Source organism: Zonotrichia leucophrys, chromosome 8 (assembly GCF_028769735.1).
Source record: "Zonotrichia leucophrys gambelii isolate GWCS_2022_RI chromosome 8, RI_Zleu_2.0, whole genome shotgun sequence".
Taxonomy (NCBI): domain Eukaryota; kingdom Metazoa; phylum Chordata; class Aves; order Passeriformes; family Passerellidae; genus Zonotrichia; species Zonotrichia leucophrys.
In genome coordinates this window covers 13,551,219-13,670,134 of record NC_088178.1, presented here as the reverse complement: position 1 = coordinate 13,670,134, position 118,916 = coordinate 13,551,219, and the positions used below count along the sequence as shown (strand labels likewise).

Sequence of the window (118,916 nt, the reverse complement as noted above, 5' to 3'; positions counted from 1 at the left end):
TTTTACAAGTTTGTAACATAAATTGTCCAGCTACTCTCCAAAGGGCAGATGAGGAATAGTCCTTCCTTCTTTCTGCAATTGAAAAGATGAAGCAGAAAAATTTGCATCTGTATTTAGAGCTTGACAAAGTAGCAGATGACAAAGATAACAGGACAGACATAAGATAAAAATGCTATAAATAATACTTTATAGAAATGCTAGCAGTAACATGGGTGTGAAATTCATCATGGAGGAAATGGAGCAACGGTCAGGGCTTCAGTCAGAAGAGGAACACAAGTGTAGACACTTTTAAAAAAATTAACTTGGTAACAGTCTGCCAGCATTTTCTTGGGAGGAATTTTAAAGCTTGTTTAAACTTTCTACCTGGATCCTGACTGTAATACATTTTGTAGGCTCCACCTTGTTCTGAGTATGGAGTAGTTTCAGATTTTACTTGGTGGCACATTTTATTCTCTTTGTTCAAATTTTGAGGAGAGGTTTGTGGTGGGAAAATGATGCCAGCCAGGGATTTCAGTAAAGTATCAATATAGGAAGTGAGACATCACTGCAGGTGACTCAGAACTGTCTAAATGAATAGATTGATAAACCCTTGATTAGTCACAGCTTGGAAATGATGTACAGAAAAGCTCACTGATGCCTGAATAAGAAATCCATTTCATTTAAATTCTGTATCTGGCCTCCTGCTGTTGAAAGGAGACTAGTTATCTAGAAATACTAAGAAATACTTGCTTTTTATCCGTAATTTAATTAACTTCAGTCTACTTTAATATGAGCCACTTAAAGAAGTTGTGGAATATAGGATAAATGATGAAAAAGGGAAAGAAATAGGTTAATTACTTTCTGCCTGGCAGGATGATAATACTGGCTGTGACTCACCACCTCTCCTTATTTAAATCTGTACCCTTGGATACTTTTTGTGCTCAGCTTGTGCATGCTGTGGGAACTTCTGAAAAGTCCTGAAAAAGCAATAGCTCTCTGACCCTGAGAAGTGTGCAGATATGGTACTTACAAAGGGGCAAAACTTTTCCTCTGCCATGGGTTTGACAAAATTGCTTCCAAGAAGCAGTGTCTTCACAATGTAAACATGATATTTACCAATTTACAAAGCATAAGAGGTTTGCTTTGAAGTTAAAAAACCCCCAGTTCTTATTACACATGCAGGGTTATTTTCCTGTTTGCATTTGGTACTCACACTGCAAGTTTTGGCCTTTGACTCTCGAACTCTGGTGGAAAAAAAGGGAGGGAAATTTTTATCTAAGTATGTCCTTGTTTTCAGAAAATCCCTGGATGACCTTCAGAGGTCCCTTCCCACTCAACAACTCTGTGGTTCTGCTCATTGCAATTATGATGCACGGTCATTGACTTCACTGCACTCCAGAGTGGAGAAAGGATTCATACACTTCCTACAAATTCTGGGTTAACTTTTAAAGAAGGAAGGTACTGAAAAATACCAGTTAAGCTGTATTTGAGTGCATGCTGTTTAAGGAATACTATATTGTCATTAGTCCAGAAATTACATTATAAAATAAGTTTTGAGAACTGTGTACATTTTTAGAGAATACTTCCAAATATATAGCTTTTAATTACATTTGTACAAAAAGCATAGCTTTATAGCTTTCATTTACAACCCAAGACCTCCCAGTTTTACATCCATTGCTCTGGCAATTGTGTCAACCATCTCCAGCTGTAGCATTGCTCTGTGGCAGGAGCCTCCACCTGAGGGATAAGGTACTCCTGGAGAAGCTGATGCTATTTAGTGCTTGCTTGGCAGGGCTGCCTTCCCCTGCAGGGTCCTGCAGTCAGGAGCTGTGAAGGAGGCTGCAGGGAGGCACAGCTCCTGGGAATACAGTTCCTGCTGCTTCTGGGGCTGGGCTAACCCATTTCCAATAATCGGACATCTGCCCTGCAATGCAGCCCCGTAAGCGTGGACTCATCTTTCCTGCAGCTACGGAAGATTAGATTCAGCAGAATGAAAGGTACTTTTATAACTATGTTCCTTAAAAATAGGACACAGGGACTACTGGTGTCTGCTAACCAGAACATGGCCGAGTGTTGTAGCCTATTGTTTTAAGCAAAGCAGCTTGATTTTGGTCTTGCTCAGTGTCTACTTCAAACTCTGAATTCAGTTGTGATTCCATTGGATCTCTCTGTGGATGAAACACGCATACCAACAACAGCTTGTGTGTTGTTTGTTTCTTCTGTTTAAGTACATAAGGTACAAGTAGTTTAAAGCCTAAGATTTGGCTTCAGAAGAAAGGAGGGCATGGTCAGGCTTTGAAAAAGATTGCTTTTACCCAAACTATAAAAACAGAACAACTTTTGCTGTTGAATGTAGAACTGCTTTTCAGTATTCAATATAACAATTCTAAATAATTAAGAACTACTATTTTGAAGGGGGAGAATCATTGAGGAAGAGCAGGTCTTAACAGAGCTGTTGCTAATAATACTCTTGCCTCAGATGCAGGGCTTGGACCAGTGACCTCTAGAGAGCCTTTCTAATTTAAATTCTGTAAAATAAATAAGCTTAAGACTTATGCAACAAATAGGTCAGCTGAAAGTCAGATCACCACATCACATTCAAAGATGACAGAGACTAATGGAGCATGCACAAACAATTTCCAGTCTTGAGGAAAAAATCCTTCATAAATCCAGAACTTGCAAATGTAAAACATTTAATATGCGAATGTAGTCCTTTAAAACTGCAGTGAACACTTTTAAGATAACCTTGAATTGTGTTACAGAAGTTACAAACTGCAACATTGGCCCCTGTTGACACATGCTCTTTTTCCTCCTTTTTAGAAGTGCCAGTAAGTTAGTGTAGCTTCTCTGCATTCCATGCTGAGGAAGAAAGCATCCTCCATTTAGGAATAAAGCTCTGCTATCAGTAACTGAGTACCTGGGATTGCAGGTACTCAGCAGGCACAGGCTGTGTGTGTCTTTACATAATCTAAAGCAACAGTGTTTGGTGTTCTCCAAGTGATGGCATAAAGGCAACAGGCTGAAGCAGAGGCAACAATAATCTGTGATCCTTGTTTGCCTTGAGAAAACGGCAGGGATTTAGCAAACAGCTAAGGATCTCTGCTCATAACCTCGGTCATGAAGAGGGGAAGTGAACCTAGCTGTGAAGGACCTACATTCCTCTCCTATTAAGTCAGTGACACTCATTCCTGAGAGATTTTTACAAGATAGTTAGATTAAATCCCGTGGAAAAAAATGAACCCAAACTGCAACAGAACAGAGTTCTACATTGCCCTTAAAATAGGCAAAAGTGATGCTTATCTGGGAGTAATTCTTATGACATCTAATCTCTAAGACTGGTAGTGTAACAAATGAGACAAGATCCTCTACATACCTTTAAGAAAAAAATATTTATTTATAAAAATACAATGGGATCAGTTTCAGAAGTGTGGCAATAAATACAGTTCAAGGAAGAAAAAAGCATTTCTACATGGATATATTATGGCACAATAAAAGGCAAATGCACCATCAATCATGGAACTTCTGTTGGCTCAAGACTTTGTACAAGCTCCCTTTTTAGTAAGACAACTATTTCTAAGTTTGGTCAGTGTTGATAATGGAATGAATACACAATCACAAATGCACACTTATGTCTAATGCAGGACTTAACATTAGCAAACAATACCTTAAAAACATAGCAATGATATTAAATCACTAATGAGATATCTTAAATTTAATTGGCAAAGACCACATGTAACTTGAAGCATGAGATTCTTTTATCTCCTCCGGAGAAAAGCTGTAAATATGTAAAATGAAGGCTTAACTTGGTATGTAAAAACCTACTTAGTAGAGATTGTGAGAATGCATAGCTCCTTACGAAACAACCTGGCTGTATGAGAGCACTCCCCCTTTCACAGTATTCCTTTTACTTCATATGCAGTTATTGTTTATGCTGTAGACTACAACTGTTACAGCACTAAAGGCAACTAGACAGGGAAAGGGCAGAGAAAGGAGAAAGGAATGTATGTAAGGCAGTATTTCTTTAGGTACATTAAGCGTAGTGTGTAGGAAAGACAGGTAACAATTCCACAAGGCTAGTTTCGTTCTTACTGAATAAAATAATCAACTAATACTGAACTTTTGATGCAAAGCTAGTAATCAATGCCCTGGTCACTGTACTGGCCATGGTAATCTCTCTGATAGTCATCTTGGTACTCCCCGTGGTAGTCATCCGGGTACTCTGCCTGGTAATCGCTATCGCTGATTTCCGACCCGTTCGTCCCTGTCCCTTGGCTGCCGTTGTGGATGACAGGTTCTGTGGGTGCAGCACAGTACTTGGGGTCGTACACTTGCCGTCCAAGCCCATACACACTCATTCCCTTCTGTGAAGCCACTTTGTTGGTACCCATTTGTAACGAAATAGTTGAGTTATCCACAGGCTGTAATATGTGCTTCTGATCATAGATGTCTCTCCTGGTACCTGGGGCCAGCATACCAGCCTAATAAAACAGGATTGTAGAGGATCAGTAAGAAGGTCAAGAGCTGTGATTACTAGATTCATGATTTCAACTAGTATGCCTCATTGAAAGTGCTGAAAAGTAGGAATTAAAATACAAAAAAAACACAGTACAGTAACACCTGTTCACTAATAGGTGAGTCACAGAAGCAAATCCTTGCAGAAAGGTCCAGTTTATGTTCCTTCTTGGAAAGAATATACTAAGCATTCTGACTAAGGTAGTGCCAGTAAGCAATTTCTTTTTTGCCTCTGTCTAGTTAATACTTATAACTGTTTTCTCTTGGTATAACACTGCCAGCAGGAAATTCTAGAAGCACTGGGATGTTTTTATGCCTTAAGACACTCAGCACAGAACACACTGGTTAAGATAGGAGATTCAAGTCCCTCAATTACTGCATAAGAGCACAGCTGAACTGTACGCACTCACTGCTGCCTGTTAAACTCTGCCACTGGGCACCACTCCAGGCTGTCCCATCCCACTGGGCTGAGAGCTGTGTCCCTCCCTGTGTCCCTCCTGCACGTCACACACAGTCCTGCTTACCTGACTGGCTCCTTTGTTAGTGCCCATCTGTAGGCTAATCGTTGTCTGGTCAAATGGCTTATCAGTTTGCATTTTTGGATCATAGAGGTGTCTTCTAGTTCCATAAGCAGTCATGCCTGCCTGACTGGCACACTTGTTGGTGCCCATCTTTATTGGGGGAGGGAAGAAGTGGACAGAAGAAATTATTTTTATTTGTACATTAAGCATAGTCTAAGGAGAAAAAAAATATGGTTGGTAACTGTGATGGCTGACAAAAAAAAGTCATTTCAGTGCTTGTTTTCCTCATGTAGTTTGACCACTACCTGTAATATATTACCCTTTCTCCTTTCAAAAGTTTCAAAGGGAAAAATAAAGGCAACTGTCATCCTAAGGCCCAACTGCATTGCAACTGGAATGGATGTATGCTTCAAAATGTAAAAAGTACGATTTACCTTGGACAGTAATGATTCATTTATGCTGCCACAATTTTTCTACCACAGGAATTTTAAGATTTTACTTTGGCTTTTATGATTACTAAGGAAAGAGGAGAGAAAAAACAAGTTTCTACCATACAGAGAACTTTAACTATCCAAAGACTCCTACTTTAAAACCACCTTAAAAGACAGAGATGATGGTGCTAATATTAGCTGTTCCTTTCCTCCTTATCACTCTTACAGCAGATTTAAAACAAACAAACCAACCTTCCAGGTAGTGACTTGATCTTATAAAGCAAATCAACTGTTTACTGCTTAAGAATTAAAACCTCATTCCTCCTTCCACGATAACAATATATTCTTATTCTGCACCTGGTTTTGCATAAACAATATCCCAGTTAATCAAACAAGAAAGTTGTTCTCAAATGTAACAAAATTACTGCAAACTTGAATTTCATACTTACCTGCAGGCCAATTACACTTTGACCAGCTTTTAGTTTTCCTGCATCAAAACTTCGTGCTTGTTTCTCTGCATATTTGACACCAATATCAATTGTAGTATGAAAACCTTTAGTTTTTGCCTAGTTTGGGAGAGGGAAAATAGAATATTCAGTGTTTGAAGTGTATTTTCTGTCTCCAGTCTCTAAGCCTGGGCTCCACAAGCAGGTCTGTCTCCATGACACTGTGTCAGGGCTCAGAACCAGTTCCCCACACCATTTGAAGGTGGCACTCCAAAGCTACCCAAGTCAAAAGGACATTCTGCAGGGATTAGTGCTCGCCTGTGAGCCTGTCCTGTTCTGTGTATGCACATGGAAGCAGTCAGGAACCCCCACTCTGACCTCTAAGCCCTCCCTGGGGCACGTGGGAGCACACAGCTCTCTGTGCACTTCAGACTCTCAGTTCTGTCTGTCCTCTCCTGACAGGCTGGATGCTGCTTTCTGTATTTACATGGGTTGCAGGGTGCATCTGAACTGGCACGTGGATTTGGGCCAACTCCAGAGGTATAAATACTTACCAGACCTGCCAGTGCCACTAGAGTAGTCTGTACTTGAGTCATATTTCCGTTCTCAAAAAGATCATTTGCTTCAAAAATGTCATGTGGCTTCATACCATAGACTTGGATGGCCTTGATAAAATTCCCAATGTTCTCCAGCTAAATAGAAACAAAAAAGCCAGTTTTCTACAGTGTTTCAGATCAGAAATTAAGTAATTTTAAAGCCTTCTGGTATTGGTTGGTACGTTTGTTTGCTTGTTTTACTCAAGTTCTTTGCCTTGTGCAAACTGGACAAAACAGTTGGCATGGTTAAGAGTGACTGGTGAGAAGTATTTCTTAGTTTTAATACTGATTTCAGAAATCAGACTGAGGTCATCCAGCCTGGCATCCCTCCATCAGTGAGTACCATATACTTTGTTAGAGTGGGCTTTGATAAGACTTGTCTCAACTGTCCCTTCCAAGAGAAATTCTAATCTAAAACCTGCTTCAAAATTAGAAAATCTGACACAGTATCCATGCCATTTGACTTCAGCAACTGATAATTTTGAATAAAATAAAACTGTAACTATGTGGATGGGATCCTTGTATGGACTGAAGGCATTATCTTGCTCACCTCCTGGGACAAACAAGCCTTGGGGCTTATTAGCACTTTTTAGCACTATGTGCTGTAGAAATTGGAAAGCAATGTAGAACATAAAGAGTAAGGACTGAATCTCTTCTTTCCTTCTGAAGTCTTAAGAGGTATTAAAACTTCAAAAACAAAAATCCTCACGCATATTTAGAAGTGTTCAATGCCAAGAAAACAAGGAGGCTGACATAACAGTATTGGGCTAGACCCATTAACAGCAAAGGCAGTTGTTAACTCTAGGCAGCAACCCTTCCAATGCTTGTTCCAGACACCTTTTCAGGAGGATGCTTCATACAGAGATGTCTAGGTACAGGCAGGCTGTTGACCTAATACCTTGCAGCACTGCCTGGATGGAAAACTCAGTTGTGATCCAATAAAAAGAAATTTTGTTTTTTGTTTTTTTTTTTTTACTGGGCAAAGGCCTTGCTATAGGGCCCTAGATTGTTCTTCCATCTGACACTTCCCTGAACAGCTAAAGCACTGCTATTAAATACAGGTGCTCAACTGCCATTGATGAACCACCTCAGCTGTAGCTGCCTTCTGTTAAACACTGTTCATGTCTGCAGCATCCTCAGCTCTTGGATATGTATCATATCTAACTTGGTGCTACTAGGATTTAAGATGTACAACTTTCACAGCAAATTTGTTAATACAGACCAAAGTACTGTTTGGGGTTCAGGGGGTTAAAGGTGTAGTTCTGAGGTTGTTTTGTTTGTTTTACCTGGTGCCAATTTAGTTTTGATTGATTAATTTTCTTCACTGATCCTGGCTGCAGCTTATTTATAAGCCTGGGGAGGTGAAAAAGAGGGAAATGCTTAAACAATAAATCTCATCCTTATACCATCTGTGCAGGCATTATATAATACTTCCAGTCTTTATTAGTTGCATTAGTTTCATCAAAATGGTTAATTTCTTGGTTCGTACAGTGGACTAGCTCAGTTCTCAGGTCTCACAAGTCTAACAGACTGTAAGAATTTTTGTGTGCCATTTGATTACTATAGAAATGAGCTACACCATTAAATTTAGAAACACTTAAAAATCTTAGCTGAAATATAAAGGAGATTTAAGTGTTCATTTTTCCAACAGTTTCCAAGAAGTTGTCTCCCACCCTACAGTCAGCTATCTTTGACTGTAATTGTTGACATCTTTTCAAGGGGAATCTTCAGAAAGTCCCTTCTTAGTTCCTTTAAAGTAGACAACTCCTAAAAATAAGGTTACTTAATAAATGCTTACTCGCATAAGATTATGCCATCTTTTAATCCCAGTTGGAAGTTTGCACCAATACTCAGCCCTGTCACCTCTTCTATCCAGTTACGCAGATCTTCTTCTATCTGGGGGTCATATTTCAGGGCAATCTGTAACACAAGCAGTCATAAAGTTACTTCAGGAGAGAAATCTCCAACTCACTCTTCCCCACCCCAACTCCATGTCAGAGTATGCTGTAGCTGTCATCCAGTAATTTTATTGCTGGATTTTTGATCTGTATTTTATACATCAGAGTACAGATGTAAGTACTTTATCCCTTTAACTATAATTTTCATGGCTTTACTAAAGGTCTGTTTGGAAAAAGCACTTTTAAGCAAGTTGCAGTTTTTCTTTGAGTAAGAATTCCTGGAGCTCCTGAAAAGTCTTTTGACAGCTACAGAGGAATGATTTTTGAAAAAAATACAGGAGTCAAGTTATACTTTGGCAGGAAGTAAGGAAAGGAAATGGTATATTCTGAATTGCCATGCCACCAGTACTACTGCTCACGTGTAAATTTCTACATGAGAAATCTTAATATAATAGATTTGAAGTTACTCAGCTGAAGATGATAGTGGGTTTGCTTTTATAGCTAGTTTATGATTAATGGAGATGACCTAGTAAGTTTTTCCTTGTTGCTACAACATTAAGTTATCTCGCTGGGGATTCTGGGGGCTGGTCTGTGTCTGGTTTATCGTTAACCTTTAGTATCCCTGCAATTTCTTTTCTCTTTGACCTTCCTGGAAGACTCTTCTGGAATAAATTGTGATCTCATATTTTAATTGCAAAGGAAGAAAACCTGCAAAAATCTTTGAAGTTTAAGGCATCAAGAAGAGGCCTAGAGTTGTTAGAAAGATTACTTAAAAATTCATTTTCCAGATGTTCAGACTTCCCTACTCTGTGTGTAAGTTTATGGTTCAGTCACTAGAAATCAATCCATGTGAAAGGAATGCTTCAAACAGTGAACTTCAACACCACCAGCTGCCAACAGCATCCGTGTTCTTTCACTCTGCCCTTTGTTCCCCTCCCCTGAATGCACCACAAAGCAGCTCCCACTTCCTTCAGGCTAAACCTGTCACCCTTGCAATCCTTTTCAATATTGGCAAGTCAGACAAAATGGATTCTATGCCTGAAATCATCACTACATTTTCTGCAAACAAAGTTATCTGAGCACCAGATTGTGTGAGATAACCTGCAGTGGTGCAGAGGTTGGCAGCACTTCCAGCTTCATTGGCTGTCCTGCATGGGTCAGTGAGCAGGGTGGGAAGGGAGGGAGCACTGTGAGAAACCTGACAGACACGCACACAGTGTACCTGCACTATTTCTAATGTGCAGAAAGGCAGCTCAGCTACACCAGTTGCTTACAAACAAGAAACTCATGGACAGCCATTCACATTAGAGCAAAATGTACATCTGAGACTTTTTACATTTAGTTTTAAGACTTCAGCCAAGAAAGGCCAGCTATTAGCAGCTATATATACACACTGAAGTAGATTATAATTCCAATGTATCTGAATTACTTGGATAGAGGCAATTGCTACGTTTTGGCTAGCATTAATAATCCCTGGCTCCCAACTGACCAAACTACAATTTACAGTACTCTGTTCCATATTTTTCTTCTAAGGGGAATGGAAAATTCTTGTATCTCTGGCTTTACTTCAAACCCTTGTCTGAGTAATACTTATTTTCCTTAGACTATTTGTAATAGTAGTGCAATGGTGCCTTAGTTACAGATCAGGATAATGGACTAACCCATTCCTACATTCAGATCTTGACTAAGGTGTAAAATTCTGCGCAGCATTCTGTACAAGACGACAAGGAAAATGTCATTACTTTATTTTTTAATCACACCTTTTGGATATTAGCTGAGATGCAGACTAGAAAAGCTAATTGAGGATCACAGCTTGAAAGGACATGGCTGTGGTCTCATCTCGAGGGTGGCAGGCAGTCCCCCTTCAATCCCTTCGGTTTAGCACAGCAGCAGCACAACCACATTCATTTCCAGTGATGGTAATTACACCAAGGGATGGGAAACATCTTGAAAATGGTGCATATGAAGGAGTCAACTGTCATCTTTCTCCTTCCTAACCTGGTGATTAGCTTACAAATGACTTTTCATGGATATTTTTATTTCCTATGGAAGCAAAGCTTATGTGATCACAGCCTTAATTTGTCTCCCCAGTAACATCTGGTAGAACCCAAATAGCTCACTCAACATGATAGAAAATATGCAGTCTTGGACAAAATTGAGCCAGTTACATGTTGAGTGAAAATAAATATATGTGCAAGGGAGAAGGATATACCAAAACATCTTCCCCAAAAGGCAGAATTGTAGCATCGGACACTTCTTGCACATTAGCGAACCTGTTAAAATATTGCAAAAGGGACCTCACCCACAAAACCTTAAGTTATGTGTACAGGCAAGACAGTGTACAATTTATTTCCGTACCCCAATTCAAGTGAAGGAACAGGGTTTATAGAAAGGCCAGAACTTTCTATTCTCATGCTCCAGTTAGAAGACAGCAGATAATCATTCATGTGCTGACAGCTCATACTGTGATAAAATCATCATTCCAGCATGTGGGTACAAAGTGGGTCTTGAGCTAATGTCCCCCACAATTCTTTAGTTACAGACATAATGAACATTGTGCTTTCTGAAAATTTAGGCAGTTTCAGTGTAGCTTAAAGACAGTGTTAGCAATCCTGCAGTTGAAATAATCTGAAATAGAACTGGACTTGCGTTTCTACCACTTAACTTATTTTTCAACTCTGGAAAAAAAAAAAAAAAAAAAAAACAAACCAGGAAATTAAGTTTGTGATCATTTGCGATCACACCACCAAGAGACAAGAGACACAGTTTAATCTTTTCCCTCCCAATAGTAAAAAAAAAAGTAAATATGGAAGCCAGTAAGAGTGAGAACCCTAAAGACTTCTGCAAGTGTGGCTATCTTAATCTTTCTTGGCAGGCAAAGAAGAAAAAGTTAGAAATTTTCCTCATTTAACAATAAGTGCATTCCATATGTGAGATTACAACTGAAGTGAATATTAAATTGCTGACCCCACTGCTTGGGGACCTTAGAAGTAATCAGGTGGAATTTTATCACTTCTGAAGGATATTTACTTTATGTTGGAGTACTTTACCATGTTCCAAATCTTGAGCTTTTCAAGAGGTTTTAAATTGCTTTGGGGTATCACTACAGTGGTTATCTAGCGACAGGAAGTAAAAAACACTTATACGCATGAGGAGAGTTCTTATTGCCACTAAAAGCTTTATTTTTGTTCTGATTTTTGAGCTGGTAGGAAACTAAGTCACAAAAAGTAAAAATTGGTGTTTATTTCTCAGCAAATAATATTCAATCTACCTGAAAACCTAGAGATGTGGAATCTTTCAAATAAGGCTTTAAACATGTGAGAAGGGATTAAACAGGGAGAGTGACAGGTCAGATACTACCAGAAATAAGGCATTATGCTTATTCTGAATTCTTAGCTCTTCTATTCCCAATGGCACAACCAGAGGTTATGTAATGCTCTTACTGAATATTTCATATTTTCCACATGTGGATATCAGAGATGTTCCAGTTTTCCTTTGATTGCTATCTATGAGGTGAAGCCAGAGGCTTTGATATGAATGTAAAAAAATTGTCTTTTTCCATTACAACCAATCAAAAATATGGCAACATTTGATCCTTTATAAATACTGAACCTTCATAGAAGATACTTAAATCGTACAAGTCTACAGCAAAAGAAAATACTGTCTACTGAAGATGAAAGCAGTAAAGCAACTTCATTCACAGTATCATCAGTGCCACAAAAAAACCCTACAGTTCCAGAATACTGTAAAAATGATTCAATTGGAGCAATGGATATAAGATTTTGCAGAAGTTTAATATAAGATAGCAGGAAGCCAACTGTTCATTTCTTTCTTCTGACAAATGTCAAAAGATACATCAAGTTGTTGATGTTGCTCTTTCTGCTGATGCTTCAGAGATACAGGTTTAATAGAAATATCTTTAAAAGGAAACTTATGTTTATAGAAGTGGTCAAAATTATGAGTGACCCAAGGTTGTGGCAGGAAAAGGCTGGGTGTTCCCTGCCTATGACAAACTGATACACCTGGGTTTGTGCCAATGTATGCTTCAGGCTGGAATCCTTGCCTTCAATTTGACTCCTCTGGCAACTTCACACCTGATCCTCACACCCAGTTCTGTTCAGGTAGGACTTTCCTCCTTGGGAGATCTTAGAGTGTGAAAACCCTCCCTCCATGTGCAGTACAGAGACAGTAACAATCATCACTGTTTTTATCAAGCTCATGAATTCCTGGAAGCTAGCAAACTTCTGCTGGCCAACTTGAATGATCTGTCTGTGTCCCTTGAAGTTACTCAGTGTGCCTGCAGCATGTTTAGTTTGAGTGATGATGTTAACCAGTACTTCACACCATAACTGATATCATATGGACTTTGAGCTGTCCTTTTATGCTAATCTTTTCCAAATTACACAGTACACGCTGTACACTAAGGGCTCCGTGTATGCCAGATCTCCAGTTTGAGTTCAGCTGGCTGCATTGCTGCTACTCTGGAAAATTACTGTAACAGCATCTCAAGGAAGTTTAAGCACACTGCACTACTTTTTACACTGGGACTAGCAAACACAAATCTTACTAAGCTAAAAAACAGGTATAAAAGATAAAACTTTTGAAGTTAAACATCATGTCATAACAGCTTGCACTTCTTAGTTCTGATGAAATTTCTGATTAAAGCTGCAGGCTTCCTGCCCTCCCCAGCAGGAGTCAAAGGTTTCATGTGCAGCACACTAAATTTAAAGTACTAGTAAGCATTTCAAAAAACTCCTCTCTAGTCGTAAGTTTCAACCAAAAAAGCATGTGCTTGTCAAAGTACATCAACAACTCTATTATAGAAACTGTGTTTGTCAACAAAACTTAAGATGTATATTCATATAAAACTGCAGCGAAGTCGGTTGAACATTTTGGATTTCCAAGGTAAATAAAGTACAGGGCCATGTACAGCAAGAGAAATAACCAGGACTTCACACCAAGATAAGGTAGCATAGGAAGAGTTACATATATGCTTTTCACTAAATTGGACAGAAAAATAGATAGAGGCTTAAGATTTGGATTTTAATGTTCTTCATAGGGAGAAATTTGATATGGCCCATATTCTTGCTTAGAGTGACACAAAGTTACTAACTTTTCAATTAAAAAACAAGATTGAGCAGAGAAAGCTTACTGAATTTTTAGTAAGTATAGGAGCATATTCATCTCGTACAGAATTTAATCCATGTTTAGCCAGGGGTTTTAATACTAATTTTACTTTTACACATTTAGGTCATAAACTACTGAAAGCAAATATAAACAACAAATTAGAAACTCCAGGTTTTAAGACCTAAGCCTGTACAGTTTCAACTTTAAGTAGCAATTTGTTCCTGTATCAACTTTTCAATCTTTATTAATTCAGAACTGTCTGAGTGAAATTGAATTGCTGTGGTTTCAGTGTTGCCTTTGCAAACATCCTTTGCATTGAAATAAGCACTACCTTCAGCAGTGACTTGTCCTGCTGAGGCCAAAAATACCAATGCTGATACCTAATTTTCATTTGCTTGGCACTAGTTTGTGATGAAATATTTTTCCTCCCCCTTTTAAGGGTTTATGATGGCATGGGGAAAGATGAAAGCAAATTCTCTCCTGGTATCAAGGCAGAGGAAGCTCTTGACAGCCCTTACTGCTCAGAAGTGGGAGTCAGGCAGACCACAGCCAGTCCCAAATTGTTATCCAGAATTCCTGTTCATCACCTGCTGTCCTAGAACACGCTTTTGAATCGCCTGTCTAAAATTTACACAGATAAATACCTGGGAGAAGAAACGTGTTAAGAGCTTAGTGGCCATGTGAATAACCAAGAAAAAGGCACAAAGAGTAAATTCTTCCCATTAGAGGGACAAGGATTTTTTTTTAAAATTTTAATGATACAAGCAAGCTAGAACTTTCTGGTTAGAATTCTATGGTGCAAACATATTACATATCTAATCTTTAGCTTCAGAGGTGACACAGTGGCAAGGACAATCACTGATTATTTAGTCATAGTGTAAATAAGGAGCAGCACACTCTGTAAGTTGAGACAGGGAACCCATGACTGGAAAAATATAAAGTTTTGGTTTTTACTGAAAGTGGGTAAGAAGATGAAGTGACAGGGTACCAAGGCGATTGTCAAGGGAAGTTTGCAATTTGAAGTACCAATGCAATGAGCACTCATCATAACGAGAAATAAGGAGCTGCCACTCACTATGCCCTGGTATTTGAAGATGCATTTTTTCTGTCATTATGGACTGTTGTACAGAAAGGCAGAGAACACTGCATTAACATTACCAATGGAAGATCTCACTACATCCCAAAATGCTACTTAGCATAAAAATTTTACAGCTGTATCCATTTTGCTTAATATTCAACCTTTTTTTTTTAATGTGTAGTGTAACTGATACCCTGCCAACATCTCACTGTTTTCTCTGTAAATCAAAATTTAGGCTACAATCTTAAAAGAAGAGATGGATGAGCATTAATCCAAAATTCCTGGCACTTTTCCCATAGACACCAGTTTAAACTCTGTGAAGTGAGAACAAACCATGCCTCAAAGTTTCCAAGTCATCTTACAAGTACAGATACCTGCAGTCATGCATGGTGCTTGTTGCCAGATCAGCTGGCTGGAAGAACTGAGTGTTCTACTCCCTGGCTGTCCAGCAGGATTTTATGACATTTTGCAATTTTTTTTTTTTTTTTGCATTTTTGCAGTGCTACCATCTCTTCCCCCAAAGTGCACCAACAACTCGGACACAGGCCTGCCCTTGGACTGAATGCTGCTTCCCTCTTGTGCCCAGCAGCTCCTGCTACGCCCTCACTTCTTCTAACATGTTCTCACTTTTTCTTGCACTTTTTGTTCTCATCATGTTTTGCCAAAATCAAATTTTCTGGCTTGTAACTCCAATTCTCCTTAGCCATCAGCTTCCACTGTCAACTGTAGCATCTTCTGGTCATGCCACCACACTTTACACTCCTTGGTATGGAGTTCCTTTTCTCTGTTTATGTAGTCTGTATATTGCTGAACTATTTATATTCCTCCAGAGAACATGGTTCCAGTAGTATCCACTGTCTATTATTTTAAACCACTGCTGATTTTTGCTTCAAAACTCCACTGGGATATGAAACTTGTTCTCAGCTAAGACACGGCTGATCCAACCCAATGGACAAAAGCCTGTTGGTCCCTGGTGGGAAGGGAATTCTCCTTGCTTGGAAAGCCAGCCCCGGCATGACTGGTATGACACAGCAAATCTGGACAGGCTCTGACATCACGAGCAGTAATGCCTCCTGAGACAACACACTGAGTGCTGCATGGAAAATCCTGGTAACCTGACAGACCTCAGTGATGCCTAGTTTATGGTCTTTTGTGGGGGGAAGGAAAAAATCATAGAGAACAATCTGATGCATAAACAGAAAAAAAATTCCAAAGCATCCATAACCCAGGGAGCATCTCTTGGGACTGTTACTGTAACTCTGGTGGAGTTCTCAAACTCTACCAGAGTTTGAGAACTACTCTGAGTAGTTCTCAAAGCCTAGAAGGAGCCTGCAAACATAAACAGTAACATCAGTGATCATTCAATCTTTTTCAGAACACTTTTCTAATCTATTGCTACTACAGAAGCCCAGGAAATTAGACATTCTTTTAAGTTTATTCCCTTTTCTCCCCAACAGAATGGCTTTCAAATATGTAATTTTACAAGCAAACTGTATTCTGAGTCAGTAGCCCTTCCCCAAGGCCCAACTTTGTTGACAAGTCTTTCAAATTTTCCTCTCAAACAGGACTGCAGAGTCTGATTATTTCATTCTCTCTCCACACCTTTTTTCTTCTCTGCAAATCCTCTTCACTTACCCAAACCAGAGTAATTATGTTCTACAGCAGCAAGCAGGTAACTGGTAACTCAAACATACCTCCCAGAAAACTTGGCTAAAGAAAGCTAAGTCTGTCACTTCAAGTGTTGCTGTAAAAGTTACTCAAAATGCACATTCCTTCTGCCTCTCCAGCGAAGAGGCAGTCCATGCTGCATTTTCTCAGCACTTTTTCCAAAGGCAAACCTCAAGACTCTCCTACCACTCTAATTTGCCCCCACCCAGAGAGCTCAGGTACTTGATTCCTTGCTGCTGGCACAGCTGTGACAGGGACGTGCACAGATGACAGGGCAGCTGCTGAGGTACCAGCATTTCCAGTGAACTGGGCTCAGGGCTTTCACTCGGTTGCCTGTGAATCTGCACTGATTTATCTCCTTTAACTCACATTAGCTGAACAGGCTCACTGCGCTGTCTGTGACAGGTATTCATAAAGAAAACACTGATTCCTCTCATTCTTACCATCCTTGTACATAATAATTCAACCTGGCTTTTATTTTTGTAATTTAGGTGGAAGACATGATTTCTTGAGAACTTCCTTAGCTGCTTCAGCTACTAAGAGCTGCCTAGATTTATCTTTCATAAAGGTAATAGATCAAAGTCTTTCAATTAATGCATAGCATGTTTTTCTGGTTGAGGTAATTCTCCCCATTGGTAGTCTTCTTAGCAGAAGCACAAATAGTGCAGATTTCACACCCTAAGCTTTGTCTATCAACAGCTTCATACTCTTGTTTTGCTTTACCGCCAGCAAAAATATTGCAAGAATGAACTTGGCAAAAAGAATGAAAGACAATGATAATCTGCTGCTCTGGCCCTTTACCTCAACTCCTCTCCTGGGTATATCTCTGACCAATTAAAGTTCAGTAGGCGATGCACAAGGTTGATTATAATCCAGGAAACATTTAAAAATATTTTGGATTTGGCTACCCAGACAAGTTGTGCTTTAACCACACAAAAAGTGTTATAACAACATATTTTTTTTAAATGTTAATGACCGTAAACACATTAGAAAATGTTTCTTTAATTTTCTAATAATATACATCTTAAGAAGAAAGTCTAAGAAAAGTAAGACAAAGTGAAAAAAATTACAATTACATGAACTTGTAGCTCAACCTTTTATTTAATGTAGTTTTAGTAATGTACAAATCAAGCCATAAGCCTGTTATGCTGGAGTTTATGAGTAAAGAAGAAAGTACATGTGAGAAGCAGAAAAGACAGTCAAACTCCAAAGTAACAGACTGATTCAATACCTGTAGAAACTTTTGAAGCACTATTTTACAGCAATTCAACACACACAGAAAGAGCAGCTGGCACTGCTGGAGGTGGGTAGGAGATGCACCTACACACTGCATCCCAAACTCAGGATGCCAAGGTGTGGTGTCACTATGCTGCACTCCTGAATTGAGAGTAGGTTTGAAATATCCACCCAGAAGAATGTGTGGGCAAGGCTGTGCTGCAAATGACTGTGAGAGGTCTCAGTCCTCAATGATTTAAGGTTCCATTATTGTTCTGCAGAACAAAATGCTCAGGTGCACTGACTGAACTTTAACTTTGTTAGTTATATTTTGTTCCAATTCTGTTCCATCCATTCAAAGACCAGTGCTTTATTGCTGATATTTAGTCTCACAATCGTTGTTTATACTCTTTTATTAAAACCAGCTAGGTTCTTTCAAATAGAAGTAGATGTCCATATCAAATACATTTTCATACCATCATTTATTAATGATAAAGGCTGTCATCAAGACAGACCATAGTAAAAAGGCATTAGTCCTAATTTTCTTCAAAAATTACTTGTACTTTTTATTTGCATAGGACATAATAAATACAACAATGTCAGCAAGTTAAGGGAACAGCTTCTTGCAAAATTAAGCAAAGAGCATTTAGTCTTGGCCCACCAGATACATGCCTGAACTACACATGCTTCACTGACCCAACACAGTGTTGACTTGCAATTATGATATATAATGGAACTTCTAATTGATCCCCCACAGTGTTATAAAGTGAACCAGGGCAGTGGCAGCTCAGGCTGGTCACACAGTGGGAATCTCAACAGGAGCTGCAGTACAGGTCCTGCTCCAGCACATCCTTCTGCTCAGTATGTACTGGCCTGAGCACTGACTTGTGTTCTGCCCATGCTCAACACAGAAGGGAAAGACTCTGCTGGGGTCCATTCAGCAGCAAGGCAGGAGCTGCTTCTCACCATGAATATTTAACTATAACCAAATCCCTTCCAAAATGCATGTGGATTTGATGCCTTACCTTTTCCTGTGAAGGCTTCTAGTATATAGCCAACTGATTAGGGACAACAGAAAAATACTTTTAAATTAAATTATTCTTATTCAAGCAAAACCAACAAGGTAATGCTGTCTATAAATAAGAGACTGTAGCAGTGGAAATATCATCAGGAAAGCAATATAATGGCAGAGCTTTCTTAGCAGGAAAGCAAAGTATGAATTTTGCAATAGTAATGTCCTGTTTTATCCTTAGGAAGAGCCATGGTAAAAACATGCAAACAGGGCAAGATTTGTTTAGAATCCATCTATAATTCAGACAGCTAGGATTTTCAGTAGATCAGATTCCATCTTCATGCAAGCATTTCAGAATAGCAAGGAAGTGCAGAAATATTTAGGCAAATAATTGGTGTTCAGGTCCTGTGTGTATGCACAAGCCACATACTGATTCACTTCTCTGTACCCCTTAAGGATTACTCAGTGACCAAAAGATTGTCTAATGAAAGGTCTGCCTAAATAACATCCTCAAGAAAAATCCCGTGTTGACCCCAGAATACAGGGTTGAGTCTTGGAAGGGAAGCAGCACAGGCACTGAATGGTTGCAGCCTGGTTTCCTTGAGTATCAGTGCCCAGGGTAAGCTCAGGCTCCCGAGGCTGACAGCCTGCTTGGCCCAGCTGCTGGGACAGTTGGGGACAGTCCAAGCAGGGCACTGGACCGTGGCTGTGACAGCAGCACTGCATCCTCGCTCCTGGCCTTCCCCTGCTGCCAGCTCCTCCAGGGGCACCGGCGCCTGCCAGCCTTGCCAGTCACACATCCAGAGCGGCACTTCTGTACAACTCTGCAACAGCTGTTTCATTATGTTTCCCCTCTAAGTATCTGCTAAAATCTGCACTGGTTTGAGGAGGGGAGGAAAAAAAAAGGCGAGGAGAGGGCGAGTGTGGGTGGGAGGAGGGAAGGGTTATTGCAGTTTAAAAAAAACAAGTCACAAACACAGAACCACCCACCTGAAGAAAAGTCAAAACTGTTTTTGAGAAAATCACTGTCATTCAACCCCACTAAATAGAAACAATGACATAAGTTACTATGAGGCATTACTGCAGAACCAAATGTATTTACTCAAAAGAAAGTATTTGCTGCTGAACACAGCTATACAAGCTAACAGTTGTTTAGAATCAGATACTTACAAAAAGCATTTTTAAGCAAGAGTCCCTCTTAAAGAAAAAAAGAAGGATTTTCACATGATCTCATTTAGAAAAAATCTGTTTCAAATTGCCCTACGTGTCCTGGCCTGGAGCCCATTTTTACTGAAGGCCTTTCCTGTACAGTTCCATAGGGGATGGGAATCTCTACAAAGTTTGCCTTAAAAGGACGTGTCAGATGCCCAGTGTATACCGTGCTATGCAGCTACAGGAGCTGATAATTCTGAGTACAAAGAAGTTTCTATCCTTTATTCTCCAAGACAAATTATAAACTATTTGCAGGCAAGAAAAAGCATCCAAATTAATGTTCTGTCAAAAAAAGACAAGGTGAGACAAAAATCAGTGATGTGTTGCTGTCCCACAAGAATGTGTGCATCCATCCATCTATCTTTTATGGGTATTGACTCACCAACAGGACTATAATAAGTATTTTTCTCCAAATTTTAAAGTAAGTCTAACTCTGAAACCACACAAAGAGCACATTCATTTGTAAATTTTAAACAAGCAAGCACTGCTGTAATACAAATCATACTTTTTATTTTCTGAGGCTGCTAATCCCATTTAATTGTCATGACTGTCAAGCTCTATTTGCTTTCTTCAGAAGTGTTCTAGTACACTGTGAGCTTGCATTCAAAGGATACAAAATACTTATCTCATATCCTTAAAAATTACCCTTAGCAAGTTTTATGATTTTCTAACACCAGTGTAAGATTTACTGAAAGTTTATGAATTCACCATAAACAAGGTCACTGTAATACATCCTATACATGGACAGAAAATGCTTTAAATCTGGAAGTGCAGACCCAGGGTGCTCACTAAGGTTAAACACACCAGGAGTGTCAGCAAACACCCTCACTGTTCATTGACTGGTGCCCGTGCTGGTGCAGCAATGGCAGTTCTGTCTGTGCTGTCCCCACGCAGGAGCAGACCCCGCTGGGGACAGTGGCTAATCCTGGCTGTGCTGTGCCATTCATCACCCTCCTCCTAGAGAGAAGGGTGTAGGATGAGAGGCAGAGCTGGAAGTGGCCCCCTCAGCCAGGGCTTAGCAGGGACAGTGACACAGCCTGCAGCTCAGCACAGCCCGTGCTGCTCCACAGCTCAGGTGTGAGGAGCCCCAAAGACAAGAGTCAGCTTGGCAATCAAGAGTCAGGGTTTACTGGGATTGAAGCCACGGAGCAGAGGCAGCAAACTCCTGTGCCAGTGGTTCACAGCAGCCACTGCCAGATGTCCCTGGAGCAGCTCCTTCACACATCTGTCTGATGCACCCAGGGGCTCCTGAGCTGTGGCACCAGGGACAGGGCACATCTACCTGGTGGGGCTGTGCAAAGGCTCCTGAAGGTGAGTCTCGCTGTCTGGGGGCTCAGGCAAGTGTCCAGAACAGGAATGGCTGCAAACATCCAAGGTGACGGCAAGAGAAGTGTTTCCATGGCAAATCACTTGCTCCTGCTCCTGGTAAGAGATGTATCCTTGCTATGAATTGTCAATGCAATGCTACCAAGGTTCCACCACCATCAGTCTGTTCTTCTCAGCAGGGTCACTTCTTACTGCTGTAGTGTTAATACTTCTCCTGAAGTAGCCACAGAACTGGAAACTCATACTTGACCAGGGCAGAACAGACTTGTCCTGAGACTGTAACAGTGGAAGTGGTAAATGGATTAGACACATCAAGGCAGACACACTGAGATCCGCAGTAAAGGATGAAGCTTAGTGGAAACACTGTAGTTAAGATTCTCCACTGCTGGATTACCTTCCTCATTTAACCACAAAAAAATCTAATTAATCTGTGTTAATACCAATTCTCAGTGAGTATGAGAACTCTTCACACACAGGACCTAACACTAGGAGAATACAAATTAATAGGTTACGACAGCTTAATAAAGCCAGTGATTCACTGGGTTCCTTTAAAAAAAATCCTTTGCAAAATTCCCAGCAAGAGGCTACAGTCACATTTCAGCACTGAGGTGGCAAACACGTTCCCAAAAGCACAGGAGCATCTGCCCAGCAAAAAAATCAATTCCCGTGATCTGGAAGTGCAGGGCAGCAGGGCCACCTTCAAGCAAGTGCCATGGGACACAATTAACTGACATTTATCCTGTCAGTCAAAGTGAAACTAAGCATCAGAAACAAGGAACCAGCACAGAAATTGTAAACTAATTGGAGAATTCTCATAAATTGGTTGCGGATACATTAAAAAAATCCATCTTAAAACTAACTGACAAAAATAGATGGTTTCCTCTTTTATATCACTAATGTGTTTTTAGTGGTGCATGTTTATTGTGCCAAACATCAACTAACTGTAAGTATAGCTATGGAATTATTCCATGGTCATGTTTATGTTTCATAGACAGTTTTGCTATGGACTTAATTATCAAAACTGTACCATTAAATACAAAGTCAAGAAGTTCACTTGAACTGCAGATCTGTTACCAATGCCTGGATCCAGCTCAAAGAAATTCATAGTTCTTTGAAAAAAATACAAAATTTGGACACAAAGAGAAAAGTTTTAGTGCTTTCCACAGCGAAATTGATATTTAGCTAGAAAATGTAAACTTCAAGAGCCATGATCAACTATGAGAAACCACGAATTAACTGGAGCAAAGTAAAGGTTAATGCTTGCTCCTATAAATTCTTCTGCTATTTCCTCTAAAATTCCCTTTTCAGTATATATGTCTATGACAATATTTCTAAGAGCACCAAAATATTAGATTTTTTATTTATTCCCCATGCAACAAAATGAAGATTTGTGTAATGCAAATAGTCACACAGGCTGATTTTATTTTAAACTAAACATCTGAATTTAATTCAAAGCTTGTAAATGAAAGATATTATTTCTTTAAAAGTTACACAGATGTCTACATATAAGAGAATAAGAATGCAGAGATCTTACACTGTCATTTATGATGACAGAAATCATTCTCCTCTGTTTTCAAACCCTAAGTTTTCACTGCCTTTATCCAGTACAGTCTCAATTTTTATTGTATAATTTCAGACAACATTGACAGAAATGCACTTTTATCAGTGGCAAACATTCTCACCTAGGGTTCACAAAATTCAGTGAGCAAACCTAAAGGTTTGTTAAAGGAAAAACATCTAGAGGAAACATAGAATGGTAAAGTAAATATATGGTAGGAAGAGTTGTATTTTAAGAATGAAAACGGGTATTATTTCTGTTTTGAAAGGAGGGCCTAATAGTTCAACCACAGACAGCCAAAACTTATCTCACTATTAAATCACTAATTAAAAAATCTGAAAGAATTATTTTAATCTGGTTCCCAGATAAAAATATTGATTTTAAAAAGAGTAATTTCTGGACTAAGCAATTAAATCTGTTTATTTGGCCTGTAGCAAGTAAAATAGATGACAAGAATTTTCTCCTCAGCAATTTCAAGAGGAACACAATAATCATACCTAGGACTGGTTTGCATTATTCACCACAGACTTCAATTCTTTTCCATTAATCTGTACTTGCCCTCAAGAAGGAAAGCAGGAAACGCTACTGCCCTCCTGCACACTTGCAAAACAGGGAGATATTTTGTTTACAGGCTTCATTTGTCTAACAGCCTTCACTTTATAAAGTTTGTTTCCCTTCCTGTTCCATTTCGCTAGGGCTTGACCTTTCAGGGTGGCAGCTGCAGGGCTGGGATAACACCGCAGTCACTCTGCTGCCTCTAAAAAGTTTGGAAAATGGAACTGCCCAGTGAAAGCTTCCCGCCACAGGGATGGCTCAGAGGGAAAGTCAGGAACGTGCAACAGCCAAATGCTATGCAAAATTTAACTCCCCACACAAACCACACTCCTGCACACCCTCACTTTCTTACGAAGATGAAACTGGCACTGTATCAAAGGTAAGAGGAGGGGGAAGATAAATGCCTGCCTAATACAAATAACACTTCCATGGGAAGGGTGGAGCCACTAGGAAGCAGCTGAATGGACTGGAACCTCTCCTTCTGCTGCCCAATATTCCTGTTTGCTCCACACCTTCTGCAGCAAGACAATGGAGCATAAATCAGACACAAACACAAAATCGAGTTTGCAGCTCTATCTAATTGCATCACCATCTCGTGCTATGTCAACCTCACGTACTGCACAAACTCCCCATTGCTCAAGAAGAAAATTATTTCTTGCCTGCAGAAGAAACCATTCATTTCAATCAGTTTAAAGGGCTCCCCACTGAATATTTGTTTTGGATCAATTATCTTCTGTGATCTCAAGTAAACAGGGAATCGGCTTCAAAGGGATTACACTAGTTTGACTACCTACACATTTCTCATGCAGACAAGTTTCCTTACAGCTGGGAACCAGTACACAAACTCCATGCTTTCTCTGCAGGAATGAGGAAAAGACATCCCTAACCGACACCAGACACCATATTAATGTGAACTAAGGTAAGGAGCAAAACAAGAGAAGGGTGGAGCCTCAAAGCAACAACAACAAAAAACCCCGCAAACCCCAAAACAAAGAAAAAAACCAAAAACAACCTTTCCCCAAACTAGACATAAATTTTAAGCTTAAAGACTGAATCCTGACCTCAATTAAATTCTTAAAAAGCATCAGGACACGTTATAATCATCTATTCAAGTACCATAGCAAACAAAAGGTCTCTCTGATCACTAATACAATGTCAAATGGGCAAATAAAGAATAAAAACCAAAACCAAGGAATTTTTTTATCCAGCACAGCTGGACCCTCGGGCAGCATAGCCATGAAGCTGTCCATTTACAAAAAAACACTGCTTGGAGATCAGCACTGAAAATTTCAAACAAGGATATTTAACAGTAACTATCATTCAAGCAGGGAGGTTCTACTGCCACTTACAAACATTACCCCAACAGCACATCAAAAACCCCATAACACAAGAGTCTGCACAAAGGCCAGTATTTTAGAAAGTGTGATTATAACTGGCAGCAAAAACCAACTCCAAGACTTGGAATTCTTCAAATTCTAATTCTTCAAATCTTCATGAGACAGAAAAATCTGGGAAAAGGAATTTTTGCTCTTTATGGAGACATTATCTGCTGGTCCTCTGGAATTATACAGATGAACAGACCCACATCTAACACACAAACCCATGCAAGATACTAGATTGGAGGTACACGATATACCTGTATATAACACAACTGCTTTGAAATTTGGTCTCTTCCAATGAGAACAACATTCTAAAAGCTCAAAGCTACACCTCTTCTGGCGATTTTGTTGTTGATTGGAGGCTCTTTTTGTTTGCTTGGGTTTTTTGAAAGAGGATGAGTTAATTTGCCTTTGGTGCACTTGAATTGTTTTCTATGGCACTGCTGCACTGACATTTTCAAAGAACACAACAGAAACCTACAAACAAATAAACTGGAGCTGCCCCAAAACATCCAACCCTCTGCAGTACTTGCAATGAAGGTAGAGAATGGGAGCAAAACAAAACCCAGCAAGATGAAGTAGAAGGCCCTTTGCATAAAGGTGTGAATTACACCGGTTTCAAACCCTCTGCTGATGCACAGGCTTGGAACAGTTCCTCAGGAGGCCCTAAGGAAGCTGATGGCAATGAGAAACTGAAAGAAAGAACAAAGAACTTCCCATCTTGTCCCCATTAAGGGATCACTGTTAAACCTACATCACTTTGTCAATAATCTTCAAAGTAGAAGAGCATCTACTTCCTTCCTAATTCACATGCAGTAATACACAACACGTTTTAGTCTTTTTTTAGGTTTGGGTTGTTTGTTGGTTTTTTTTTTTTCAGTGTGTAATGATGTAGATAAATCACTAAGTTTAGATGCTGGAAGCAACCACTCTGGAAGACATTTGGTTACATGATGTCATCAAACTTTGCAGCAGAACCCACAACCATCCTAAGAAAGCCAATAAAGAAAAAAACCAAAGCAAAATGTTGTTTTGTAAAGCATAAATTATAACGTTTAAAGTAACTACTTTCCTCCCTGCTCTCCTTTTCACTCAGCTCACTCAGCTACAAGTCAAACAGGATCTGGGGATCTGCTGAAGCCTGAAACCAGACATGCGTGTGAAACAACCGGTTATTAAAGACCACGTTTAGGTTTTAAGCCTGTGAATAAAGACACTGAGCACCAACTTATCCCCGCTTGTTTAGCGGTGTAATTTTTATTGCAAAGCTTTTCCTTCTTATTAGGCAATTGTTCGCTGCAAGGCAGCAGCCAGTCTAACAGGCCAACGCGAGACACCTTTTGTTCCTAAGAGAAAAACCTCAGCAAAGCCGCGCACAACCGGCTCCGGCCGCGGGGCCCGGCTGCAGCCAGCACTGCCGTTTGGGCCGCTCTCAAGCGGAGCCCCGGTGTCGCGGAGCCCCGGTGTCGCGGCGCGGCTGTTCCGCTGGCGGAGCTCCCCAGGGGCGCGGGTCCCGCCCGCAGCCGCGGCCGCGCCGCCTTTGTGCGCCCCCGCGGGCGGGGCGGGGCGGGGCAGGCGGACAATGCGCGTCTGTGCGGGCCCCGCGCCGATTGGCCGCACGCCGCCCGTGCCCATGATGTCATGCGGATGGAATGCGCCGCGCGGGGGGCCGCGACCCGCGCAGCGCCCGCGCATCGCCCGCGCAGCGCCCGCTCGGCGGCCCCGCCCGCGCCGTGCCCGGCTCTGCCCGCCGGGGCTCCCCTGTCCGCCGCTCCGCCGGCTCTGGGACGGCTGCGGGCCCCAGCGCCGCGCCCCGCCCGATCCCGGCGGGCGGAGAAGGCACGAGCGGGATGTCCCGTGCCAGGGCTGCCGGCACGGGCAGGTGCAGCCCGGGCCACGCTGCGAATCGCGGCTCCGCACACGGGCCCGCCCGGCGGTGACAGCTCCTCGGTGCCCGCAAGTTTTCCGAGCGGTGCCGCGAAGGGCAGCGCTGTCCCGGGCCGGCGGCGGGCGCATCCTTGCGCGCCTCCACCGCACGGGGCGGGCGGAATCCGCCGGCAGCCGGAGGCAGCGGAGCCCCGCGTCCTGTAGCGCCTCGTCCCGTCCCGCCCCGCCGTCCCGGTGCAGACAAAGCCCGGCGAGCCCCGCGCCGCCCGTACCTTGTTCTTGACCTCGGCGGAGAGCCCGTAGGAGGGCCCCTTGTTGAAGTGGGTCATGTCGGCGGGCTCCCGCGGTCTGGGGGCGCTGATCGCAGGCGCTGGCGGCTCCGGGCTGAGACGAGAGTCCGCCCGCGGCCGCGGAAAGTTCTAGTCCCTCCCCTCCGGCCGGAGCCACGAAGCGCCAATCGGGGCGCGGGCCGGGGCAGCCCCCCCGGCGGGCCGGGGAGGGGGCGCGGGGCCGCGGGGAGGAGCGCCCGCCCCGCCCGGGCCCGCCCCGCCACCGCCGCCGGGCGCCGCCCGGGGGTCCGGCCGGGGCGGGGAGCGCGGCGGAGCGGGGGGACGTCAGCGAGAAGGAATCCGCCGGCACCGAGGGCTGCCGCCGCGGAATGCGCCGCGCGGATTGCTACGGCCCGCGGCGGCGGCCCCGGGGTAGGGGAGGGGGATCTCGGCGAGGGACCGGCGGCCGCGGTCCGGCGCTGCCCGGCTGCTCACGGGGGCCTCCCGCCCCGCAGCGAAGTGCCGCACGCGGTGGGCAGCCCCCGCCGCACCGGGATGGCGGCACTGGGCACCGGGAAGGCGGGAGCACGGCGGTGGCTCTGCCTGCCTTCGGGGCGATGCTTCCCGCGGGCCTTTCCCGGGCGTAGTGGGACCGGCCGCGGGCAGGGCTGGATGCTGGGGAAACCCTCGGCCGCTCATGCAAGCCGCTCTCGCGCTGTGCAGGGCTGACCTACTTGTGGAATTCCTTTAAAAGTTAGAGTATGCGAAACTTGGAACAACTGTGGGAGACGGAGCAAGAGGGAGGAAAGAGGCGCGCAATTGTCGCAGTGAGATGTAGCTGAGATGGAGCAGGACGACGGGCTCATGCTCGTCTCGATCTCTGCTCCTCTGCACCATGTGCTGGGCACGGAGAGGGAGGCAGCAGCTCCGGAGTTTGTACGGGTCCCCCCTTCCTTCCTTCCTTCCCGCGGCGTTCAGGCACTGAAGGACAGGCTGCGCTGTGTTAGTGGCTGCCGGGAGCCGTGGGAGTCCCGTCCCTCTGTGGAAAGCACAGGGCACACGCGAGGTTTGCGTGCTGGGCATACCAGCGGGATTACACCGGATCCAGCCCGTTCCTGGGAGCCAGCGGTGCACCGCGGCTGGCATCGGCGCTGAAGCCACTCTGGAAAGCGAGTACTCAGTGAACACATGGTCCATTGAGTGAAGTCCTGATCCGAAAATACAGCACTGTTTCCTTCAGTGTTAGAGTAACCCTAGGCACGCAAAGTAACCCTTCAAATACGGCCAAATTTTAACATTTGAAAATAAAAATCATAAGACGATCCACTGATAGGACTGATTGTATAAGGCACAGCAGGCTATAAGGCTGGAGCTGTGGCCCACTCAGCCCTCCACTTGGTATCCCATGGAGAGAACAGGTCTGTGCCTCGATTTCGTAGCAAAATATCCGGACTAAACGGTCTTATCTCTGTCTGAAGCCAACGGGGCTCTTTCAAAATCTTGTGGTGGGGCTGTAACAGTACTGAGGAGCGGGCAGGGCAGCCCACAGGTTGTTTTGTACTGCGGTGCTGTGGATCAGCTCAGCTCAAACCGCTTCTCCACTGCGCTGCCTCTAAGGAAAACAGCCAGGGCTGTTCCTAATTAAAGGAAGCAGAACTGCCTAAAGAACCCACTGGGAAAAGGAAACTGTGCAAGAGAAGCAGGAAACTGAAGAATGGGGTGAGGGAATGGCAGTTCACATAAACATAATGAAAGTTCATTAGTTTTTAGACATTCATGTTGGGATAAACTCATCTTTCATAGCCTCAGAGAACATATGATTTTGGGCTAGATTCAACATCCTCCAAAGTCCTTGGAAATGTTTCCATTGACTTAAATGATGTTGGATCAGGACATACTTTGTTAATGCTCTCAATCATTTTTGCTGCAATACACAGTGGCTTGGGAAGTTTGAGACATTTACAGTTGGTATGATTTCCTCTGCTCCATAAATTATATGTTTCATCAATTTTGGAATAAAATGGTCCTGATTAGTAGCAGACAAAAATATGCCTTACCATTTCCTTGCTGTACAATTAGGTTTAAGTTATCCTCAAACAAATCCTGTAGTTTGTGGGGGTTTTACCTCATCTGAGCAGGGCACAAATACAACTTGTTGGTTTTTCTGTTGATACTGAATATCTGATTACAAAATAACCAATGTTTTGGGGTGATGGCTGCTGTTTATTCTGTGACCAGGAATATGCTCACACCCTGAGAGAAGAGGCTGTACAAGAAATATTTGAGTGTAGTTAAAATCACATTCTGTTTTGCATCACTCTGACAACACAAAGCAAATTTAAGCCTGTCAATGCACTACAAAGCAGCTGGAGCATACTGGGCAAGCTGGCTCATTATGGGTAAATCTCTTATCTTTGTCCTATTTTTCCACATTTCTTATTACTAAGGCTGTTTGTATGGAAAGAGGATTTGTAGAAGAATTATTCCCCACCTGAAATCATGATCCTCTTTGTGACATTGTAATAACTTCTTCAGCCACCACACGTAATATCATAAACATGCACTGATGACTTAGTTGGAAACTAGAGAAAAAGAGCTCTGAAGAGACTAAGTCTGTTTTCTTGGAAACATGGACCATAATCTTAGAAATATTCTTGCACATGAATTATTATAAGCATATGTGTAGTCCTGTTAAACTCCCTGAGTTTAAATTATCCTGTGTGTAATTCCACCATCATCTATGGAATTAATGTGGCTCAATCAAACTTCTAAAACACATTTGATTTCTGTGTTCTGCTCAATGACTGAAGATGTGCAAGGGGGTGACTGGTGAGTCCTAGCAGTGGGGGTGAGCCCAGCCATCTCTGAGGTGGAGCATTGTCTCCTTCCTACCCATCTGATCCTTATAAAGGGCCTTGGTTTAATCAGCTGGCTCAGCTGAGGAGTGGGATGATTTCCCTAAAGGATAAAGGAGATGGTTTGGCAGAGCTAAGCTGCATATAGGAAGATAATTTGCCAGGGTGAGCTCTGAAGGGTGATCCATAAGGGAAGGAGGAATGTGCTGCTGGGTGCTGTGGCTGGTGTGAGGAAGAGGAATGGGGTTTTGAACTGGGGAGAATGGTGGTGCCAGCCACGGGGCTGGGTGGAAGCAGATGAGGAAATATACCACCATGGGTGTGATTTTTGCCTGAAGTACAGGAGTAGGTTCCTGGGTGGGAGCCACAGAGACTGGAAGCACAGGAGTGCAAGGAGAAGGAAAGCAGGGGTGGCGCGGCCCCGGCAGGGCAGGAGGTGGCCGAGGGGAGCAGGGGCTCGGCGGGGCAGGAGGTGGCCGAGGGGAGCAGGGGCTCGGCAGGGCAGGAGGTGGCTGAGGGGAGCAGGGGCTTGGTAGGCAGGAGGTGGCCGAGGGGAGCAGGGCCCACTGTGCTCTGCTGCCGTCCATGGAGCTCGCTGGCCTTTAGGTAACGGGGGGCTGGCTAAAGATAGGGCTGGCCACCAGCTTGGGCCTTGAGGAAGGGGAAAGATACTCTGGAATTTCTGAGTTACAACTGTGCTGTCTCCTAAGGATTAAGGAAAAAAATACCAGTGAGTGAGCTGACCTGGTGAGGCCAAAGCAAGGCTGGGCTGCTCTCCTCCCCTCTGATGTGCCTCAGCTGAGACAAGGAGCTAACCAAGGCCTTTTGCAATTCTCTTGAATTTGGGGGAGTTTTACTCAGGCCGCCATGTCAGTGTGCTGACTACTCCCAGTGTTGTGAAACGGCCTGTCCCAGGTGGGCAGGGACACTGTCATGTTTTAGCCTAATTAACTTACGTGACTAAAGTTATTAAACTTGCTGTAGGATAAATACAACTTGTGACTCCAGTAAGACTTGAATCTTACTGATGGTCAAGGCCAAGCATTGGCAGTAGCATTGAAACTGCAAAGAGAGAACTCTAAAGAACTGCCTTAGTACTACACAAAACTGTAGTTTAGATTAGGAACTGTAGAAAGATTAGGAACAATCTTTCATTTATTAGGATTCCTTTTCAAAATAATGCATGTCCTAGGTAAGCTGTTTATTCATATGTTACCTCAAATATCTCCTTTAAAACCTTGCTGTGCTCATACTGCTACTTACTCTGGAACATTCTGGGGATATGCAGCACTGCCTTTGGTACTTTGGTTAGATGTGGTGTGCTGTATTGCCTCTCAACTACTTTACCAGACCATTCTCATCCCATGAGAGATCCTCTTGCCTTGTAGAACAATTGCAGACAGTAAGAGGTGTTCATAGCCCACTCCTCTTTCCTCTGTACCAGACTACAGAAGACAGCATTTTCTCAACAGTCATTAATTCTACCTAAAAGTATCTTGCAAGTGTCTTAAAATCAACATCTGGAAAAACTAAGCACAGAGACTTCTTTCAAATACCACAAACTGAATCATGGGGCCAAATTCTGCCTTGATGGAATTATTATCTGATATCTGTGTTCTGTGTTTTCCCTACGTTGCTTGAGTAAATTCCCTTATATGGAGATGTTTTTTGAGATACACATGATGCCAAAATGCTTAGAGAATCGCATAGGACCAAGCCTAAAATACTGAAGTAGAAAAAAAAATTTCAAACACAGACTTTTCTTGAAAGTGTGTTGTTCAAATCCCTCTTTTGAGAAGGGAACTTAAGTATCAGTTCTGGCAGTATAATACTGGAGCCCAGGTCTTAACTTTGGGAAGACTCCCCTTTGGGATTAATTCTTAAGGACATAAATGTTACTCATGTTTATGATAAAATAACTTGCTGAAGGGAAAGACTTATCTACATGTTTGTATTTTTAGAGATTAAGCTGTATTTTAACAAAAGCAATATATTTAGTTTGTTAAAATATCTAAATGTTTTCTTCTTTATCCATCACTTTTTCATTGATTCCAGCAGTGATGTCAGCTTCTGTCCCCCATACTTTTATGAGGATGGGGGGGGGGTGTTACCTGCTTGTGGTGGCTGTTCATAAATAAGCTTAAGGCAGACTTTTCTGCTTTTTTTAAATCTTATTTTAGGCTCGTGACCTCCTCTTAAAATGAGATAGCTACATTCTTATCAGTGGGGGTATAGCTCAAGAACAGTTGAATGCTGAAGCACATTCCATGGTAATATGGGGGGGGGGGGAAATCAAATATAATTTACCTGCAAGCTTATTACTGTTGGGGGTCCTGTGTTGTCACGTGCTCCTCCCTGCCCTGGTGAAAGGCTTGTTGCTGGTGTGGGTTTTTAACTTGCAAAAACCACTGCACAAGCAGAAGGCAACAAAGGACTTCAGATTGCTTGCTGTGCAACCCAAATGCCTGGCATACTTTACAGTTCTGTTCCTCGAGCAGGGAGCAGCAGTGTGCTGGCTTGCAGCAGGTGGGTCAGAGTGCCCTTTCTCCCTCCCATTTGCTGCCTTCACTTCCCCATCCCCACCATTGGGACCTAACCCCTCGCAGCCAGGCTGTGTCCCCAGCACGCAGGTGCTGGAGTGTTTGACTTCCATCAGTTTTATTCACAGTGGTATTTACCTACAGCTAAAGGAAATGCCTGCAGGGACAGCATGTGCTACCAGAACCCTCCTTGTGAGGAAGACAAGACTTTGTGTGTTTTCCTTCTTTGTTGGATCACATGTGTATGAAGAAAAAAAACAACTCAGTTCTTGTATCTCAACTTGAGGCAGACTTTGGTAGGAAAATAACTTGGCACTGTATCTTGGTGCCACTTTTAATCACTAGACCTAAGAGTGTGGCCTTTTCCTTCTTAATTATTTTTCTTCCTCTGTAAGTTCTTGAAACTTCCCCTCAGTCATGCTGTAGCTCCTGAGGTTCACCAGGCCACTTCCTTGGGAGCCTGGATGAGCCAAGGCTGGGACCAAGCAAGCAGCACACCCTAGGATTTGTGCTCCCCACAGCAGTGGGCCAGAGGATGGGCACACGCCCTCCTGCCACAGCTGTACTGAGCTGCAGGCCTGTGAGGACAGAGGGAAAGGCCAAGGGGTCTCACACGAGCTGCTCTGTTGGCAGCGGCCTGGGAGCTGCTGCCCCACAGTGCCCTGAGCCACAGGCACCTCTGAGAGGGGGCTGCTGCCTCAAAATTATAAACACTGAATGTTATGGACGTGTTCCACTCTTAAACTCTGAATGGATGCAAAAGTTAGTGATATAACAGGTTAATTCTAATGCACAATGACTTTGAAGCCTGAAACTTAAATTTTTCTGTGAAACTTCACCAGTCAGCCCTCTCTTTCGGAGGGGATGACTGCATGCGGGAATCAAAGAAAGGGAGAAAACTCTAACTTTGGTATTTTGTGCTTCTGTAATTCTTGGCTTCCAGCTACCACTTTAACTTTCCATGTATACATACGAAATATAGATTTTTCACATATATATTTTGAAGAAGCAATTTCTGTCTCTCCAGGATGCAGAAGTTATTACATTTACTATTTGGCTGAAGCCTGCTCAGCATGATCTGAGATTGATTTCAACACTTTATCTCCTTTCCTGAACATCCAAACTTGATTTTTATGCCACTTGAGCACATTCTCCTTCCTTTTATTTCCTTAACAGGTCTGGACAAATTCACATCTTTCAAGGTCTGGTGTGTTAACACCAATTCTTTTCTTCATTCTCCATTGTGTTCCCAATAATAACCTCACAAGAGGAGTGATTCAAGATAGTACATGGTAACTTTTTTCAGACAACTTCATGTTGCGTTATTCAAATTTATAAATGTGAATGAGAAACACAAAATAATTACAATTGGCCTGTGAACAGAACAGTTACTTGATGGTTAATGGCTTCATGCACACTTATTGGAACAAAAGGATTCTTGAACAGTGCTGATATTTTAAAAGGTTGGTTAATTATCCAGTAGTAGTAATCTTAATCCAGTCTTAATAATCAAAATGTTACTATAGGAAAAAGGAATAAAACCCTTATCCTTGCTGCCTAATTCCATGACTTCTTCCAATTTTAATTATCTCAGCAGTATTTTCTAAATGAGACTAATTCCTTGTCAGAAATATTTTCCACCTCTGACAAGGTATTCTCACAAGCTCAAGAAAATGTGCTGTTTTTTGCCTCTTAACTTCAGTTCAATATCCTTCTGTAAAATCTCACATTCAAGTTACACTTAGAAATTAAGATAATGTCAAGAGCAAAACAATACATGGCCAGTGATTGTGAGAGTGCTTTGGGACTGGAATGGTGCAGTGGAGCAGAGAGTGCTGAGTGCTGCACATGAGTGACTGGCTGAGGCAGTGGCATTGAGCCAGAGGCTGGCTACCATGGCATGGAAACTCAGTTATTACAATAGTTTGGATCCCAAATCTGTTTGAATAAGAGAGGTTTCAAATAATCCATGTCACTGTTAATGTACTTCAGTACATGTCAGAGGATGTGATTCAGACTTGGGGGAGAGAAGGGAATTAGGAATAGCTGATGCTCAGATAACTGAGACTGTACCAGAGCACAGAATGCTGAGGTTTTTAGCCACTTTATCCCAGATCATTAATCTTGTCTCTTTTATGCTCACATTGCATCCCACAAAACTTCACAATTTCCAGAAGATGTTGAGTGTGGGGTTTTTTGATGGTTTGGGTGTTTTTTGCTTGTTTATTTTGGCTTTGTGCTTTTTTGGTGCTATGGAAAAGTACTTTTTTCCCTTCCTTTTCTTTTTTTTTCCCCTCCCAAACTCAAAGAAAGATTTAATATTTTAAATATTTATTTGCTCAAGTTTTAGTGCAAGCAATACCTATTTTTTGAAGCTCAGTGGTATCAATGTGATGTCCTTAGTGCCTGCTGGTGTGCTTGCTCAGTAGTAAATGCAGTGTTGGGATGGTTCAGTTCTGTATCTGCAGTTCCCACGTGTGTTGGCCCATCTCCAGAAGGGGCTGTGGGATGGAGTAGAAAGTGCTGGTAAAGATTACTTGTAGAAATAAAGGAAAATCCTGGTCATGGGGGTTAAAGCTGCAGGTGAACAGGTAAAAAATAAAGTTATATCTGTGGTCTGTTATAAACTTTGTTCAGAGGAAAAGCTTGGCAAAGGAGCATATAGAAATGTTCATTACCTCACAGCACAGTGCTGCACTGGGTAGGTTCAGTCTAACCAGTATAAAACCTTAATTGCTTTGGCATAGATTCTGATTCTTCAATAAACCTGGAAGAACCTGGTGGGGGTGGGAGGTGTGTTAGGGCAGCAAGGCAGCAGTAACAACTGCTTTCCTCTCAGAATTACCTGTTCAGCTTTCCAAAGTAATACTTTACATGGAAGCAGCTCTCTCTGTATTTCCTCCTATTATATCCTCAGTGTTATTAAAAGAAAAAGTTAGATGCAGATTTTCAGGAATTATCTCTAGTCTGGAATTTAATGAAAAATATGTTTAGAATTGTGATGTGCTCTGCTTTGCTTGTCAGTGGTCATCTTCTATCTGATAGTGACAGAAGAGTGGAGATCCACCAAGAATTTTCGAAGGTATTTATTTTGTATCTCACTGCACTGAAAAATCTTAGTGTGCCTTCTTATGAAGTTACTTTTTAAAGGAGTTATTACAAGTGTTAATGCAGAGCTGCTAAGATATCACTTAACTGCTTCTCTACAAATACAGCTACATTACTTTTAATGTTCTGCTTTTCAGTGTGGATATGAAAAGCACATTTAACAGTAATTCCCAGCTGTCATGCTTGCTTTTTTACAAATGGGTGCCTGCAAAAACAGGCCCTGTTTACTGCTGCTGAATAATAATTTCTGGATTTCATCTTGGCAGTGAATGTTGGGGAGATATCCTTTAAGCCACTGAATTGGAGGTTAGGACATTCATTTCAGTGTCAGCTGACATCCCAAGCTGGATCACAAATGAAAAGCAGCAGAGTTCAGTTGCAGTGTTTAACAATAAAGCAGGAAACTCGAATTGCCAGCTCCTGGCAGCTGACAGTTGAATTTACCGTAATGCTAACAGAGCAGATCTGACTGTTAATGCAGCATCACAAATGTCCACTCCTTCTAAAACCAAGGAGAGGGCTTCTTGATTTTCAGAAGCTATTGTGCCCTGATGCATAGAAGGGGTAGGATTGTGCACAGCAGCTTCACTGTAGGGTCTAAAATACTTAAGCCACAATATTAAAAAAATACCATAACTTTTTTATGGACTCCTTTAAAAATTATTTGCTGCATAGTACAAGGCCAATTTAATCAATCCAAGAATATTCTCTTTCTCTGAAGTTTATACAAAATCTCTTTGAGCAGTTTCCTAAATCCAGTACTGTCCAGGTCATCTCACTGCATAGTCATCAATACCTGACTTTTGTATTAAAAACCCCCACACCCCCAACACACTTCCTCAAAAAAACAAAAAGGAATAAAAGGCACTCCAAACTGCAAATGAAACATTCTGGGTGGAACAGTGGGCTAATGTCTGTGCTACTGTTCATTAATTTATCAATTTACAATACACATATGCATAATATCTTAATTGATAAAGTGTTATAAGTTTTTTTAAACATTAAACATTCCTCAGAGGGACCCTCATTTCCCCATTTTTGCCTCTTAAATATTATTACTCCTGCTCTGTCTCTTGTTAGAGAATGACAAACACATCAAACACCTTGTTTAGTTTTGTTTCTCAGGTACACACGAAGATAACACAAGGTGTGTGTAAAACTCACATTATCAATCAACAAATGCATCTTTTTATAGATGCATGCATGGTTAAAGCCAATCATTGACACAGCTAAATGTGAGATTGCTTATTTTTGTTGCAGGCATACTTATGTCTGACTAGTTAATGAACTGGATTATAAAACATGTTAAAAAATGTTGGGCAAGGGACTAAAATAGATACAAGAAATTCTAAATGGGAAATGTTATACTCTGTAGAAAGTGACCTGAGCTGAAATAAGTATGTCAACAAAGGTCCATCTTCATGTATCATATGTCACTTTCATTTCCTTCTCCTTTGCTACTGCAGCATGAAACAGCAATGAGAGGAGAAATGTCTAAAGCTGTTACTGTGAGAGCTACTGGTTCTTCTGAATTCTTGTGCAAAATTCTGGTTCTTACCAAGCAGCTTATGCAAGGTGACCTCTGCCTCTGAGTACTTCCTACTGATTTCAACAATACTGGTCATGAGACTACCATTACGCTATCAGGAAGTATGGTCTTTGGAAAAAGTCAAATTCAAGTTTCAGCAAGGTCTAGGGCTCAGTTTGTGCTGTGAGCAGCCTGAGGGCTCAGTGCTTGCTTTGCTAGATCCTCACCCAGCTCTGGAACAAGCAGGAGTTTGCTGGCACAGCACGTGGGGCCAGCCAAGGAGAGAATTATCAGAGTACTGAGAGCCAGGCAGCTCCCTCAGCCCTGCAAAGGCAACACAGACGTGCTGTGAAGGAGACACAGGCACTGTGTGTGCAGTGTGTTTGAACAGCCATGGAACATCTACCCAGAACCCTCCATTTCCACTGGGGAGATGTGAGACACACAGTTGCTAGAGAGAAGTGGTGACAGCGAGTCTTTTGTGCTTTTTCCCTGAAGTGTGGGGCAAAAATGTCTTCAACTGGATGGTGCCTCTTGGCACTAAACAAAGTAAAGTAACTCTGAATATTTAATATTTGTCAGCTAATGCATATCTAGATAAAGCAATCTGATAAAGAAAATTCCTTTAGAATTTGGCTTCCATGCTAGGACCCAGAGAACGAGTTTCTGGATGCCTTCTGTTCTCTTTGAAAATATTTGCCAATTTTGATGATGATATTTCCATAAAGTCATGTTTGTTTTCTTTAAGAATATATTTCTTCCTCATTTTGCTTCAAATCTATAAGATATTAATGTTTCGTCTTTTGGAGATGGAGAAAAAGAGATAATGTATTTCGCATTAAACATTCCTTGTATGTAATGCATTTGCCATAATATTAATGTTTACAGGAAAAAAAATGAGACATAGCAAACCCCAAGAATCTAAACTTAAGGAATCCAGTCAATGACCTTTAAGTCTTTAGCTAGACCCTGGGAGAGCTGTTTTCTGTTCTGTTCTGGGAGAGGAAGAATGCAGTTTTCCCCTAGAACAATAGACTGTTTGGTTGTACCCACCTTCTAAAAACAAAAGATAAGAAAGAGCTTCTCAATAACAAAATGCTAGTTTACTTCAGCCCCACTGTGCTTTTGGAGAGAACTAGCAGTTATTTGAGATAATCTTCTCAAGGAAGATAGCAAAACTGGTTGATAGCAAAACTTCCTTTAGGATAATTTGAGCCAAAATCTTTTTCTGAGCTATCTCCTATGACTGTGATGCAGTGTTCTGTTGAAGGCTTTGGTCAGTTAGGCAGTGATCCTCCCATTTTGGTTCTAACTGCTTCAAATCTAGAGACTTCTGGGTCATTTCTAATCCAAGTTTTTACTTGCTAGAGCTAATTATAAACTGCTCAAAATTAAATGCCCTTAACTCAAGTAGGCACTTGAGCCAGTTAGGAAAATAGCAGTCCCAGGGAATGGGTGCCATCCCACACCCTCATAGCCAACAATCTGCATTAAAAACCACTTCATATGTGCTATTTTAACCTGTGTTTCCCAGAGTAAATAACATGCTGTGGGGGAACACAGACTGAGATATTCTTGACTTTGCTCCCCCAGAAGGCAGCCAGTGAAGAAAAGTGGGAAAAGTCTTCCCAAATCCTTGAAAATGAGACTACTCCTCATCAGATGGCCTGGAGCAATTCAGTTTTTCAGGACAGCCTCTTGTGAAGAAACCTACTGTTACCTTCAGAGTGTTTACATGGGAGGTGACAAGTCTGAACAGGCAAGTTCTTTCTTTTAGCAGTAGTGATTGCCATGCTGGTGACAGGTGAAAAAAATTCCTGGAACTCCACAGTGTTCAAAGGCAGACTCAAAAGTTTATGAACCCACAGTTGGGAAGCACACCAAAACCCCAAACCCTGCTCTGGGCAGAGCTCTGAGGGAGTAACGGAGCAGCCAGGGATGATTTTGCTGAGGTGAAAACCCCGAGCGGGATGAGGCCTCCGGGGCCGCTCCTGCTTTGCTCGGAATGGAGGCAGCGCGGCCCGGCTGTGCTGGGGCAGGGCAGGCCTCGCTGCTGGGCCTGGGCTGCAGCAATGGCAGCTGCACTGCCCTGCTCTTCTCAGGCTTCTCTAAACCCCAGCACGTTGCTCTGCTACAGGCTGTGCTGCAGCAATGGCAGCTGCACTGCCCTGCTCCTGCCAGGCTTCTCTAAACCCCAGCACTCTGAGCCTGTGCTGTTGCCCCTTACCCAGAGCAGAGGAAGAGGCTGCCTCTGTCCCCGTCCCCTCTACTCTAGTTCCCTTGTAAAACAGAAAGCACTGATCTAAAATAAACTACCATTAGCCATAATAGAGTCCAGCGTATCTCCAACTTATCAAACTATCTGCAACTGTGCAGAAAGTCATGATAAGATAGTCCTCGCTTCGGTTCAGGGGAAAAAAGCCCTTGGACACATCAGGTTTACTTCAACCAAGTCATTTTCAAGGACCTCAGTATGTGCTACACAAAGTCCTTCTCACATAGCCTTAACCTATTAACTGCTCTTTAATTTCAGACATAATCTTGGTTAAAACCCACAAAACTCCCTGTTCTCCCATGTGACCACATCAAGGGACTCTGCTTATGCTGAGGATTATTAAGCCTGTTGGACAGGTTGTAACAGCTGGCTTCCCCACAGGGCCTTGCAATATCATGACAGCAGTTTTCTGCACAATGTTTTCTGATGATTTCTAATGGTTTTCTGCATGAAGCAGCCTATTCCTCTGGACCCTTGTTTCCTAACAGCAGGAACTATGGTTTCTGTTGAGCTAAATTCCACCCAGTTCCCTACCAGAAGAGCTGCTGCAATGTTTTCACATCTGATGCTGAGAAAAAGCCCTCCCTGAGTCTCCTCATGAGGAGCTGCTTGGGCTCCACCAGAGCCAGGCTGTGCTCTCTGGAGGGCGTTTCTCCTCTTCTTTGAGCTTTTCTCTTTGTTTCTGTTTCTGTAGCCAGCCACAGAGCTCTCTGTGTGTACAGATGACAGATGTGTTTACATTGCCTTATAGGTGGGACAGTTGTAGAATTACACTTTGCCAGATAAATGTGAAATGCTGGAGTATGCTTTCAAATGTTTACTGCCAACAAGATTCCTTTTAAAAGCTGTTCCAATGTACAGGATACCATTTTTCATGGCAAAGTCTTAAGTATAAATTGTACTGTTCAAAGTAAGGTGCTTAAAATGAGAAAACAGGATACACTGGAAGTCAAATTCACTGTATCAGGAAAAGAGGGAAACTCTGTTCTTTCCCTTATTACTGATTTTTTTTTCTCTATTTCAGAGCTTGAACCAGTTCAATTTCCCCAACTGACAGTTTTGCTCTGTTTGATGTAGATTTGGTAAGGATTTTGCACATAAGCTTTGAAGAAGGTCTTCTTAAATGGGTAAGTATTGTGCCTGTAGCATGACACTTGTCACCTTTTTATTCATCGTAAGAAGTGAGCAACAATTTTCAAAAGGTGCACAACAGATTATAAGGACAGCCTTGACAAGGCCAGAGGAAAAAATGATACTTGTTTAATGCTCTGGGGGTTTTGGAAGACTGTAAAGGACAAACTGTCATGAAGCCAGCTTAATATAACTGTTTCCTTTATTCTCTAAGGATTCACAAGGGACTTCACAACTAGCATGAAGGAAATAAAATCTGTTGTGCTAGAAAAAGACCTTGTTGCCTGCAATTTTAAAAATGACACAAAGTTTCCTTACAGGAAATGTTACATTCCTACAAATTCCCATATTTATTTGTAGACAAGAATTACCATTCACATAGCAGAAAAACTAGATGAAACCAGAGACAGGATAGACTTAGAGCCACTATTAAGTTATTGGCAAACAGATCTAAATGAGAGCAATAAACACAAATACACACAAATTTTACTTAAATGTAGAGAAATCTTTATTGTCTCATTTTAAGTACCAGACTAATTTAGTAACAGGAATTCTGGAAAATAAATTACTACAGGAATGCAAGTGAGGAGCTTGTAGAATCTATTTCAGGTAAAGTTTATCTTGTCTTCTGTTGTTACACTATCCGACCAAGATACACTGACCTGGGATATTTTTTCTTTAGATCAGGCCACTGAACAATGAAATAATCTGAAAAGTAGTAAAGAATCTTCCCAGACAAGGATAAAGTTTCCACACGGCAGATGCTCTCTACATACACAATAATTGTTCTCTTTATTCGTAGAAGGCCAAGAAGAAAAGCAGATAAACAGACAGGAACACATGTTCCTGGTCCATTGCACAATATCTAAAAGAGATGAAACACATTACAAAAGTAAGTAATGAGTTTTTTCATACAGCAAAGAATTAAGTGTATATTTATTTAGCATTACATCTACACAAAAAATATATTTCAAAAAATATATTTAAAAAACCCAGAAAAGGCAGGTGAATATAAAAAAATAGGAGGGGCAAACAAAACACATTACTTCGAAGTACCAAATAATACCATATTCCAAATACCATATTTTTTTACATGTTATGAAGGAGGAAAAGACCTCTGAGATGGCACAGTTATTTCTATGAAGGAAAAGTTTACAATTCCTTGATTCATGGGTCTATAACCAAAACAACTTCCACTCTCACTCACAGCTTTGTGTTGTATCAGTCATTAAATCTGTGCACATAATAAAGCCAAAGAAGTTTAATTAGGATTAAACCTGGGATCCAGTTATAAACCTCTTGAACCTTGGCTTAAGTCAGCCAAACACTTAAGAGTTCATCAAAAATGTGCTGATGAATTAGGACCTTCACAAGAATCTATTAGCTGATATGTGTGACTAGATTTTATTTTTTATTTTTAATAAACATTGGGAGACAGTTAAAAGCATACAGAAGGAAGGAGTTGTGGTAAAAACATGTCATGTCCTTCGAGCAGAGATCTCAAATTCACTTATAAATGTTAACAATAAAAGAAAGTACTCTTTTAAATTTAGACATTCAACTGAAAAACAGATTGCTTAAAAGTAAAATGTTTAAACCAGGGTATATTAGGCACTCCACTTGGTATCCAAATTGATTTCAGGCAAGAAATTTCTTACTAAACTTAAATAATACCATGTAATCAGCACTTTTCTGCACAGCTGGGTTACATGGAAATAAAGAGTTCTTTTATAAAATCATGGCCCTATACCCCATAAACTCACGGGGTTTTTTGTTCCAAGTTCACCAGCTTGTGAAAGGTATTACACTGGTGGGGGGAAAAAGTCTGAATTTCTGCTTCAAGGCTGTAAAAATTAGTTCAGAACATTTCCTTTCTGCTTCATGGCAAGATCCCACTGATAATCTGGTTAGCAGCACCTTGCCTCAGCAAAAAGCAGCAACAGATTTGGAGTTCCAAATTCTCTCAACTATTCTCTGACTTTATTATAGCCCCAGAAATACAGCTTGGGGATGTGATTCTTCTGACCAGAATCAACAGACTGTAATACTGTTTCTAAAAATGTTCTGATTTTATTGTTGATCTCAATTGAACTATTTATTAATGCAAGACTTTGCTGATGTTTTCTCAGAGTCTCTTACACGTAACGTGCTGTATGCAGTTGTAATCTGGAAATTTTAGGGTATCAACAGCCACAGCTACTTGAATTTGAAACTTGCAACTATGTACTTACTTTGTATTATTTTTGTATTATATAGGTCAGAAGCTGAACACATCATCTTTACATCCTAGAGTTTTGAAATCAGAGAAGAATAATGTGGTTTCAAACCTCCTGCTGAACCTGATTAAAGCACATCCACACTGGGACCTTATATCCTACTCTACAATCTACTGAAAATGCAGATCTGTTTTTTGTACATTTGGCTTGGTGAGTAAGGACACAAACCAACCACACATGCTGCCTTTTTGCATTTCAAAGAAACTTTTCCATATCTGTAAACTAAATAATGCATTTTGCCATATTTCCTGGAAAGTTTGATTAATTTGCATGAATGTTGGCTGTGATGCTGGTACATGGCTACTGACATGTAACTTAAGGCATGTTTAGGTATCTCTATTTGTAATAACACTTGATTCTGTAGTGTAAATGTAGGTAGGCATAGGAAACAATTTGTTCTCCTGTGTCTGCAGGCAAAACCCACAGCATCCCTGCAGAAGCTGGACTGTTTCAGATAAGTGCATATGAAGCACCTAAAGCCCTCAAAAATTATTTACTAGTTATTATTTTTGTGAGTTGAATATACAGTCTAACTACTGATTTCCTATTCAAAATTCAGTTTTAAGGGAACAGACCAAAATGTGCACCACTGCTGAACAGAAACTCCACTTTCCCCTTCCTTAGCAGAGCTACCTGGAGTACACATATTGTTCTATCTTCACTGCTCCCTGGCCCTTTCTCCATTCTATTGCCATCCTCTCCCCTGCCCTTTCCTCAGCCATCCTTTTCCACCAGTTAGTCTGTACTCTACCCAATCCTCTGAGATGTCTCCCACCCATCCTCTCTTTCCTTTTTTTTTGTGATCACTGGTGTTCATCTCTCTTTGCATCCCTGTTCTCAGGCACCCTTCCAGCTGTCTTCCTTCTTGAATAGCTCTGCACTCTTTTAGCCTCCATCTACAATGAAAGCTCAAACATTGGTCCCTTACTTTCCACAGTGTGACACAAAATACACCAATACACAATATATAGTTGAGGATATGACTTAGGTCAGGTAGCCATCCTAACATTCTACTGGGCCCAGAAGTTGAGAACTGTAGAACTGGTTTTAGAAAAAGCTGAATTTTTATAATCATTGTCTTTATCAAGCCATAGACTTCATCCTACTTCTCCCCTTTATTAAGTCTGGCCAGCAGCTCCAGCCCTTTTGGTATTTTGGTATTCTTGTGTCTAGATGCACACATAGAGGTAAATGCCACAGTGAATTCCAAACTAAGTGTACTCACAAAAGATGTAATGAAATAAGAATAAATTTGTGAATCTCTGTGTAGCTCTGAAGGCCACAGTGAGCTCTCTTATTACTTTGCTGAAGTACAAGACAGAAAGACAGCTATCAAAAATAAAATAGTAATAAAATACCTGTCCTTTATTCTGGTTTTGATATGATGTATTCAGTTTTTATTTTCTACTGACTGTTTATAATTTGTAAGCTGCCTCTCAGATGCCCTTTGATACACAGAAAAGTACTTGCATGCAGGAAAAAGGATCAGAAAAATTATGGACTTGGCATCTTTAAAAAAAACATGGTCTGATCATAACTCATGTCCTCTGCTCTTTCCCTTTCCACACATATGAGTTCAAAGAGGGCAAAGCAGATGTGGCTCTATAGGATTTCTGTGTGCAAAATGCTCATATAATACTCTGGTAATAGATGTTCCTATCCCAAAATGCTTGGATTTAGGAACTGGCCATGAAAAAGATTGTTATAAACCTGCTGAAACCCACAAGCAGATCCCTATCTGAACTGGTGGCTGTGTTCTGTAAGTCAGAACTAAAAAGTAACCTTCAGTTAACCTTCAGTACGTGTCTACAGGCATGTCCTGCTTAGAACTGGTGTAGTTGCAATTGCAGTGGCAATTCCTCTCCAAAAATCTGGTCTGACCAGTCCTATTTACTCTCTCTCACACTGCCAGCAGGAAGGGAGACCAGTGGTCCTTCTGCTTGGAGTCCAACATCATAAACTCTTCAAGTGTCATCATACACTCTTCAAGTGTTTGATGTACAGGGGAAACTTCAGAGAAAACAAATATGCACGCAATAAAGAGGAACCATTGCAGAAGGTGTAAGGTAGAAATGTTGCTGTTCAGCTCCTGCCGTACACAAACTGGGAAGGATGATGGAAAGGAACTCAATCACCTACAGCCGTCCTCAAAGATGAGAGGGTGAGCAGTCCTACTAGTGAATTTCAAAGCACTATTCAAAAGTAAATTTTGGAGAATGATTGATATCTTACACCTTGAAAAGAGCAAGGCTTTTGCTTTTCCCCACCAGCAGAATGCCAGTATCTCCCATGGCAATCACCAGTATGCTCTGGGGAAGAGGCAGGCATCTATTGGACAAGGGACCAGGCCCTCTACAAGGTCAAGCGTCTATTTACAAACAGCATTTGCAAATGCTGTTTCCCTCAGAAATCTCTTTCCCTTTATCTGTTTCCTTCAGAATCTATTTACTTTAGCTACGAGGCTGCCTGTAGAATATTTGTGTTGCATGAGATATGTCTCTGAAAATCTCTGGGTTCAGCCTTCCCTAATGAGGCAGCAGAAAGGGGGAAAAAGAGGGCCAAAGACAATTTTTGTGTCACTTTTTGACCTCTTGAGCTGCAATTGTCCAAGGACTTTCCTGGTCACTGGGCATTCCTACTTTGTTGCCAAGAAGCTGTAAGGGATTGTTCCAGAAGCCAGTGCTACAGGTCTCTCCACACCATTCATATGCACTTCTGATGCAAGGAAATGCCCACCTCTCTGTTAAATTGGCTCACTGGCTGCCTGGGCTCACAGCTAGGTCTATAAACTAAGTCCTACATACTAAAATTCACTGCCAATTCAATCTAACCAAATTCTAAACAGTAAAAGAAACAAATCAAGCTGTATATTAATGGAGGTTTAAAAGTAAAGGATCAGAATACAACATTTACCTTCAGCAACTCTGTAAATCTAATTTCCTATTAACCACTTTTATATAAAAATTGAATAGTTCTTGCCTTTGTGCTTCAGATATTTTCCACAGCTGTTGAAAGAAAATAAGCTAAGCCAGCAGTCTGGGAACACCAGGAACACTGGCACATGGCATCACTGCTGATAAAAGCTACTTTAGAGTTGGTGAATGCAGCACTGTAGCAGAGTGACATTTACCAGGGAAAACACTGAAAGCAGAACTTGCAGCTTCACTGGGATTAAATGTCACTGGCCAAAGCAAAAATGAGTAAAGAAGTAAACTTGTAGTTTCTCTCATAAGTACATAAACATACAATTGCTGCATATCTTTTAAAGAAAAAGTGTTTACTTTTGTTCCCAAAGTACAACAATCAAAAGGAGGACAATGTAGTCCCCCTCAATTTAGCAGAAAGTGGAAAACTAATTTGCAATTTGCTTTGCATAGGGAACTGGTACACCTGCTGCTCTCCTGAATGACTCTGCAGAGATTGGCCTTTTGTCACCTGGTCAAGAGCAGAAAAGCTGCCCTGCTGGCTGGGGCTGATGGTGGTGTGGGGATGTGCATGTGTGAGCTGAAGGCTGTGCTGCTTACCAGGCATGGAGCCACCTCCTGGCGCACCTGTAGGACCCTGCCTGGGCCTCCTTTGTTCTGGTAATGCTCCCTCTCCTCAGTGCTCAGCACCTGGGGTCAGACTAAGGGAACAGGAGCTGGTGGTGATAGGCAACCAAAAGGGGCAAAGGCAAGTGGAGTGATACAAAATGGACCAAAGCTGGGTTAACTGAATGATCCAAATCTATGCAAGTGCTACCTTTTAACTGCTATGCAATACCTACTTTTTAACAATGTAGGAAAAACCTATTAGATATTCCTATGTTAGAGCAATAATGAATTCTTTTGTTCGTGTGGTTTTTGTTTTGATGGGGGGAGGTGGTTGTTTTTGTGGCACAAGAAGAGAGAATCTGCAATGAATTAATTTGTATTCTGCTATGTAAATTACAGCATTTCATGAACTCATCAGCTCTTGCTTGGTTTCAATATTATACTACTATTTCAAAAACTTCACACTCAAATACTTAAGCATGTTGAGAGGGAGCGCTTATGGAAACTTTTGCTCTTTAGTATGTCTGAAAATTCAAGTCTTGAAGGTTGAGAAAAATTAGCTTAGAATTGTTAATACTTTTTACAGTTTAAAAAAGGCAGGAACCTTATTATTGTTATTGATGGGGAGAAAGAAGAATTTCAGGTTCTGTTTGCACAATAGAAAGGTCATTAAACTACCTACTAGTTTATTCTTTTTGAAGAGTGAAGATGAGTGAAGATCTTATCCAGTTCACTTTCCTCCACCACCTGCATACAAAACCAGGTAAAACTTCACACCCTATTTTCTGTTTGAACTTACCTACAAAATGCAAGGCAGGACAAAAAAAAAGCTAAAACTAGCTGGGTAGTCTGATGCAAATCAGGTAATTAAGGTAGAACTGAATTATACCTAGGTACACTTTTATCTTCTGCTGTTTAAATCACTTGAATCATCAGGGGTGCAAGAAGGTGGTTCTAGTGTCCTACAGGAACAGCTTGTGTTTGGGCTGTAGCACTGCCATGGAAACCTTCCTTGTTCCCCTCTGGATCTCACTGGTACAGTAGCTGTTGTTATTATCATACAACACAGCAGTAAGTGAGGTGCTCTTCAAAACAAGTGGAGACATGTGTGGTCCTACAGGCAGATTACCTAACCAGGATAAATAAGATTAGTGAGAGAAGTGGAAGAGCAAGGACTCTAAATTAGTACACTACACAACTGGGCTCCTCTTTGTTTCTGACTGTTACTTTCATCATAGAATGAAATAGATTGGGAAGCATCACCTTTTATGCAGCTCTCACTTTCTAAAGGTTTGGGGAGAGACAGAAAAAATCCTACCTAGTGGATTTTTCTATGGGGGAAAGGGAGAGCTTCTGCAAACCTACTAGGAACTGGATGTAAGGTTTTAATTGTAATAGCGTTAGGCATTATCACTTCTGCCTTCTAGGCCTGCCCAGGCTACCAACCCACTGTCCTCAGGGGCAAGAGACAAGGGAAGAGGCCCAGCTGGTGTGATTTGCATCAGTCTCTGAATACAAAGCAGTGAGGGAAGCTCCCAGCCCCTGGATTTCAGCAGAGCTTAGCTATGCATGTGGCTATTTGACACTGTAAAGACTTAAAACAGCTCAGGCCTGCTTGTGGGTATGCCCAAGGGCTTTACTGATGAAAAGAGAAGATATGATTGGGGTTATTAAGAGTGTCAGAATTTAGGCAACAGCTTAGTGAGGAAGGTTCATTTGGATGCCTAAAGAAACATGCAGGCTTTAATTTTTTCTAAGGAGTCTAACCTTAGGCACCACACCTAACTGCCCCTGTATGCCAGGTGACAGGTCTGTCATCGGGATTAAAAGGTCTTTGGAGTGGTAGTTTCCATCAGCAAACTTCCCAGCCTAGTTGCCAAATGTAAAATGAGAAGCATAGAATGATCAATTAAAAATAATAATAAATGACAGCTGTGAGACTGGTACTAAGGCTCAAGTCTGTGAAATTGTTAGTGTTGGTTATTAAAACATTACATCAACACCCAGGCTGTCAGTGGGACCAACAAAACAACCATTGAGTCCTTTGAGAAACTGTGGGAGATGGGTTGGTTAAAAAAGAACAAGATTACCAAAGCAGATACTATGTGGAGAATAAACTAACTTCCTACCTACATTACTATGGAGTGGGTATGTGGTTTATTGCTGCTGACAAATTAGTAGGAAGTAGAGGAAATTTGACTTAATGTAGATGAAAAAGTTGGTCATAAAAGAATTCAGTAAAAAACTTGTACCAAGTAAATTAAATGGTAGTTACTGAACTACATCTTTAGCTACAACACTAGGAACTCTGGCTTTCAGCAATGTCACCCTGGCTGAATCTGAACCTGATCACAGTCTCTTGGTCACCATGAGAAATACCATCCAACCTTTTAGAGCCTCTTTACAAATAATTTTTATATCTCCTCATATAGAAAGTACTGCTTGTTCTAGTAGCCTGCTCCTACTCAAAATGAGAAATTAAATCCAAGGACTTTCAAATATACTCATATATGTTACTACTAGTGGTCTAAGTTGAGCCTTTAATTGCAAATCTCAGTGTGTCTTTCATTAATCAGACATTTGTTTAACTTCAACTTAAAAGCAGTGTTTTAGGTTAACTAAACATGATATTTAAATGTTCATAAAACATCTCTTGGGCTACTGCCTAATCACTGAAGTTGGTATATTAAGAATGTGCATCAAATACCTGCCTGAAATATCTTCACAGTGTAAGACCTAGAGGTGTTGGCACTCTGTCTCTGCATACCAGTGGTTAGATTTAGCACGACTGTTATGCTTTATAACATACATGGAAGTGTGACCAGGGTGTGCATTAGGTTCATAATGACCCTGATACCTGATGAGTTAAGACTTTTAAGTCTGAAACTGCCTCCTTAAATCTAAGCTAAGATCTCAGTTCATCTTTACTGCTGCTCCTGTCCTCCCTGTGAAAAGCAGTGTCTATAGGCAGTTAATTAGCAGTCACAGAAAGGGCAGAGCTACAACAAAGCTTTGAACCAGCTGACTGGAATAGCTCCAGATGTTTATCTGTGCTCAGCACAGGGTAATTCTGCACTGGGGCTGCAGGGAAGCTGTACACAAGGTAGGAGGGGTGAATAAGACTCATTTTCATCAACACTGACAAGTTAAACAAATTTTGATGCCTTCATTTTGTTTTCTTTTTGGATGAAAAAAATTGTATTGCTGAAGTTCTTAATCCAGTGTTCTCACTCTTGCTTATTTTAACTGTTTTGATCAGAGAAGAACATTAGTAGATCAGACATACTGTCTGGTCCAAAGAATTATAAACACTGTGGAAAGATGCAGTGTACAAAAGAATGCAGCAGATAGTTCTAATATTGCATTATACAAAGATCACTTGTTATAAAATGAATGAAGAAAAAAATGCCACCACCCAGATTTTGTAGCTTTCCACAAAGTTCCAATTAGAACCATGATATAAGGGACAATAACTTACTATTTGTCACAGTAATTTGTGAGAGTGTTATGAACTTAAGGCATTTTGGGCAGAGCACAAAGAATGGAAAATCTCAGCTAAATGAAATAATGATCTCCTTTCATTTAGCTTACTGTGCAAACACTTCTGTAACCAGAAGCTGCCTCAGTCAGTTTAACCAGTCAGGGGGTCAGGCATGTGTGATGGGATGGCAAGTCATAAAAGAAGAGGTGATTGCTAGAAGCATGATCAGCTGTGCAGGTTTCAGGCTCCTAAAAGAAGTCTCATTCTCATTCTCTGACAGCAGAACATGTACTTGCTGCGCAAACTTACTACAGACTTCCCACAGGAAGGAGGCCCTAATGTGGGAGCACTGCCTTGTTAGCCTGATTTAACCCAGGTTTTCCCAAATAGCAGTCATCTGAAAATATCTGCTTATTTGAGGCTCTGTAGAGCCCTGAGGCAGTGGGAACTGTTCAGAAGAGTCCCCGGAAAAGGAAAAAAAGTCTGGTCCTAAGGGTCCAGGATGTGCAATCTTCTAATGAATGGAGCTTTATGTAGCATTTCTGCACAACTGTAGGTGAAATTTAATTATATTAAAGGATAGCAAATCACTGACCCAATTACATAACCCATCTATGGCTGAAAACAAGGACTGGATACAATATTTTGCAGCTTCTGCTGTATGGTAGGGGCACACTCTTAATTTTCAGTTTGGATTTCAGGTATGCCAGAATGAGCAGGGTAATCAGGATCCAGACAAAAGGCTAGATCACCTGAAAACTTGCAAGCTTGGCAAACTGGCCCAAAGACAATGGTTCTGTAACCAGCAAGAGAACTGAAGACCAGTTTCCTTTGAACTTGCATCTACTGACTGACTTCAAGCATATTAAAGGAAAGATGTAACTTTAGTTTAGTCCTTCTTGTATATCAAATGATCTATGTAGGATGCAGTAATTTTCTTTATCCTTGGAAAAAATCTCTATGCAGCTTGTTTAATTTTCTATAAATAAGAAGGATTTGCATCCTTTTCTAGATAATAGATCTTATTCTAGTTTTATGTTTCTTTTTAGCCTTTCTCTCAAATGAAGACAACAGAAGTCTCTCTTCTCTGACCAGCTGCCTGTTTTCATGGTAGGAATTTGCAATCTCTGAGGCTGCATGCTAAATCTGGCTGCAGCTGATGAATGGTTTTAAAAGCTTTTCTGGGGGAAGGTGGGTGTAAGCAGTGTGTGCTGGCACAAGCCTTTCCTTCCCTGGAATTTTAGGCCTTTCTATAGGAAGCCTATCTAAGGCAGATAGATGTTATAAAAACTGCTCACCATACATTCACCTGCAAAACACACTGGTATTTACATTTCTGTAATTCTTGGCTATAGAAACACAAGCCAATCATCACTTCTGACATCTTAATTGTTACTTGGCTTAATATCTCTAAAGGGACTTAAGCTGCAGAGTGCAGATGTTCATAACTCAGAAATGGCCCTCCTGAAGATGATCTCAAGCTGAACAACTCAACTGACTTTCACATTTCTTAAACTCTCTGGAGGCCCATTTCAAGTGTGGGTAAAGTCCTGCAAGACAGCAAAGATGTCCTGGGAGTTGTTCAGTTCTTTCTGAACTTACTATCTTGATGAAGGGCTAGATGGAACTGATTGCTCAGGAAAACTGATGCAAGAAGCTTTGCCAGATCAGTGTGAGATACAAAAGGGACCCAGTGCATATCAAGTAAAGCACGTATCAAGTGCTCATCAAGTAACTCCAGTGCAGCTGGGTTTGCCGTTTCCCTTTTGCAGCTATTTGCACTCCACAGACAGGCTTAGGTTGGCATAACTACCATATCTGTTCCAAATCTTGCCTTTGTGCACCCAATGGTTTTGGGCTCCCTTTGCAGTACCTTTCTTGTCCTGCATTTCTTGACCACTGCAACACTTCTGTGTTTCTCTAGCTTTAGTCTGCCTACAGAAGACCTCAGTCATTGCTTCATATGTACACATATTTCTGACAAGCCTGAAAGCAAGTGTAAGGGTTTGGGGATCACTCATACACACAAATGACTTAGAAGCAAGGTTGTCTTTCCCTCCTGCAGTTAAACAAGACCAGTGTCTAGGCTGAAAATGTACAGCACCTATGAGCTCTCCTGTTTAAAAATATGAAGCTCTCAGCATGATGTAATACAGTGCTTGTTTCTAAACTCAGTTGTTGATTTCCATGCCAAAAGTTATAGATGAACCTGTGAGTGCCAGCATTTATCCCAGCCTAGTTCTATTTCTTTGCATTACTAAGCATTACATTTTGCTTAGTGAGTGAGTAGAGTGAGTTTCAATTCACTGCAAACATTTTTGTGGAAAGGCAATTAAATAGTACCAGTTGCCTCACATACCATACAGTCTTTTCACTGGCAATGTGAGGTATTTTAATCCCTGAAACAGTCTCCTTGGCTAAGTGTTTTAAAATCTTTGCAGCTCTCTGAGTTATTATATTTTAGAGAATTCTTTAACTAAGATACACGTACAAGTAGTAGTATGTAAGCAGCTTTCAAGTGGTACATGATGTGTCATAATGCCAGGGATGCTTCTGCCAGCTGCTATTTTCATTGATAGTAGCACCTGACAAAAAGTAAATGGGGTTTGCCTTCCCCTCCAGCTCTTTAACCATGGATAAAGACTCTTTGGGTCTCATTTTGAGACAGGGGTTACTTTAAACACTGCAGTGGGCATAAAGGCCTTGCTAAAACATATCCTTAATTTTACAAGCACAAGTGTTTTCCAAAACGTTAGTCTGATAGCTTATCACAGTTATCAGCTCCAACACCATTTCTAGTAACTCTGTGTGTAAATCTGTCACTTTAAATTCCTTTGGTAAACAGAAAACATAGAATTAGATTAGTAACTTCCTGCTTCCTTTATTAAGCTACACAGTAAGATTTTTCCAGTCAATTTCTTTTGCAATATGTAAAAAAATACATTAACTTAATACAGTGTTGTAGCAAAGTGATTACTAAATAGTTACTCACATTTTTCTGTCTGCTCATGTCAACAAACGTGACTATTACGATTGCCCCAATCAAAACCACTGTAGAAAGAATAGCATGCCACCTTCTCCCCTCTCTCAGTTTCATCTCCAGTTTTCAGAATAGGTTTGAAAAACAGCAACTGCAAAAACCCCTACTTCTGTTGCCTTGCACACTAAACTGTTTGAAAAGTCCAGCAAGTGAGAAGCTTTTGATCTGACAGGAACTGACCAGTGCTATTGAAGCAAATGAGATCACGTTACTCACAGCAGCCTCTCTAAACATTCAAAATACCACAAACTTTTAAAAGCCTCTTTAGAATTAGCCATGCAGTTCACAGAGGGATTTAAAAATAGTCTCCTTACAAATATGTGTGTGTATAGATGATACTACTAAATTATGAAAAATACTTTGTAACTGCACTAGTTTTTACATGTTTCATTTAAGCATTTTAAACCTCATAAAGTATTAATTTGAAATTCTGCTGAACTAATACTTTTTAAAAAATCCTCAAGTTTAGATTACTGACTCCTTAAGATGCCAACAACTCTAGCAAGAAGTCAGCTGACTTAAGTGTGTGGAATATTTTAAAATAAATGTAATTAGCATGAGAGTGCAGTTTTCGGAACAGCTTGAAAAAGCTACTGAAGTGCTGAGGAGTTGCTACTTCAGCAGTGATGCTTTTTGACATTAGATGAGATAATTAATGTCAGCCAAAGACTAAATAAATATGCATTGTAGCTCAGAAGTCCATGTAAGCACAAGAATTGAATCTGTATATATTTGTGCTGCTCTGAACCTGTCTGTGCCAGACTGGTCATACCATTTTAGAAGCAAGTCCAGCCAACAGGATAACCAGGCTTTCAGGCATAGTTTGTGCTGCTGCAATCCTGAAGAGATACTATCAGGAAGCAGCAATCTTGTTTTTGCTGGCTCTACCAGCATAACAAGGGAGTGACTTTGTGAAGGTACTTGCAAACTTTGCGAGGGAAAACTGGTATTTGCTATTCTAATTCACCAGCAGTGCAACCTGTTCTTGCTTTCTTGATGTATTGCTGCTATATTTAATTTAAAATTAAAAATAGTTTTCCTGTGAATTATAAACCTAAGCATACATATGAGATGCAGTCTGCATATGCCAAGTGCTTTTATAATGTGGATTAGCAAGTTCTCAATAAATTAAAATTTTCTTTACCTACCAAATCTGGTTTCCGTTTGTAGGTCAGAGGAAGAGAGTAAAGTATGGAGTACAGTGTTGTTAGCACAGAGGAGACCCAGGACTGTCTGACCTCCCGGCTCCTGGGAATGCGATCCAGGCTGAACTGGAAAAGAGCACGAGGAGTGGAGCTGTTACTTTCCTGACAATGTTGAGGCTCCTTATTGTTAAATCTGTCTGTGCCAGCCTTTCCCCCCTTTCCTTAGTCTGGTTTGGGAAGGTTTGTGTATAAAAAGTACACAGTGCAGCACAGAGACGCACCAGAACTGGTGGCTGTTGCTCGGTGCCGTCTCGAGTTCCCCGAGCCCCGGCAGCCGCAGCAGCGCCGGGCGAGGGCGGCACCTCGTGGGCACCGGCGGCGCTCGGAGCGCTCCGCAGCTGCCGGCCGCTCGTTCTCACTGCGGGAAACGCGCGGCTCTGCTCCGCTGCTGCCCGCCCAGAGCCAGCTAACGTGTACAAGCCAATATCGCCACCCTTTAAATGAGTACTCAGCGAGTATTTAAAAGATATGTGCAACACATATTCAAAATGCAAAATATCTGCGTAAAGAAACAGGAAAGAACATCTTATCCTTAAGTAAAAAGTAGGTAAAGAAGTAATTTTCTTTGTTCTTTCCCTAAAGGAAGATTATTCATGGTGTGTAAAAGGTATCAAATCAATCAAGCAAGGATGATTCCTTTTGTCTTGAAGGCCCAGGAGCAGGGAGCAGTTGTTAGGCTGCCTCCCTCCTGGCAGGTGCCCTTACCTCAGTGGAGAGGAGCTGCACCTAAGAATTATTGCTGTGGCAGAAGACACTCCTGATGCCAATGACATTTTGGCCTGTGTAAATGAAAGGCAAATGTAGTGGCTGCAGTGCAGTGTTCAGTGATGCTGACATGTGGATAGTGGTTGTTACCTCACTTCACATGGGGGTAAGAAACTCTAAACATTGAAAACTGCCCCGTTACTTCATGTGCACATTGCTAATTGTCATAGCTTAGTCCTGGCGATTTGTGCCCCTGAAAGAGGATGTTAACGAAACCTGTATGGTAACCACAAACTACAAATCTGTCTTGAATAGCAGTAACTGGGACTATTTTTGATATATTAAGTGGAAAGAATTAAAAAAACCCCAATATTTGTAAATGCAGAATGTTAATTTTCTTCTCTGAGATTATCCTGTTTCATTGTGATATCTTTCTTCAGTAGCTGTGATACTGGAAGGCATAAACAGATGTTACAAACTGATTTTTTAATGTTTTATTTGCAGGTGTTAAAACTCTGATTGCATTACTCTGACAACAGAATATGGAAAGATAAACATACCCCCTGCTCCCTATTCAACAGGTTTCTGGTTATCACTGCCTCTGTTTCTCAAAGCTTTGGCTGAGTTCAGATGATAAAAAGAAATGCTCTAAGTGGAGTTTAGACCCTTGCATAGTACTCAGCCCTGCAAGAAATATGGGTATGATAAAGCGGTTTTAGGCAGATCAGGGTCCAGTGGAACTATTCAGATGAACCTTCACTGTGAGAATGGTGTTAAAGAGCATTTGACAAAAAAACTGTAGGTGATTTTCATCATCATTAAATAACCCAAATAATTTCAGCAGAGCTTGGGAGGAACTCCAAACAGTATCAAAGCAGGAATTTACTTGGAGAGTTCAAGCAAAGATCAAGATGATTTTATCTATACTTTTCAAAAAATATGGTGGAAACTCTGTACATCAGTGTCTATGTCATGTTAGGACTTCAGTCCACACATCAAACAACTCCTAGGTATTAGAATTAGAAACCAGAACTGGGGGGTGTTGTTGTTTGTTTGTTTAGAAGCCACTGCCAGATGCTTCTGTAATCCCAGCCTCTCCTCTCATTAAGTGCTGTCAATGTTCCAAAGGTACATCCTGTATATTTTGCTGGAACACTGCATAGTATGTCTGACACCAGAAAAAGATTTCTCCCCATCTACTATGGTATCATATTGTTGCATCATTTTTTCTTTACATGTTTAGTGCACTCAGAATCTTTTTGCTAATTTGAAAACAAATCTTCCAAACTGGCAAATCTGTAATGTAATTTCAAAACCAGTGATGTTGTCCTTTACCTAGTTAATGTTGCTTTGCAAGGATGTAAGGAAAAGCTAGTGAAAAACTGCAACTGCTGTGAATTATTATAGTATTCTCAGCTGAATATTGCAAAGAAATTGAGTTTACATAATGCTTTTTCATTATGAGAAATAAGATTTCTTAGCATAGTACCTCTCATGAAATGGAAAAGAACATATGGTCAGAAGAGGTTTATGTAAAGGTTAGTTAATCTGGTTGCTCATCTCCTATACCATGGAGGGGGGGTATAGGAATTCATGTTCTTCACTAAGTTGTCTCTCTGCTGCTGGAGTATGTTGCCAGCAGCTGAAACAGGTTCTCTATGAGCATAGAAGGGTCCTGAGTGCCAGCTCTGGGGGCATCCACGTGGAATAGTTGTGGTTACAGGTGAGGAGTGATAGAGAACAAAGAGGCCAATGAATGCAGGACCAGAGACTTCTCATAAGGCCATTTTTTAGTTCTTTTTCTAAGACTCTTAGTGGATTGAGGTGCAGCATTTTTCTTCTTGTAAGCAAGATGCTCATTCTGGCTTTCTTTCCTTCTCCCTGAATAGCTTTTAAAACAGAGCTAGACCACAGATCAAAAAGAGAATTATTTGGAGGGTTGAGGAGGTGTGTATGTTTAATTTTCTCTTACATCACTGGTTTTCTGTTACATCATTATTTTAATTTGTCTTCCATCTGGTCCCTAGTTCTGGAAAAATCTACTTCCTTAACAGGATGAGGAAGGGAATGACCATGTGTTGAAGCATTCAGACTTCTCCCTTTCACTTATGCAAAGCTTCAAGAAGTTACTAAGACATAATTTTAAAATGTTTGATGATCTCCAGTGCCTCCAATTACAAAACACACCGTGTGTGTGTGTGTGTGTGTGTGTGTGTGTGTGTGTGTGTGTGAAAGCACACTCTGAAATTTAGCAAATATATGTAACAGGCATGTGATATTTACTTTCCAAAATTTATCTTTCATTTTCACTCTAAATACTTTTGCTTAGTAGAAAGAGAATGGCCAAAGAAAATGAGCATCTGTTATCCAGACATCAGCTCACATGCAGCCAAAAATGCTCCTCTGGCTTTCAGTGTTGAGGGAAAATATAACTACAGGATCTGTTAGTAGTTGGAGAGGTTATAAAAGAGAAGCTTAGCAAAAATAAGTGATCTATGAAAACCACATAACCTTTTAATGCTGAAAATATGTATCTTTAAGAAATCTAATAATTTAGGGTTGCACATTCTTCAGGTGTAAATGAAAATGACTGTGAATGGCTATTTACCCAACAAGATGCCTCTGAACAGGAAGCACCTCTGGTCACTTTATTAAACATTCCTCCTTGGTGCACAGTGCACATGAAAGTTGCAGTAAACAAACTTAAAAATACCATTCCTTAGTGAGCCTTAGCAGCAGTTGCCTAAATTGACAGGGTTTATTCTGAAAGTCATTGCTACTGAGTCTTTTGTCCCAACAGCACTGCTGAAAACAGTGGAAGTGCACCATATGGAATCAACACCATGCAAATAATTTATTTACTGTGTGTTGTACTATTTGCTCAAAAGGACCTAAATTTTTTGTAGCCAGAACATTCATTTCCATTGTACTTATTCCACTAAAACTTTCTACTAATTTCACTGGATGTCAGATCCCACTTTAAGTCAGCAGTTATGCTGCTGTCTGTTAATCATACAGCAAATGAGCTGAAAGCAAGCAAACATCTGAGAAAATAATAAACAAGATATTTTAATGATTTTTTTCATGAATTTTAGGAGTTCAGCATTTGCTCAGGTCATCAGCCAGAAAACTGACATTCAGAGGTCTTGCATCCCTTTTAAACATTTAATACTTTATTTTAAAAATGCAACCAAGACACAGTCTAGAAACATACAGAGCCAATACAACTGAAATTAAGGTTTTCTTAGATAAAATATTTTCATATATAATTTCTTTCAAAAAAATATTATGTGTCACTGAGGGAAATGCCAAACTAAAAAAAATCCCCTCTGCAATATTTTTGCCCCAATATTTTACAGCTACAAGTAACACTTCAGTGGCTAGCTGGTATAAATGTCCTTTCCAAGAATCATTTCCAAATTGCCTTCAATTAGAATGTCAAGATAATTTTTCTTACATGAGTATTTAACAAGTTACCTGGGACTCGGAGAAGGTTTCAGCCCTTTTTTGTTCAAAAGAACGAATTTTAGCTTCACTCATCTTATCTGAGTCTGCCAAAACATAATGTCTAGGAGAGTATGACTCTGACAAACAGCTGAGTAATCTCAGGATTTCTGTTGTGTGCCCACCTGCAAAACAAAGCAAACTGCAATTAGTGTGTGAAAAATGTCATAACTTTCCATTTCTTCAGCTGAATCAGTCACTTTTCATTTTGAAGCACATGAGTATTACTACTGCCAGTGAGAAAGTATTTTCTGAGAGTAAAGGATTCCATCAGAGGATGGCTGAGACTGTGTACATAACATGGAGGGAATTCAGCTCCCAGGGAAGTGGTATTGATGGATGTTTTCCAGTGAAATGGGATTGAACCAGGGTCACACAGGAGTCTGATGTTTGTGTTTAATGTCCTGTACACGGTGCAGAACAACCAGGCACAGAGTGACACTGCTCTGCACTCAAAGGCCACCCCACGGGCCATGGCCAAAACGCAGCTGGACAGGATCTGGCTCAGGGCTGCACCTTGGAGGCAGAACTGCCACTGACCCTGTCCTGTGCCCAGTGCTGTGACCTGCCAGGGCAGGGGTGTGCTAGCCCAGCTCATCACACTGAAACCAGCCAGGCAGCCACAGCAGTGACAGCCACAGCAGTGTCCCCCTGCAGCCACGGCAGTGACAGCCATAGCAGTGTCCCCCTGCAGCCACAGCAGTGTAGCTGCTGGCTGCTGACAGAACAAACAGTGCTGCTTCGGGCACTGCCCTTGAAGAGGCCTTCACAACCTTCTAACTGCAGGGTCACTCTGTCCCAGAGCTGAACTGGCACCAAACCAGAGAGCAGGGGAGGCTGTACATACTGGGCTTTTTGGCAGCTGGGTAAATTTTTGGTTTTTTTGTCATTTGAGTTCCCTGAAAAGCAGATAGAGGGATATTGTTAGAGTGGAAGGGGGGGGAGAAGGAAGACTGTGTGTGTAGGTGAAGTGGAGCAATCTCACCTTTTATCTGCTGGACTGCATCAGACCAACATGAAACCAGACCCACAAATACATCATGTGTTGACTGGATGTGGTGCTTTTCAGTCTGCTGGAAGTTGCAGACCAAAACCAGTAAACTGCACGTATTCCTGCTACCTCCTGGTGTTCAGGGTCACTAGGCTCCCAAGAGACCTTTGCTGCACAGGTTAAACACTCACAGCTGGTGAACAACTGACAACAAGGAGAGTTTGCAATAGCAGTGCAGCACTGCACTAGACTTTGCCACCTTTCCATACAATTTCATGTGGTATTTTTCAGATATGTTTGGAGATATTTTCTCCTGAGTGGTGTTTGTTAAGGTTTCACAAATTTTAATGCAATCAGCTGAGCACTCACAGAAGAGCAGGAGATTTCTACTTTAAAGCCTCAAAGAATAGGCTTGAACATTATGTGGATCTTAACTGACGTGTATTATTTCACCTGGTAAGCTTATGTACAGTGGAACTATTCTTTTATTACAGACGAACCAGATGCCAAAGGACTGAAGGAAAAAACACACATTTCCAGCCCTAGTGGATGTAAAGATGACCTGAAGAATTATAAACCTGCCAGTCAAACTGAGATGCAGTGAGATCTCAAGATTATTACTCAGTTGGTGTGCAAAAACCAAAGGGATACTGAAGTGCTGAAATCACAGCTGACCTGTATTTGTCAACTGCAAATTTTCAAATAAATTTTTGGAGGTAAATTAATTGCCCATCAACTTTGATAACAAGGAAACAAGGAGTAGCAGATGTGTATATCCCCTTTAGCGAGGGGTGACATTCTTGTCTCTGAGGGATCCACGTGTGACTCTTGTAAGCAGATCACAGATCACATTTGCAATCTACCGCGGTTTGGGTAGATTGCAAATGCCACGTGTGTGAGGGGCGAGCCAGGGCTCGGAGCGCCGTGCCCGGCACCGCCTCAGCAACCTGCAGTCAGGCCGAGCAGCTGCACGGCTCAGTCCTGCACCGGTGCCTTCACCGTGACCTCGGTGAAACGCGCAACAATGACTCAAATGGAGAACCAAAACATCCAAGGGCAGGCGGCAGCCCCGAGGACACCCGGCCCGCCCGGGGGCACCACAGGAACTGCCGAGGCGGGGCCCCAGCACCGGCTCCTGACACGCGTAACCGCGACTACAACTCCCGGCATGCACCACGGCACATGGCAGCGTTATGCTAGGCGCTCATCGCGCTGCATGCCGGGACTCGTAGTTCCAGGAATCTGGAGCGACGACTCTAGGATGCCGCTCGCTCCCGCTGGCGGCAACCGCCACTCACCAGAGCCGGCCACCACCAGGAGACTGAACGGAGGCGTCCGCCGACCGCGGCGCCTCCTATCCAGGAGCACCAGCGGGACAAGCAGTGAGGAGAGGAGGAGCAGGACCACGACGACGGGCAGCTCCTCCATGCCCGTCGGAGGCCGCCTCTCGCGGAAGCGGCAGTGGCACCTCCCCCGTACGGCGGCCGGCGCGGTTCAAACTTCCGCGCGCTCTGAGCGCGGTGGTGGCTCCGAGGTTGGCCGGGGCCGCGGGCGGACGGGCGGGCGGGGCTCGGCGGGCCCGGGGCGCGGTGATGCGGCGTGAGGGGCTCCCCGTGTGCCCGCCCGGTGCTCCCCGCGCCTCCGAGCACCCGCTGCGCCCCAGCCGGCGTTTCGGAGCTGTGAAATACCGCCGTAAGCACGGGGGGAATGACGGCCCGCAGGCCGAGCCTGTCGACTTTAGCACGGGCTGCAGGAGCCCAGAGAGCCCTGCCGGCTTTAGCGGGGGCTGCAGCGGGAGCCGAGAGGGGCCTGCCGGCTGTGCACGGGCCGCAGCGGGGGCCGGGGGCTGCTGCAGGGTCCGGGGGTTGCGGCGGGGGCCGGGCGCTCCGTGACGCGCACGGATGGATGGATGGATGGATGGATGGATGGATGGATGGATGGATTCCTGCGGGAGCATGACTGCTGTATGCACTGATACTGATCCAGGTATGTCTGCTTACATGCAGCTGTAATGTTACACAGCCTACAGTAATGCGTACAATAAAGAATATTAACGTTTCACTGCCTGTCGTGGTTCTAGTTTTCTTTCATGGTAATACTTCAGCTTTTCATTTCAGTAAGAAGCGTGGAGCAGCAGATCAGCGCTCTTTCTGCCTCCGTCAGCATCCAGCCTTTGTTGGGAGAAAGCGATGATTCAGCCCCTGGGCTAATCTCAGATGCGACGTGTGTTTGCTAGAAAGAGTAATATTCTGCAGGTTATGATTAGGAAAGAGTTTGTTCATCATTGTCCTTAAATAATCTGCCAGGGAGCAAGGCCCTCCTCTTGGCCAGTGAATCAGGAGCTGTGAACTCTGGAGCTTTATGGAGAGGTTTGATGCTACTGCTTTATGGGGTGAGTTGTCAAACACATGAAACGTGAGAGCTGTGCATTGTACCTCAAGTGAACAATCACAATAGATCAAACACATTGCAATTCTGCATCTCCCTGCCATGGTTTCTCTGGCTGGTTTTTTTTCCCTCTTACTCGTCCTGAAAGAATTGCACTTTTTGTGTCCCTACCAGCCTTGGAAGCTTAATGTTTCTTTCTCATTTTTAACTAAGGTGTTCCAGTTGTGGATTCCGATGGTTATTATATATCTTAAAAGATACAAGCTCCACCAGTCCTTTGCCACCTTAGGATCTGAAGTGAGTCGTTGTGATTCATGCTTCACAGCTCTACAGATTGTTTTTTTTCTTTATGTCACTGTGACATACAATTTTGCAGTTACTTTAAGCAGAGGGTATTAAAAACAGTATTATTATGGTGAGCTTGTCTTCCACCCAAATGAGTAACCTCACAAAAAGTATTTCACTGCCTAGTCATTATTGACATTTGGAAGCAACAAGGTTTTAATTAAAAGTTCTGTTGATGATGCATAAATTTCCAAAATTCATTTTGATTTCCACTTAATTAGCTACATAAAACTAATAAGTAGGGACAATAGAGGTGCAAGTCAATGACAGAACAAAGTACCACAATACCTTTTCACAACATAAACTACTAGGTTAAAACGAGACAGTAAGTTCTATAGACAATTCCAATACTAATTTTGTCTATGGTCATCTTTTCCCCACTTGTAGTCTCTTCAATGAAAATAAATATCATTGATGTAGAATTTATCCCAGTTGCCACAGGAGGTGTAGCTAGCAATTGTTTTATTTAAGGTGGGGTTTTTTCAAGATTTCTCAAGATCTTTGCTCTTATTTTTTCCTACCATAAATGTTGAAGAACTGCTTTTTATGAGGCATTTGATTCCAAGAAACAGTCCTGGAAACTCAGCAGCAGAGATTGATATAAAAATCTTCAACTTCTTTTGTCCTTTTCATGGTATTTCTTCTGTATGTACACACTTCCCTTTCTAATACAGAATCCTTCTGTAAATGTATCTGGTGAAATTAATGAGAAATTGACCTACAACCAGGGAAGCTGGAAGGCATTTAAAAATAAGAGGAAAAAATTAGAGTGATGCAGACTTGTTCTTTGGAGTGGACAGTTTCTTGGATGCAAAGCAAAGGTTTTGACTTTCAAGGAGTCTAAAAATCTGAGCAGTGACTGCCTCATAAACTTCTACAGCTAGTAAGTCTGCTTACTCATTGTTAAATTTGCAAGAGTAGGGGATATAGTTTTCAGGTAGTATCCACAGAAGATTGCAAGGCTTGAGGGAGGCTTCAGAATTTGGTAAGATTGGTTAAAATAACTACAGACTGAGGCAACAGTCTGATACCTAGTTGCCAGAAAGTTTTGTGGATTTTTCTTTTCCTTTGTGAAGACTGAGCAGAGCTCATGAAGATCCCTTTTGTAGTGTGACACTGCTAATCCTGCCTTTTCTCAGTAGGACTTAGGTGTCCTTGTGTTCTTTCATCATGGCAACTCCCTGCTCCCTTGTTACCATGCTCTGGGCCTGGGAGACTTCAGTGCAACACTGTTAGCAGTTCTGAAGGAAGGAGGTTTCTGTCTGCTCCTCCTGGTGTGTGCTGAATGCTTGGCCATGATTCCAGTCTGGGAAGTGTCCTGAGAAATCCTCATCTCAGCATCAGCTGTGCATAAATGCACAGTTAATATGAAAGTTCGTGTGAAATGCCAAGTTTAGCACAGCATGGCTGTGTTAGCTCAGTGATGTCAAGCAGGTGAAGTGCAGGGGTCCATGAGGGAGGCAGTGCTTGGTGCTGATACTGCTCTCCAGTCTGCACAGTCACTGATGCTGCAGGTGGGTGAGTGGCCTGGGTGTGTGGTGCACTTGGTCTGAAAAGGCGTCTGACAGAAAGTGGTGCAGGTGCAGAGGCTGCCTCTGACACCTCTGCTGCCGATGCAGGAGTTAGCTTGGAACTTTTCTGAAGGAGAAATGAACCACACTTGTTCTAAATAATTGGTCGCTGTTGTCCAACTCTGTAACTCTTGAATAGGAAAAAATAGATATGGTATTTTTTTCCATGTACCACTTGTGAGACAATGTTCCAAAGAAAGACATGCTGCTCTCCTTTTAAATGTGAATATTCTCTGTGGAAGCCTCCTGGTACCTGGGGTGCATGGCTCCTTTGAAATTTACACTGCTGGGCACTAAAAGGAACTGAGCAAAGCTGGCTCTTTGTGTTTCAGGTTCTTTTGTCTCCAACAGGAAAGGCTGTAATTGGAATATAAATAAAACCATTTTTTCTCCTGAAATGAAATGTAGACAGAGTTTTGGCTATCTGGCAGTAATTCCCATTCTGAGTTTCCCTGTAAGTGATCTAACTCTTAACTTAAACAAGAATCTTTCCAAGATTCTTAAACAAGAATCTTTCCAATAAACTGAAATACACCTTATATTCATGATTTCTTAACTGGCACTTTGAATACTTGTGATGTTTGGGGTTTTTTTTTCCTTCTAATTACAGGTTCTAAAATTACACCTATGAACAAGAGTGAGTGTACTGCTGTTTTCTAAAATGAGATAATTTTTCTCCTTTTGACTTAGAGTGCAGCTCCACAAACAGTTGCATCAGCACTACTGATGAGTAAACTAGCAAAATCGTAGAAACAATTGGATGAGAAAAAGGGCAGGAATCACTTGGCCTTTGCTACTGGAAAAAATTGTAATGTGGAACCATTTATCATGTTAAAGCTCAGTAATTGATTTAAATGTATCTAAATATTATTCTTAGTTTCTGCATGGTATTTTCATAGAAGTGATTCATAAGAACATGTACATTACATAAGGAAACTTGACTGATTTTTTTTTGCCAGAAGCAGTTATTTCTTTGTATGTGCTAATGGTGTTTTTAGGAGCACTGTGAGAAGAGGCGTGCCTTTGGATTAGGCAAAACCTGAAGACTTCTAACTGGGTTCTTCTTTAATATTAGAAATGCAAACTGTATCTGAGCATTAACATCCTAAGTGTTATAACAAGTTCTGTGGTTGGGTAAGAAAGGTATTTTTAAATTAATCAGTGGAGTGGACCATTTGGGATCAACTGGAGACAAGCTACTGGCTGATCTCACTTGAAGAAAAATTAGGATGTTATCAGAGCCAGTGTGTGGCAAGATTTGTCCCTTTAGACAGCTGCTACTTTCAATTGCTTTGGGCAAAGTGCAGTTACACTTTCTTATGAGTCATTAAAATTAAAGGAATGTAATCTTAGAAGTCCTTATTTGTATTTGCAATCAATAACAGCTGTAATATTTATGTTAACATTACAGTTAATGCTGTGCTTCCTGGTATAAGGGCACTTCTCATATATATTTCAGTCTCTTTTGTTTAGATATAAAAGTTCAGCACTTGCAAACACTTAAACAATGCTTGTGCTAAATACCAAAAAAGTGGAACCAAATAATAAGACTTATTCCATATTAAAAACTTTTTAAAATTTTCATTTTTTTCCCACTCACATTTGCTTTTCTTTACACTTTAATTTTCAGTGACAGACAGCAAAGTGAATGTGAGTTTACAACAGCTTAATAAATAAGGTATCCTTTGTTCCTACATTTCTCTCTTGTTGGCAATGTCAAGTTTTCTGAAAATAGTCTTTGGAACTGGGAGAGGAGGTTGTTTTTAGAAATTTGTTTGGGTCTAAATACCATGTACAAATTTAGAATCAAAGCAGCAATTTGTAAGGAGAATGTTTTTCTTTGGCAGGCAGGAGCCACAGTGCCAGGCAGTGTTTCTTTAACCTGCTGCACCTGAGGTGGCTGGAGGGCTGGTACGAGTGCCTTTGATGACACACGGTGTTGTAACCATTTGGGTGCATTCTGAGGGTGCTTTTATGGAGCAGAAACTTTTGTAGTAGACAGCACTGACATGACATAATGCAACTTGTAATTGCTGGGTAGTGTGTTCAGGAGCCGTCCCTGTAATGTAATGTAAAATAATGCTCTTCTCTCTGTTCAAAAGGCCAGGAGAAAGAGATTGATGTTTCACTCCTAAAGTACTCAGTGGCCTGGAGGTCACTTGGGTGCCTCAGGCCACTTGGCCTGTAAAAATAAGGTCTTTTTTAAAACACACATCTAAAAATAGATGTGAAGTCTATTTTTAATCTCCTGGAAATCTGTTTTCTGATCTGTAATGTTAAATGAAACTTGCAGGATACTTGGGGGTTAGGATGTAGGATTCTCTACCTATTCACTGCTGCTTTTTGACTGGGATTTTCCTGAGCTTTCCACGTAAGCATCTGTAAGGAGGATGAAGAGAAATGCACATTGCTTTAGCCTTTCCTGGGTTCCTGCTGTCAGAAAACTTGACCACTGCTTGTGCAGGGAGATAGATGGGACCAAGCTCTCAGCTTGTTTTGGGTGCACAGCTTTTCCTCTCTCAGACTGAAACCCAGGCAGCTGTGGGGCTGCTGCTGCTGTCACGGCTCTGGCTTTGAGTGCCCAGCGCTCAGCATGCCCAGGCTTGGGGAAAGGGCATCTCATCCCTCTGTGCTCTCTCCCTCCTCTCCTTATGAGCATTCAAAATGCAGCAGAACTGACACCCTCCTCTGGAAGGAAATGCTGCTCAGTTGAAAGTGAGGACAGTTTTCTGAGCTGTTCGAGTTTCTAAAGGTCTAGCATTGAATTAATGCCATGCTGGACTGGAAATAACTGGTCATATTAAAAGAGAAGGGAAGATGTCTTCTGGTTTTGCTCTACAGTGTCTTTCATGTTCTTTTCCTCCCATTTTTCTTCCATCTTTTATTCATGCAGTCTTGTTTAAAAATATATAATCTGTTGACTATTGTTTTGGAGATGTTGCCAGGTATGGCTGTGGATTTAGGGATTTGATCAACTACTATTTAAGTCAATTGAATGTAATTACTCCACTAGCTCTCAATGGAGATAAATTGAATTCTTTGCAGAGTTTGCAAGAGCTACCAAAGGTATCTCAGTATTTTAATTTCTGTATGTTTGTGTATGATACCTGCAAGGCAAAATATTATGATTTCAAAATATGAAATTCTTTTTTTCTTCTATCTGTTTAGTTAAAATATGTATGATATCAGCCATAGCAAAGCCTATTAGCTGACACAGTCTAAAGTCCAGCTATTGCCAACATAATTTGCCCTCTGTACTGTACTTTAACAGTCTTTAATTATGTGATAAGATTTAAAAACAGATATGCCTCACATTTTTTTCATCAAGCACAGGTGATGTGTAATACTGTTCTCTCTCTGTTTGACAGTACAAGGAAAGAATGTCCTTGCCTTTATTACAGTTTTAATGAATGTTAGGAAATTATAAACCATTTGCATTAGTTACTGTGGATTTAATGTGTCGTTAAGGTGTCAGGAGAGTTAGCTGGTCGACTCCAGTGCCTGTGAATTAAACAGTGATAATGAGACAATTGCTTAGAATTAAGTTATGGTGTTAATTATTTAGCTGACTTGTGATTAATATATTACTGAAAAGAAAAAACTTTATACGTGTGGAAACACAAGTTTTAAGTCAGCTTCCAATGTCTACTTCCAATTTACTAACACTGACTAAAGCAAATAAATAATAGAAATAATTTCCAAAAAGAAACCTTACATGTGATTTCATATTCTTTTCAGAATAGTTTGAAGAAAAAATATGTTGCCTTTTTGATTGTATGTTTGTGTTGGAGGACTGGTACAATTGTATATGCAAGCAACTGTTTAGTAGCTAATAGTCAAGCCAAGAGCTGGTATAAGTCTTGATGATGATTATTATTATCATTACTATTATTTAATTGATGAATTGTTTGTAACTGCAATCACCTCTAAAGAGTACTGTACACAGAAAAAACAGGTTTGTTCCAGGTGAAACTGAGGAGTGCATACGTGTGGAGTACAGTGTGGCCAGAATCAGCTGCCTTGGCACTGCAGAACGTGGCACTGGACTGCAATGTTTTGGTCTGGGCGTGTGCACTACAGTTGTCCAACAAACCTTTACTTGTAAAGCTGCCACTTTCAGTGTGAGATTCCTGTTTCCACTGGAGCATAATTTCCAAACAGAAGAAGAGGACATCACCAGAGGCACTCCAGATGTGTAATGTCCCTTATTCAGCAAATCAGATGAACAGGTGCTGAAATGTTGGCTCTTTGAGCAGTCCCAGTGGAGTTATCACAAAAAAATGTGTATGTTTACAACAAAATAAAAGGAAATGGGCAACACTGAAAAAAACCACAACCAAGATGTTCTATTTTTTGTATATCACAATGCAATTTTTCTGCAAATTATTGAGTTAGACAATATATTTAGTGCAATTCACAAAGTGACTTTTCAAATCCACTTATAATGTTTGCATGATACATTTTCATGGTGAAACTCTTCCATCTTAACATTTTTTTAGTCTCTATCTATCTATCTGTCTATCTATCTATCTATCTCTATATATCTTACATATAGAATTAGGATTAATTTTGTATTTTCTTTATTTTTAGGTATTCTTGGGTTTTATAGTCAATATTTTTCTAGTATTTGTCTAATCAGTACGGTATGGTGTTGAATAGTGTCATTGGAAGTAGAAGCCTAAACAAAATTCCTCACTTGATTTGAAAGGCAGGCTGTCTTTCTGTACTTTAGCACTGCTGTATTTAATGTAGTTTCTTGTCTTTTTGTATGTTTTTTGTAGTTTTGTCTTTTTGTATGTCTTTTTGGGGTTTCATGTCTTTTTTTGTATGTTTTTACCAGGACTGCTGTCATAAATCTTAGATTTGAAAGAACACCATAGAGCATGATATCCTTCCTGTGACTAGAATTGTACAAAGGAACAATTAATTCACATGTCTGTGTGAATTAATATACAGAACAGGGCCTTGGGAGGGGAATCACTACAGCTCCTGATATCAATGCAGACTAACAATTAAACCCTAGGTAAGAATCTATAATAGTGCCAATGCAAAATTAGAAAATAATCACAATATTAACAAGTAGCAGTGGTAAAAGCAGGGGCTTTGCTAGAATTCATTATTAGTAATAAAGGAAAAATGAATAATACATTCTGGACCTCCTAAACTGACAAAATTAAGACATAATTTATATTTACTTTTGAAACTATGTATGATACCACTTTAATATCTATCCCCAAATATGAAATTAAAAAGTTTTAATATTTAAGAAATATAAATTTTAAAGTCATGTTCTCTGAAAAAAAACATTACAAATACTATTGACTACTACTTTTGAGAACTATGTGGAAAACAATTTCTTGCTTTCTCACTCAGTTTTTTTAATTAGATTTCAAAAGTATTTAGACATATATAAAGTGAGTGTGGATCAGGTTTTATTGTTTCCTTGTGTCATCAAGCCATTTTCCTTCCTTGTTTCCTCAAGGCTTTCACAGATCAACAGAGGATCAAAAAATCACTAAACGTGGTAGAAAGTTTTTTGAAAAATCTGAAAAAATTGACAAAGCATTCAGAGGGAATTGTATTGTCTGAAGAAGCTACTTGACCTGTTCAGGCTGACACATCTGCCATTAAAGTGTCCTTCCCAGCCATTCTTTCCAAGCTGTGGAAGGCTGCAGGAGGCACAGTGCCACGCTGTGCAGCTGCTGTGGCGTGTGCCAGAGCTCAGACTGAGCTAAGCCAGCCTTAGGAGCTATCTTTAGCACACAGACGAGTGATGCCATCCAAAGCACGTGCTCTGTCTTTTTACCTGAAAGTCTGATGCTATCACATTAAAGAAAATACCTTGTATCAACAAGGACTGTTTTGTTCTGCACTTGAATTGTGCTGATTTTAATTACCAGTCAGAACATTAAAACCCGGATTGCTTTCTGACCCTCTGTATGTTGAATTATTGGGAAACATTTTGTTTGGTTTTAGCACTGCTTGGCACCAATTTTATTCTTTCCAATTGTACACCATTACAAAGTACATATTTTTCAATTTTCTGCTGCTCTGACATCATCAAATTCTAGTTACTACCCTGTTCTACAGTGCTTTTGTTGCTAAGAGCCTCAGCTCACAAAGCAAAAGGAAATATGTGCATGTGAAGAAAAGAATCGGGTGTTATTTCAAAATTCCTCCTGCTGTTTGTGGTGTGCTTCATGTCGGAGATTAGGGAACCAAGAAGTTTTCTAAATCTCAGAGCTCTCTGGCTTAAGCCTTTGGGAATGAAACACTTTCTCTAGACCTTTCTGGTTTGCAGAGCCCAGAGATGCACCCAGTTACTGCTTTGTTTACTGAAGAGCCAAAGGCACGTTTAACAAAGCTGCAGTACTGCCTCCATTATGCTCCTTTGTGCAGGCACATCAGAGGGAAGAAAATGCATGGAGGAATGTGAGGTGGACACTGAAGGAAGCCAGGGGAGGAAGAAAATAAAGTGACAGGAAAGGAAAAGGTGCTAGTAAAATAGAATGTAAAGTAGAAGAGGGGGGCAGAGGGGGAGACAGTGACCTGGAAAGGAAAAAGAGAGATGGCATTCCTGCGAATTCTGTGGATAATACTCAGCATATCTGTCTTAATGTGGTTTGATGTCTTGTCATAATGCTGACGTGGTGCATCAGTGTAGGGGTTTCTAGTGCAGCATGGAAAGCTCACAATGTGCTGTTTTACAGGTCCTCAGTAGCTTCTGGACAGTTATAATCAGGACAATAATACCAGTGGAGAGGGTAATGCTGCAGGTGAGGTGTAAATAGATGAAAGAGACAGCGTGTGATGAGAGACACAAATGGAGAAGACAGAAAAACTGGAAGAAAACTGAAGAAGGGACAGGAAGAGGTTCATGAACAGACAGCTCTCCAGAAACAAGCCTTTGTTCTCTTATGGACAGTAAGTAGTACTGGCAGAAATGCTCTCTCAAGTGGGAGGTGACAGGAGCTGGGAAAGTTAAACTCACTGACCTCAGATGAAAAACGGAGCGTGTGTTTACAGGGAGTAAGCTACAGCAGGGAGAGTGAAGGTATGTTACTAACTAAAAGTGTGGCAGGATATGTTACCTGTGCTGGAAAGGTGTGACACTTGTTCTGCAGCACTCACCTGAGTAGGTGTAGCACAATATGCATCAACTCATAAAATGTGGCTGCTGTTTGGAAAGCCAAGATAACACTTTCCCTTCAGGGAAGCATACAGCTCAGCCACTGTTAGCTGGGTACCTGCAGGGTGTTAAAAAAAGCCCAAAGCATACAGATTTGTTCTTTGGTCTATGTAATTTTTTTTATGGAAAGGGAGGACTTTTTAGAAATGGAGATTTTTTTTTTCATTCCATTCACCATTTTCCTATTGCTATTTTCAGGGTTTTTTTAACTGAAACCAAATTCAGATCCTTTCTTTTCAGTCTCCTCTTTTCAAGCTTGAGCTTTCTGAATTAAATACTGCAATATTAGCTGCCTGCAGTTCATGTGATTGGACTCCATGGGTGGCCCAAGTAATTTTCAGACAATGGAGCTGGTTCTTTTCTCACTCACACCACTGTAACTCATTGGCTTCAGTGAAGTTACTCTTGATTTACAGTGTTGTAAAAGAAGAGTTGGCTTGCTCTTTCGTATGTTCTTTAATCTCCATATTTTTGTTTACATGTATAATTGATTTTCTGGGAACATATTCTGCTGCTGACAGGTAGACCTAGGAACTTCCTAAGACAGAAATAAATGTAAGCATCTTTTAGGTCACTGAATTCAATCCGCTGCTTCTACAACACCATGTTATATAATTTCTTTCATAAAGTGCTCAGGCTTTAAACATTCATTAAGATCTATTCTTACTACAGTGGGTAAAGGTTAGTTACATCCTGTGTAAATTTAAAACCACAACTGAAATAATCTTCAAATGCTCTATAAGTATTTTTCTTTCTCACCTATGTCTCACTTTTCAGTATAGCAACCATGATAAAGGCTTCATTCTTGGCAGAAGGAGGCTCAGCTCTGGGAAAGCACGATTCTGAAATTACAGGCATACTTTGGAAAGGTTACTGTGTATTTTTCTTTTATGGTCACATCCCTCTTGCAGATTTTAGTGGGAGCAGTCATCTGACAACAAATTTTTACCATACTTGAAGTGCCACTCTGAAAGTAATTCCAGAAGGAGAAGGGTACAGAACAGGTGTGTACAACTCAGCTGAGGATAGATTACTGCAGACTTTGACTACTTATCTTGGGTTGCCTTCCAATTACTGCCCTGTTGTAACAAATCCCATCCATTTTATCCAAATTTGCTCTTCATTTATGGAATTAATGGGTCTAATTGACATGAAGTTGAAAATCATCAATATAATCAAGAAGTTTTATTGTAATTAAAGGATAGATGAAAAGCACAGCCCTATTTTTCTCTTACAAGTAAGTAACAAATAGTACAAATAGTACAAATAAGATGATTCAGCAGAAGCCAACAGAATTATGCTGCTACCTGCAAATGCTACTGTGATACCCCCCCATCCTCCCTACCTTTGCTATGCATATGTGTTGATATGGAATACACTGTTATTTTTTGTCTTGTGTTGCTAAATCTCTGTTGTGCAGCTCACCTTAGCCAGCCCAGTGCCAGTACTTCCCTTCTGTTCTGAAGCTTCACTTCAGAAGCTGCAGCTGTTACAGAGGAAAGTCCTTGGTAGTTGCTGTTTAGCAGGGGCAGCTTTGTTTGCAGCAGCTGGAAGGTGATGGCTGCACATCACAAGGGAGGGAGGAAAAGGTGTATTAGTTGTGAAGGCCAGGCTGTGGCCACTGTACAGCAGACAGTGGGCTGTGATACTGCTCTGGTGGCTCTTTATCCCACCCTTTGGCTACTCTATTTCTGATGCAGAAAAAGGTGCTCCAGTTGCATCATGCAAGTACAGTAAGCCTTATACTTACAGGATTTGCTGGAAATGCCCAAAGTAATTGTGTGGTCTGTTCATGCAGCAGTTGCAGGAGTGGTAGAGCACTCCCTTAGTTTTGCTGGCATTACACTGCCTATAGAATCTGGGCCTGTGGAATTTGCTCTGAGGTCTCTGGGGTTGCTGGACATGGGACATCCAAGGTTGAGACTGCTGCATGTATGCAATAACATGATGAGATTATTAGATACCAAGAACCCTAGATGTACACAATTCAAAATCCTAGACATACACAGTCCTTAAAATCTCCTGGAAAACAGTTCTGGTTGGAAAAGAGGACAGACAACCAATCTAAGACAACCTAGATATGGTAGCTATATCTAACCATGTGTACAGGTCTCCCTTCTACTGCAATGCCTTCATGCTTCCTCATAGCTAGTGTTTTGTTTGCAAAGGTTTGCAGAGGTACCCTGCTGCATGCTCATGTGGAGAGAGTCAGGAATCCTCAGTGCATCACCATTCTCACCTTTACAGTCAGCAGCTCTCAGGCCAGCACGTGTTATGGGATGGGGCTGTTGAAAGAGGCCATTGCCCCTGGTCACGATCTGCTGCGTGCCCAACAACGTGCTGATCTCGGGCCAAGGAGAGAGCAGCGAGGCAGGACAAACTCGTTTTCTTCACCCACACAGCACACTGGGCCAGAGGAATTCTTTGGTAGGCTGTATGCTACTCAGGCCTGATACAGAGGCTTGGGGAGAGTCTGGTTTATCTTCTAGATGCTTCCTAACCTGTAAGTGCATGATGGTGATGGGTCATTTTGAGGCTTAGAGCTCTGATAAGTGGTCTTTGGCAGAGTTGCCCATTCAGTTTAAGCCATTACCACTCTCAAGTGTCTATTTTACTCTGCTATTAGGTATTACTACACTCTCACAGTGGAGACTCCAGGTCACAGGCTGGCATGTTAAATGAATACCTAAATTCATTGTTGTACTCTCTTAGAATGATTGTGACCTCAGGAGTTGAGAAAAATCACATTTCAAAACACAGCAGCTAAATCTGCCAGAGCTTGTTGTTCAGCACCTTTGGCCTTTGCTTCTTAACCATGAGAGGAAAGAGTCCTTGCCACTACCTGCAGGCCTGAGGACAACCATTTGTGCCTTTACTGCCACTGCAGGTCCTCCGTCATCCCTGCTTGTCCATATGGAGTACTGGTGTCACAGCTGTTACAACTCAAAGGAGAAAAGGCTATATGTAAAGAAACGTCGAAATCACTGATAATGTATTAAGCAAAAAGTGAGTGCTGTTCTTTGGAAGGTGAATTAATGAAGAAAAAATTCTCTTGGAATTTTTATGGTTTATGTGATCTTAAAAGTGGTTTCTGATCCTACCATGGAGTTCTTTGGATTTAGTGGCTATTCTGATTCACCAAAAATTGCAGATGTAGTACAAAATAGGTTGAAATATTTATTTATATCAAGAATGATATTACATAGAGTAAAACATGAGGTTTTAATCTTAATTTCACTAAGAAATTAGATGATTGTATTGATACTATGTTCATATGGTATTGCTGTCTTTATTTGTCCATCTGTTTTTGAAAGGGAAGGAGATCGGAAGCAGGGATCCTCTTCACTTGTCTGAGGACATCTCATAAAATTTTGTTAACAAAAATCAATTCAAAAGCTGGTCAGCATAAGACACAAGTCCACAGGAAAGCAAACTTCAGTAGTTCTGATGTTTACACAAACACCTGGTCGTTCGTTCATGCCCAGCAATGGATTATGCCAAGCTGGCTGGAAACAGTTAGAGCTGCTGGCAGTGTGCCCTGCCCACCTCCCACAGGTTCCCACTTCTGCAGCAGGAATGGCTCAATGCCTCATTAATCAGCACCTGGGTTTCTGCATTTTCCAGATTGGCACATTAAGGCAAGCCAACATCAGTTTCTGTTCAGGCCAGAGCATTCCTGCTGTGGGAGATGTTTGGCAAGAGAGATCAGTGTACGTAGTGGGGTAGATGACTTGTCAGCTGCAGCCTAAACTATAGGGTGAGATGTATAGTAGTACCTTCATCATTATTTTGTTAGAGAATTTTTAATTTATTAATCAGAAATCATTAATGGAAATGCAAATTTGAGGTGGTTTAGGATGTGGATGATAGCAGAAGAACGTCAAGAGGAATAGTCATGACCATTACATTTTCTAGTTGGTGAAACTACGTCTATCATATTTAATTTTGTCAGCGTAAGATTGCTTCTGTTTTTCAACACAACAGCTCAAAAATGTAAAATAAAAGAAAAAAGTTGTCATAAATCATAGCATTGAACTTAGTAAATGGCAAGTATTGGCAATACCTGTTCTCTCTACGATGGGTGTGTTCCCCATGGCTCTGTGCTGTGCAGTGCTTCCAAAGAGCGCATAAATGGATTCCCAGGGCACGAACGGTCACGTCAGCATTTTTCCCATGACACATTACAGACAATCGGGCTGTGCAAGTGAAAGACACAGTGACTAAAATGTTGTTGGAAGGTGAGGTGCTACGTCTGACCGGCCCTTATGCTGGCCCAGCACAAACACCATGAACGTTCAGCGGCGTTCAGGGCCCCGGCGCCCGCGCTGGCCGCTCGCAGGGGCTCGGGTGCCACCGGCGGGGCTCGCTGTGGGCACGGGCGGTGCTGCCCGCGCGCCGTCCCGGCGGCTGCGCTCGGGCCGTGCCGAGGAGCCGCTGGCCGGTCCCGGGCCATCGCCGGGGGCACCGAGCCCCGCTCGGCGCGGCCCTTCCCGGGGGCGGCTGCGGAGAGGGGGCGGCGGCCTCAGCGCGGGGCGGGCGGGAGGAGGGTCCGGGGAAGCCGCGGCCCCTCGGAGGCGGCGAGCGGAGCCCGGCGGCAGGTGGCGGCGGCGGCTCGGCCCCTTTAAGGCTACGGCTGCCGTAACCCGATCCCCGCCGGAGCATCCTGCGCCCGGGAAGGGCTGTCCCGTCCCCGACGCGGGGAAGGCATGGAGGAGGAGGAGGCGGCGCCGCAGCCCCCGTAACCTCGATCCCAGGTGCCGTGTGCGGGGAGGGAAGGCGGTAGGGCGCTGAGAGGCCGGGGCTGGCGGGGCGGGGGCGGTGCGGCCCCTTTCCCCCGCCCCGCGGGGCTGCGCGGAGCGGCCCCTCACTCACTCCCTCCCTCCCCCAGCGCGGGGCGGCCCCGGGGGCCGAGGGCCGCAGGCGGCGGCGCGGAGCGCGCTGACAGCGCAGGGCTGCGCGGGGCCGCCTCCTCCGCCGCCGCGGCTGGAGCGAGTGCGGAGGGTGCCCGCTGCCTGCCCGCCGCTGTGCTCTCCTGCCCGCCGCTGTGCTCTCCTGCCCGCCTGCCCCGCGGCCGCTCGGGGCCGGTGCGAACGGCGGGCGCCGCGGGTGACCGGGACCGCGAGGTAATGCCCGGCTCGGGGAGGCGTCCCTCGGGGGCAGCCCGGGGCTCTCCGCGCCCACCGAGTATGGGCGGGCTCCCTCCTGGGGGCTTTGCGGCTCCAGACTGCCTGCGGGGTTTGAGGAAATTGGGTAAATGGTATCGCAGCGGCCACCTCATCCTGAGTACACTGTCTTTATAAGAATGCTTCATCTGCCGGTTGCTTTGATGTTCTAAGAGCAGAAAGCTGAGTGGAGTTTAGGGTGTGAATAGCCTTAAATACAAAAGCGAACGGCTTAACTGTGAGTGGCTTGAATTTTGTTGTGTTTCTCCTTAACGCTGCTTACTGAGCTAAATATCAGACGAATAGGATCTACCATTGAGAACCAAGAGCACATCAGAGCTCCAGCACTGCTTTTGTTACTGGGCTTATTATAAAATGCGGGAACAGTCAGTAGTCCAGTGTTGCTCTCTGCAGATTGCTCTGACAAGTTTTACAGCTATTGGATTTGGCTTTCAGTTTTAAGCGGATCAGGAGAGCACAGTATTTCATGCGATGTCCTGGTATCAATAGCAGCTTTACGGTGTAATCTTGTTTGGAAATTGATCCAACTCATCTGGAAATCCAGCCTCGAAGAAAGTAAGGGCTGTGAGCCTTAAACCTTCCACTGCACCTTCTTACCACGTCTCACTATACTGTTGCATTTCTTATTTTGGTGATGTGGAAATAGTAAGAGGAGGAGAACATAAATGCTAAATGCTTTTGATGGTACAACACTTGATAACTTTCCTGCTCCTTTATCCTCTTTATCCTCTTTCATTAAGTTCCAACTTGTTTCTACCAGGAGTTCATAGTGTTATCGTATTGGGGGTGAATGGATATTGCTTTTTCTTCTAAATCTCAAGCAGAAACAGAATTGCAGGAAAACCACTGCGCGTTAATAGCAAATGAAAACTAATATATTTTTAGCTCTTATGGAGTATAATGAAAAAAACTAACCTTTTCAAAGTTACTGGGTCAATGGAGTAATTTGAAATACACTAGGCATGTAAGCAGTACCTTGCCGAAAAAATGTTAGTTTCAAGTGTTTGGTAATGTTTATTTACCTAAAGACTCCATTGAAAAGCTACAAGAGTGAAGTTCTGATCATATGTAGTTACTGTCTAACCGAATGTTTATTTGGGTAATTTTGGGTAAGCAAGGCAAATGCTAATGGTGGAGACCCAAGCTGTATATTGTACTGTTTTTCCTGCATACAAAGTGGTTACACTAAACCTCCTGCCCAGCCAGCCTCCCATTAGCTCAAACCCTGTATCAGCTGACAGAACAGTAATCAATGACTATGCAGTTTAGGTGATAGAGTGTCTGTTCATACATAATCCACAAAGTTCTGTATCTTGATCAGACTTTGCTGTACTAATAGAAGATAGCTAATAGAAGATACTTGGAAAAAAACCCCACGGTGTAGTTGAAGCTGCCTGGCTTACTAACTTTGGACTTTGTCAAGGAAAATTGTAATTAGAAGCTAATTGTGCTTGTTTTAAGTCAACAAGCACAATGCAACAAGCTGTTTAGGTTCAGCAACATGAATAATTTTTCTTGTAAATAAAAAGAAAATCTGGTAAGACCCAGTAAATTTTAATGTTAAACAAGATACAGTTGAAAGCAACCTAGGGATATGACAAAATAATAACCTATAGATATGGGACAATATTTATAGCTGAACACATGTGAAATGCTGTATTTACACCAGGTCCTTGAATTGAATATGACACTATTAATTGCTGAGCTAAAGCATAAAATTATTCTGGACTTGGTACTTACTATACTTAAATGGCATCTTGATAAGCATATATGAAATCAGGCTTGAAAAACTTGAGCATCTGTTAGACCAACCACAGAGGTTTAGTGATTAATTTTTTGTCTGCCTCTCTTCTTCTCTAAAACCATTGTCCCATTCTCCTTCATGGGCATCATGGTTCTGCACTTGCTGAAAGTCAGGTCATGCACTTTGCATGCAAGTACCTTTTTTAAAAATGAGTTCCCTCCACAGGCTCCTTAGGTGAAAGATTAGTCCTCTAATGCATTTCTTTCAAGGGATGTTTGCAAGGTTTGTTGAATTCCTTAATCTGTACTAAAATGAACACCTATCAAAAGCTGAAACATTACTTACCTAATATAACCTAATATAATCTTCTGGTACTAAGGAAACAAAACAAAACATGGCTTTCTCTTGTCCGAGAGATTATGTCAGTGTCTTCGAAACTCAGAGATACAAGTGTAGTCACTGCAGATGAATAAAATGTAGCATCATGGGAATTGCTGTATTTTAGTCAAAAGAATAAAGTAGGTGTGGTTAATGCTTAGTGGTTTTGCTGCTTTTCTGAAGAGATTGTACTTGACCTGAATTTTGGCTTCCTTCATTAAACCAACTGATAATTTCTTTTTCCTTATGTTGTCCAAGAGAAGACTTGGTTGCTACAAATGAGATAATGTAATAAGAAAGCTTTGTCCTTGGGTTGGAATCTGGAACTGGACACCATACAGCACTTTTCAGTAGGTTTAAACTGGTAGATACTAAATTGCTTTATTCCTTCAAATGGTAAGGTTTTAGAAAGTTGAGCTTAACACCCATTGTCTCTGGTACTTTACACTATGTGAAAAGGATATGAAGTTTGGTTTGTGTTTTGTGTGTTCTTGATCAGTGGAGGCAAATGGAGAAGTATGTGGAGGAGCGAGAATACTGAATATTCAGGATTGTAATTGAAATTGGAAGTTTTGATAGAGTAATGTTAAAAAGTATGCAGGACTTATATGCTGCTGCACTATAACAGGTCATCAGAAAATACCTGGAATCAATTAGTTCGATGCAATGCACTGCAGTGTGTGTACATATAAATTTTAGTTTGGATTAAAAATGCATTTATGAACTGAATCGCCCCCTGTGATTTGTGTTGCATAACTGTCCCAGAGTCTGCAAGCTGGGTTCCTTTTGGGTTCATCTGGGCAGGAAGATAGGCCCTAGGAGCACATCAAATATGTTCCAAGAATTGTGGAGTCCCTAGGACAGAATTAAAGCTGTTCTGAAATAAGCACTTGAAATCTACATGATAGAGGCAGGTTTCACTCAGCAAATCTGCTCTTACTTGTCCTGCATTCTGTATTTATACCTGTAGCTCTGTGGGCACTAGTCAGAGGAATTTTATTGTCTTTAGTTCTGGGAGAATAAATAGAAAAGAAGGAGGTAGAGGGGGAAAAGTTTGAGACCATTGAACCTTCTGCTTCTAAATCTTTGAAGATAAAAGTATGTTTTTTCTGATCTATATGTTTCAATATACTCACCATTTACATTCCAAAGTGAGAATATTGTACTTAATTAAAAAAATGTTATTATTTTGTTATTATGGTGGACTTTATCCTCTGTTTTTTCCTCCTCAAGTTCAAGTTTCTTACTATCTGCAATGCAGATACAATTTCAAAAATCTAAGGCGTGTTCACTGGTTCTGTAATGCACGTGAAATAAAGGTAGACATAAATGCATTATGTCATTGTATCGCTCTGCTGACCATTAGGTTGCTGTGGTAACATCAGATTATGCTGTCCTCAAAGTCTTAATTTTATTTTTAGATATTTTCTTAAGTAAAACTAAAATAAGTGACAGCAGGTTTTTAATAGGTATTAATTATTTAAATATTTGAAATGAAGCCATTTGACTTTTTTCCCCCTTTCCAGTTCAACATAATATAAATTGACATTTTTTGAGTTTGTACCTTTTGCCAGTCTTGGAGTGTACACCACTTCACTGTCAAATTGGGGATGCATGTCAGAGGTTTGTGGCTTCTGGGAAAATATCATTCTGTGTTGCAAATACTGGCGACTCAGGAAAAACAACTGAAGCATTTAGAGACTGACAGTTCTGTTTGGAATTGTTTTGGTATTCAGACCTCATGAAATAGCTGAGCATCCAGCAATTGAAAAGCCGGGCAGCTCTGATGGCTTTCCACTGAGTGTGGAGGTGTGTGGAGGTTGGAGTTCTGTGGAGGAGGAAAGCTCCAATGGCCCACAGCCCGTCCCAAGGACAAGCTCTTGGCTGAGCACAGTGGGAATTGGGAGCTGCTGTCCCTGCAAAGTGCACAAACTGAGCTGCAGCAAGGCCACTGCTTCTCTGGGCTGACCCAAAAACCTCTCTTCTGGGCTTATCTGATTGCACTGTTGCGTTTTGAACTCCTGTTGGCAGCAGGCAATCTGGCAATAATGAAACAAGTTTTGACTTTGGAGGTTCTTGGGACAGGAGTGGAGGCTGCAGAGCTGGCAGGTGGCCTGGTCAGTGGTCATCACTGTTCTTTCTGTGAAGATAAAATACATGCAATTTTAGGCCACAAAAATGTATACTATGCAAATGTTAAAAAAAAAAAAAACAAAACAAAACCAAAATGCAACTTGTGTATCTAAAAGTTTGGGCATACTTTTATACTGTTAATGCTTAAGTAGAGACATTGAAAAAGTAGAAACTTTTAGTGAATAATATTTCTGTTGATAAGTTTGCTGTCACAAACACTTTCTGTGCTTGCTTAAAATAGAGAAATGGAGAATAGAGTGAAATTACCTTCTGCTTCTCTTCACAGGTTGAAGAACAATGGCTTCCTTCAGCAACCTGACTATTGGCATTGCCCTTGCTAGTTTCACTGTATTTCAGCTCCTGTTCCACGTTGTAAGTTCTTGGGTGTCAACACGAATAACACCTGGTTTTAACAATCTCAGCCAAAAAAGGAAGATCGAATGGAATTCAAGGTAAAGTGTTCAAAACAGCAACAGTTAAAGACTTAGCTGAAATAATGAACACTTGAACCACCTGTGTGTGTGTGTGTGTAAGGCTGAAGAAAACCCTATTAGTTAAAGGTAAAGATCAGAGGGCAGGCTGTAGACACTGGACAAATAATGCATGTGAAATGCTGTGGCCCCTTTGTGGAAACATAGCATTGCTAACACTTGCACATTTAATGCTTTGTTAGACAGTGATGCCCAGGTAAAAGTCAGTACAAAGATAAAACGGTGACTAGTGAGAGGTAATAAACTGAAGAGATGCTCTGTGATGCTTCTAGTAAAGAGAAGAGATAAAAAATTCCTTTCCAAACATGTATGAAAATCAAAACTATTGCAATTTATTCAAAATTCCAGTGTATCTCTGGTCATGCTTTTGGGAGCAAAGCAGTTTGTTCACCTGCTACAAACTGTTTTATATTGGTTAAGGTTTTCCAAGGAATTTGATGACACTTGGGTGTAGTATTGAAAAGAGTCAGGTTCATGTGTGTTGTAGGGAAGAAGACTGCAGGAGGAGGAAGGGGAAGCTATAGCAGACACAGGGTACACATGCAGGAAGGAGTTGTGGAAACTCAGTCCAAAAACATTCCTCACTCTGTCTGTGTTTCAGTATTTCAATCAGTGGGATGGATCCACCTGCATTTCACTTGTCCCCTCAGATACAGGACTTCTAGAAACTTGTTTGACCCATGAGTCTTTTAAGCCATAAGGGAAGTATAAGATAGTAATTGAAAATGGGGTGATCAAAGAGGTTTTATTTGCAACATACTACTCTGCAAGGGTATATATAGTACACAAGGTTCTCCAGTTGAAATGAATAGGTACAGTACACCTTTGCCTATTACAACTTTAAAATAATTTTTCAGATGTTTCCCAAATTTAAAGCTCAAAAATGTGTACTGTATGGTTGTCACTGCACTCAAAATGCATTAGTTGCAGTTCTCTTCCTCCTCAATGCTGTTTAGTGTCAGGTGGATACTTTTAAAGTTGTTTCCATTGTTCTAGGCAGCATTAGCAACTCAAATAGCCTTGTCCTTCCATCTGGCAAATGTCCGCTTGCAGTGTTCTTAAAGGCACCATCTTGATTTCAGTTCCATCTTTGAATAATTACCTATCTGCCAGAACAACTGTGTAGGATGCCAGTTCACAGTATCAGTGCAGCTTAGGTTTACCTCTCTGTTCCAATTAACAATAAGAGGCAGACAGGGAAAGTAAACTAAACTGTTCCCGTGTGAAGCTGAGCTATTGTCTATAAGCCACATCAAATGGCCTTTGAATTGCATAATAGGCTTTATGAGAACTTACCCCATGCCTGGTAGTGCTGCGCTGGTGTAGTGCTTTGCATAATAACATGAATTGTTTTACACATCACAAGTGTGCTGGAAATAAGCTGCTCCAAATCTCTGGGCTACTTTGTTATAAGGTGTTTAACTGCTCAATTGATACAGTACTCCATACTGTGTCCTTTTTTACCTCTTTGCACATTTTTTTCCCTTGGGGTTGATAGCAGGATGTAGATGTTAGCACACAGATGGGTTGTGGTCCTGGGCTTCATCCAGCTCAGGAGTTAGAAGGCATGAAGCACAAAGCATGGTTCATCAGCATCTTGTGGATGTTATAACTGAGGAGGGCGCGAAGGGAAAGAAAGGCTAGCTGTGCTTGTGTTACTTCAGCTCTGCTAACCAAACACAGTGTTTGTCAGACTGCCCTGTCACTCCAGTGTTTCACCGAAACGAAGAGAGGCCTCAAGGAGTATCTTGCAAGTTCAGAGAATGCAGATGAGTATGTATTTATTCTGCAGAGAGCTATGCAGGTAGAAACAGTTACTATGTCCTAGTAAAATCTGTTGGTTTCATTTAAATTATTTAAAAGTAGAGGGTTGTTATTTTGTCCTATATTGAACTGGTGTAGGGAGTGCACACACAAATGATTCTGTTGGCAGTGCTAAGGAAACTGGCACAGAGGATGGTTATGCATTTTTATCAGCTCAGCTGGGTCTGGAAGAGGGCATCTGCCTGAAATGAGCTGTAGCATTGAAAATATATTGTTACAGCTTGGAGAGCTTTGTAATCAAGCATTTGAGCTGCAGCTCTTGGCTGTATTTTCCATGCTGTCAGTTTGTTCATTCTGACCTTCCAAGAATTATGAACCAATAAAGTAATTGCTTCTGGCATCTGAAGTATATGGACACTCAAATTGAGTTAAAAACTGTATTTGGTCATGGATGTAGTATAACTCTTCAAGTTGTGCATATATTCTTGTCCCCTCTTCTGTAATACATGCTTGTACTGCTATTAAGTAGTTATGAAAAAAAAATATATTCAATAATAAAAAAGCAAGTCTGCAACCTAGCATTGCAGCTTTTTTTGTTTGCAGCTTAATGAGGAGTTACAGGATGCAAGCTTTGAAAAAGATTTCAAGGAAATATACAGAGCTTGATAGCTTGACCTAGATTCCTTATTAAAATGGACTGTTGTACTATTTCCCTTTTTCTGCCCTGCCTATGGAGAAGCTTCAAAGTCCAGAGTTAAGGAGGAAATCTGCTGCCTTTTCTTTTCTTTCTTGTTTTTTCTTTTATTTCACTCCCATCAAGTGTTCTACTTGTGTATAACTTGTATTCTAAACAGAAGAGTTCAGGTAAATGACCTCTTCAAAAACAAATTACAACTGTAAACTAATGAGCTATATTTTAGGATAAATTTTCCTTCTTGTGGCATTATCCTCTCCTCAAGTTCAAAAATTCCAGGTATTTCTCAGACACTAATATTGCATGTTCTGCTTTGTTTTAAAAAAGAAGGAAAGTTCCTATCTTTTTTAATCCAGTGTTACAAGAGTAGACCTTTTAATTAAACTATTAATTATCATTACAATTCTGATAATTAAATTTTCTTTCTTTGCTCAAAAAAGAGAGAGCAGAAGTGCAGCCTGTGCTGTAATGATTATTAATTGTTCTCATCCAGTTTTTGACTATCATAATATACTAACCTCCATTCATTTTCTGGCACACTGTTGAAAAAGCTGCTGAAAATAGCACAGTGACACTCTTGAAACAAATTGTAAATACAGTCTCTTTTATGAATAGTTATGGAATCTTCTATTGCCAGTAGATAATAATGCCACTTTTGGAAATGGATTAGGGATTATAACCCCTTTCTTTGCAAAATCTTCTGCAGGAAGTCACATATTTTCTTCAACTCTTGCATGGTAGAGCTTAGATTCCTGAGAATGTCTTAAGGACATCTAAAATATTAATGACTTTCAAATACATGTATTCAATATGTACAAAGACAGGAATGATAACTAACAGTGTCTGTGCATTTGTGTGTATATGTTGGTGCTGTGAATATGTGTGTGAAGTGAATATGGTGTGAAGTGTTTTCAGTTACACAGCACTGAACTTAGTTCTCATCTTTCAAAAAGTATCTGTGATTCCCTATGGACATTTTTTCACATCATTTTTTTTCTTTCTAATTACATTTGCAAAGTGGGAAAGCCAACAGTAGCTACACAGTATTAGGTGCAGCTTATAGCTGTGTTAAACCCATGGCTGGAGCAGGAAGGTTACACATTTTGGAGCCATGCCCATTGCATTGTTCTACCTTCCAAGAATACATGTGGACTGAAAGGGCAGGAGGGGCCCTGGCCTGTGTGCTGGCAGAAACCCTGCTGGGGCTTCTGTAAATAGATATTTCTCTAAAAGTGCATGCTTGTTAGCATGCAGAGTTTATCTACACTGTGCATGCAGCCTGTAAACTGGAGACTGTTGTCTTTGGGGGAAAAATGTGTCTAGCACCCAGGTAGGGACAAGGCAACTTTGATTACTGTGATGTTCATTTTATATTTCCCTTGTCCAGTACAAAGCTGCTAATTGATATAAACCTGTAGCTATTATACCTTGGGTACTCAGCTACAACCAAGTTATATAAGTTTTCTCTTTGAAAACCAGAATCTACTTCAAATGCACTAGAAATTCTATCTGAAGCTTAGGATTTTTCATTTAATGCCACCTTCCAAATCCAAACTAGACTTATTATGGGTCTTTTAATTTGGTGCCTGAAAGGAGAAACCTGCTGTTGCAGGACTCCTGGGCTAATCTGAGTATGAAATTGCATATACATTTTCCACCAAATGGGACAATACAAAAAACATTTGTTAGAGAGCTAGATGTCATACTGTCTTTAAGGATTCATTAATATATGGGATAATTTGAAGAAAACTTAGATCTCCCTTACTTTTAATACTCACTTTGTATCTAATATCACCAATCCTACTCCAGTCTAATAGACTCCTTCTTCTTGGCTGTTTTTTCCCACCTGTCATTGTAAGGGGTTGGATGTAGCATAGGGAACAGATGATTGTCTCCCACAGAAGTATCTGCAGGCAGTTGAAAATGCCTTGGGATACATCCTACCTTAAGCACAGCATGGGAAGTTGTAATGGCAGTACCTCCTTGTGACTGTGATCTCTTTTTCAGGACAGTGTCCACATTCCATGCCTTGGTGGTTGGAGGGTTTTGCCTTTACATTTTATTGTATGATGATGCTGTTAATGCTGACCATCTCTGGTAAGGCGTGTTGCATGCATGTTGTGATTACACAATAAAAGAACATAACTGAGAAGAATAAAAAAGAATCCTGCAGTGTATTAAGTAATAAATTATTGTTTTATTTTCCATTAAAATATGTAGTTGTGATGTGTTCATTTTTATGTCTGTACTATTTGAAAATTTGATAACTATTGTGTCAGTATTAGTGTCTTAGTTCAGTGTGTCTCTGTGAAGTGGAATAGATAAAATACAAGCAGTTGATTTGAAATATTAAATATTAAAATTAAAAAAACATTAAATTGTTAAAGAATAAACTGTAACTATAAGTCAGTATGACTGAAACTCTGCTATTTAGAGTAATCATTTTGAAATTGAATTGAAAAGCTGTAGTTGGTCTGGATAGCGTGTATCTGTGTGAAAGTTCTCTATTGAACCCTCCAAAGGGTTTGGGTTCAGTGGAGAGAGCATGTGGTATTACTGTCAGGTAATGCCTGAAAATAGATACAGTAGATCATAACAGGGACTGGAGCATTGGTAAGCTCCAGGGAGACATCAGTGTTGTGTGTGACATTTTTTGATGGTCTAGGATTTCTCATAAAACTTTTCCTTTTTTCTGTATGTACTAGAGACTAACATAGATGATGTAGAAATTGTTTTTGTAGTGGTGAGAATCACATGGTAGAAAATGTGGAGGTGGTAGAGATCTGATAAGGAGAGGGAGAAGACATAAATAAGTGGATTAAATTGTAGCTTCATAGGGCTCCTTCCTATGACTGTTCACTTCACAGTCATTACAGTTTTTCAAGTATGATGTTTGATTGGCATTTTATATGACTCTGTATCTGCAAAGAAGTTTGAAGAAAGTCAGTTGCATGGACTTTTGTTTGTTCTATCTGCCCGTGCATCTTCATGTGTAATTCATTTGCCACACATGCCTTCTTAGCAATCACCAAAGAGATAGTTCTTCCCATTTGCTTATTCAAGTCACTCCCTGTTTGTCACTCTGGGCTCTTGCTTGCATCAAAACTGGCCTGCAGATATCAGGGCTCATTAATTCCATTGCACCTTCCATTCAAGGAGATAAAATTTAGTCTAAAATCTTCCAGACTGCCTGACCTAAGTTCTCCATTTATTGAGAATAATTTGGGATTCTGACATAGACTCTTCTTGAAGGGATGTGACAGGTGGGACAGTGCAGCCATATATGTTGTTGAAGTGTTGGTTTAGAAAGCCTAGAGGAGGTTTGATGCAAATTAACCATTCTCTGGGGGGAAAATAATGAGAGGAATGAACCATTCCCTGTTCCATCCAGTTAAGTCATGTCTACCATTATCAAGGAACCAATTTCATATACTCAGTCCTTTGCATGTTCTCTGGAGAATATGAAGGCTCTTGAGTGCAGGCTGTCTTGGTGGTGATGTGCTGAAGTGTGTTGGGACCCCTAAGGAGTTCAGTTATGAGGCTGCTGCTGCAGCTGGGAGCTCTAACATGAGGCCTCTATGTAAAGAGTTCCTGCTAAAGTTAGGAGAACATATCTGCCCCTATGTCTAAACCTAAAGAAGCACTCAGCCCACAATATATGTAGCTCATGTAATCAAATTTTGAAGCCATAGAAAAATGTTCCCATTTCAAGCTGTATTTAAAAGAACATCTATGGCCAGTCTTAACAGATGGGGTGAATTCCAGACTCTCCTAGTAATGGTTTTAATTCACCTAACAGCAGAATTCTGGTTTAGTGAGTCTTATTTTTCTGTAAACTACCCTCTCACTGAGGGAACAATTTGTTTTAGACACTAAGAAAGCTTTACAATTTAGTGATCAGATTGTAATAATACAGGAAATCTCTTCCCACTGCTCCATTCCAATAGGATTAAGAAAAAATAGTTAAGTAATAGCATTTCACTGTGTTCTGGCTGAGGCAGACTTTGTATTGGACGTGGCTGTAAGCACAGTTAGGTTCCATTTTCTGGAAAGGTTTACAACAAGGATTGTTTTCACAGCTTGTCTTGAGCAGTCTACATTGTATGGATCTATTGACCTCCCACTTGAAGCTCAATTCATATTTACACAAAACATAGCCAGATTAGTTGCATAATTTAATTTAAAAATTAAGTTACAGTCCTCATGCCAAGGAAAAAAAGACTTGCTTACCAAACTCCTCAAAGTAGGAATGCACAGAGAACAGTGGAGAGAAGGACAAACATGGCTTGCTCTAACGTGGATGCTTCCCTTTCTGGAGCTGTATTCATTCACAAGTTTGGGTTTGTTGAACATTCTAGAGGAACTGAGGCTGTGTGTGTGTTACTAAGAGCTTTGCCTGCTGAATGTTTGGCACCAAAAGGGAAGGGATAGAAGGTGTGGAAAGTACTCTGAAAAGCATTTCTGCTCAAAGGTTCTTTGGCTTCAGAGAACTGGCAAATAATTCCTTTCCTGTGTCCTTCTACTCTGTTTATCCCTATAAACATCCATCTGATTATGAATATGAAAAGCACCAGCTGAGCAAGATATTTTTGTCACCCTTACCAAACTCTTAGCATTGGCAGAACACAAAAATGGAGACACAGAGTGTCAGTTAAAGGGCTAAGAGACAGAGACTGGGCTGTTCTTTTATCCTCAGTTTCCTGAGAAGCCAGCTCAGAGTACTTGCTGGGTTTCAGTTCAAATCTCTAGCAAGGCTCTTGGGGCAGTTTCTGTGCTGAGGCAGGGGTTGATCCTCATTAGGGTAGCTAGTAGGTGTCTTGTGTTTGGGTGGAAAAGGAATTCACTTGTGATTAGAACCCTTCTTAACTAGATTGCATAATCTCTTACTGATGAGCCAAGAATCATGTGCCCTGATGGCATTGTGTTTGAGATGTGTATGTCCTTTGCAAATTAGGCTGTAACTATGTATTTTTGGTGTGTTTACAGGGGTGACCCTTCAATTGTGAAGCTGAATATTGCTATTACCACAGGCTACCTCATTTCTGGTAATTATGCAACATGTAAACAGCATGCATGACCTGTTTATTTATATTGAGTCACTATACCTTTATGTTTATCCTGAGCCACTGTGGTGGAGATGTGGTATGTGTATACAGTACAGTTCTGCTGTGGCTTTTAAAATTGCTGATGGGTTTGTGGGTTGTGGTGAAATCACAGCATCTTGCTAGCAGATGTCAAAGATGGAATATCTCCCCAAGCACTGAGGAAATACCACTGTGTGGCTTTGTCATGGTTTCATGTGCAGCCACCAGCTCCAGCTCAGTTTTGTCCTTTGGCCAGTTGAGAAGGTGTTAGAGCAGTGCCCTTCACTCTTCCCAGTGCCTACAGCTCGTATCTCTTCTATCAGGTGTTTCTTCCTGTGACCTCAGAATGCTGGCAGAAGAATTTTAGTAACCCTCAATACAAGCTGAGGCAAATGGATCCTCCTGCCCATCTTTGTCTCCTTTTAAGCCAAAATTCAATCATGTATAAAACATGGCAATTATTTATTTTGCATGTTATTTATTTCTACATATGTTTTACAGTCTTAATTTTTCTGTCAATTAAAATTGGCATGGGAATTTTGCTACAACATGCTTTGGAGCTTTCTTTTATGTTATGTGGGGATTATACTGACTTGTCAAAGCAAAACCTTGTGACTTGGACTACTGTCAGTGAAAACTTCTCATGTTAGGATGAAGTTTCTGATCAGAAACTGGGCCACAGTCTTGGTTATCTCGTACTGGATTTCTCCACCCAGTGGAAGTGATAATCTGGTGATCAGCATATTCAGTTAAACTGTGCATTACTTTAAGTGTCTGGGGTTTTTCATAGTTTCAGCTGCCATGTTTAAATTAATCAGTATCTATTTTTGAATAATTACACATTAAACTTTCACTATGAATTAATGAATGCCTTTGAACAGGCATCTCAACCTGACCACTCATTCTCTCTCACTTCCCTATATAGTTGATGTTTAATTATTAATAGGAAATGAGCAGTTATGTCAGATGATGTAGAGCCCTGCCTGAGGATAGCTAATATAAAAGAGATCAAGGCACACTGGACTTTAGAAAGGCACAGGGGTAAAGTCTTTGATTTGGAACCTTGGTCAATAATATTCCAGTCCAAAGTACTCATTTGCAGAAAGTAGGGACAGAAATTGCTTGTTCCAGTAGAGAGAACAAGATCTTCTGAATTCTCAGACCATCATGGGAAAAGAAAGATTTTTTTTTTTTAGGTTTTTTTTTTGTTTATTATATGTTAAAACTTTGTTTTTTACGCTAACTTGCTATGTCACTTTTGCAGTAATTAGAAAATTGGGATTTAATAAAGTAAATATGCTTCTTATTCCAAATGCCTCTTGCAAAATAGTTTTGGTAAATGGTACCAAATTTACTAATGTACTTTACTTTTTGATTCAGAGGTTCTCCATGATAGATCCCTGCATTTGTTGCATGTATTTGTATGTTTGCAATGCCCCCTGCAGACCTGCCTTTTTTTATGTCATATGTGCCAGATTTTTGGCGTTATAAGTGTGAGGTCACTGTGAGATTCAGGATCCACCTTTTCCTTCCAAACTACTTTGGCTAAAGTTACTACATCTGTATTTCCATTCATGTGGAAAGTAATAATTTATGGAAATTGTTGGGAGAATGCTGTTGCCTAATACTTTGACTGAAGTGAAGTCTTTGGGATGAAGATGTTCTCTTCAGACATCATTAATTCAAAGGGTTTCTACTGATGCCATGTCTTGGTATATCTCTAAAATGTAGAGAAGCTATTCTGAGGTCAATGATTGTATAATAAATAGTTCTTTATAGTTATTTCTGTTTTCTTGTAGATCTATTGCTTATTATTTACTACTGGAAGGCAATTGGTGACAAATTTTTTGTAATACATCACTTGGCAGCTCTGTATGCTTACTATTTCGTACTGGTAAGTGTTGTATTTTCTTGTAACATAAGCAGATGAGATTAAAGAAACAGCTTTTATAGACCTCACTTGCTTAATGTTAAAAAAATTACTGGTTAATGAAAGGCATACTTATACTTTGAATCATTATTTTAACTGTTTTTATCAGTTATTTGTGGTAAATGCATGACTTTTCAATGTTACACTACAACAAAAATGTGTAACTTTGTTGAAATTAAAAACTCTTCTCAATTTTTGCTGTAAAGAGACTTTGACAGAAGAGCTTTTCATATGATTATAGAACAGGGTTTTAAATAAAACCACAAGCTTGAATATTTAGTTGGAAAGTTAGAGGGAAATGGTTTCAAGTGGTTATGTTCTGCTTCTGTCTCCCAGGTAACAAGTGACAGGACCAGGGGAACTGGCCACAAGTTGTGCCAGGGGAGGTTTAGTTTGGATAGAAGGAAGAACTTCTACATTTGAAGGGTGGTCAGGCAAGTGTTCAGGGAAGGGGTAGAATCACCATCCATGAAAGCTGGAAAGGTGTGTGGATGTGGCACTTGGAGATATGCTTTAGTGGTGAGCACACAGAGCTCAGTTAATGGTTGGACTCAATCTTAGAGGGCTTTTCCAACCTTAATGATGTCTTCCCTGCCTACTGTGTGAATCCCAGGCTTGTAATACTGAAAGTGTGGAGATGCCAGATTACTGTCAGATTTCCCATGTAAGGGTTTAAAGGGGCCTGAAGTATGCTGTCAAGTAAATACTCTATTCCTGGTTGAAGATAATTAAATTTACTATTATTATCATGGATGAAAGTGAATTAGAGTTGAATATTAAATAAATTAAAATACCACTACCAAGGCTGATCCTCTGTGCTGAAAATTCATTAGTTGTTTCTGGAGGAAACAGAAAGCATAATATTAGTGTGAGCTTCTTTAAAAGCATTTATTTCTATGTGGATATAGCTTTGCCTGTGGATGCCAGTGTGTTGCTCTCAGTCTGTTGCCTTCAGAGAAAGTCACCCCTAAATATGTTATTTCCAAATTGCCTTTTGGGGATAAAAAGAATTTGGTTAAACGCACAGATTTTCTCTTTGGTGTGGTGCAAACCGACATGAAAAGCTTGAAGTGGTGGGTATTTGCTTGCTTGGTGGGGAAAAGAGGAATCTGACACCCACTCCATAGGTTGTTCAGGGAACGAAGGAAATGAAAACCCCCCAATCTGTTTATCTCTACACTTGCAAACTGCTGCTTACCCAGCAGTTGTGTAAGTGGATAGTGTGTGTCACTTGGGGGAAAGAGCTCAGCTGGAGGGGATGTGGTGTGGATGTGCCCCACGGAGGAGCTGTGCCTGACCCACGGCAGGGCAGGGACTGGCAGAGCCGCTGGCAGAGCTGTCCCTGCCCTCTGCAGGAGGGAAGGAAGGGCTTCCTGTGCCCTTCCCTGCTCTCAAATTAGAGCTGGCAATTCGTCTTTGCTTTGGCAAAATATGTTCCTACAGCAATGCAGGGAGATTTTTCTTCAGCATAAAGTGTTTCTATTTGGGCTTGTTTAAACATTGGAAAATCAAAAATGTTTATAATTATTTCAGGCAGTAATGCTATCATGGTTATTAGTAATCTATGACTACTTGTGCAAGTCTTCTCTAGTTAGCTTTTCATGGCCATTTAACTGTAGGTCTTATAAAGATTTATTTGAAGTAAGAAGCTACTGATTGGAGATACCCGAAGGACAATTGCAGCTTTTGTGAAAAAACTTGCTTAGAAAGTGCAGGAAACGTGGCCACAGCTGGCAAACTCAGCTCTGTTAAAGAAGTTGAGCTGATGTATCATTCTGTGTATACTTAGAGGCTCAAATGACAACTTCACATCTACATTGTTGATTTTTGTGTGTCTGTTTTGTTTTGCTAACCAGAGCAAAGGTCTGCTGGCTTATTTTGGAAACTTCCGTCTCCTTGCAGAGTTCTCCACTCCTTTTGTCAATCAGCGGTAAGTGGTTAGGGAGGTTTTCCATAGCTCTTTTAAAACTGAATCTGCATTACTATTTCTGTCACTTAGGAAGTCTTTTTAAAGTTGTGGAATGTCTGCTGACAGGGAATTTATATATATTGAACTAAGGATTCCTATATGAAAGTCTTTTTTGCTATGAAAACATTTTGCTGCTATAGCTGCAACAGTATAACTAATGTATTCATCTCCCAGTTCCTTTCTGGATTAGACCAGGCTTTGTATGAAATACCAGCTTTTTATGAAAATACTAGACAAAAAAAAATTCACAAATAAAATATTCTTTATTAACTTTTGTATATTCATTTATTTTTTATAATAAAGCCATCTTCAATATGGATGTTTTTTCTTTGTATCATGGATGAGGAAAAGAGGCAAGATAATATTGTCATCAGAATCCTAGAATGGAATTGCATTGTCCTGTATAATTTGAATTTTATTTTCCAGTATTCTCTACACATAGATCAATATTTATATATGAATATTAATATCTAGAATAATATAAATGCATATTCTTTATTTGCCTTCAAAAATAGTTCTGCACGCTATTGTCAGCACTTAACTATGATGGTTATGGTTAATCCTCTCACCTGTGGTTAGAGAAGAAAGGGGCTGAAGCTTCTCCTGCAGAGCTCAGAGCCTGCCCTGGCTGCGGGTTGAAGTGTTTTCCCTGATGTGCTGCTGTATCAGAAAAGGAGGCTGGTAATGCCACGTACTGCTGCAAGGGGAAAGCTCTCATTGGAGTTGCATGGTGCTGAGGGGAAGGCGGCCTCGCCCCTTACTCTGTAGCCTTCAGGCCACAGCTGGGGGTAGGATTTGCTCCACAAAGACTTCACCTCAGGTGAGGGGCTTTGGTACAGAGCAGGGCTGCAATCTTCTCCTCTTTCTCCAGTTTTTTGCAAGGTAGGATGAGGACTTTCAGTGTATCAGATGCCATTTTCTTAACCATGCTTTTGGGGTGTATTTCTGCTTTACTGCTTCTACAAGTGTGGCATCTGTTTGCTTTTCCACATGTCTGATAAAGAAAGGATAAGGCAAATAGAAACTGTATTCCTCCTGCAGACAGGCTATTGCCCATTACTGCATTGTGACTTAGTCTCTGAAGTGTTTTATGACACTGTAGCATTCCTCAGTGCTCTTACAGATAAAAAAGATTGTGCTGTGGTCCCTTTTGAACATCAGTTTGGTAAACTCAAACTCCCAGGAGGACAGGGTGGGATAATGGAGCTCTCCAGAGGCTGCTTTCCTCTGCCCCAGTGCAGATGAGTGGGAGATACCAGTCTGTTGTAGCCTGTGCTCTGTGTGCACAGAGAAAATAAAGACTAAATAAACACTTCCTCAAACTTAATGAAAAAAGGGTTTATATTGATATTCATGTCTTAGAGAATTGCTGTTGTCCCAGCTTCTATCAAGATAGGATGTCATCCTGGGTTCATGTGGGTTCCTACTCTGATGCTTACCTTTCAGACTGTGGCATTAGAAAGAATTGTGGTCCATCTGGCTATTAAAAGTAATTTATACTTTTAAAAGTAATTTTATACTTTTAAAATGCCCATGGTGAGATTATGGGTCTTTGAATACTGACATTTAGCACTCTCTCAGAAAAGCAGAAATTGCTGCAGGAGATAATAAAGTCCCTTGCATTTAGACATGTCATCTCATTAGTGCATGATTTTTTTCCATTAAATTTGAAGTGAATCAGACCCTTAAGAGAGTAAGTAGTGGATAATGATAACGACTTACATTATGCTTCTTGTTTGCATTCTTAGTCTACCAAAAGTGCTCTTATTAAAATATAAAAGATATTCTAATCTTAGAACTGTCTCTGTGTTTCCTGTCTGTGTTGTTAGGGATCTCTAATTGGATGTTGTCTCCATGCCAAGCATTTAGATCTTTTAATGTTAGTATCAGCATTTATGTAATTAATTCTGAACTGTGGCGGGTAAAATTGTAATGGTAACTGTTATTTACAGACTTTTTTTATTTGCTGGGAAAGGGAAGTTGCTAAAAAGATGCCATTACCTATACTGGCACATTGCAGTATGTTTGAAAACCATTTTTTACATTAAGTTTTGATTCTGCATTGTATATATCTTTGAAAGTGAGAGCTTTGATTGTAAATCTGACCAAACATGTCAGGTCTTTCTCTTCATGTCAGTGAGTGTTTCTATGGTGAGGCCTCTTGCTTCCGGGCTGGACTGCCACCTCGAGTGCCTGGATTTTAATTGTCCTAGTTGCATGCTTAATGAATTTCTACACTATTTCTGTTAGAGCTGGATGTCTGGAAAATCTTTCTAGTGTATTTATAATTACCTAGGTAATTATAAATTCTTATAATCTGTAGGTAATTAAATTAAAATTTACTTTTAAAACCAGGTTTAGAACTGTTTTTTTGTTAAATCATTTTAGCCTTGTATCTTATTGGAGAAAAACGGATTATTTAGTTCTCTTCCCCATCCCCCATTATGAATACAGTGATTTAAGTTATTTTGCTCTGGTCCCATCTGCCATTGCTGCACAAATTTTACTTGTTTATTCTGGTTTAAGTGTGAATGACAAAGTTTGTTGTTCCTTTTTCAACTCTCAGATTCTGTGTGCTAGGCAATAGATAAGTTAGGCCTGTCTACTATATCTAGGAATAAATATGCAAGAATTCTTTTTTAAAGACCATTTATGACCCAGCAGTAGATGGAGAGGCAGTTTTTAGATTTATCTTTTTTCATTGGGTAATGTTCCAAGTTGTGACATGATCAAGAGTTGACAATGTCTGGTTCTGAAAATGTTCTGGTTTTGAGCTGAACAGAAGCAGTCAGAAAATCCCAGTTACAAGAAATTAGAGCTCTGTCTGGATTACCAAATCCAAATGCAATTTTAGAGTTGCTTTCAATGAGACAATTTTAGCTGCTGTTGGTATAAACTATAACAAGTTTTATAGCAAGTATTAAATATGTCTTTATAGTTTTATTATTGTATATTATACAGTAGTCACTGAAATGCACGTGGTTTGTCAACTGGTTCACAATTCATATCAGGATTTTCTATGTGTTATTCTGCAGTATACTAGATCTCATACACTGCTTAAGTGGTGGGGAAAAAGTGCAGCCAAGCATAAGGATTTGTAACTAAGCCAAGACAAAGTGCAATAATTTAGAAATTATAAAGGTAGAAGCAATTAATACATGATGAATTAAAAATAAACTTGAAGCAAAATAATTTTTAATGAGATGGCTTCAAGTCTGCCTGGTATTTGTGAACACTTCTTTTGCAGGTGGTTTTTTGAAGTACTGGGATATCCCAAATCTTCAAAGGCCAACATCCTCAATGGTGTGCTGATGACAGTTGTGTTCTTCGTGGTGAGGATTGCCGTCATGCCTGTGTATTACAGCCACGTCATTTCTTCATTTGGAACAGAAGGCTTCCGGAGATTAGGATTTGCAGCCCAGAGCGCCTGGATTATCTCAAGCGTTGTCTTGGATATTATGAATGTGATGTGGATGGTCAAAATTGCAAAAGGATGCTACAAGGTCATTTGTCTTATTGGACAGGAGGAAGCGAAAACTCATAGAAATGGAAAATCTGCCTAGAAATCATACATAAATTAAATTTCTGCTATGAAAATAATTTGGGAAACAGTGCACATTTCTGTCATGGAATGCTCCTATTATGGAAACAAGGTATTACCTCTGTACTGACCTTACTCTTTCCCTAGCCACACTGCCTGCACACCCAGGGCCACGCTTTGCGGATCCTGTCCAGTGAGGAATAAAAGCAAGAGCTCACACAGATGAGCTCCACATGCCTGTTGTAAGCAGTTGCAAGCATCAGAAATTAGAAAGGAGCAGACTGGTTAAAGTGTTTCTCTCAGGTTTCTCTGATCAAAATGTTTTATAAATCCAGTGAATACTGACATATCTGTTTTTTTAGAAAATGAAAAATTCCCCAAACTCCTGATATGGTGCAATTTTCCAGGCACGTTTCTATGTTTTCTTCTAGGAATAACAATCAAGATTTCATTCTTGACAACTTTTTAATTTTTGCAAGAAAAGCTAAAAATTTGGCTTTGATTCTATGAAGTCTTTTACTGCTTTTTGTTCTGCCTTATATGAATGCAAACCACTTCGGGAAATTTTGAAATAATTTTATCTAAAATGCTGTATTATAAGATCACATGATATCTTAAGAGCTGTTAAAATTCTCCCATTGATGGGATGGATTCCCATGTGCTGTCCTAGGTTACATGCAATTTTACATCTTCTAAATTCCCCATGGAACATTTTTGTAAGTTAATATTGTAGATGATGTGTGGAAATGGCATAGTTCTTACTGAAGTGCTCTTTCCTTTGCTGCTACTACCTTTGAGAAGTGCTGCAAGTCTTCTCAGAGTATTTTTAATCATTGGCTATTTGGATTCAAAGTTTAACTGCAAAGATATAAAAATCTTGTGTATATGTGATGTGTAACTTTAAGTAATACTTTTTTCTTGTATAACAAAAATGACCTGTTTGATATGAATCGTTGAGGGTTTTTGTCACATTTTTGATGCTAATCAAGTCAGAAATCTAAGATCTGACTAAGAACACTATTGAATTAACTGTGCCAAACTCCTCTAAAACTGTGGTGATTCTGTAGAAGGAACAGTTGATCTCTGTAGACACAATTTTTTTTTTTTTTTTTTTGTTTTAAACCACACATTTGTCAATAGATACTCATTTACTCTGTCTGTGAACTTGAAGACTTGGAGGTCATCACAGAGGATTCTCACCATCTAGGAATAGTCCTAAATCTCATTTGTGATTCAATTTGAGGAAATTCTGAGTTATGTTTTATTTAAAATGATTTTGATAGCTATATTTATGTGTAAATTTGTTTTGTTTTACTTCTTTTATCTGGAATTGTGACTGATTAACTTCTGTGTTTTTTTTTCCTTGGTGTAGGAGTGGTAAAAGTGTCCATTTTCACTGCAGCTTCAGTGCACATCTCAATTATTGTAGCAGTCTGTTTAAACAATTTATTTTTAAACAGAAAAGTAGCATATTGACTCTGTGTAGGGTGATTAGTCCTGTTCCCTCTGATAAAGCTGGGTGATGTGAGCTCTCCCTTCCATGGTCAGAGGTGTGAGTGCCCCGTGCTGTCCTCCCTGGTGAGGGACTGGGCACTCCCCTCATCCAGAAATTGCATGTAAGACCCAGGAGAGCTGCATAGGCTGAAATGCCTCCCAACCAAGGCAGCTGCAATGAGTTTGGTTCCCCAGCTGAAATGCTGTCAGGGAGTATTGTTTGGACTTGTGTAAAATGCACTTTTGAAAGCCTAGTTCCATTGCTCAGCTCGGCAGGCTGTTTTCTAAAAGTTTCCCAATCCTGCCTTGTTGAGGGAGATAGTAAGGATTGTCAGTACTTGTGGGTTTGGATCCCATGGTTATTAACACTTCACAGCCTACAGACAAAAAAGATTGGGAGAGTTAAGAATTCATCTCTTGAGCTGTATGATCTGAGTGAGTGCATTGCCTCCTTTGGGTACCAGTAAATCCACAGAGTCCATCCTGCTCAAAGCAACAGACTCTCTTTTATGCTCATTTGCGGAATCTGGTATCTTTTAAAATGTGATTTCACTATACCTGATGCAAAATAATCTTTTCTTTACTTTTTACATCACTAGATTCCTGTGATTCATAGCTTTGTAAAAGCTTGTTCCTTTCTAAAATTGAGTAAATTCAAGCGTTTTGGAGAAGTATGCTTGAAAATAGAAGTCTGCTTTTCTTTTTAGGGAAGTAGGATTAAAAAATTGATAAGATGATTTGGAGAAACTCTTAGGGTGATAATTAATGACAAGTTTCTGAAATTTATAATTTCTTAATTGATTTTAATATTTCAGTATTTTAAATATTTTGTTGTCAGTAGAGGCCATTCATTAAAATTGCCTACTTCCTCCACATTCTAGATACACTTGTGTTTGATAGGGGAAAAAAAAGTAAGTCAAGCTATAATAAAATTGATGTTAAAACTAGATTTAGAAACAAAAAACAATCCAAAACTCTTCACACTACACTTTGGCCAACAATCCAGGATTGAAGGGCAGTGAGATAATTCTTTTAGAACAGCTAGTATTTTGCATTGCTGCACAAAATTAGTGTAATTAAAAACCTATTTTGCAATGCATTAGCTCTAAATTTTATAATTTTTTAAAAAAGTTATTACAGTTATGTCCTGATGCATCAGAAGAAAATTTTCTTATTAAAAAAAACTATTAACAGCTGTGCTTTCAGCAAAGACTTCAGTAAACAGGCAGCAAAGTTGTGATGTACTGAATACAGTAGTGTATAGGGCACTTTTTACCTGCCATTAAAAGCTTATAATACAGCAAATTAGATAGCTGTGGCACCCATTTTTTAATTGCACTTTATTAATTTTAAAAATGTGGTGAAATATTGATAAAATTTAATGTTGTAAGCTTGTGTCTCTGCTTTTTTTATGCAGAAAAGTAAATGCATGGTAATTAGCATAGTAACAAATGCTTTTGAATGTAATATCTTATTAGTGGCTTAAAACTTTATTTTTTAACAAATGCATTGTAAAAGCAGACCCTTGGCATGTCACCAGGTGTCTTTTCTATGGGCATATCAAATGGAAGGAGAGATCTTGTAAAAAATAGCTTGGTTTTCTTTTCTTTTCCATTCTTCAATACCAGGTGACAGTAGCTTGCTGATCATGGGATAGACTATTGGTACCAGTTAGGCTGTATGTAGAAATGCAAGTTTCTCTTCTATATGGCTTTAATTTTTCATCAAAAGATGAGTAAATACCACTTTCAGCACTCTGCAGGAGAGTGGTAGGTTAGGTGTTCTGTAACTGATTGTGGAATCAGTACTTGCAGAGAGGAAGTTTACTTCAAATACTCATTTTCTCAGAGTGTTTCAGTGGATTTCAGTGGAGGCTCAACAACAGGGATGCTGTATGGGTTATTTGTCTGAATTCTTCAGTTGTAAGAATTACATCTCTGAAGCCTACTTTACCTCTATAAATACATGCTATCTTGACGGAACTCCATAATTTAATAACTTAATTGCTTAAAACATATAATCCATTGAAAAATGAAATATGTGCACAGGAAAATAACGGGAGCTGGCTTCATATATAAATTCTTAACAACTCCAAATTATGTACTAAAGTTTATTAAAAGTTTAAATAGTCACAGTGTTTGGAAGAGAATGACTTCCATCTTTGCTTCAAATATTGTGGGAGAAGATTACTCATATTGCAGAACTAACAACCTAAGGGTAAAAGCCTACACAAGTGAGCAAATGCTTTCAGGCAGCTTTAAAAAGGAGAGGAGGAGAAGACTTTGAGTACACACCTAGAGATCCAGATGTCTTCCTACTGCTGTGCTTGGGACAACAGCAGACAGATATATAGCAAAAAGGTTTAGGTGTTTGTGTCTCTGTTCGTGATGGAAAATGAAATTTTATTCTTTAGAACTTTCAAGCTGTACAAGATGGAATACCAGTTGTTGATTATTGTATGAAGAGGACTTTTTCTCATGGTTTTGTGTGTGTTTAAGCATATGTATGTTCAAGCTTTATGTAAAAGACAATTTAATAGCGAAGTCTGAAAAATTATTTTGTGATGCTTCTGCTGAGCCAGTCAGGAAAATAAAGGGCTGCTTGACAATGACTCCAGCTTAGGGTCTGCTGTGCTGTTGGCTGCTGCTGAAAGCCATCAATGAAGCAAATAGAAAGGGACTAGAATTTTCAGATGAAAAAGTGCAAGTATGGAAGACTGAAAACTTTTGCAAGCCCCTTTCATATTTTAATACCCTACTGTACAACAGCATTATCTGGCTACAAGGAACTCCACGAGGGAAGGTTTGTTCCTGGTCAGATTTCTCTGTCTGTGGAATACAGGCAGAAAAAGAATGGAACTTCATTGCTGATACCCTGATTGATGGCAGCCAGATGGAAATAGTGACAATATTTGTGAACTTTTAACCTTCATCCAAACCTGGATAAAATCTGTATTAGGTGAAATTCTTAGGATTTTCTGAAAGCAACTTGAAAGTTGTTTTTATGGCAGAGAAGTTGAAATATGTGCTGCCTGGGTTGTTCACAGATCTGGGATAAAGCGTCAAGTCATACTTTTAGATGGTAACACTTGGTAAGGTTTCTTATCCATTAAAAATTCCTACTAGCTACCTCCTTTCAAGTCTTGTTCTATTTATAATAACCAAGCACTTTATAGCTCAGTAAAGAATGGAAAGTAGCTATGAAGAATAAATCATATTGTTTGGTATAAGAAATATTTTGGCAAAATTTCTTCTGAGAACAGTTTCATTGTGTGATGTCCTGCACTGAGAGAGGGCATCTGTTTAATACTTAGTAAATACCTTTTTAACCTAGTTGTGAGTAAAAGAAGTGTCTGTAAGAGAGTGAAGTATGAAGAGATCAGCATGGCTTGGTATCAATCACATAATGATTCAGTGTGCTATTTGTAACTTCCTACTTACTGAAATTGAAAACATAAAAGCAAGTAAAATATTCTGTATTGTATCTTTTTTTTTAATCTATGTGTGGGATGTCAAACATTGTACTTGTCTTGTGGACAGGACATGCTTTTATGAGCCTATAAATATTTAAGTATATGAGAATCTGCACCCAGATGGAAGATGTTGCATGTAAATTGTCTTCTAAGTTTTTAAATTTTGGTATTTTTAAAAATTTGCTAGGTTTGAAAGCAACATTTAAATATGAATACTAAGCTGTAATACAGAATACAAAATTTTGAATGCAATGTGGTTTTGTTTATAGTAATCCTATTCCAGTTTCACAAGAAACACCAAATCATAAGGGGAAGGGAGGAAAAGGGCTAATCATGAGCTCGGCTATATAATTTGCACACTTAATATGCACACATCCAAATGTCCAGCATTTGTTTCTAGCATGCATTTACCAAACAGTGTTTTCTTCAATATTGACAGATACCTATTTATGTAGAATAAGCACAGCTAACCTGTTATAAAATCAAATTAGAAAACCTGTTTGGAACAAATGAGTTACAAGTTAGGCATAAGTAATGGAGCCTGTAATTTGAAAATGTTTATATTATCTATCTAAGAAGAAACTTGATGAGTTTAGCTAACTTATGTGCAGATTCAGGATGAAAACTGTAGATTCTGCTAGACTGATTTCTGGTAAATCTTGACAATCTGGTTTGCAGTAAATTCTAATACTGTCACAAAATGTCAGGATCACGTTATTAAATTCAGCTAGTAATGTGACCTGATTGGAGTAGCAATCCTTATCATGGCACAAGAACTTAAACATGCAATATAACAATTCTGAAGATTGGTGATAAAAGTAACCCGTCATAGCAAAGTGAATTATTAAGTATTATGGGTTTAAATTTACTTTCTATTACAGGACAGAATCTGAATTATTTGTTAGCATTTCAGTGATATTGTAAAGCATTTCTATATTTTGTTTGAACAGTTTAGGAGCTTGCATAAAATTATATTGGCTGATTTTTTTTCCCCTTTGATATATGCAATAATGTCAATAAGCAATAAATTGCATGTTGTATGCAAGGTATTGGTACATCATAATAAAGGAAAGAACACAGCTCCTTATTTTGTGAATCTTTCTTTCTTAATATGGTAAGAGCTTATGTACCTATAATGAGTACTTCATGAAAGAACAGTTTGGGGGGTTAAATTCTGAAACAACTGGCTTTAATGGTATCTTGAGATTTCATGCTGTATCTTATTTATTTTAAAGAAGGTGAAGATGGATGTATGAGGTCTGAGCCCCACTGTTGCTCAGGTGGCTGGAATTTTGAATGCTGAAATTCTATGTAGGACATCACAGGGGCCAGGAATGTAACTTAAACTACAAATTTGTGTATTGGGGAATTGTATATTATGTAAATTTATGTATTGGGGAAGAACTTTTGGATTGGGTAGTATAATTCTATTGCATTGTCTTGCAATACCACATGTGCCAGGGCATGGACTGAACAGTTTTCTGAAGGCTCTGGGGATAAAGAGCTGCTGTTGTCAGCATGTTATAAATATGATGCACTACACAGTCCCTTACTGAATACTAAAATGGCAATTAAGTTCCTCAGTATGGCAATTCCTAGGTTCTATATGTGCATGGAAGCATGAATTGTGTGGAAAAGCCCACAGGTTTCTTTGAGCATCCCTAGAGATTGCTGCTGTTTTATATCTTAACCACTGGCTTCCAAGCACAGGTTTCTTTGGGTTTTCTTGTGTTATGCAGTGGTTAAATTGCTAGAAGAAAACACAAAGCAGTACAGTGTTTTCACTTTTTTTCCTTTCATTTTTTGAAGGGTATTTAGTTGCATTTGTAGATTATATACTGAAGGTACTAATTTTACACTGCTAGTGTAGTAAACTCCTCATTAACTAATGTGTCTGAGAAAGTGAGTGGGAGTTTCTGGGAACAGATGTTCTTTGGGGTCAGATGCTATATAGGTCAGATTTCCAACTGCTTGAGGAAGGAAAATGGGGCTTGGTAGGAGGCCTTTGTATTGGCACCAGGCAGCTTTTAACACTGAATAGTGGGAAGGAAGGACTGGGCATGGCTGGGAACAAGGGATGCCTTTCAGTGAGCCATTCTTAAACTGATGCATTCAACAAATCTTGCTTAAAGTGTGAGAAACATTATCTCTCCCTAAGATGTAGGATATAGGAAGTATTTTTTATATCCACTTCTTTGTCATATTTGAATGCACAGTTGCTTTTCATTTTTTTCCTAAATTTTTTTATTACTCTTTGTATTCTTGCTGAAAACTTTGGTTTCTCTCCTCATATTGGTGTGATAATTTTGCACTAAGATTAAAACAAAAAATCAGTCTTTGCAATGGATATCTGTCATATTTTAGAAATTGGGGTACTGTGGTGTCTTCCTTTGCTCTACTTTTCTGGAGTTCACAGTGCAATATACCTATGGGCAGACTCTGCTTCATTGAGACGGGGACCTTGGTGCTCTTTGTGAAGAAGCCTTTACATTAGTAAAAAATTTTTGCTACTTGGCTTATCTTACAATAGTGAAAACTATTATCTATACAATGAGTAATAGTGCAGCTGTTGCTTCTGGTGGAGAGTGATGGTGGAAGCAGGGAGATGGCATACTGACATCTACAGCATTGTGTACTTGGAGAGGAAGGAGTAGAAGCAATTTTCCATTTGAGAACATCAGAGAGACAAAATCTGTTTTACCATAGAGTCCTTCTGTCACTGACTTGAAATATTTAGAAGCAGAGATTTCAGTTGCTCTCTGGAAGGATCTCATTAAACAGTGTCGTTAAGTGAAGACAGGATGGGTGACTTGTGGCTGTTCAGCCTGGAGAAGAGAAGGCTCTGTGGACACTCCAGAGCCCCTTCCAGTATGTAAAGGGGCTACAGGAGAGCTGGAGAGAGACCTTTTACAGAGGCATGTGGTGATGGGATAAAGGGGAATGGATTTAAACTGAAAGAGGGCAGGTTTAAATTAGATGTTAAGAGAAATTCTTCCCTGTGAGAGTGGTGAGACACTGGAACAGTGCTGCTTACACAGCTGTTACTGTGAGTGTAGTCTTGGATACTGCAGCAAAGCCAAAAATGCCTGAACTGGGAAATTATGGAGGCAATCAGAATGTTTTCTAGGGCATATAGTAGAGATTCAGTTACTGACACAATGCTAAATTTCTGTCTTAAGGTTCTCAATATGCTGTGCTAATAATTCCTGCGCGCAGAGGGGATAGAAAATAATTTCCTCTTAAGTAATCAAGACTATAAAAGGGCAAAAATGACTGAAAGGATGAATCTTTGGTATTGTTTTATACTTGTATTTTTATTTCATTTTCACACTGAATGGCAATGTCCTTGTTAATAAGAAAGATCCTACTTTGAAAGATGGCATGTAAAAGTTTGAATTTTCTTCATCCTATGTTCTGTAATAACTATGTCACTTGAAGATTAAATTCCTTTATCCTTTAGTTCTATTTTTAAATGTTACAATTAAATAGACTATTTGGGAAAAAAACTATAGTTATTTCTTAAATCAGTTCTAATTGTTGTACATTTATAATGAATGTTTCTTGGCTCCCCACCTGCTTTTTGCACTTGACAACTTCTTTAGAGAACACGAGGTGGGATGAACATTGAAATAGTCCTGTGGGGTTTGTACCTACTGTTACAGCCAGGTCTTAGCACTTGTTGGTCAAAAAGGGCTGTGATGAAGTTAATATTCTGTGCTTTGATGCACACTGAGCTCCATCTTCTGTGTGTTATGCACGGTACTTCACACGTGCAGGTAAAATGCATCTTCTGGCTTGGAAATAAGGCAGTTTGCTTAGGAAACCTTAAAAGAGCTATGATACTTTTCTTAGCTAGTTGATGTTTAAAAATAATCTTAAATAACTTTACTATCTCCGCAAGTTAAATGCTAAAGAGGATACACCTTTACGGTATCGGTGCTGCTACTAGGTTGTGGGTTCCTTCTATACTTAAGCAATTATTCGCGGTTGTAAGGGGCAATGATTTCACACACAAGCCCACAGCACGAGGTGCGAGCACAGCTGCCCGGGGCTTCCCGCGAGCCTCGCTTGGCACAGTTCGCTCTCGCTGGCAAGTTCGGACCCGGCTCTCGTCCCCGGGCTGCCAGGCCTGGGCAACTGTGCGCTGGGCGAGGGCTCAGCCCCGTGCCCGCCCCCGAGAGGAGACCCGGCCCCGGCCCGGCCCCGCTCCCGCAACTCTGGCGGCGGGCGGGGACCCGCGCCGGGAGCTGGGCGGGGAGCCGGCCCCGTGCCCGCCCCTCGCCGGCGGGCGCAGGCGTGCAGCGTGGCCGCGTTCTCGCGAGGCGCTCGGGGCCGCTGCGGAGGTGCGGGCCGGGCCAGGCCGGGCGAGGTGAGGAGAGGAGGATGAGGAGCACGAGAGTGCGGGTGCGGAGGATGTGCGGGGCGCGGCAGGGCAGCGGCAGCTCCGGGCTCGGCGGCGCTGGGGCGGCCGGGCCGCGCAGAGGGGCGGGCCTGCCCTGACCTTGCGGCTCGGTCACGGCGGGGGCCGGGCCGGGGCGGGAGCCGCTGTCCTTCAGGGCTTGCGGGCACAGCCCCGACGGGATCGTGAGGAGCCTGGGCAGCAGCTCGGGGCAGCCCCGCTAGGGCCTTGGGTTTTGTTTGGGCTGGAAGCTTGTTACTTAAATCGATTTTTCAGTTAATTTTTTAATTTGTGGTGCAGTACTGCACCTGCACTTGGCGTTCACCTTAATAAGTAGCCAGTGTAGTTTTGTGTTACGAATGTTTGCTTTCTTTTTGGTAGAAATTTGATCTTGAAAGGCCCGGTGTGCAGAGGCCATGGGTTTGTCCGCATCCTCCCCGGCTGCCACAGAGCAGCCACCAAATGCATCCAGGCAATACCAGACGGCGTCTCCATCTTCAGAATGTCCCATGCACCAAGAAAAAATGAGCGGTAATCATTCTTAAAACCTAAATGAGCTAAACTCTGCGTGGAAACAAGACTGAAAAATCTTGGTGGGGGCAGAGGGAGAAATTCTTCAGATAAACTTGAGGTTTTTGTTCAACAAAAGTAATTCTCAAGTAAATTTTCCTTAGGAGGAGTCACTTGTTCACCAGCACACTGTGCAGGCTGCTTTGTTTGTAGAGACAGGAGGTGCTTACTGTAGAAGCTGTGGGTCGCTTCCAGTTGTCCTGTTTCCTAAGGGCCCTGCAGATCTGTTCCACGGTGTGGCAGAGCCACAGAGGGTCAGGGAGCCCCTCAGAGATGGTGGTGGGTTGATTGGTTGTCACTAAAAACTGTGCATCTGGAAAAGGGCTGCACGAGGGTGGAATGAGATGGATGCCTGGAGAAGGATGTCAGCTCCTCTGTTGTCTCAGTCAATGCACTGGGTCCCTTAGGAAGTCTCAAGTACAAACAGTTCAGTATTGGAACCAGGATGGGGGGTGGGAAATGAGCATTCAGAGACTACACAGGAAACTCAGGGTTATCATGATTTTTGGGTCCTGACATGCAGGACCCAAAGAGAGCAGTCAAAACTGTTAAAAAGCTCAGAAGAAATAGTGAAATACCCATTTGCATTTACATGAGCTTTCAATGAACTTTTCCATTTCATGTATTGGAGTTTTCATCTTGTAACAAAATATATACTGCTGTTGCGTTTAAGGTTGTCCAATGCACATGAAGACTGCTGATCATAGAACTGAGAATACAGATGATGTTCCTGCACATCAAGAAAGAGCTTATGAGTTTGTAGCATGTCCTGTGAAGTCTGGTGCAGCTCAAATGAAAGATGACATAGATCCCAGCAATATGGTAACTTTTGCTTACTTCACATGTTTTCTTTAGTCTTCTTTCTTCTGAAGTATTACACCCAAAAATGTAAATAGTGTTACTATGTAAGCTGGAAAGTCTGGGAAATAACATTTTTGTTTTATTTTTAAGACTGCTTTTTCTCTTTTTTGTGCAATTTTTTGTTTAAAAACAAGTCACATCTTATTTAACACTGTATTAAAATTTACATCTCTGGTGGTTTTTCTATTTTTAAAGATATCTTTTGCTCTCTATTTAGTAGTTACATAAATGTTTTTTATGATACATTGTTGGATTTTAGTTTCTGTGTAGCAGCAGTATGGTTGAGTTCTGATTAGCATCTCTAAGATTTCCTATGATTTACAAAAGGCATTGCTCTTTTGAAAATTGAAGTTTAGGCAGAAAGCTTTCCTGGAGTCTCCTGATGACAAACTTGTGCAAAGAGTTCTGCTGAAAAAAAAAAAAAAAAAAAAAAAAAAAAAAAAAGGTGGAATTAAGTAAAGGCTGAACTTCTTGATCTTTGTAGGAGTTGATTGATCATGCTTTGATTTTTCTCAAACACTGTAACTTACCAAAATGGTAATACTGTAGTTTGTTGTTGGTTCTCCTTGTTCTCTAGATGCCTCCTCCCAATCAGCAGCCATCTCCAGGTCAACCATTTCCATTGTCAACTGTTAGAGAAGAATCTTCCATTCCTAGAGCACATTCTGACAAGAAATGGGTCTATCCTTCAGAGCAAATGTTCTGGAATGCTATGCTAAGAAAAGGGTAAATACACTGTGTACTATCAGATGTGTCTGTGAGCCTGGAATCATGAACTAGTATCATTAGTTATTGGTCTTGAGTGTTTTTTTGTGGATTTTAACCAGAAAATAATAAAATAGCTCTTTTAAAAAAGAACTTTTCTTATAAACATCTTTATATTTTAAAGGGTGAGTTGGTCTCAAAAAGCCATGTGTCTTCTAGTGATTCGGAGGATGGTAAAAAATGTCAAGCAACTGCTAGTGGCTCAAAGTCCCTGTACAGGGGTAGACAAAGTTTGTATGATGGCAGTCATGCCAGCTGCACGATTGCCAGTTGGTTTCATGCTAATGCTGTGAAATGACAGTAGAAGTTCTATGTGAGAACATCTAACTTTGCACAATGGCTAAAACTGAGGAAATTTGCAAGTTAATATTTTTAGTATTTACAAAGATTTAGTGTAGGCAAGACTAAAAATCCTCCTGTGCTGATGTTTCCTTGTTCTTTTGTAATGATTTGTCATTCTCTAACAGGTGAAGTTTACAGGTAATTTACTTTTGGAGCAATAGTAATTCTTTTTCCTACATGTCAATGTGGTTCGTAACTCAGTATGACATAAGCAGCCTGGATGGAACATACAAGTTTGGCTCCTGTAAACACTGAAATGTCTTAAGGTTATGCTAGTTGAATAGGAAGCACACATGCTGTCAAAATGCAGTGTCAAGAGAGATGGAAAGTATTCCTGAGTGTTTGCAAAATGTATTGAATACAGGACTTCTGTGCATTAGGAATGCAAGTGGGATTTTTCCTAAGCATTTTTTATGAATACTGTGGATGTGGTGATGTTTGCACACCCTGATAACTTTCTGATCCAGTTAAGCTGTTAATTTAGCTATCTAGAATATGTAGATCTCTGATGATAAGTTGGATAGCCACACTTGTGCACAGAAAATGAAGTGGTTCTCAAGATGCTTAAGCAGATGAGCCAGAAGTTTGCATACTTGTCTTGTGTCTTGCATACAGCCGTAAATCTTCATTCAAAAGTTTATCAGATAAAGCCAGGAAGGTAGTTATGCTGTAATGTTTATAAACTATTTTCAAGTTCTTATTTTTTAGGTGGAGGTGGAAAGATGATGACATAACAAGTGAAGACATGACCAACATTATTAAGATTCATAATCAAAATAATGAGCAAGCTTGGAAGGAGATTTTGAAGTGGGAAGCTCTACATGCTACGTATGTACCTGTGAAATGTTGCATATGGAATATTTGTTATTACAAAGATATGAGTTGTAAACTTAGATTAGCATGACTGGTGACAAGACTGTCACTTTTTAGATCAGCATAGTCCCTGTTCCTACAAGACACAGACTAGTTAAGCATTTGGTATTGTAAATTTTTCTCTGAAATTCCACGATCGTTTTTACACAGTAGTTTGGATTAAGGTTTTCTATTCTTTAATCTGTTAAATCTGTGGATTAGATTTGCAGAGAACTGCTTTGTTGACAAATTAGAACAATGGTTTGGAGCAGATCAGGGATACTGTATCATACCAGCAGTAAGTGCTGACAGAAACTGGGTGACTTTTCAAAGCTTTAAAAAAAGGAAAAAATGTTGGGTTATATCACTTGTAATTAATTTTTTACTGTTGCTTTTTCTACTCAGTTTCTCTGTTGCTAAAACGAATTACCATAGTGGTTTAATCAGTGAAAATAAGACTGTGTTAAGAGGTGAAAACTCTTTTCCTTTTTAATCGTGTGCACAGGGAATGTCCATGTGGGCCCTCACTGATGCGGTTTGGAGGCAAAGCAAAGGAGTACTCGCCAAGGGCCAGAATACGTTCATGGATGGGGTACGTAGGACTTTTCAGAAAAAAGATCTCCAGTCTCCCATAGTCTTTTTTTGACTGTTTTTGACTTTTTTTGAATGTTTCTCAGCTCCCCACCTGCTTTTTGCACTTGACAGCCTCTTTAGAGTCTATGTGGTGGGATGAACATTGAAAAAGTCCTGTGTGGTTTGTAGCTACTGTTACAATGGTTACTGCATTGCCAGGTCTTAGCAGTTGTTGGTCAAAAAGGGATGCTGGAGAAATGTGTCTGAAAACATGGTGTGGAATTCATTTAAAGATGTTTCAGAACTGGTGTTGTAAGTTAGAATTGCCAGGAGATAGATGTACTAGTGAGATCTTAGGGACAAACAAATCCTGAATGGGCCTCTCTCTCCCAGGTTCATAATGCCCATTAATGTCTCCATGGGTGTTCCCTGTCCCCTGCAGGTACGAGCTGCCCTTTGACAGGCACGACTGGATCGTTGACCGCTGTGGCAAGGAGGTGCGCTACGTCATCGATTACTACGACGGCGGGGCGGTGGATGAGAACTACCAGTTCACCATCCTGGACGTGCGCCCCGCGCTGGACTCGCTCTCGGCCGTCTGGGACAGAGTCAAGGTGGCCTGGTGGCGCTGGACTTCCTAACTGCTCCTGTGGTGTGTACTCGAAAATAACCACCTTGCTCCTAGACAGTGGACTGTCAATATCAGGACTTGAGACAGAGGTTTGCTGCAGCTGTCATTGCTTTCATCATCACCACTCCTCTTTGGGGGTGGGAAGGGAGGACAGGGAAATCTCTCCTTAAGTACACCAATGCTTTGTGGTGTTTCAAATGGAATAATAAAGTTACAGTGGCAAAAACATGTATCTTAATTTTCTTAAGAACTGGGAAGCCTTTCTCCGTTTCAGATTTTGCATAAGCTCGCCTTCTTTTCATTTCATGACTTCAGTGCTGCTCCAAATACAATGCAATTCTGATTCTGACTGGAGTTTTGAGTATTACTTGATTATTGAAAACAGGAAATTTCTGCCATTATTTCACATATTTAAAGTATTTGGATACCTCCATGATGAATAAACGGTAAAAGATCTGGACTCTTTCAAATTACATGTTTTATTTACATAATAAAACCATGTATTTGTTTTCACATAGACATTTTACCTATTCAAATACATCCTCAGAAAACTTCAGTTAATCAGTTAAAGGAGGTGTAGTGTGGTATGAGTATTTTTAAGGTATGTTATGTAGAAAAGGAGAACACTCATGCCTTAATCTGCAATTTTTCTTTGAACCGAAGAACACTGCTAGAAGCAGGAAATGAGTGTCACTTTTAAAACAGCATTTCTAAAAGGACAAAATTGATATTTAACGACTATTTATTTGAATATTTAAAAGTTGGTTTTCTGACGTAAGAAAATACATTATTACAGTATTTTCATATCTGTAATGTGTGTCATGTAATGAATTCAGGACAGAGCTAAGCCTTATTTAAAGCACCTCCTGCAGTGCATCTGCATTTGGCATCCTGGCTGCATTAATGATATTTATTACAGCATAGTTTTTTATATAATAAAGAATTGCACAACTGGGTGTGGCTACACAAACACGTGAGTATAGTGAGGTGTATTACAGGTGCGTACATAACTGGGCTAAAAGGGTATCAGACGTGCCAAGGGAGGAGGTTGATTGGAGTGTTTTCTAAGGGTGATGCATGGCACAAAGATTTGATTATTGTCTGTGCTCAGTAAGGGAAACTAACTTTTTGAAGTCTTCCACTGTAATAGCTTTAAGTTTGCACGACTCAGTAAGTTTCAGGTGCTGTGCAAAACACTTGGGAATGGAAAGGAGTAAGAGAATAGCACGTTGTACCTTTTCAAATGAGGGAAGCTGCCTTCTTAAAACTCCCAACCTTAATGGGAAAGTAGCTGTACATTTCATTTTCTGAAAGTGGCCTGTGTTTAACTGACTCTCCCTCTCCCTCTCCCTCTCCCTCTCCCTTCCTTTTTTTTTTTTTTTGATAGGAAGCCCCTCTTAATGTTTCAGGAAAGTCATTTCCCATTTAGGGAAAAATCAGTCAGGGAAGCTCTCCTACTTTGGAATTCCAATGATCACAACTAGTTCCCACCTCATAGACAGCTGTTGTGCATGGTAGGAATAAATATTATCCAGAATCCTAAGAGGTAAAACATGCTCTTACCCGTACGCACTTTGTTCATTCCTTTTTCAGCTTTTCAGTAATTCATATATATATATATAAAAATTATAAACAGGGAAGATAAAGTTTCCATCTAAATAGGCAATATATGGATAAGATAAAGGAGAGTTTGTATGAAGCAAATTAAGGAACTGCTCTGTTCTGACAGTAAATACTGAGGAGTACTCTTTGGGGAGTTGGTTGTTTTCCTATGGGATTATTTTGGTAGTTGTTGGTTTATGCATGGCAACTTGCTATGCTGAGGATTCTGTGTTTCTCATAACTAAATATGGAAAGGCTAAACCACTGTAGGGAGTACTTCAGAAGCTTCAAAAGGATGAGTTTGCTTTGTTGATTTTGGCAGTGTGATGTTGAGAGCGTGGAAATTGTAATCGCTGCTCAATCTGGGGAAACTGTCACAAGCCACTTCATGTGTTTACTATCTCCTGTTACCTTTATCTACCAGATTCAGAATTGTTCTTTTCTGTGCTACTGTTAATGAAATGTACTACTTTGTCATCAAACTAAAAGGAGAATCAAATAAATAGACTTTTCTTAACTTTGGTATTTGGTGATCATGCTTTTAGCTGTAAGAATTATTAAAATGAGCTTTTACATGTGTCATATGAGATTCTAGTCTGTGACAACTAAAATCTTGCTATAAAGTATATATTTGATATTGTTCCTATCTGTTATTGTATATTACTACAACTTTTGTCACATCTTTGAATATATTACTAATTTTTCAGGTGAATACAAAACAAAAACCCAAGGACCAAATTCAAGTGTTTGCTAACCAAAACAGCAGTTCTCAGAATAAGAGCATATGACAAAAAATACATTCATCCTGAGCCTGGCTAACTTGAGAGGAATGCAAAGAAATGTAAAAAAAATCCTAGAAGACTAAATGAAAATAATTAATTTGTACAAGCAGTAAGACTTAAGGAAGTAAATGGAGTTTTCTTCTTTAAGCTTGGGTTTCGTGATGCATGATGCATAGATGTTAGAATTAAAGTTGTAATTCCAATGTAAATTTGAAAAATGGTGATTTAAATTGGGCTTTTTTTAATCTTTAGGAAGGATGTTTTAACTAAAAAACTATTGTTCAGGCTATATTAAAAGAAATGTGTGTATATGCATAAATAAATACATTTATATCCTTTCTTTGTAAGGATAGGAAGTATATACCTTCCTTTGTACAGGAGGGTCTGGAGAGTTCATGGAGCCCAAGAAAGTGAAGAAGTATCCTGATCAAGTCCTTTCAGGGAATTCTGCAGTGACATCAGGTTCCCAGTCCTGGTCAGGCTGAAACAGAATTTTGGAATCTGTCTCAAACTAAGGTTAACCTTGTGCACATTACAAAGGGAAAATGCAGACACTCACTAAAGAAAAGCCGCTTCTGTAATTAGTTTTGTATTTAGATATCTGAAGTTCACCTGTGTTCTGCTTTGCTGTATCAAAGCCCTGCTTGACCTACCGTGTTTGACTCTTGCAGATGAAACAAGTTAGGGGTGCCCTCCTGGCCTGCCCTGCAGATGTGTGCTTAAGGATGTCACAGTGCCCAGAAACTGCACTCTCTGGGACTGGTGGAAAAGGACTCCAGCATAACATTCCCAGCTGTAATCACATGCAGTCAGGAGTGGTTCTGGCCTTGATTTCCTGGAGCAGGAAGCCATTCTGCATTCAGGTATGGGTTTTGGCCACTTGCAGTTGTGTCACTCCAGGCTGCAGTGGCTGCCCTGCACAGGGTGCCTGGCACTGCTGCCACTCTACAGGGGCACCAGCCTGCCTGCTCTGCCTCCAGCACCCTCCCTGCTCAGCCACAAGGGGCCAGCTCTCTGCTCTCCTGCATTCGTCCTGTCAGTATCTGGCCAACAAGAGTGCTCTGTAACTGGGGAGTAATTCAGAGGCTGATCTTTCTGGGATGCTTGGAGTTCCTGACTCTCTTGAGTCATCCTGCATTTTGCCCTTGGAGGCAGTTTGGAAGGGGGAGCTGTAGCTCTTCTGTCTCTCATTTATTTTTTTCTCCTCTGTCCCCTAGAAACACCTTTGCTCCTTCCTTTCATACTATGCTCATGGTCCTAGTTTCAATCCCTCTAAGAATTTTTCAGCTAAGGCTTAAAATTTCTGCCCTGCTTTGCTGTAAAAGAAAGAGACTGTTGCTGTAAGATAGTTGTGTCCATTCTTGATTATTGCTACTTTCTACTGCCAAAGCAAAGTGTTCTGGATTACCACTTCTGAATTATGAGATGAAAGAGGCATGCTAGTTTAGTGTGAAGTTTTGTCTAGTGTTTACATAATTTATTTACCACCAGGACTTTAATGTACTCTGTAAATTTGAAGTCTCAAATGTGCTGATGAATACAGTTCTGCTTTCAAAAGGTGTGAGAGTGACAAAGGATCTCAGTGCTCTGAGAATGGTCATAAATAGTCTGTCATCTTACACACTCCCATTGTGTTTGTTCCACTCTTGTATCCAAGCGTGGGGGAAGAGGAGCTAATGTGCCAAATTGCAGGAGATGAAGGCAGATACATTGCTGTAGCACAGCAGCCAAAAATGAACTGCCAGACTAAGAAGCATTTCCTAATATTTGGACTTCTACTAAAGTTTGTTGTTTATAGAGGGCAGAAATGCCTTATTCAGAGCTGTCACTTTTTAAAGGCATCTGTTCCCAGCACTTACTAAATGATAGGGCACGCTAATTCTCTGTCTCCTTTGCTTACACCTGGAGGAGAATCCATGTAGTGAGGTTCCACAAGCCAATGTACTTGATGTGGCAGCTGAATGTTTTAAGAAAAGATGCTAGATGTGCTTATTTCTTCAGTATCACACCCTTCCCTACCCACAAGTATTTTTACATATGTTATTTTAAAAAATGCACAGGATTGCTAGCTTTTTACAAACTTTTAGTAGGCAACTTCATGCATTTTTACTCTCACTGAAAGAAAATGTATTCTGTTTGTCATTCTACCTTTGTACAAGGTAAATTGCATGCAAAGATCTTTATGCAGTGAATCAAGTAAGTATTGATTCTCTCATCAGTGGAATCTATGGTCGTATTAGACATGTCAGGTCATAAAAAGCAACAATTTTAGTTTGCATTAGATGGCTAATCACTTTTATGTGCTTCTCCTTCAAGAAAAAATGGCTTGTCAAACTCCTAAGGGAAGAATCTTATATTCTTCTATGAATGTGACAGTTACATCTATTTGGTCTTACTACTTGTACATCACATTGCATAGAAGCTTCTGGGCAGAGTCCTGCACTCCAGACCTTATCATGAGGCCTTGGCCTCGTGTGAAATGACACATTATTTCCAGGGAGCCACGGATTCTGATGGCAGCTCCCCCAGTATGGGTCTGCTTATCTGCAGTGTGGGTACATACTTCTGACTGGAGTCGAAATGAATCCAATTTTCAAAGGATTATGTAAATTTATTGGAAGTATTAGGATAATTATTAGGCTTCATTAAGAAAATTTAAAAGATTAGATTTTTTTTTTGTGCTGACATTCAGTTTGGACCATGGCCTGTCTCATAAAATAGAAACCATCACATTTGTTTTCTACATATTATGGGGAAAAAAAAAAGACTGTCACGTTTTTGTTTTCCCATGTTATGCCAATTTTGTGGTAACTACAGAAAGTTTTAGCTATTTTGCTAACATGCTGCTGTTCTTGCCTCCAGCTTCTGAAGACTATGACCCCATAAACCTCCTGTCTGCAGAGATAGCTAATGCTTTAATTGATCATTAGTACACTTTCAAAATGAGTTTCCATCTGCCAAAAGATTAAGTGTCTCAGGGAATTGACTGAGAGCAGTTTGATGCATGGAGGATAAATGCAAGTGCCTTTAAAAAGCACTGCTAGATCACAAATCCTTGAAAAACTTGCTTCTAAAATACTTACAAGGAAAAGTAATAGGAAAGGTTTTTCCTCTGCTTTGTTTTTCTCTCAAATTAAGTCCTTTTTTATATATCAATGAGAATTTGTTGCCTCATTTTCAAGAACTGAAAAGCGAAACCTCATGAAAATGCTGAATTTAACCTTACAGCAAACCATGCAATTTTCGGCAGCTTTAATTTGCAATGTAAATTTTTTGTTAAATGGGTTCATTTAAACTGTAAAAAAAAAACCACAGGAAAAAAAAATTTCCAGTACTGTACTTAAGAATACTAGGAGAAAAATACTTCCATGTTTTATCATGTGTTTTCACAATTAGTGGGATTGCTTCTCTTTCTATTTTCTTCAAGCTTTTGCCTTAGTTTATTTGAAAAGATTTTTACAAGTTTCCTGTTGGTTTCTCTCTGCCATTTTTGTACAAGGCACTTTGGGTAAGACTTTTACCATTGCAATAGCACTTACAGTTGTTATTAGAGAAATGGTAGCTTCTTTCTCAGGTCTCTGAAAAAGTGGTGCTATTTAACTCAGGCAAGGACAGCTCTGGCTGTGCCATTCTGGCTGCATTAGAGCTGGCAGCACTGTTGTATCAGAAAATGTGGGCACTGCAGCAGTGCCAAAGGCAGAGGTGTTGCACTGGTCAGCTGCCACCTTCGCTGTGGTTATGGGTTCCTCATCAGTGTTGGTCTTGTGAACCCCAAATGGGCAATTGCAGTGACCCCTAGACCTCCTAGTGTCCTTCATGCCTTCTGGAGGATGTGCTTGTAGCACTGCCTGCACTTAGGATTGAGGAGGTGGCAAAGGGGCTGGCATGGAATTGATGGTAAAAGATACAGATGGATGTTCCAAATGTACTTTTTTCCAAATGTCTGTCTGCTCCTGTGGGAGGATGGATTGTAGAAGAATAAGAGTTAGTGCTGAAGGCAATCTCACCCCTGAGGAGCTGCAGCTGTGCTAATTACTGGTATTAGGAACAGGCCTGCCCTTAATAGGCCACAGGTGTATCCAATGAGTGTTATAAAAGGGTGGGCTGGCAAGTTGAGAGGGAGTTGGAGTCAGCTGGCCATGAGGAGCTGCCTGTGAGAGATCATAAAAGAAGGTATGAAAGTTTTGCGGTATGACAATGACATACTCCTTCTCTGATTTGTCACTCAGGTTAGGGAAAAACTGGTCCAAATGCACTATTTTGTATATATTCACTAGAAGCTGTTGAAACAATACCTGGCTGAGGCTGTAATTATATGAATGGGAGGCAAAGAATACTGTTTTTGCAAATAACCCTGGGGAGATTAACCCAAATATGAAAGGTTGCGTTCTGTTTGCCTTGTCAGGCAAAGTGGAGATACTGGTGGCACAATTGTTTTGTGACAGGATGTTGGAGCTGGCTTAATGTAGGCTGACTAAGAAGCGAAGCTTTTCTTTTTTAACTTTATTTGCTGTGTGTTGATGGGGAAGTATTCATTTAGAGAATGCGGCTAAAATTCTATCAAACACTTCAACGCTTGAAGAAATAAAGAGAGGAAATAAGATCTTGACTTTCAATTGTAATAATGCAATATGAAGGCCAGATTGTAACTGTAGATGTTCATTTCAAATTTAAATATTTAGCATTTTCAGTTGTCTGTGAATACACGAAAATTTATTACATTAAGATGGAATTTAGATCTTTGACATGAAGCTGATATTTTCATAGAGTGAAAAATATCAAGCTGACATTATACTGTCTCATTTGATGACTTCCAAATGTCAGAGTGCAGTAACTTATTCATAGGGACCTCTATGTCTTGTGATAGTGTCAATTCAAAAGACATTTACATTGACTTTTTTATTTAAACATGTAAAATGGAATATGCAAAGTGGCAGAGAAGAAGGGGGAAAGACCAGGGCAAGGAAGTTCTTAATAATAGAATGGAGGCACTTCTAAGGCTAATTTCCACCACAGCCTTCTTTCTGACAGTGGCCTGGCTGTGCTGCTCCCTCCCAGCATCTTCCTCCTCCCCTGCTCAGCCACCATTTAGTTCTTGTCATTTCAACACAAGTTAGGGGTTAGAAATCCTGAAAAGTAACCCCCCAGCCCTTGCTTTTAAAAGTGATTTTGTAATAACAGGAGATACTGGATGATTTTGCCTGGGAGTTAATTGATGCCTATATAATTTAGATGAAAGTTACAAGGTGCTTATATAGCTTGAGTTATAAGACCTCAGTATAACTTGATGTATCTATATAACCTGATATCAATATAACCTAAATAATTACTTTTTATATATCTATATAACCTGAATCATAGTTTATTTTATACCTATATAACTTGAATCATAACTTTCATACCTATATAACCCGATATAAATAACTTTTTATATATTGTAATGGCTAGTATATGGTTAACTAGTTGCTTAATGCTGAATAAACAAAAAAGAAGAAACAGCTTGCCAGGTGGACAGCTTTAGAGATAGGTAAGTATAGTACTAATGAGAAATTGACAAGGGTAAAGCCACAAAACAAAGAATTTGGGTCGGTCAAGACCAGACAGACCAAGGAACACCATAATTGTGCATGTTCTGATGACAAAGTTGAAAAGTTCAGATATGAAGAAGACCTTGGAAGCCTTCATCAAAGAGCCCTGACAAACTGGGGAGGCACAAGTGCAGTCCAAAAGAACGGTCTAACAACCACCATATCACACAATGTAAATTAGTTGTGGAGCCTGTGTGATGATGTTGTAGTGACACGGTGGCCAAGCAGTACTTACTGCATAAATATCCCACAGCACAGACACGGGTGGGTGAGTTAGGTGGAGACAGCCCCCTCACCCCCAGCGCTGCCATAAGCAAACACCTGCTCTACAGACACTGGTCTATGGGGATTTATTTCCAGCCTGTCTTTCGGGCATCATAATGGTGCTGTTGGCAATGCACAACCTCGGTGTGAGGGCTGGTAGCGGGCTTGTGAAGCCACAGTAGTTGATTGTAAGAATTTTTATTTTGTATTCTAGTAACTGTTTGTGCAGGGCTGTGTGTGGCTGCGCTCTGTGTACAGCCCAAGGCCAAGCCGGCTCTTCCTTACGTGGGTCAGCTCGTCGCACAGCGCTCCGCTGTGAGGCAGGGCCGGGCGGACGCAAAGAGGGACACATGGACACGGCGCGGGCTCCTCGGGCCAGGGCGGACAGAGGGACGCGGCGCGGACCGCACGGAGCGGCCATTTTGTTCCCTTCGCTGCGGCGCGCTCCGGGCCGGCGGCGCCCCCTGGCGGCCATGGTGCAGCCCCCGCGGCCGGCAGGGGGCGCGGCGGCGCGCGCCGGCGGCCATGTCGGAGCTGGCTCGGGAGGAGCTGTCGGTGCTCGCCGCCATCTACTGCGAGCCGGGCGCCTGCGAGGTGCTGGCGGCCTCAGGTGATGCGGCCGCGCTCTCTGCCCACAGCCTGGGCTCGCCCGGCCCGACCGGGCCCCGGGAGGAAGCGCTCCGGGGCCGCTCACGGCGGGGCTCAGCCCGGGGCAGCACGGGCTCAGTCGCTCGCTGCTGTCGCTTGTCGCGTGTCCCTGCCCCGCCGGTGTCTGTGCTGGCGGCCGCGCTTGGGGCGCGGATCCCAGCGGGCCCTGCTCGGTTACAGTCAGGGACCTGCTCGGTGCTCTGCGGCCCAGCGCTGGGAGCGGGCTGGCTGCTCTCCAGGCAAACGAGCAAGTGAATCTTGTACGCGTTAGCAAGCCCAGCTGTTGTCTGGTAATAGTGAGTAGGGTACAGCTGTTGCAGTGTCTAAGAAGCCTTGGGTTATCTCTGTATTTTTCTGGGGTAAGCTGACTACCTGGGCACTGTGACGTGCCAGGCATTACTGCTGCTTCAGCAGGATGTTACGGCTGTAGGTTTTACAGGGTACTGAGGCTGATACTCGTGTCTGCCGTGGGTGGAATGATCAGGTTTGTAGTACTTGCTGCCGCTAGCTGCTGGATCCTGTAGACAAGGAGTGCAGTAGATGCCTTCATGGTTTGTGCGCCAGCCATGGTGGCCACTGATCAAACATAGTATTAAGAGATGGCTTTTTTCAGTCTGTGCTGTATGGTGCTGTGAAGATGCCCCTTCAACAAGGGAGAATAAATCTCAGTAGTTACAGTGTACAAGAGCAGCTCTGTCAGGCTGAATTGTCAGGTAGGATATGCAAGTGTTGGTGTCTAGATACCATTAGTAAATTTTGCTTGGTACCTACCACAGATGTGACAACTCTTAGATATTTGTTGGAGAGAGATACACATGCACATATAAG

General features: G+C 40.9%; 5 protein-coding genes and 1 long non-coding RNA gene across 10 annotated transcripts in view; 4 read left to right on the top strand and 2 right to left on the bottom strand.

Annotated features, from left to right (window-relative positions):
* Nucleotides 1-3,349: 3,349 nt before the first annotated feature.
* On the bottom strand, nt 3,350-26,831 carry CNN3 (calponin 3). Its single transcript, XM_064719941.1, has 7 exons — nt 26,673-26,831; nt 8,284-8,405; nt 7,772-7,838; nt 6,444-6,581; nt 5,893-6,009; nt 5,016-5,162; nt 3,350-4,457 (listed from the first exon to the last, which is right to left on the bottom strand). Exons 1-7 carry the CDS (start codon nt 26,727-26,729, stop codon nt 4,110-4,112), a joined length of 996 nt encoding a protein of 331 aa, XP_064576011.1. The 5' UTR covers nt 26,730-26,831; the 3' UTR covers nt 3,350-4,109.
* A 13,759-nt stretch (nt 26,832-40,590) lies between these two features.
* Nucleotides 40,591-60,306, bottom strand: ALG14 (ALG14 UDP-N-acetylglucosaminyltransferase subunit). Its single transcript, XM_064719856.1, has 4 exons — nt 60,140-60,306; nt 57,824-57,975; nt 53,585-53,707; nt 40,591-40,971 (listed from the first exon to the last, which is right to left on the bottom strand). The coding sequence occupies exons 1-4, from the start codon at nt 60,267-60,269 to the stop codon at nt 40,741-40,743; spliced, it is 636 nt and encodes a 211-aa protein (XP_064575926.1). The 5' UTR covers nt 60,270-60,306; the 3' UTR covers nt 40,591-40,740.
* Nucleotides 45,778-59,466, top strand: LOC135451038 (uncharacterized). Of its 2 annotated transcripts, none has more exons than XR_010441198.1 (4): nt 45,778-45,966; nt 46,617-46,678; nt 50,446-50,506; nt 59,336-59,466. It is a non-coding gene; the product is annotated as an uncharacterized LOC135451038 (long non-coding RNA). The 2 variants fall into 2 exon arrangements; XR_010441199.1 differs by lacking the exon at nt 59,336-59,466 and adding an exon at nt 53,607-53,715.
* Nucleotides 60,307-74,938: 14,632 nt separating the features above from the next.
* TLCD4 (TLC domain containing 4) lies at nt 74,939-101,290 on the top strand. Of its 2 annotated transcripts, none has more exons than XM_064719226.1 (7): nt 74,939-75,088; nt 80,059-80,224; nt 84,729-84,818; nt 87,708-87,766; nt 89,605-89,699; nt 91,592-91,665; nt 94,952-101,290. In XM_064719226.1, the coding sequence occupies exons 2-7, from the start codon at nt 80,070-80,072 to the stop codon at nt 95,265-95,267; spliced, it is 789 nt and encodes a 262-aa protein (XP_064575296.1). In that variant the 5' UTR covers nt 74,939-75,088; nt 80,059-80,069; the 3' UTR covers nt 95,268-101,290. The 2 variants fall into 2 exon arrangements, with proteins under 2 accessions (XP_064575296.1, XP_064575298.1); XM_064719228.1 differs by lacking the exon at nt 74,939-75,088 and adding an exon at nt 75,241-75,457.
* On the top strand, nt 91,602-111,323 carry LOC135450778 (holocytochrome c-type synthase). 3 transcript variants are annotated; one of them, XM_064719224.1, is made up of 7 exons: nt 91,602-91,665; nt 104,992-105,141; nt 105,854-106,002; nt 106,619-106,767; nt 107,857-107,976; nt 108,506-108,592; nt 109,016-111,323. In XM_064719224.1, the coding sequence occupies exons 2-7, from the start codon at nt 105,027-105,029 to the stop codon at nt 109,212-109,214; spliced, it is 819 nt and encodes a 272-aa protein (XP_064575294.1). In that variant the 5' UTR covers nt 91,602-91,665; nt 104,992-105,026; the 3' UTR covers nt 109,215-111,323. The 3 variants fall into 3 exon arrangements, with proteins under 3 accessions (XP_064575294.1, XP_064575293.1, XP_064575295.1); XM_064719223.1 differs by lacking the exon at nt 91,602-91,665 and adding an exon at nt 104,446-104,580; XM_064719225.1 differs by lacking the exon at nt 91,602-91,665 and adding an exon at nt 104,596-104,615.
* Nucleotides 111,324-117,949: 6,626 nt separating this feature from the next.
* Nucleotides 117,950-118,916, top strand: part of RWDD3 (RWD domain containing 3) — a 10,156-nt gene continuing 9,189 nt past the window's right edge. The window contains exon 1 of the mRNA XM_064720025.1: nt 117,950-118,050. Within this exon, the coding sequence (XP_064576095.1) occupies nt 117,966-118,050 (85 nt within the window). The 5' untranslated portion in view covers nt 117,950-117,965. The remainder of the gene's footprint in view (nt 118,051-118,916) is intronic.

Coding starts and splice junctions, on each gene's coding strand:
- TLCD4 (XM_064719226.1), top strand. CDS start 80,070: ATGGCTTCCTTCAGCAACCTGACTATTGGCATTGCCCTTGCTAGTTTC. Junction 89,700..91,591: donor ATGCTTACTATTTCGTACTG/GTAAGTGTTGTA, acceptor TTTGCTAACCAG/AGCAAAGGTCTGCTGGCTTA. Junction 91,666..94,951: donor ACTCCTTTTGTCAATCAGCG/GTAAGTGGTTAG, acceptor CTTCTTTTGCAG/GTGGTTTTTTGAAGTACTGG.
- ALG14 (XM_064719856.1), bottom strand. CDS start 60,269: ATGGAGGAGCTGCCCGTCGTCGTGGTCCTGCTCCTCCTCTCCTCACTG. Junction 57,976..60,139: donor CCTGGTGGTGGCCGGCTCTG/GTGAGTGGCGGT, acceptor TTTGTTTTGCAG/GTGGGCACACAACAGAAATC. Junction 40,972..53,584: donor ACAAACGGAAACCAGATTTG/GTAGGTAAAGAA, acceptor CATCTCTTTTAG/ATATTGTGCAATGGACCAGG.
- LOC135450778 (XM_064719224.1), top strand. CDS start 105,027: ATGGGTTTGTCCGCATCCTCCCCGGCTGCCACAGAGCAGCCACCAAAT. Junction 106,003..106,618: donor ACATAGATCCCAGCAATATG/GTAACTTTTGCT, acceptor CTTGTTCTCTAG/ATGCCTCCTCCCAATCAGCA. Junction 107,977..108,505: donor TGGGAAGCTCTACATGCTAC/GTATGTACCTGT, acceptor TCGTGTGCACAG/GGAATGTCCATGTGGGCCCT.
- CNN3 (XM_064719941.1), bottom strand. CDS start 26,729: ATGACCCACTTCAACAAGGGGCCCTCCTACGGGCTCTCCGCCGAGGTC. Junction 5,163..5,892: donor AAAGTGTAATTGGCCTGCAG/GTAAGTATGAAA, acceptor CCCCCAATAAAG/ATGGGCACCAACAAGTGTGC. Junction 4,458..5,015: donor CTAACAAAGGAGCCAGTCAG/GTAAGCAGGACT, acceptor CTGTTTTATTAG/GCTGGTATGCTGGCCCCAGG.